This window comes from Papio anubis, chromosome 7, assembly GCF_008728515.1.
Source record: "Papio anubis isolate 15944 chromosome 7, Panubis1.0, whole genome shotgun sequence".
NCBI classification, from domain to species: domain Eukaryota; kingdom Metazoa; phylum Chordata; class Mammalia; order Primates; family Cercopithecidae; genus Papio; species Papio anubis.
In genome coordinates, this window is record NC_044982.1 from 6,830,310 (window position 1) to 6,971,437 (window position 141,128).

The 141,128-nt window shown below is 52.0% G+C and overlaps 3 protein-coding genes and 1 long non-coding RNA gene across 5 annotated transcripts in view; 1 reads left to right on the forward strand and 3 right to left on the reverse strand.

Annotated features, from left to right (window-relative positions):
* Positions 1-343: 343 nt before the first annotated feature.
* Positions 344-43,959, reverse strand: LOC101024697 (cholesterol 24-hydroxylase). Its single transcript, XM_003902258.4, has 15 exons — positions 43,726-43,959; positions 37,172-37,252; positions 36,155-36,236; positions 28,307-28,380; positions 27,740-27,826; positions 21,043-21,181; positions 20,147-20,257; positions 11,335-11,485; positions 11,097-11,159; positions 9,148-9,220; positions 6,322-6,406; positions 5,578-5,688; positions 2,152-2,240; positions 1,374-1,440; positions 344-1,105 (listed from the first exon to the last, which is right to left on the reverse strand). The coding sequence occupies exons 1-15, from the start codon at positions 43,842-43,844 to the stop codon at positions 935-937; spliced, it is 1,503 nt and encodes a 500-aa protein (XP_003902307.1). The 5' UTR covers positions 43,845-43,959; the 3' UTR covers positions 344-934.
* Positions 43,960-45,522: 1,563 nt separating this feature from the next.
* Positions 45,523-83,111, reverse strand: HHIPL1 (HHIP like 1). Of its 2 annotated transcripts, none has more exons than XM_021941553.2 (9): positions 82,174-83,106; positions 74,798-75,444; positions 70,637-70,780; positions 68,063-68,391; positions 67,437-67,563; positions 64,738-64,883; positions 59,513-59,594; positions 55,596-55,678; positions 45,523-45,999 (listed from the first exon to the last, which is right to left on the reverse strand). In XM_021941553.2, exons 1-9 carry the CDS (start codon positions 82,420-82,422, stop codon positions 45,806-45,808), a joined length of 2,001 nt encoding a protein of 666 aa, XP_021797245.2. In that variant the 5' UTR covers positions 82,423-83,106; the 3' UTR covers positions 45,523-45,805. The 2 variants fall into 2 exon arrangements, with proteins under 2 accessions (XP_021797245.2, XP_009210507.4); XM_009212243.4 differs by lacking the exon at positions 45,523-45,999 and adding an exon at positions 47,676-53,384 and having other exon boundaries at positions 82,174-83,111.
* A 15,815-nt stretch (positions 83,112-98,926) lies between these two features.
* Positions 98,927-103,563, reverse strand: LOC108586983. Its single transcript, XR_002523523.2, has 3 exons — positions 102,990-103,563; positions 100,764-102,488; positions 98,927-99,808 (listed from the first exon to the last, which is right to left on the reverse strand). It is a non-coding gene; the product is annotated as an uncharacterized LOC108586983 (long non-coding RNA).
* A 19,202-nt stretch (positions 103,564-122,765) lies between these two features.
* Positions 122,766-141,128, forward strand: part of CCDC85C (coiled-coil domain containing 85C) — a 91,044-nt gene continuing 72,681 nt past the window's right edge. The window contains 4 exon segments of the mRNA XM_021941552.2: positions 122,766-123,335; positions 123,337-123,393; positions 123,396-123,674; positions 123,676-124,093. Of these exon segments, the coding sequence (XP_021797244.2) occupies positions 122,766-123,335; positions 123,337-123,393; positions 123,396-123,674; positions 123,676-124,093 (1,324 nt within the window).

The following is a 141,128-nucleotide window of genomic DNA, read 5'->3' on the forward strand; positions in this document are numbered from 1 at the left end:
GGGCTGCAGTCTTACCTGCCCTGCCCTGCTGCCAGGTCAGGAGGGCAGCACGGGGCGCTGCTCCACCAAGCTGCTCCCAAGAGAGGCTCAGGGGCCTCCCTGACCTCTCAAATCCAGCTGTCAGAGCCAGTCACCCACCCAGTCCCAACCTCACACAGCACCCAGGGACATGGCCATGAATACAGCACAGGAACAGGCGGGTAACCTGGGGCAGTCTCTCCCAAGCAGCATTGTCGGGGCATCTCTGGGGCACCTGCGGGCTTGCAGCTTCCAGAGCTCTGCCAGCCTCCACATCTCCCCCTTTTCACAGATGAGCAAGCCGAGGCGAGAGCACAGGGCCTGGTTCCAGGTCATTCATGCAGTCAACACACATTTATTGAGCATCGACTCTGTGCCGGGCCCCGGGTGGGCACAGGGGGCTCAGAGACGAATCACACACAGACCCTACCCTTGAGGCGCTGACAGCCTGGGAGGGCAATTGGTCACATCAACGGACACTCACAATACAGTGTGGTCAGTGTGGTGTTAGAGGTAGCACAGGTGACTGAGGGAGCACAGAGGAGGGGCCCCTGACCCGGCTGGGGGTGGCAAGGAGGGCTTCTTGGAGGAGGTGACACCTGAAGAGGGCTTTAGGGAGTGAGCAAGAGTTAGGGTGTCTCGTCTGAGGAAGTGGCCTGTGCAAGGGCTCAGTGGTAGGGACAATGGTGGTGGCTGAGAGTTGGGCGGCAAGGGCCAGTCCAGGAAGGGCCGTGGAGTCCACAGGTGACAGGGAGCGCTGAGGGGTGTGAAGCAGGCAGTTGGCAGAGGGCCCGCTGGAAGCCAGCGTGAAGGGTGGCCCAGGGGATGGGACAGGGTAGAAGGGTGGGTGGCCGTGGGCAACAGGTGGGCGGGCACGGCCCTTGCCCGAGGAGTCTCATCCTGCCTGGGGGCCCCCTCAGCAGGGGGGCGGTGGGGGTGTGGGCTGCCAGCCGCGGGGCCGCAGGGTGCACAGCACTGGGTCCAGTGGCTTGAGCGTGGCCTGCTCCTGCAGCCCGAAGCGCTGCCCGGGCACCAGCCGGAACTCCAGCCTCTGCAGCAGCTTTGCCATGACCACCTTTACCTCCATCTGGGCCCAGCAGACAAAATGAGGAAGGAATGAAGAAGCAAAGACAGAATGAGTGAGTGAAAGAGCAGTAAATGTCACAGCCAGCTCTCCTCCTGGAGGGCCTCCTGTGTTTCGCACTCTCCTCCGTGCAAAACACAGCCAGTCGTCTGGGTCTGGCTCCGCTGGGTCCCGAGCCCACAGCCCAGCAGCCCCAGAGCAGGGGTTCTGAGATGCTTCCTGGCTCAGGATGAGCCACCACCCCTGCAGCCACTGCCTCTGCCTCTCCTACCTGAGCAAACTGCTGCCCGATGCAGGAGCGGTGGCCCAGGGAGAAGGGGAAGTAGGTGAACCGTGGCCTGCAGGGAAAGAGAGGAATCACAAGGCCAGCAGCCCCAGACATCCCCACAGGAACAACACAAGGAAGACAGCAGTTAACCCATGTCTGGATGAACACAGACTTAGAGCCAGGGGCTGGGCACTTTGCATGCAAAGCATGAACCGCTGACTCTGCCGAGGGCTGGATCTGCATTCTCTCTTTTTCTCCTCCTTTTACCCTCCTGGAAGGAGCTTATGTTGTCCCATTTCACACGTGGAGAAACTGAGGCTCAGAGGGGCAAAGCAACTCACTCCAGGTCATAAATTTACATCCAGCTCTGGGCAGAGCCTGGATCTGAACTCGGGCAAGCTGTGGAGTCCAGCTCTTCCCACCATGGCTTTGGTACGTTAACGTGTTGACCCCCACAGCAACTTCCAGATGCAGCCACGGATGGTCCCATTTCTCAGACAGGAACCTCAAGGTTTGGGGAGATGAAATCACCCAGCTTCCCAGTATTTGGTGCTGCTTGTGAGCATGCACTTTAGAACAAGACTGAGCTGGGGCCAGACCCCTGCTCTGCCACTTGGGCAAGTTACTTAACCTCTCTGAGTTGTGATTTCCTCTACAGCCACCTCACAGGGATCTGGAAGGCTATGTGGGCTCAGCGGGCGCCTCTGGCTCAGACCAGAGGCCGCTGTGTCTGTCCTTCTCCCACCAGCCCCACTCATGGGCAGCTCGAGGAGGGACTTACTTGGGTGCTCCGGGGCCGAAGCGATCGGGGTTGAAAGTCAGCGGGTCCTCAAAGTATGTGTCCATCCGCCCCATGACATAGGTGCTGAACTGCGGGCAAAGGGTCCGCTCGTCTCCGGTTCCCAGGTTGTTCCCCTGGCACCTCTTGAGCCACTGAGGCCACCCAACAGGGCTACTCGGAGCAGAGTGGGTCCCACTCTCCTCCCCGCATGGCTTCACCCCCATCTAGGTAGGTGTCGATTGTACCGGCCCCCTAGAAAATCCCTTAAGAGCGAGGACAGCTGACTGTGCCAGCTGGGCATACTGTGTCATCCTGTGCTGGGCACAGCCCTGTGGGGGAGCCATCATTATCCCCATTTTACAGATGAGGGAACTGAGACCCAGAGAGAGGCTCAGTGACTCACCTGAAGTCACCAGGCAAATAAATGGCCAAATCGAGATTCAAACTCAGATCTGACTCTGTGAGGCCAACTTCCTCTAGATCCTGAGAACTGTTATATTCAGTTTCTCTTCAACTCAAGGCCTGCTTCGGCAGGGGTGGGAGTGGAGGAGCTGCAGACCCCACCAGCCGTCCACTTGCATGTGTGGTTCCTCCTGAGTGGGGCTGATGCTCACTCTGTGTCCTTGGCCTCCAAACACTGGGACAAAATCTCCTCCTGAGCCTGCTCCACCCCTGGCTCTCTGTGCTGGGGTCAGCGCAGCAGAGGGTACAGGGAGCGCTGGAGCTGAGCTCCAGCAAGTGAGTGGGAGCATCAGGCACGGGGGCTGGGTTTAGGGCACCTGCGATGTGCCAGGGATTGTTGCCAGGCACATGATGTACGTCATCCTACTGACGCTTCTTGACAGGCTGTGGCTTGGGTGCCATCACCACTCCCCCCAGCCTAACAAAGAGGAAGCCGAAGGCCTGATGGAGATGACCCAGCCAGCCAGCAGCAGAGCTGGGGATGGAGCCCAGTCTGCCCACTCAAAGCCCACAGGGTGGCACCCCCAGGCTGAGAGTGAGCCACAGGGCCTCCCCTCCCAGCTTAAGGGGATCTAAGGAGATGGCCATTATGGCATAGTGGTATTGATACAGGGGTATTCAAAAGAAAGCTCGGCAAAACAGATGACAGAGTGGCCACAGATGAGGCTTGGATGGATGCTGGGGGAAGTGGGGCAGAGCCCTGGGAGGAGAGGGGCTGCGAGCAGGGGCTGGGGCTCCTCCTTCCTCATAGGTAAAAATAAAAAGGATCCTGTCATGGGCTGAATTTTGTCCCCAACAAATTCACATGTTGGAGTCCTAACCCCCAGTACCTCAGTATGCGGCTGTGTTTGGAGACAAGGTCTTTAACGAGGTGATTAACTTAAAATGAGGTACTTAGGATGGGCCCTAATCCAACCTGACTGGTGTCCTTATAAGAAGAGATTAGGACACAGACACACAGAAGGAAGAACACGTGGAGACGCAGGGAGAAGGTGGCTGTCTGCACACCAAGGAGTGTGCCCTCAGAAGAAACCAGCTTCCCAACACCTTGATCTCAGACTTCTAGCCTCCAGGACTGGGAGAAAATAAATTTCTGTTGTTTAAGCCAAAGTCTGTGGCACTTTGTTACAATAGCCCTGGCAAATCAATAGAGATGGGTCCCTGCCTTGAAACCACACACAAAATCAATTCTAGGTAGTTACAAGCTCAGCTTTGAAAAGAAAAATGTAAAATTGTTTGAGGACAATGTAAGTGAATGCCCTGAACTCAGAATAGAGAAGGATTTCTTAAACAAGGCAAAGCAAAAGAAGTAATTGTTAAAAATATTAAGAGATGTAGATCATCAAAAACACATTAATGAAGACAAGCCACAAAGATGACAAACATACCAGACAAAAGATGAACACATGAGTTTTTAAAGTAAAGCTCCAGGGCCAGGCACGCTGGCTCACACCTGTAATCCCAGTACTTTGGGAGGCCGAGGCAGGTGGATCACTTGAGGTCAGGAGTTTGATAACAGCCTGGCCAACCTGGTGAAACCCCATCTCTACTAAAAATACAAAATTTAGCCAGGCGTGGTGGTGTGCACCTGTAATCCCAGCTACTTGGGAGGCTGAGGCATGAGAATTGCTTGAACCCAGGAGGCAGAGGTTGCAATAAGTGGAGATGGCGCCACTGCACTCCAGCCTGGGGGACAGAGCGAGACTCCATCTAAAAATTAATAATAAAAATAATAATTAATAAATGTATGCTGTAAAAAAATAATAAAATAAAATAAAGCTCCACATAGCAATATGAAAAAACACACTACCCCAAAAGGGAAACTGAGCCCACATCTCAGAGACAGAGAAAACAGGGTCAGATGCTCACTGTTAACTAGTTAGTAATCAGGAAAGCACAAATCAAGACCACAGTGAAATACTTTTTTTTAAACACATATTTGGATGGCAGCAGATACAAAATTGAACCATGCTAAGTGTTGGAGACAATAAAGAACAGCAGGTGCTGTCCCTCACCACTAGTGGGCGTCTAAGTTGGTGCAGCCACTTTGGAAGACAATGTGGCATTAGTCTGTAAAGCTGAACAGTCGCAGGTCCTACAACCCAGCACTGCCACTTCTGGGTACATGCCTGAGGAGCTTGCTCACACACTGCTCCTGGCACACAGACAGAAATGGCATCGTTGCTGTGGTGCTCATAATAGGGACAAACTGGGCACCTCTCAAATGCCTGTCACCTGAGAATTGATCAGCAATGGTGATTGTCCCACGGCCCCATAGAGAAGCCTACACAAATCTTACCAATCTTTATACTGAGTCAAAAAGCAAGTCCTACAACATATTACTGCATGAGTGCACACAGGCGCACACACACACACACACACGAGGGAATGGCAAACACACAATTCAGATTAGTGATTCCTTCTCAGAAGAGCAGGGAGTGACTACATCCTAGTTTCCTGGTTTGGTGGGGGGGGTTTAGGGGCTATTATACATGAATAAATGCCTGGATGAATAGATAAATGAATAAGTAAGCAAACAAAGAGACACAAGGTAAAGGAGGTCCGGGGAGAAAGCCGAGAGAGAAAGAGTTATAAAGTGCGAGGAGGGAAAGAACCAGGACAAGTTTGGGTCAACTGTGAAACTGGGCACTTTCCATATCTGCTCTTCGCCAGCTGTATGACCCCAGGAAAGTGACCGAACCTCTCTGAACCTCAGTGTCCTCAGCTGTAAAAGGGGCACCTCCCTTCCAGAATGACCTGCTGTAATCTTCTGCTGAACAGTGTGAGGAGGGGAAAAAGCCCTCACAGGGCTATGGTGAGACTCCGTGAGAAAGAACAGGGCAGCCAGCAAGGCCCAGCGCAGTGATAGGAACGGGGCCACGGGCTCCCCTGGTGAGTCCCAAATTCACCACCACTGGGGCAAGCAGGCCAGCCCACCCCAGGGCCCCCAGGGCCTCCACCCACCAAGAGCGGGGTGTTGCCGGGGACTCTGACCCCATCGATCAAGGTCTCCTCTTCCAGCAGGCGAAAGGTGCCCCATGCTGGTGGGTACAGCCTCAGCGACTCTTTGAGGACCTAGAGAAGCCACAAGGGGAGATAACAAGAGAGGTTGGGAGAGGCCACAGATCATGCTGGCCAGTGGCATGCCTGGGACCCCTCTCTTTCCCACCCATAGGCTGAATGTATACCCTCACCCTGGCCTGGGTCCCAGGCCCCTGGGACATCAGTCTCACCATCACGTGGCAGATGGAGAAACTGAGGTCCAGAAGGAGAAGGGAGCTGTGCAAGGCCACAATGGCAGAGCTGGGACCAGGAATCAGGGCTCCCACCATTCCAGAGAGCCACAGCAGAACCCGAAAGGCCTCCTGCTGTGCTGCAGCAGCTCGGGGAGGTGCTGCTGAGCCTGACTCCACCAGGAAAAGCTTAAGGATCTGGAACTCCAGCCTAGCCGGGAAGCACAAATACGGCATGATTTACTAAAGGGCCAGTTTCCAAGCTAAGCTGAATACTGGGATGGTCTGGGGAGCTCCTTGACTCTGACATCATTAGTCTTGGGCAGCCTGGGCCTCGGGATACTTTAAATCTTCTAGGGGAGTCTCCTATGCAGCAAAGTTTGAAAACCACTGTCCTAAAAGGTCCTGGGAGGCAGCAGGCCTGATGACATGAATCACCCACACTGCCCAGAAGCTTCCCTCCTACTCCCCACACCTGGGACAGGTACTGCAGTCTCCCCAGGTCCTCGAAATCCAGGTACCTCTTAGAACCGATGACCTCATCCACCTCGGCCTGCAGCCTGTGGGATAAGACAAAGACAAGTTCATCTCCAAAGGGAGCCTTTCCCCAACTTAGCTTTAAGAAGGGGACATTGGAAGGAATGGTGAAGACAGACGCATGGGGCTCCCCATCCACAAACACTGTTACTTTTATTTTTATTTTTTGAGACAAAGTCTTGCTCTGTCGCCCAGGCTAGAGTGCAATGGTGCAATCTTGGCTCACTGCAACCTTCGCCCCCTGCCCCCAGGATTCAAGCAATTCTCCTGCCTCAGCCTCCTGAGTAGCTGGGATTACAGGCGCTCACCACCATGCTCAGCTAATTTTTGTATTTTTAGTAGAGTCAGGGTTTCACCATGTTGGCCAGGCTGGTCTTGAACTCCTGACTCCAGGTGATCTGCCTGCCTCAGCCTCCCAAAGTGTTAGGATTACAGGCATGAGTCACCACACCCAGCCCAAAGACTGTTAAAGAGATCCAATGACAGCCAGATCCAAAACAGTGCCCAAACCATTAGGAACCATGTTCCAGGGGCCCTAAAACATCCACCCTTTGTGTCTGATGTTTGGGATTGGCTGTAGGAAACCAGACTGGCCAACATGGTGAAACGCTGTCTCTACTAAAAATACAAAAACTAGCCAGGAGTGGTGGCGGGTGCCTGTAATCCCAGCTACTTGGGAGGCTGAGGCATGAGAATCACTTGAATCTGGGAGGTGGAGGTTGCAATGAGCAGAGATAGAGCTGCTGCACTCCAGCCTGGCAACAGAGCAAGACTCCATCTCAAACACAAAAGTATTGTCGAGGATGTGGACAAACCAGAAAGAACCCTTGCGCACTGCTGGTGGGAATGTAAAATGTTTCAGCGGCTATGGAAAACGATATGGTGATTCCTCAAAAAATTAAAAATAGAATCACCATATGATCCAGCAACCCCACTTCTGGGTATAAACTCAAAACAACTGAAAGCCGGGACTTAAAAAGATATTTGTATACCCATCCTCACAGCAGCATTATTCCAAATAGACAAAAGGAAGAAACAACCCAGGTATCCATGGACAGATGAATGAATATGCAAAATGGGAGAGATCTTACAATGGAACATTAGTAAGTCCTAAAAAGGAAGGGAGTTCTGACACATACTGCAACATGGATGAACTTGGAGGACACTATCTGAGTAAAATAAGCCAGTCACATAAAAGACAAATACTGTATGAGTCCACTTCTATAAGTCACCTAGAATAGACAAACGCATAGAGACAGAAGTGGAATTGTGGTTACCGGTGGTGGAGGAGGGGAGAACGGACAGATTTTCAGTTTGGGAAGATGAAAAAGTTCTGGAGACGGAGGCCAGGAGCAGTGGCTCACGCCTGTAATCCTAGCATTTTGGGAGGTCAAGACGGGTGGATCACTTCAGGCCAGGAGTTTGAGACCAGCCTGGCCAACATTGCAAAACACTGTCTCTACTAAAAAAACAAAAAAAAAAAAAAAAAAAAAATTAGCCAGGTGTGGTGGTGCACACCTGTAATCCCAGCTACTCTGGAGGCTGAGGCAGGAGAATTGTTTGAACCGGGGAGGTGGAAGTTGCAAGGAGCTGAGATCACACTCCAGCCTGGGCGACAGAGCAAGACTCTGTCTCAAAAAAAAAAGAAAAAGAATAAATAAAAATAAAAAATAAACAAAAATAAACAAAAAACAGTGGAGGGGGATGGCATTCACAATGTGAATGCCCTTAATGCCACTAAACTGTGTGCTTAAAAACAATGAAAATGTAGAATTTTATGTTATATATATTTTACCACAATTTTAAAAAGAGTGGATTTGGGAGGAGGTTACAATCAGGTGGGCAATGCTGTGACAAGGCGCATGGGGAATAAAAGCCAGCTGTACAGCAGGTGACAAAACACAGCAAAGCTGCCCGTGAGTAGGTGAGAAGGTGCTGAACAGGCACTCAGCAGTTAACAGTGAATTGGCTCTGGGTGAATGGGGTGCCATGGGTGGGTTTACTATTATTATAACTTTTCTGCTTTTCCCAAAATTTTTATATGAAATGCTTATTACTATTATACTTATTTTTAAACCCAAGAACGATTGTATGTTCACTTCCGCCCTTCTATGCTGCTGATGACTAATAATGGTAATTGAAGGCCTGACCCCACCTCCCCAGAGCTCCCACCGAGCCCATTGGTGCGTTCTGAGAGCTCTGACACTTGCTTCAGCCACTCCATGTAACTGTCCTGGAGGGAGCCTGTTTGTATTTAAGGAAACCAATGGCCCGACTCAAATGCCACCTCCCCAGGGACGCCCTCCTTTGTCTTGCCGTCAGAAGACAAGCATGCCCTTGGCACATTAGCAGGGATTCTGCTCCATCATCACTGCCAGGCTCTGGCCAGGCACTGGGTACACTGTGGGGAGGGAAAAGGCCACGGTCCCGCCCTCCTGGAGCTTCCGGTCTCATAGCTGAATAGACATGATGAAATAGTCCCGGGGAAACACATTCATGAGTTGGGAGGAGGCTCAGAGGGAAAACATGGGTGGCTCCTTTAGGGATCCGAGAAGCCCTTTCTAGAAGAGGAGTGGGAGGAGGAGGCGTGTTCTCCAGGGGAAAAGCAGGGAGAGCGTTTCCAAGAGAGGGAACAGCACGTGCCAAGGCCCGGGGGAAGCAGGGCATGTTGAGGGGACTCAACCACGGGAGGTAGGGACAGGTGGCCCTCAGGAACAAGACATCAGACAGACCCCTTTGCCAGTCCCAAGATCACCCCCCATACCTTGCCACGATCTCCGGCTGGCGAGACAGCTCCATCACTGTGAACGCCAAGTGGTTGGCAGAGGTCTCGTGACCTGTGGGAAGGGTGGACAGTGGCTGCTCCACGTGGGGCCACAGGATGAAGGAGACAGTTTGTCTGCCTCTATGCCAGCCAGTGCTGGCAAGTAAATGGCATTTGCCCCCATGCATCTGGGTCTAAAAGCCCCTTCCTTGAACCATCGTCTGGGTCTCACTTGGCCCGGGGAGGTGCTCACCTCCATTTTGGAGAAGAAAAAGTGGAGGTGGAGAGGAATGGGTCTCTGGTCACACAGCAGGGAGAGTGGGGAGGGACACAATTCAAAGTCGGTGAGCCCAAGGCCTCTCCTTCCCATGCTGCAGTGCACACACAAAAGCCCCTCATGACCCTGAGGTTCTATGAGGGGTGGCGGACGTTTCGGGAGGCAGATTTTGACTTTTAGCAGGCTCTGGCCAAGGTGATAAAGTCAACCCCTCCAAGTTAGCCTGAGAGGCAACAGACATGAGTTTACTCTGAAGGAGTAGGTGGCTTACCAGGTGGCAACCACTGGCCAGCCAAGGTGCTTGAGGGGCTCCGCTTGAATGCAGAAGGGCCTGTATCTTACAGCAAGTCAGAGCTGGGAAGAAGGGCCCAGCTCCTAGGGTGTGGAAATGGGCCAGTCACACAGCCAGCGGAGCCCTCAGCTGGGGAGCGGGGTGGGAGAACAGAGCAGCCCTGGCCCCAGCTCTGCATCGCTGGCTGTGACTATAGGAGGCCACTTCCCTCCTCAGCCTCAGTTTCCTCACGGGCAAAGGGAAAGACAGACACAACCCACCCTGCCCTCGGCCAGTCCCCCATAGCATCTGGACGCAGGGCTCAGGGATAGACTGGAGGGATGAGACGGGATTAATACACCCTCTTTGGAAGGTTGGATAGAAGCCTGGAGAGTTCCTCAAGGCCCCCATTTTACAGATGAGGAGACTGAGGCTAGGTCTGTCCAGAAGCCTCATCCAGGACCTGGGTTTCCAGTTGCAGGAAGAGGACCAGCCATTGGTTCCACAAGTCCCTTCTATCCACTGCAGGGAATGGCGCCCTGCAGCCTTGCTTTAACACTGGCCATTTCTAATCTCCTGGGGCATCTGCAAGTGCTTCTCCCACCTAAAGGGCCTTCCTCCATGCCGTTCACCTGTAGACCTCTTCGTCCATCAGTACTTGTCTCTGTCTGTCCACCTCTGCCATTAGACTAGGAACTGTCCCTCATCTTGTTCACCTCCATCTTCCCGGTGCCTAGTGTCAACCATTTGTTTGTGTATTTCAGTCAATGTTCGTGGGAAGCTACCGCACTGGGCCCTGGCAGAACAGAGGTGAGCTAAACAACCTGACCCTTTGCTCATCAAGTCTGGTGGGGAACAGACCTCACTCAATTACCACAAATAAATGAACAGCTTAACACTATGAGGTGGGTGGTGGGGAGGAGCTCCAGGCCTGCAGCCAGCTTCTAGCTGAGGGCCTGAGGCAGCCTGCGCTTCCCTGAGGAGGAGGCATGTGAGGGCTCGCTGACAGGTGAAGAGGAGTTTTCTAGGTGAAGAACCATGTTCAGGAAATATCTGATGAGCAAACGAATGAAGCTGCTTAGCATCTCTTTTTGTGCCAGTCTAATGCAGGCCTCCCCGCAAATTCTGAGTGAGGGGAAGCCTGCATTCACACAGCCAAGCTCTCTGCAGCTGAAAGGCCAGCTTCACACATCCCCACAATTGCCAGCTGCACTACCAGGTCAGATGCCCCCAAGACAGCAAGAAGAAGGGGTTTCTGCTCCCTTTAGCCCAGCCCCCTAGTCCTATGGTGAGCTCTGCTCAGATAGCCCCCAAAATCCCAGAGAGTTGGATTTGAGGGATCCATGGTCTGCAGTATTTCTGCAGAGCTCCGGGCCCTTGGTCACCACTAAAGCTACAAACCAGCAATGAAGAAGGTGACGAAGTTGTCCAGCAGACCCTCATCGTCCTGGGCCCCCTCTTCAGCTGAAAGACAAGGAGAGTCTCAGTTCCCAGCAAATATTTGCTCCCTTTCCCCACAGCTCATAAAGAACTAACTGTGTTTCTCCTCTTAAGCCAAACAGAGCCAGAGGCGATGAATCACCTGGGGGACGTCCCGGCCCACCCCACCCTCCCCAGTCTGCAGAGGGGGCCCTCGCACCTTTGAGAATCTGTGTGAGGATGTCGGCAGGAACCTCCTCACCCCTCTTCAGGGCCTCCCGGCGGCGCTGGACCCAGTCCCTGCCCACCTGGCGCAGGAAGCGAATGCTCTCCCGGACCTCCCGGAGCTGCTTCCTCTTCCCTGGCAGGAACTAAACAAGAGTTTCAGCTCCAGATGGCCAAGTGAACATGCATGTTCCCTCTCCCCTCTCCCCCACCACCCTGAAATGACTTTAGCAGCACTGGCAAGCCGGGACGTCAGTAGAATGTGAGAAATTCTAGAAAAGATGAAGCAGCCAGGGAGACTGGATCAAGATGGCAAACTGGGCCCAGGCCTCAGTCTCCCTTTCCTGCACCAAATCCTTAGCAGTGGTGGGTGGGATGGCTTAAAACATCCACGTAGCCCTGCAAGGTAAAAATGGACCCCTGATGGGTGGAGGCAGTTAGGCTTGCATCGAAGGAAGAAGTCCCAAGCAGAAGGAAGTAGAGTGCGATCAACCGCCAAAAAGACGGGGCGGTACTGGGGTCTGCAAGCTCAGAGGCTGAAGTCCCAGGGAACAGGAGGGGGCCCTGAGATGAACTCAGCTATCACTTTTCCCCTTTTTTACTTCTTCATTCCTAGGATAAGGAGGTGATATGTGGAGCTGCAGCAGCAATCTTTTAAAAAAATCTATATATTTTAATTGATATATAATAATTATACACATGTATGGGGTGCATGTGATATTTTGATACACGAATACAATATGCAATGGTCAAATTGGCATATTTAGGATATTCATCACTTCAAACATTTATCATTTGTGTTGGAAACATTTCAAATCTTCTCCCTATTTTTCAAATACACAATACCTTGCTGTTATAGTCACCCACTCTGCTACTGACATTAAAACTTATTCCTTCTATATAACCGTATGTTTGTACCATTAACCAACTTCTCTTCATCCCCTCACTCACCCTTCCCAGCCTCTAATAACTATCATTCTACTCTTTACCTCCATGAAATCAACTTTTTTAGCTCCCACAAATGTGGGAGGACAGGCACTATTTGTCTTTCTGGTCTTGCCTTGTTTCACTTAACATAATGATCTCCAGTTCCATCCAGGCTGCTCCAAATGTCAGGATTTCATTCTTTCTTATGGGCAAAGAAAATTCCATGTGTATATACACCAAATTTTCTTTTCTTTTCCTTTTTTTTTTTTTTTTTTTTTTTTTGAGACGGGGTTTTACTCTTGTTGCCCAGGCTGTAGTGCAATGGTGCGATCTCAGCTCACTGCAACCTCCGCTTCCCCGGTTCAAGGGATTCTCCTGCTTCAGCCTCCTGAGTAGCATGGTGCCCACCACCATGCCTGGCTGATTTTTTGTATTTTTAGTAGAGATGGGGTTTCACCATGTTGGCCAGGCTAGTCTTGAACTCCTGACCTCAGGTGATCCACCTGCCTTGGCCTTCCAAAATGCTGGGAATACAGGCATGAACCGCCGCGCCCAGCTACACCAAATTTTCTTTATCCATTTGTCTGTTCATGAACACTTAGGTTGATTCTATATCTCGGCTATTGTGCAGGTGTCCCTTTGATATACTGATTTCTTTTCCTTTGGATAAATACCCAGTAGTGGGATTGCTGGATCATATGGTAGTTCCCTTTTTAGTTTGAGAAACCTCCATACTGTTTTCCATAATGGCTATACAAATTTACATTCCCGCCAACAATGCATAAGAGTTCCATTTCTCTCTGTCCTCACCAGCATCTGTTATGTTTTGTCTTTTTGATAATAGCCATTCTAACTGGGGTAAGATGATATCTCACAGATTTGCATTTATCTGATGATTAGTGACACTGAACATTTTTTCATATACCTCTTGGCCATTTGTCTTTTGAGAAATGTCTATTCAGATTCTTTGCCAACTTTTTAATGGAATTATTTGCTTTTTGTTGTTGTTGTTGTTGTTGTTGTTCGTATTCCTTGTCAGATGGGTGGTTTGCAAATACTTTGTCCCATTTAACAAGTTGTCTCTTCCTTCTGTTGTTTCCTTTGCTGTGCAGAACGTTTTTAGTTTAATATAGTCACGTCTTTTTTTTTTTTTTTTTGAGATGGAGTCTCACTCTGTCAGCCATGTTGGAGTGCAGTGGTGTGATCTCGGCTCACTGCAACCTCCGCCTCCCGGGTTCAGATGGGTTCAAGTGATTCTCCTGCCTGTGCCTCCTGAATAGCTGAGTAGCTGGGACTACAGGGGCCAACGACCATGCCTGGCTAATTTTTGTATTTTTGTATTTTTAGTAGAGACAGGGTTTCACCATGTTGGCCAGGCTGGTCTCAAACTCCTGTCCTCAAGTGATCCCGGCTGTCTTGGCCTCCCAAAGTACTGGGATTCCAGGCACGAGCCACCATGCCTGGCCACATTTGTCTATTTTTGTTGTTGTTGCCTGTATTTTTGAAGTCTTAGCTATAAAATGTTTGCCTACACCAATGTCCCGGAGCACTTCCCCTATGTTTTCTCCTAGTGTTTTGAATTTCAGGTCTTATGTTTAAGTCTATTATTATTATTATTATTATTTGAGACGTAGTCTTGTAGTCTCGTAATCTCGCTCTGTTGCCCAGGCTGGAGTGCAGTGGCACAATCTCAGATCACTGCAACCTCCACCTCCCAGGTTCAAGCAATTCTCCCTGCCTCAGTCTCCCGAGCAGCTGGGACTACGGTGTGTGCCACCACACCCAGCTATTTTTTGTATTTTTAGTAGAGACAGAGTTTCACCATATTAGCCAGGATGGTCTCCATCTCCTGACCTCGTGATCCGCCCATCTCGGCCTCCCAAAGTGCTGGTATTACAGGCACGAGCCACTGCGCCCGGCCAAGTCTATTCATTTTAAGGTGATTTCTGTATATGGTGAGAGATAGGGGTCTGGTTTATTATTCTTCTGCATTCAGATATCCAGTTTTCCCAGCACTGCCCTTTCCCCAGTGTATGTTCTTGGCACCTTTGTTGAAAGTCTGTTTCATGTAAATACATGAATATATTTCTGGGTTCTCTATTCTGTTATGTTGGTATGTGTCTGTTGTTATTTTTTAAAGCAATACCTTGCTGTTTTGGTTATTGTAGCTTTACAGGATATTTTGAAATCAGGTAGTGTGGTGCCTCCAGCTTTGTTCTTTTCGTTCACAGTTGCTTTGGCTATTTGGGCTTTTTTGTGGTTTCATGAAAATTTTAGGATTGTTTTTTCTATTTCTCTGAAGAATGTCATTGGTATTTTGATAGAGATTGCATTGAATCCATAGATTGCTTTGGGTAGTATGGTCATTTTAAAAACAATATTAATTCTTTCAATCCATGAGCATGGGATGTTTTTTGTTTGTGTCTTCTTCAATTTCTTTCATCAGTGTTTTGTAGTTTTCCTTGTATAGGTCTTTTACCTCCTTGGTTAAATTTATTCCTAGATATTTTATTTTCTACATAGCAACTGTAAATGGGATTGCTTTATTGGTTTCTTCTTAGTTCATTATTGGTGTATAGAATTACTACTGATTTTTGTATGCTGATTTTTTACCCTACAACTTTACTGAATTCATTCATCAGTTCTAAGAGTTTTTTGGTGGAGTCTTTAGGAATTTCTAAATATAAGATCATGTCTTCTGCAAAGAGGGACACTTTGACTTCTTCTTTTCCAATTTGGATGTCTTTTATTTCTTTCTCTTGCCTGACTGCTCTGGCTAGCACTTCTATTAATAGTACTATGTTGAATAAGAGTGATGAAGTAGGCATCCTTATCTTGTTCCAGTTCTTAAAGGAAAGACTTTTAGCTTTTCCCCACTAAGTATGATGTTAGCTGTGGGTGTATCATATACAGCCTTCATTATGTTGAGCCATGTTCCTTCTATTCATAATTTGTTGAGAGTTTTTAACAATGAAGGGGTGTTAAATTTTATCAGGTGCTTTTTCTGCAACTACTGAGATGATCATATGTTTTTTTCCTTCATCCTGCTAATATGATGTATAACATTTATTGACTTGCATATGTTGAACCATCCTTGCATCCCTGGGATAAATCCCACTTAATCATGGTGAATTACTTTTTTGATGTGTTGTTGTGTTAGGTTTGTTTGCTAGTATTTTGTTGAAGATTTTTGCATCTGTGTTCATCAGGGACGTTGGCATGTAGTTTTCTTTTTTTTTTTTTTATTGTTTCCTTGTCTGTTTGTGGTATCAGGGTAGTGCTGGCCTAATAGAATAAGTTAAGAAGAATTTCCTCTTCTTCAATTTTTTTGAATAGTTTGAGAAAAATTGGTGTTCTTCTTTATAGGTTTGGTAGAATTCGGCAGTAAAGACATCTGGTCATGGGCTTTTCTTTGTTGGAAGACTTTTTAAAATTATTATTATACTTTAAGTTCTAGGGTACATGTGCACAATGTGCAGGTTTGTTACATATGTATACATGTGCCATGTTGGTGTGCTGCACCCATTAACTCGTCATTTACATTAGGTATATCTCCTAATGCTATCCTTCCCCCCTCCCCACACCCGACAACAGGCACCGGTGTGTGATGTTCCCCTTCCTGTGTCCAAGTGTTCTCATTGTTCAGTTCTCACCTATGAGTGAGAACATGTGGTGTTTGGTTTTTTTTCCTTGCAATAGTTTACTGAGAATGATGGTTTCCAGCTTCATCCATGTCCCTACAAAGGACATGAACTCATCCTTTTTTATGGCTGCATAGTATTCCATGGTGTATATGTGCCACATTTTCTTAATCCTGTCTATCATTGATGGACATTTGGGTTGGTTCCAAGTCTTTGCTATTGTGAATAGTGCCACAAAAAAAACATACGTGTGCATGTGTCTTTATAGCAGCATGATTTATAATCCTTTGGGTATATACCCAGTAATGGGATGGCTGGGTCAAATGGTATTTCTAGTTCTAGATCCTTGAGGAATCACCACACTGTCTTCCACAATGGTTGAACTAGTTTACAGTCCCGCCAAAAGTGTTCCTATTTCTCCGCATCCTCTCCAGCACCTGTTGCTTCCTGACTTTTTAATGATCACCATTCTAACTGGTGTGAGACAGTATCTCATCATGGTTTTGATTTGCATTTCTCTGATGGCCAGTGATGATGAGCATTTTTTCATGTGTCTGTTGGCTGCATAAATGTGGAAGACTTTTTATCGGTATTTCAAACTCATTACTCACCATTGGTCTGTTCAGGTTTTCTATTTCTTCCTTGTTCAATCATCTTGGCAGGGTGTATGTGTCCAGGAATTCCATTTCTTCTAAGTTTTCCAATTGTTTAGTGTAGAGTTGTTCATAAAAATCTGTAATGATCATTTGTATTTCTGTGGTATCAGTTGTAATGTCTCCTTTTTAGTTTCTGTTTTTATTTATATGGGTCTTTTTTTTCTTGGATAGTCTATTTATTGGTTTATTGATTTTGTTTATCTTTTCCAAAAATCAACCTTGCACTTCATTGATCCTTTGTATTTTTTTTAGTCTTTACTTCCTTTAATTCTGCTATGATATTTATTATTTCCTTCTACTAATTTTGGGTTTGATTTGTTCTTACTTTTCTAATTCCTTGAGATACATCATTTGGCTGTTTATTTGAAATCTTCCTTTTTTTTTTTTTTTTGATATGTTTACTGTTATAAATATCCCTATTAGCACTGCTTTTGCTGTATATCACATAGGTTTTGGTATGTTGTGTTCCCCTTTTCATTTGTTTCAAGAATTTTTTTTGTTTCCTGCTTAATTTCTTCATTGACCCAATGGTCATCCAGGGGTATACTGTTTAATTCCCATGTATGTGTACCATTTTCAAAGTTTCTCTTGTTATTGATTTCTAGTTTTATTCCATTGTGCTGAGAAGATACTTGATATGATTTCAATTTCTTAAAATTTGTTGAAATTTCTTTTGTGGCCTAACATATGATCTATCCTGGATAATCTTTCATGTGCTGATGAGAAGAATGTATATTCTGCAGCTATTAGATGAAAAGTTATGCAAATGTCTATTAGGTCTATATGGTCTAAAGTGTAGTTAAATCCAATGTTTCTGTGATGATTTTCTGTCTAGATGATCTGTACAATGCTGAGAGTGGAGTGTTGAAGTCCCCAGCTATTATTGTATTAGAGTCTATCTTTCCCTTTAGATCTTTGCTTTCTATCTCTGGGTGCTCTGGTATTGGGTGCAAATATATTTAGAAGTATTTTATCTTCTTGCAGAATTGATCCCTTTATCATTATATAATGACCTGGTCTCTTTTTACAGTCTTTGACTTAAAGTCTGTTTTATTTGATATAATTATAGCTACTCCTGACAGCTTTGGCTTGTGTTTGTGTGGATATCTTTTTCCATTCCTTTACTTTCAGACTGCATGTGTCTTTACAGGTGAAGTGAGTTTCTTGTAGGCAGCATACAGTTGGGTAATTTTTTTTATCCATTCAGCCAATCTATATCTTTTAAGTGGGGGAATTTAATCTGGTTACATTCAAGATTATTATTGATATGTAAGGACTTATTCTAGTCATTTGGTTAATTGTTTTCTGGTTGTTCTGTATATATTTTATGCCTGTTCCTCTCTTACTGTTTATCATTGCAATTTGGTAAACATTCTGTAATAGTAATATTTAACTCCTTTCTCTTTCTCATTTGCTGATCTGCTCGATCAGTGGGTTTTATACTTTCATGTGCTTTCACGATGATAGAGATTATCCTTTCACTTCCAGATGCAGAACTCCCTTAAACATTTCTTGTAGGGCCAGTCTAGTAGTGATGACTTACCTCGGTTTTTGCTTGTCTGGGAAAGACTTTATTTCTCTTTCAGTTTTGAAGTATAGCATTACTGGGTACTATAATCTTGACTGACAGTTTTAAATTTCCAGCACTTTGAATATATTATCCCATTCTCTCCTGGCCTGTGAGATTTTCACTGAGCAATCCACTGTTAGTCTGATTCCTTTATATGTGAATTCATGCTTATCTCTTGCTGTTTTTAAAATTCTCTCTGTGTCTTTGACTCTTGACAGTTTGACTATAATGTGCCTTGGAGAAGGCAGACCTTTTTGGGTTGAATCTACTTGGAGATTTTTGAGCTTCCATCATTATACAAAGCACGACTATACCTGGATCTCTATATCTCCTGTACCTGGATGTCTATATCTTTTGCAAGACTTGAGAAGTTTTCAGCTATTATTTCATTAAATAGGTTTCATATGCCTATGCCCATCTCGTCTCCTGAAATTCCCGGAACTGGAATATTTGGTCACTTACTGCTGTCCCATATGTCACAAAGACTTTCTTCAATCTTTTCTTTTCTTTTCTTTTCTTGGTCTGATTGGGTTATTTCAAAAAATACCTCTCTTCAAGTTCAGAAATTCTTTCTTCTGCTTAATCTAGTCTATTGTTGAAGCTTTCAATTATATTTTTATTCCATTCACTGAATTCCTCAGTTTTAAGATTTCTGTTTGTTTCTCTTTTATGATATCTATCTCTCTGTTGAATTTCTCATTCAGGTCATGAATTGTTTTCCTGATTTCTTTGCATTTTTATCTGTGTTCTCTTGTGTCTCACTGAGTTTAATGTCATTATTTTGAATTCTTTTTCAGACATATAATAAATGTTATTTTCTTTGGAATCTGTTGCTGGAGAATTATTGTGTTTCTTTGAAAGTGTAACGTTTCCCTGTTTTTTCCATGTTTCTTTTGCCCCTATGTGCATCTGGTGTAACAGTTTCTTCTTCCAATTTTATGGATTGGCTTTCATAGGGAAATACTTTTCTATAGATGCGTCCATAGTGTTGGGTGGGTAGGGTGCTTTGGATTTGATTATGGATTGGCACAGTAGCATAGTTTCTGTTTAATTTCTTCAGCTGTAATCAGTGTCAGTGGTATCTCTGAGTTTCTCAGTGACTTAGACTGTCATTGTTAGTGGAGGCCATGCTGAGGCTTTGCTGAGGATGGAGATGCCAGGCAGGCCAGTCCTTGAGCACCACTGGTGGCAACAGTGGTTAGGATGGGCCTGTGCTCAGGCCCTTGGATGGCATATGTGGGCACCAGCAGTAGCAGGAGGGATGGGCCTATCCTCAGGTGTCCTCCAATATTGCACACAGGCACTACCTACATTAGGCAGAGCAGGCCAATCCCCAGGCCTCCAGATGGCATGCTTGAGTGCAGGCAACAGTGGGTGGTGGGCTGGGCAGGCTTGTCCTCAGGCCCCTGGATGATGCATGTGGGGGCCAGTGTCAGCAAGTGGGGCAGGCCTCTCCTCAGGCCCTCTCAATGGCAGGCGCTGGTGGCAGCAGTCATGGTAGACCATTCCTCAGGCCCCTAGACAATGCACAGGGGTGCTAGCAGTGGGTGGGGCTTGTCTGGTCCCTGGACCGTGCGTGCAGGTGATGGTGGCTGCAGTGGATGGGGCAGATTGGTTCCCAGTCCCCATGTGGGCATAGGCAGTGGCAGCCAGGGTGCTGCACCTTTCGCAGCAGCCATCTTATGACAATGAGGTGATGTGCTCAGACAGTGAAACAGAAAGACAGAAGGATCCGGAAAATCTGACACCATGGAGCCATCATAGTCATCCTAGATTGCCTGCTTTGGGGATCATTTCACATGAGAGAAAGATTAACTCCTAATTCACTTTAAGCCAATTTGATTTTAAGCCTTTACTTTAGGCAATGCATGCAAATCCTGATTCAGAAGTCACTTCAGACATACCAGAACTCAAAACACATTCTGAAAAAAAAAAATCACTGAAGGAGGTTCTTCAGCAAGTGAAGACAACAGCTCTGGCGGCTGGTCACCAGAGGGAGTGCTGAGGCAGTACCTTTGCCAGAGTGTTGCGGGATGCGGTGATTCCCTCCAACATCAGTTTCACTGCCTGAGACAGAGGCTTCTGGGCACCCAGCAGCATACTGGTCTCCATCCCAAAAGCTGCCTGGGGGAGAGAGAAGGGCAAGGTCATCCCTGGGGCACAGAAGAGCAGCAGATCCAGGGCAAAGCCTGGCATCATTCTGTTAGACACCTGGACTCTGAGTTAAGGGTTTATATGCATCATATCATCAGCTGCTTACGAGAACCCATGATAATTTGATCCCCATGGAATGCTGTGAGGATGAAGTAGCTCATAGTAGCTATTCAATAAACTTAGCTTTCTTCCTTGACAAGATGCATTTCCCCTGAAATGCAACCTTCCTTAAGTGTTCATTCTATACTAGCTTCACAGTGAAGTGAATGAATAGCAAAAATGATAAAGGAATAGCAATGTGATAAGAGGAATCCAGTCACTGTCCCCACACTGCAGTTCCCTGACCTGCCCCACCCCCACATAAAGTGGGGTTTGGGGTTACTGGGGCCACTGCTGAGTCTACTGGGGTGAAGAGCCAAGTCATACCCTATAGGGAGTGCCGAGTGAAGGCAGCCTTTGGGCTGAGAGTCAGGCAGACCTGAGATCAAATCTTGCTTCTGCCATTGACCAGCTCCAGGCCAGGCCCTGCACCTGTCCCTTGCTCAAGAATGAGTTAGTAGCCCCAAACTCACACTAGGTTGCTTTGAATATTCAAGGAGACAGAATGTATGCAGAATATATGAAGCACACAGGAGTTGCTGGTATGTTAGAGGACAGGAGGGAGGGGAAGAGAAAAGGAAAGGGAAGAGGGAGAGAAGAGACCCCTCTACCCCATGTGGCCCTCCTGGCCCCCATGCCCGACTGTCACCCATCACCTTGGCCAGGATGTCCATGGCGGTGTAGGTCAGCATGTCCTGCATGGACACTGGGGTCTGCCCATCTGCCTTGGCTTCTAGAATCTCCACCAGCTGCTCAGCCTTCTCGTTGAATGTTTCCATTAAGCTAACCAAGGAGCTGGAGAAACAGCACAGGCATCAACGGCCACTGGCCAGCCCAATATAGTGGACTGCCACGTGCCCTCCCTCTCCTCAGAGAGGATACTGTGCAGAGTGAAGGTGGGTGGTCCCTCCCGTCTTTCTGGCCTCCCCTAGAGACCCAGATTGCAGGTTGGAGTTGTAGTAACTGAACTAAACCCTGGGGTTTCACCATTCTCCTCCACTCAGGATGAATGCTGTTCTGTTGCTCTTGTCCTAACAGTTCCACAGGTCCTCTGTTGGTCACTGTGGCCCCTCAGCCCTGATCTCAAAGGGGCATGACAGTGTAGAAACTCTGGGCCTCCTAGAGTCCATGAGAGGGCAGCCCCGGTTCCCCTCCTGCCCCTCTACTCCCATTGCCTGCTCTCCTTACCTGCCCTGCCCTGGGCACCAGCTGCAGCATTTTGTTTTCCCACTTCACTGCCTGTCCTTGAGCAATCATGGTGTCCATCTCTATGTGGAAATGAGTCCTCAGATACCATTTGCACCCCAGAGCTCCCAACCCACATGGCTCCCTCCCAGGCACAGAGCTTAGAAAGACATACAGAAGAATGCACTCCAAACTCACAAAAATGGCAACCCCAAGGGAGTTGGAAGGAGGGGCTGCCACTTTGTACATTACATGTCTCTGAAATTTTGCTAAGAGAAAATGCTGCTTTTATCATTCAAAGAAATGTTCTATTTATTTATTTGTTTGTTTGTTTGTTTGTTTGTTTTTCCTAGACGGAGTCTTGCCCTATCATGCAGGTTGGAGTGCAGTAGTGCAATCTTGGCTCACTGCAACCTCTGCCTCCTGGGTTCAAGCAATTCTCCTGTTTCAGGCTCCTGAGTAGCTGGGATTACAGGTACGCGCCAGCATGGCTGGCTAATTTTTGTATCTTTAGTAGAGACGGGGTTTCACCATGTTGGCCAGGCTAGTCTCAAACTCCTGACCTCATGATCTGCCCACCTTGGCCTCCCAAAGTGCTGGGATTACAGGCGTGAGCCACCATGCCCAGCTCTAGAAATGTTAATCTTTTAATATTAATCTGAGTACAGAGTACATGTGTATTCTTTGTCCTATTCTTATTCTTGAAACATATCTGAAAATTTGAAATTATTTCCAAATAGAAAGTTTTTAAAAAGAGAAAATGGGGCCAGGGCCAGGGGCTCATGCCTAAAATCCCAACACTTTGGAAGGCGAAAGCAGGAGGATTGCTTGTGGCCAGGAGTTCCAGACCAGCCTGGACAACACAGCAAGACTCTGTCTCTACCAAAAAAAAAAAAAATAGCTGGGCGTGGTGGCACACTCCTGTAGCCCCAGCTGCTTGAAAGGCCGAGGGAGGAGGATCACTTGAGCCCAGGAGGCCTAGGTTAGAGTAAGCTATGGTCACACCACTGCACTCCAGTCTGGGTGAAAGAGCAAGACCCTGTCTCTAAAAAAGAGAAAGAGAGAGAGAGAGAATGGGAGAAGAAAAACTAAAGTAGTAACCAGCTCTTCATTGCCCATCTAGCCCATGCACACGCCTGGCAGCAGGCGAGCCTGGGGTTCTCCACTCTCATCTGGTCCCTTTGCAACATAAAACACTTTGAAGCATGCTGTTGCTCTTAGGAGGGGGATGAAAATCTTCATCTGAGCTTAAGAGCTGGAGTCCACTTCTTGCTGACCTCTAACGTTGCCTTCCTGTTCCAAGGGCCTTTTAGCTCCTCCAAATACAATGCTCCTGCCCACCTTGGGGCTGGTGCACACACATCCCCTCTCCTGGAGCACTCACCCTCCATCCCCTACAACCATCACTACCTGAATGCCTCCCTTTTCCAGATGGACACTCAAAGGCCACTTCCTCAGGCAATAACTCTTGAGCCCCAGGTAAGTGCCATATATGCTCCCACAACACCCTTGACTTTTTCTCATAACCCTTACATGGTTGGTAAGTAAAATTTGCAAGATTATTTGTTGTTTTTTTTAAAAAATCACATTTAAGTTGATTATCCAGATAGTATGTGGCCAGTTATTGCAGAAACACTGAATCTCTTACAGCTATTGTAGAAACAAAACTGGGCTACAGTGTTAGGTGAACAATAAAATCCTGACTCCCTTGGTGGACTCAGACCAAGGTCTTCCCGTAAAACCAAAATCTAGAAAAGTAGAAACTAGCAATTTACTCTCACAATTTTATTAAAAGTACGAAAGGATATTCTGTGTGGGTAATGGTTGGAGATGAAACTCATCAGTGGTTCCTATTTTTTCTTCATTAGTGAATTAGGATTCATCAAGGCTCAAGAATACTTTCATAAACACTTATAGGCATTTTCTAAAGTTTCTTTCATAAAGCCTTGTAAATTTGGCATTTACAATAAAACAGTCATCTCTAAGACGACACCTTATTGTGAGATTAAAAAATAAAAATATCTGGTGATGCTGTGTAATAATGTGAATGAATTTAATACCACTGAACTGCACACCTAAAAATGGTTAAGATGGTAAACTTTATGCTATGTGTATAAAAAGTTTAAAAAATGAAAATGTCTGTGAAAGCACTTCATAAACTATAAAGCACTGTTCACGAGGTTCTATGTGCTGAGATGCTTCATCAAGACAATGATATGGTTATGTCATGATCATGTGGGCCATCATCTGGTTAGAATTGATGTCTCCCATAACCTCAAAGCTTCCTGAAGTTTGCTTGGCTGGCCTTTGTAACCCTGGCTCTCAGCACAATAAGTATTTTTTAAATAAATGTCTCTTTCTAGTCTATTCCTTCCCATTTTCACTTCTGACAACTTTCCAGTAAGACTGAGACTATTCCAATTCATTGATTCACTTACGCATTCATTCACTCTATGGGCATTCCTGGAGGGCTTGTGGGGTGCCTGGTGCTGGGCGCAGGAGTCAGGGACAGGGTGCGTCTTCTGCCTTCAGGGATCCGTGGTCTAGTGAGGGAGGTGGACATGAATGGAAGCACTGCATTGGGTGTGACAGGTGCCTTGATGGAGGCATGAACTCAGCCTCAGTAGGTGACATCTTAGCTGGGTATCAAAGGAGGAACAGGAATTCCCCAGAGGTTCACATTGAGGCAATGGGAACAGCAGAGATGCCAGAAAGAGCATAGTGGTATCCAGAAAGGCTGGGGAGAGGGGATGCAAAGGTTGGAGGGGTTTAGGGGCAGACTGAGGGTGAATGGGGTCTGATCTTCATCTCTCAGCTGATAGGAAGCCATTGATGGCTTCAGAACAGGGGAGTGGCATGGTCATATCTGTTTTAACAAGATCTCTCCAGGGTGGTGAGTGGATATATTGGAGGTGGGAAACAGGAGTAGCCAACAAGGAGGCTGTAGCAAGAGTTCCAGCAAGAATGTTTATGCAGTCCTCCACAGATTACATAGTCAAGAGTAGCTTCACAGTGGAGAAACCTGGAAGGCACCACCTCAACCACTGAGCAAACTTAACATGGCCAGCAATGGGACAGATCAGTAGCATGTGCCTCCTGATACAATGCCCCAAGGAGGACACAGCATCACTCTGTAGCATTACCACTAAAGAGGGATAGCCTGAGTCTAACAGTGCAGAGAGACAGCTGACAAATTCAAACTGAAGGACCATCTACAAAACTGTCCTGTCATCTTAAAAAATGTTAAGGTAAAGAAAGCCAAAGAAAGGCTGAGAACTGTTCTAGAATAAAGGGGGCTAAAGTGACAGGGGAATTAAATGAAACACATGAACATGGATTAGGTTTTAGACAAATAAAACAGCTACAACTGCACAAATGACAAATTTTGAATATGAACTGTGAATTAGATAACAGTATTAGATTAATATCATTAATTTTCTCATTTTGATAAACTATAGTTTGTAGTCATTGTTCTTAGGAAATACACATGGAAGTATTTAAAGGTGGAGAGTGCAATGTCTCTAACTTACTCTTAAATGGTTTTATAAAATATGTAGTATGTAAAAAATATATGTATACACACACAATGATAAATACATTTACATATACACTCATAAAGAGAAGAAATTATAAAGCAAATGGTGATTTAAATAATAAACAATAAGTGAATCTGGGTAAAAGATATACAAGAGTCCCTTACACTATTCTGGCGATTTTTCTATAAATTCAAAATTATATCAAAGTAAAAGATTACCTTCTTTACAATGTTAAAATAGAGTTACCAATATGACTCAGAAATTCCACCAGGTAACTATCCAAGAGAAATGAAAACATACGTCCATACAAACACTTGTACAAAAATGCTCATAGCAGCATTTTTCATAACAGCCAAAAAGTGGAAACAACCCAAAAGTCCATTAACTGATGAATGGATAAACAATATGTGGTATATTCATACAATGAAATATTATTTGGCAATAAAAAGGAATGAGGCATTAATATAGATGACACCACGGATGAGCCTTAGAAACATGATGCTAATGAAAGAAGCCAGGCATAAAGGACCTTGTATTGCATGATTCTATTTATATGAAATGTCTACAACGCAAAAATCCATAGACACAGAAAGTAATTAGTGGTTGCCAGCAGCAGATAGGGGAATTGGAAAGAAATGGGGAGTGACTGCTTTTTTTTTTTTTTTTTTTGAGATGGAGTTTCGCTCTGTCACCCAGGCTAGAGTGCAGTGGCACGATCTCAGCTCACTGCAACCTCCACCTCCCGGGTTCAAGTGATTCTCCTACCTTAGCCTCCCAAGTAGCTGGGATTACAGGCATGTGCCACCACACCCAGCTAATTTTTGTATCTTTAGTAAAGATGTGGTTTCTCCATCTTGGCCAGGCTGGTCATGAACTCCTGACCTCAGGTGATCCGCCCACCTTGGCCTCCCAAAGTGCTGGGATTACAGGCGTGAGCCACCACGCCCAGCTGAATGACTGCTTTTGAGGGTGATGAAAATGTTCTAAAATATACTTTGTTGAAGGTTATACAATTCTATGAATAAACTAACACCATTGAATTTTACACTTTAAATGGGTGAGCTGTATGGTATGTGAACTATACCTCCATAAAAGTTATTTAAAAAGTAAAATACAGTCATGTGTTACTTAACGACAAGGATACATTCTGAGAAATGTGTCGTTAGGGAATGTCTTCATTGTGTGAACAGCACAGAGTATACTTACACAATGCTAGACAGTATAGCCTACCCCACACCTAGGCCATATGGTCTAGACTATTGCTCCTAGGCTGTACACCTGTGCAACAGGTTACTGAAACACAATGGTATTTGTATATCTGAACATAGAAGAGGCACAGTAAAAACACAGTCTAAAAGATTTTTTTAAATGGTCCACCTGTATAAGGCACTTACCATGAATGGAGCTTGCAGGACTGAAGTTGCTCTGGGTGAGTCAGTGAGTGAGTGGTGAGTGTGAAGGCCTAGGACATTACTGCACACTACTGTAGACTTATAAAAGCTAGACACAGGCTACACTGAGTTTAAAAATTTTTTTCTTTCTTCAATAATAAATTAGCCTTAGCTTACTAGAACTTTTTACTTTATAAACTTCTCAATTTTTTAATATTTTTGACTCCTGTAATAACACAGCTTAAAACACAAACACTGTTCAATTGTACAAAAATATTATCTTGTTTGTATCCTTATTCTATATGCTTTATTATTATTTTTTTTTATTTTTAAAACTTTTTTGTGAAAAACTAAGACACAAACACACACATTAGCCTAGGCCTACGCAGGGTCAGGATCATCAATATCACTGCCTTCCACCTCCGCATCTTGCCTCACTGGAAAGTCTTCAGGGGCAATAACAGGCATGGAGCTGTCATCTCCTATGATAACAATGCCTTCTTGTGGATGCCTCCTGAAGGACCTGCCTGAGGCTGTTGTACAGTAAACTTTTAAAAAAATATATAAGTAGAAGGAACCTACTCTAAAAGAATGGTTAAAATTGTAGTAAATACATAAATCAGTAACATAGTCAATTATTATCATTATCTATATTATGTACTGTCCATAATTGCATCTGCTAGACTTTGGTATGACTGGCAGTGCAGTAGGTTTGTTTACACCAACACCACCACAAACATGCGAGTAACGCGTTGCACTTCGACATTACCATGGCTACAACATCACTAGGCAATAGCAATTTTCAGCTCCATTATAATTTTATGGGACCACTGTCACATATGCATTCCGTCATTGACTGAAACATTATTATACAAAGCACAACTATATCACCAAAACACAAAAACTAAAATGAATAAAAGAAGAAGCCCTGACAAGGAGTGATGAGGTCTGATGGGGGGAGCTCTTGGAGAACAGGAACCCCCATGCTTCTGGCCATCATGGGCACTCAGCTCTTGATATTCCCAAACTGCATGGGAGCCTCATTCATCCCCACTGGGCCAGCCTGTCTCTCTCTCTCCCTTTTGACTGTTAACACTCTGTCTTTCCCCTTTTCCTTCTCTCCCTTCAGCTGAGTGAGGCCCCCTTGGGTGGACACTTCCCTCCCCAAGGCCCACCTACGCTTCAACAGTCCCCACTGCCTCTAGACAGGCAGGAGCCACGGAGCCTCCGGCCACACTCACCTCCGGCTGAAGGCCAGGTCTATGACTCTCCGCTGCTTGTGCCAACGCTCATAGTTGCATTCGGACACCAAGCCTTGGCCGAAGAGTCTGCAGGAGACACACACTTGATGCAGGAAAGAGGGTGGGGGGTTGGGGGTGGGGAGTGACTGCGTGATGGGCTTGGGGTCACATTTTGGGATGAGGAAATGGTTTTGGAGCCAGGTGGTGGCAATGGTTGCGCCACATTGTGAATGTACTGAATTCCACTAGACTGTACCCTCTAAGGCGGGGAAAATGGTGAATGTTATGTCAGTTTTACTGGAATTTTAAAAGTAACTTAAAAAGGAACAGGATGATTGTGAGGCCAACCTCAGTGGCCTCTACATTCCCTGCCATCTGGAGGTTGGGGGAGAAGGAGGAAAGTGCTCGTGACAAGAGTGGGGCCACTGTTTACGGGGCACTCATCACATGCCTGGCAGCCAGGGCCTCAGGCTCAATTCTACACCCCACATTCTGGACCACACTGGCCCTCGCTCACAGCAGGGCTCTCCTGACCTCCCACCCGGGCCTTCCACCACGCCTCCTTACCTCTCACCAAACACAGTCTGGAGCGCACGGTACATCTTGGAGTCCTTGTTGTACTTGGTTGACATCAGGAACTTCTAAATATCCCCAAAAAACCAACATAGTCTCATGCACCCGTGAGTAGCTGCAAAATGCTCTTCTGAGACATGCCCAGAATAATCACCACTGACTGAGTCCCAGCCGCAGTGTGCCCACTTCCCATGCATGATCCCACACAATCCTCCCTAACTTCAGGTAACATCAGCTGTGTGGGGATGGTGAAAATGCAGCACAGAGGGGCGAAGTGATTTTCCTATGGACGTACAGTCAGGGAGTGTGGGGAGGGCTTGCTCACTCCAATGTCACACTTGGAACCCCATACCATGTCACCTTCCAGAGCAGCAAAACAGGAAAATGCAAATGCTGCTCTGAAACCAGAGTGAGAAGGGAGAAGCCCTTCTGGGAGAGGAAGGGCTTCTGGGACATAGGAAGGACACTCGGCACAAATTTCATATTGCTAGCATGCACTCCACCCGGGCAGTCAATGAAGACTCCCTGGAGGAAAACTCAACTTACCTCACCGAGAGCTGGATGGTAACAATAGTAACATTAGCCAACAGCTCTTGAGGCAGGATTGCCCAGTGGTTAACAGTATGGGCTGTGTAGTCAGCCAGCTTCAATTTGGATCTGGGCTCAGCATCCCTGCTGCATCACGTGCTAACTCTGGGACCCTGGATGAGTTACTCACCTCCTCTGCCCCTCAGTTTCCTCATCTTAGATGGATATAAGAAGAGTTTCTCCTGGCAAGTTTGTTGTGAAGAGTGTCAGTTCTACATGAGAAGTGCTAAGAATGGTGCCCGGCACACAGCAGGTGCTCAATAAATGCCAGGTGCACAGCTGCACCCTGCAATTCACTCAATGCCCAGTCAACCCAAGTTGCTGAGATTACAGGCGTGAGCCACCAAGCCTGGCTGCAGGTGTTGTTTTTATGCTCATCTTACACACACATGGAGAAACTGAGGTTTAAAACTGACCCAAGGTTACACACATAGTAAATGGTAGACACAGGATTTGAATCCAGGCAATTTGCTGTGGAGAGAGGGGAGAAATGGCTATGATCCAGACCAAGAGAGCACAGGTCCCCTGGAACATTCAGGCAGAGGTGCATGAGTGGGAAGGGGCTGCAGGGGTTGCAGGGCCCAGAGCCCAGAGGCTTGCTCTCTGAGCTACTACTTTATCCTGTGGGTGCTGGGAAGCAGTAAGAGGATGACTCAACTATCAGTTAACCCGGGTGCTGCTAGCTTCTCTGAGATTAGCTCCTGGGAGTCTAACATCGATTTTTCAGCTGAAAGGAAGCCCCAGAAGTGGCTGACTTTGTGTCATGAACCACATTCCAGGGACCTCAAATGTACCCCAAACCTGTCATTTGTAACCCAAGTTCTGTCCCACCAAGAGGAAGACTGTGACAGTAAATGCCCACTTTACAGGCCCCTCTCAAATACCCTAGAGTCAGCTGAGGTCTAAGTGAGTCATTCTTAGATTGAACTGAAGATCCCTACCATTAAGGCAGAGTAGCCTTAGTCAGGGTCTGACCAGGTGACCCCTCACAACCAGGCACTCCCATGGCCTGCTGTTCCAGAGGCTGGGGATCCTGTGATGGTCTGGTGACATAAATTGCGGGATGTGAGGGATGCACAGGGAACCCCCAGTGCCTTGCTGCTTCCTCTGGTCACACACACGCTGATGGCACACTTCCACCCAGGAAGGAGTAACTGCTAAGGACTTGCCCTTGTGCCATAAACAATCAGAAAACCTGGGAAATGTATGAAATGTCTGCTTTCAGACCCTGGACAACAGGCAGTGCAGGATTGTGAACCTCAAGAGAAGGAGGGGGAAAATGTGAGACCTATGACCTACGATTACCCAGCTTTCTACCCAGAGGCAATTCCAGGACAGCAGCACAAAGAGAAAAGACCTAAATGCAGTCCAGCAGACGTGCCAAGTTGAATAGACAGAGATCAGAGGCTAGGCAGACCAAAGGAGGCCAAAATTAGTAGGACAAAGTACCAGGGAGAAGCTATGCATAGAAAGAGCTCCTATGCAGCAATCTGCATGGGGTCCCTTGGGTCTTCGGAGGTATGCAATCTATGCAAATGTAGGGTGGAACTTCAGAAGACCGGCCAAAACAACTGCTGGGGAAAGAAGAATTACTGGGTGACTACAGACTGAAGAATTCTCAGAGCTTACACGGGGCCAATAATTATTCAAGTTTCCACTACCCAGAATAGACAAACCTCAGACACAAGACCTTCAGTAGAGGCCCCAGAATGGTCACTCCTTAGCAGTGGGGCTAAACTAGCTCTCAAGTAAAAGTCTACTCTAGACCCACCCTTATAAAAGCCTTAAAGCAAGCCTGGAAAGGATCAAACTGATCTGCAAGTAACTTTATCATCTCTCAGAATGAAGTCAAACAATATTTAAAGGAATATAACAAAATCTAGTGCCCAAAAGTGTAAAATTCACAATGTCCAGTATCCAATAAAAAATCATTAGACATGCCACAAAGCAGGATATTATGACCTAAGAAATTCAAAGGATCCCAAATAGAATTAACACAAAGAAAAGTACAGCAAATAAAGTACACCAAGGCAGATCATAATCAATTACTGATATCAGTGATAAAGAGAAAAATCTTAACAGTAGACAGAGATGAAGTGGTATAATATTATTTGAAGATATATTTATATAAGTTAAAGATGAAATTATAAACCCTATGAAAACCACTAAGGAAGAGAGAAAAGGAACCAATAAGATAACAGTGGTTAGCTGGGCATGGTGGTAGTCCCAGCTACTCAGGAGGCTGAGGTGGGAGGATTGCTTGAGCCCAGGAGTTTGAGGCTGTGATGAGCTATGAAACCTGGGGAACAGAGTGAGATCCTGTCTCAATCAATCAATCAACAAGACAATAGTAGAGATGAAACAGAATACTAAAACATACTTAATCCAAAAGAAGGCAGGAAAGGAGGAAGAGGGAACAAACAACACGTGGGACAAACAGTAACATGGTAGATTTAAACACAGTCATATCAATAATTACAGTAAATGTAAATGACCTAAGCACTCTAATTAAAGGCAGAGATTGTCAGACTGTATAAAACAGCAAGAATCAACTATGTGCTATCTATAAGAAACCCACTTTAAATATAAAAATGCAGATAGGTTAAAAGTAATATAATAGAAAAAGATATACCATGCAACACTAAGCATAAGAAAGCTGGAATGGAGGCTGGGCACAGTGGCTCATGCCTGCAATCCCAGCACGTTGAAAAGCTGAGGTGGGCAGATCACTTGAGGTCAGGAATTTAAGACCAGACTGGCCAACATGGTGAAACTCCATCTCTACTAAAAATACAAAAATTAGCTGGGTATGGTGGCGGGCACCTGTAGTCCTAGCTAGTTGGGAGGCTGAGGCAGGAGAATTGCTTGAACCTGGGAGGCGGACATTGCAGTGAGCCAAGATCACACCATTGCACTCCAGCCTGGGCAACAGGAGCAAAACTCCTTCTCAAAAGACTAATAATAATAATAAAGCTGGAATGGCTTAAAGTATACAAAATATACTTGGAGTAAAGAATGTTATTAAGAATAAAGACGAACATTTCTAAGGATAAAAGAGTCAATTCATCATAAATGTGATCAAATGTCAAATCCATCCTAAACGTGTACACACCTGATAACATAACTTCAAAATACAGGAAGCAAAATTAATAGAACTGAAAGTAGAAATAAATAAATCTATGATTATGAAGGGTTCAACATTCCTTGCCCTGCCACTAGAACAAGTAGACAGAAAATTAGAAAGGATTTAAAAGATTTGAAGAACACTATTGACCAAATTGACCTAATCGACATTTCTAAAACCCTTTATTCAACACTAACACAATACACACTCTTTTTAAGGGTTCGTTAACATTCACTTTGATGAACCATATGCTGGGCCATAAAACAAATTTCAATTAATTTAAAAGGACTGAAATCATGATGATGAGTATTCTCTCTGACTTTACAGAATTAAATTAGAAATCAATAACAGAAAGATATCTAGAATATTTCCTAATATTTAAAAATTAAATAACATATATCCAAATAATCCATGGTTCAAAGAATAAATCACAAGGGAAATTAGAAAATATTTTGAACCAAATGAAAATAAAACATCAAAATTTGTGGTAAATTTGTGCTAAAGCAGTGCTTAGAAGGAAATGTATAGCTCTGAATGCTTACATTAGAATAGAAAAAATGTTTAAACAGAACAGAAATCAATTGTTTAAACTCCATCCTAAAAATCAGAACAAGAACAAATTAAACCCAAAGTGAATACAGAAAGGAAATAAGAAAAAGGAGAAATTGGCTGGGGGTGGTGGCTCACGCCTGTAATCCCAACACTTTAGGAGGCTGAGGCAGGTGAATCACTTGAGGCCAGGAGTTCGAGACCAGCCTGGCCAACATGGTGAAACCCCATCTCTACTAAAAAAATAAAAATTAGCTGGGTGCAGTGGTGGGCACCTGTAATCCCAGCTAGTTGGGAGGCTGAGGTAGGTGAATCACTTGAACCTGGGAGGCAGAGGTTGTAGTAAGCTGACATTACGCCACTGTACTCCAGCCTGGGTGACAGCAAGACTCCATCTCAACAACAACAACAAAAAAAAAAAAAAAGAGGAGGAGAAATCAATGAAATAGAAGACAGACAAACAATGAAGAAAACCAATAAAACCAAAAGCTACTTCTTTGGAAAAATGAATAAAATTGATAAACCTTTTGGTGAACTGATCAAAAAAAAAAAGAAAACCCAAATCACTACCTCAGGCATGAGAGAGGGAACATATCACAGATCCTACAGACAAAAAAAAAAAAAAGAAGAAAATCTTATAAAGAACTTTATGCCAATAATTTAAGCAATTATGTGAAGTGAACAAATCTCCTGAAATACATGAATTATCAAACTCAAGAAAACACAAAATCTGAATGCCATATGTCAACTAGAGAAGGAAATCCTGAAACATGCTACAAGATTAATTAACTTTGAAAACATTATGCTAAATGAAATAAGTCAGATGCAAAAGGACAAATGCCATATGATTACACCTGTATGAAGCACATAGAGTAGTCCAATTCACAGAGACAGAAGGCAGAACAGTGGTTTCCAGGGTCTGGGGGGAGGGAAATGGGGAGTTATTGTTTAATGGATACAGAGTTTCAGTTAGGGAAGATGAAAAAGTTCTGGAGATGGCCAGGCACGGTGGCTCATGCTTGTAATCCCAGCACTTTGGGAGGCTGAGGTGGGTGGGTCACCTGAGGTCAGGAGTTCAAGACCAGCCTGACCAATATGGAGAAACCCTGTGTCTACTAAAAATACAAAATTAGCCAGGGTGGTGGCTCATGCCTGTATTCCCAGCTACTTGGGAGGCTGAGGCAGAAGAATCACTTGAACCCAGGAGGTGGAGGTGGAGGTGAGCCGAGATCGCACCATTGCACTCCAGCCTGGGCAACAAGAGTGAAACTCCGTCCCAAAAAAAAAAAAAGAAAAAAAGAAAAAGAAAAAGTTCTGGAGATGGATGGCAGTGATGGATGTACAACAATGTGAATGTCTTTAATGTTGCTGAACTCTACACCTAAAAATGGTAAATTTTGCTGAACTCTACACCTAAAAATGGTAAATTTTGTTATGTACATTTTATCACAATTTAAACTTTAAAACATATAATGTAAAAAAATTAAATTTGTAACTTAAAAAAAATTAAAATTTCCCTCGAAGAAAACTCCAGGCCCACACGACTTCACTGGTGAATTCTATCAAATATTAAAAGAAGAAATAACATCACTCCCATACAAACTTTTACAAAAAATAGAGGAGGAAGTTATCACTTCCCAACTTATCCTATGAGGTCAGTATTAACCTGATATCAAAACTAGTCAAAGACATTACAAGAATCAAATAAACATAGAAACAAAAACTCTTAACAAAATATTAGTAAATTGAATCTAACAGTAATTAAAAGATAATTTATCATGACCAGGAATGCAAGGTTGGTTTAACATTTGAATATCAATCAGTATAATTCACTATATTAATATATATCTTTAAACTTCTTTTCTCATTAAGCATCACAAAAGTCTTCATGCATGCTTTTTGGTAGCATGCTTTAGCAAGTCTTAAACTGTGTCTATGTTTGAAATTAAATTTTTTATGAAAAATCATTTTTAACATTCTACTAGAGATTCCTGGTTATTCATTCAACGTGTCTCCTGGTCTTGAACCTAAGTTGTATTTTATCCCTCTCAGAGTCACTAGAGCCACCCTCCGTTGCAGAGAATTGCCCCACACGTCTGCTGCACACCCACAGTAAGAAAAAAATGCATCATTGTTTATTGAGCAATTGCTGTGTGCCAGGCAGGGGCTAGATGGCTCATTTATATTATTTTAGTTCTATTCTTACAACCATCCTGTAACAGAGGCACCACCCCTATTTCACAGATGAGGAAACGGAGGCCCAGAATGATGAAGCAACATGTCCAAGGTCCCACAGCCAGTTGGTGGCAGAGCCCAGAGTTGAGCCCACTTCTGCTAACTCCATAGCAGAAGCCCATTCTTAGAACCTTCATGGCAGACATGATACATAATATCACCTGCCTTGGTTTCCTCATTTTTTTTTTTTTTTCTCTTTTTTGGAGATGGAGTCTCACTCTGCCACTCAGGCAGGAGTGCTATGGGAACGCCTCTCGGGTTCAAGTGATTCTCCTGCCTCAGCCTCCCAAGTAACTAGGAATGTTAAGCTGTCTTTTTTTTTTTTTTTTGAGTATTATATCAATTTTTTTTTGAGTATTATATCAATTTTTTTTTGAGATAGAGTTTCACTCTTGTTGCCCAGGCTGGAGTGCAGTGGTGCAGTCTTGGCTCACTGCAACATCCACCTCCCGGGTTCAAGCGAGTCTCCTGCCTCAGCCTCCCAAGTAGCTGGGATTACAGGCATGCATCACGACGCCCGGCTAATTTTTGTATTTTTAGTAGAGATGGGGTTTCATCATGTTGGCCAGGCTGGTCTCGAACTCCTGACCTCAGGTGATCCACCTGCCTCGGCCTCCCAAAGTGATGGGATTACAGGCGTGAGCCACTGTGCTTGGCCCTTTTTTTTTTGAGATGGAGTTTCACTTTTGTCACCCAGGCTGGAGTGCCATGGTGCGATCTCTGCTCACTGCAACCTCCACCTCCTGGGTTCAACTAATTCTCCTGCCTCAGCCTCCCGAGTAGCTGGGATTACAGGCACCTGCCACCATGCCCAGCTAATTTTTGTATTTTTAGTAGAGACGGGGTTTCACCATGTTGGCCAAAGGACTAATAAGAGTCCCTACTCCTATGAGGATTAAATGAGTCACTAATTGTGAAGTGCATAAAAAAGTACATAGATAAGCACTATTTAAGGATGTTTTGACATTTTATTTGTTAAATAAATTGATCAATTTTTAACTCATCATAGCCCTGGAGTTAGGGTTATAATTCCCATCTCACAGATGAAGGAACTGAGGCAAAGAGAGGTAAACTAAACATGTGTACACCAGTTGGGCAAAACTTCCAACCCAAATGGGGACAGCAAGGTCCCCATCTACTCCCCACATCAAACAGCAATGCTTGCAAGAGTCCCCAAGCAGTGGGTGCTTAGAGGGAAAGATGCCATTCGCTTCTGGATCTTTGGGAAACCAGCCAAAATGTGCCTGGCTCTGGAACATTCCTCCAAAGTCTCTGGGACCTGGCTTCACTCCCCCAACCCAAGAAAAGGCAGGGAACTCCCTCATGGAAACCACTCTGCCTCCTACCTTAACCGACTCGGGACTCGTGATGATGACTGAGGTTTTGTGGAAGACGTTGACCCGCACAACAGGTCCATACTTCTTAGCCCTGGAAACCAAAGTGACCCGAAGGAAACTGTCAACCAACTGAGGTATGACTATCACCAACCCCGCCCAGCAGAGAAACAGATGTGTCCCGTCCCAGAAGGTGCTCAATGAGGGCTACCAAAAGAGTGCTGTGCTGGGGCCCAGGAGCCCTGGGGGCAAGGCTCTGCCCTGTTGCTCACTTGCCAAGTCACGTCCCCCACCAGGCCTCAGTTTCCACAGCCATGGAATAGGGTTGGAAACATCCCTTCTTTGATCGTCCCAAAAGGTTGTCCTGGGAATCGAATTATTTGCATCTTTGAAAGTGCTTTGGGCCGGGCGCGGTGGCTCAAGCCTGTAATCCCAGCACTTTGGGAGGCCGAGACGGGCGGATCACGAGGTCAGGAGATCGAGACCATCCTGGCTAACACGGTGAAACCCCGTCTCTACTAAAAAATACAAAAAACTAGCCGGGCGAGGTGGCGGGCGCCTGTAGTCCCAGCTACTCGGGAGGCTGAGGCAGGAGAATGGCGGGAACCCGGGAGGCGGAGCTTGCAGTGAGCTGAGATCCGGCCACAGCACTCCAGCCTGGGCGACAGAGCGAGACTCCGTCTCAAAAAAAAAAAAAAAAGAAAGAAAGAAAGTGCTTTGAACAATGTAAAAAAGTGTCACACCAAACAATGACTCTTACCTAGTCACACCCCCCAACCAGTTTACAGATGAGGAAACTGAGGCTCAGAGAGCTTCTGACGGCTGGTCTAAGGTCCTGCAGTAGGTGAATGGCAGAGCATGGCTTCCAAGCCAGTCTCACCTGCCTCCACTCAGGGGAGGAACTGCTGAGGCTGGGAGTAACCTGGTCTAGGGAAAGGTGAGGCTGGGAGTCTGTGTGCTGGATTGGGTTGGGGGAGCTGCCCCAAGGGAACCTGGAGTAAGGGCAACAAGTGACAAATGAGAACCCACCAATCCAAAAACACATCTTGGAGCACACGGCCACCAACCTCATCCTTTTTCCAAAAGCAGGGGAGGTGTCCTAGAAGGAAACTAGAAGAAATGGGAAACATTAGGCTTACCAGCATTCAACAGGAAAGAACGGTCCCTTCCCCACAAGATCTTATTACGAGGCCCACTTCACAGACAGGAGGACCGAGGCATGGGGAGGTTACAGCACTGGCTCAGGGACACCAGGCCGTAAGAATAAAGATAGGATGCAAACCCAGGTCTGACCAGCTCCAAAGACCCTCCTGGAGAAGAAACAGGTTTCTTTTCCTGTCTCCCTGGCACAGAAGTTGGGGGCTGGCAGATAGAAAGGACTCAATAATATTGTGTGGAATCACTCTCAGATATTCCCCAATACTAACCACGCTGGGCACCATGCTAGGCTTCACCCCTCCAACCTCCCCATATGGCTGATCAATCTGTTATTAACCATATTGTATAGGACATAGGACAGCCAAGATGGAAGGGTGAAGTCATTTACCCACAATTGCACAGCTGGTACCAGGGCTCCCCAAAGCCCTTCTCAGCAAGGGATGGTTTGGTCATATAAATCTGCTGTGTTCACCAACTTGTAAACAAGCCAATGCAGTGTCATCCTGAAGCTCATTCCAGGGAGCCCATGACTCCTGGAATGACTTTATTCCTACCGAGCTCACTGCAGCATCCCCAATGGGTGACAACAAAATCACATTCTCCCAGGGAGAGACGGAGAGTAAATAAACAAATAAAGACAATGTCCAAGGGTGATAGGAGAAAAAGAGAACAGAGTATGGGAAGAGGAAGTGCTGGGGAATGAGTGTGCGGGTGTCCGTGTAAAACCCATTTATGCCTGGTGTTCCACTATTGGAATGCTAAGCTTGTGGAAGTTATGTATGTCCTACTGCTCAAGGTCATCTCCAAGGTCTGATTTTTCAAATTCAAAAAAACTGTAACCTCAGGCATAAATGGGTTAACACAGGCAGGGCAAGGAATATCCCTCTAAGAGGGTGGTTTGTGAGATGAGACCTGCAAGAAGCGGGAGAAGAGCCTTCCAGGCAATGTGAACAGCAGGTGCCAAGGTCCTGAGGTCAGAGTGTGCTTGGACAGTGTGGCTCAGGCAGAGTACTTGAGGGAAACAGAGTACAAGGTGGGGTCACCAAGACTGGGGGCAGGTCACGTAGAGCCTTGTGGGCTGTGGTCCAGATTTTTGCCTTGACTTTGGTGAGCTGGGGTCCACTGGAGGGTTTTGAGCAGAGCAGAGATGGGCTCTGACTTGGGTTTGAATGGATTGTTTTGCAGGACTGCAGAGAGCAACCAGGGTAGGGGAGGAAGCAGGGACACTAGTGACTAGGAGAGGTGACGAGGGCTCAAAACAGAGCAGGGCAGCAGAGGCAACAACAAGAAGGGATCAGATTCTGAATGCACTGTGAGGCTGAGCACTGAAACGTGCCGTTTGGCTATGGGGGTATGAGGATGACTCTGGGCTTCTGGCCTGGGCTGCTGGAAGAATGGATGGAGCCAACATCTACCAAGATGAGGAGGAGCTGGTTGGGGTGGCAGAGCCACTGTGCCCACCCCCTGCAATTTGCCAGGGCTGTCTCTGGCTCTGCCCATAGGAGATGAACCCACTTTGAGAAGCCCTCCACCAATGACCTCAGCCCCTCCACTTCCAGGGTAGCTTGGTAGCTTTGGGCATGTGCTGTACACAAGTCCCCAGGGTTCCCAGGGAATTGCACCTCAGTTTTCCCAAGAGGTAACTTGTTTTATTGGTTTGTTTATCTTCTTTATCCACTCCCCTCCTACTGCTCAACCTGGGATCATCCCCCACCTCCTAAACTACTTACACTTCATTTCTTATCTCAGGATCATCTCAATCTCAGACAAGCAGATGAAATTAGGAGCTTGGCTTGGGACCAGTAAAGTTTGTGGTGGACTCTTGAGCAGGAAGTTAGACACTCAGATCTGGAACCCGGGGAAGGGCTGTAGGCCAGAGACATAAATTTGAGAGCCCACAGCAGAAAAGTGGCATTTCCAGCCCAGTGACTGGATGAGGCCACAAGGGAATGGATGCAGACAGAGAAGAGGACCAAGAACTGAGCCATCACTGAGAGGCTGGGAGCATAGGGACAGCCAGCCAAGTGCCCTGAGCGGGAGCGCTAGGGAGGAGGGAGGAGAGCCAGGAGAGTGGGTGAGAAGCCAGGGGAGGATGCGGGACAAGGCGGAGGGGAAATTGGCTCTGCCCAGGCTGCTGGGGGCCAGGTCAGACGAGGATCCAGGGCTGATGGCTGGGTTCGACAACATGGAGATCACCGGGAACCTGGCCCCCAGCAAGTTTGGTGGAGAGGTATGGGGCAGAAAGAACCAGAGGGGAGAAAGGAGAGGCCCAAAGACAGGCAGTCAGCCAGGTGGGTTACCATAGGGGGCGGCAGCTGCAGGGGAATGTGAGGGTGAAGGAAAGGGTTTTGTTCCAAGCTTTGAATTTTTGCATATTATATAAAAATGGGGATGATGTAGAAGAGGAGGAAGAGCGTTGATGGTAGGGGGCGGGGCGGAGGGGGCTGCTCCTGGGACAGGGTTGCTGAGCAGAGGGGGCAGGTTGGCCTGGGCTACCCTCCCGGAACAGCTGGAAGGTACGCGTGGGCCTGGGGCGGGAGGTGGGCAGCTGCTCAGTGGAGCCCAGGAAGGAAACTCACCGGCTGCTCCCTTTGCTCAGGGAAGTAGGAGGCAAGAATAAAAGCTGAGAGTGCGGATGGAGGGGGAGGTGATGGGGACTGAAGCAGGAAGGGAGAGTAGGCGAATAAACGCCCTGGGGAAGGAAGTGCAGGGTGGCTGCCTGCCTGCAGTGGAGGCTCACGCCAGGTGAGTGGCCTTGAACTTACCGGAAGATGGGCTGTGAACATCACACATGCCTGGATGTATTTCCAGAGTAATCTAGTGTCCTCGCTCTCACTTCCCAAAGCTCACATTCTGGGGGAATGTTCTCAGTTTTTAGTCACTTAAGTGAGGACAGAGTCTGAGCCCAGAGCTTCCACCCTAACCCCTGGGGTTCCGTGCCACATGGGAAGGAAGGTGAGTGCCATCTCAGGAAGACAGAGGGCACAGAGAGGGGTGGGGTCCCCATGGCCCAGCAAGAAAGGGAACAAAAACCCATTCCTTCTAACACCTGCAGGGGGCGCTGGGGACGCAACAACAGCGCAGGAAGACCCAGGTGTTAGAAACAAGCAGGTAAGGCTCACACCATGGCCAGACATGGGGACTTGTTGCTCAGCATCTTGGCAGGCAGAAGCCCACTTGGCATGTCCCTGGTGATAGACTGGACATGGCAGAGCAGCCCTGGGAGAGAGGAGAGGCAACCCCCCACCGCCCGCCCCCCAACACCTCTCCAGCACATCCAGTTTCCAGCAACACCACGATTGGCTGAGTGGGGACCCAAGCTCTCCTGTGGGCAGAGAAAGCCTTGGCCAGTGAAAAGAGCAGAGGCCATCTGGAGAGCCCACGGTGAAGTCACCCAGAGGGATGAAGGGACTGCTGCAGTAGTAGAGGAGTGTGAGGGTGAGGGGCCATGATTGTGGCTCATGCCAGAGGGGCAGGGTGGTGAGTGCTCAGTTGGGCACCCAAAGCCCATCAGATGCAGCACCTGCCAGAGCCAGCTGTGGGGCTCCCCCATGGCTGGCCACCCTGCTCCTTGTTGAACAGCCTCACCCCAGCAACTGGGCAAGTAGGAGTAGAACCAGCACTGTCCAGGAGTCAATTTATCCCCAAATAAATAAAAATTGGGAGAGAGAGACCTTTCATTGTCAAGTTTACATCCACTCCCACATTACCAGGAGAGTAGGGACTGATGAGGAAAGTTAGAACAGTGACAGAGAAATAAAGAAGCTACAAGTGTTTGTGTGGGATCTGAGTGTGGGGGGTCTGAGTTTTCAGCTGTTACACGGATCCATGCAGTAGGATGTGGTAAGAAAAGCACAGAGGAGGAGCACTCAGGGAGGGCCTCCTGCAGAATGAGGAGGATGAAGAGTTGCCTCTTGCAGCGAGAGGGATCCTTGCCTGCCAGCTGGCAAAGTCATAGGGTTCCCAGGCACAAATGCCACTACTGGGGACTCAACACACAGATCTCTAGTCAACCACAGTGTCGCCAACCATAGTTTAAAGATCCAGCCTTTTAATGCCAAGGCATCGGGTTTCTGCTAGAAGAGGTTCCAGAACTTTCATTTAGTGCAGTTTTATATTTGACCACTAACCAATTTTTAATCCAAAATCTTTTTATATATGCATTGTTCAGTTCACCTCTTTACAATACAGAGCCCAATCATGATTATATTCATCTTCCTCCCACTCCTCCCTCCGCACCCCACACACTCAGGTCACATGTAGGCTTTGTGGTATAAGATTTGGGAAGAATTTAGCCATAAAAAGGAAAGCAGTAAGGACACATGCTACCACATGAATGAACTTCTGAAACATTATACTAAGTGAAAGATGCCAGACACAAAAGGCCACATATTGTGTGATTCCATTTATATGAAATGTCCTGAATAGGCAAATCCATAGAGATAGAAAGCAGATTAATGATCGTAGGGCTGTGAGGGGTGGGGGAAAATGAGGAGTGATGCCTAATGGGTACAGGGTTTCTTTCTGGGGTGACAAAACAGTTCTGAAATTGATGGCGATGGCTGCACAGTGCTGTGAATATACTAAAAACCACTGAATCATACATTTAAGAATAAATTTTATGGAATGCAAGTTACATTTCAATTTTTAAAAGATGACTTAAGTTCTGCTTTCTCAAGACACAAAGACCAGAACAGGTCATCTGAGTTTATGAGAAGACCAAGTAACGATGAAACTTATCAGAACAAGCACCAAACTCATTCAATTCTAAGTGCTGATGACTGATCTGAAAACTTGAGAGGGTGATAGTGTACATCACAGAACTTATGGGAAATTTCCACCATTCAACCTTGAATCGCTATTGATCAAGTGTCTACTATGCATGTACCGTGTGCTGCTACATGTCGGGGACGCAGTAGTGACTGAGACAGACAGGGGCCCATGGAAAAGACAGACACTTAACAAGAGCTTGCACAAATAATTACCCAATTAACATTATGCTGTAAAGGAAAATTACAGTGACTTCAGGGTTTATAAAATGAACATAATATTTTGGGGGGAGCAGGAGGAACCTCCCTGCGGAGTTAGCATTGAAGCCAAACCTGGAAGGCTGGGGGAAAGAACCATCCAGGTAAAGTAGAAGGCAGAGAAGCTAAGCAAGAAGAGAGAAAGCACCAGAAGGGCAAAGAGCCAGCAGGGAGAACAGTTGTCTCCCTATGTCACCAGCCACAGAGATCTTTCCTGAACCCATCAAGCAGAGATTCAGGCTTCTAATGCCAATACATCTGGCTTGTGCTGGAGAAGGGTGCCTTCCAGAACGTTCATGTCCTGAGATTTTAAAAAGTGTGTCTAATACCATTGTTTATTCATTCATTCAACAAATATTTATTGAGCTTCTGTAACATGCCAGGCACTGGGGATACACAAGCGAACACCGAGTGTCCCTGTCCTCCCGGGGCTCACATTCTAGAGTGGGAGACAGACAGTCAACAAGTGAACAGACAGTCAACAGGTGGAAAGAAGGTAACTTCAGAGGTGATGGCCCCTGAGAAGTCTGGGGCTGGGTGGTCTTTACACAAGGTGCTCGGCGAGGCCTGTTTGAGAGGAGCAGAGGAAGAAGCCCGCCAGGCCCAGGCTTGAGAAAAGGACCCTGGGGGAGGGAAGCTGCGGCGGGGAAAGGGGGGGTTGGGAGGAGAAAGGCTGGGGGCAGTAGTGAGAAAGCAAGAGGGAAGAGCAAGGAGGAGAGTGGGTTCGGAGAGCTCGGCAGGGGCCTCGCGGGCCACGCAGCCGACTTAATTTAGAACTGCATTTAGTTGTCAAGTGATGGGAAGCCCTTGGAGCAGGGAAATGACACATTTAATTTAAGCTTCACAAAGCTAAGCTTGGGGGGGGGTGGCAAGGCGGGGGGGGGGGACCAAGAATGGAATTGTAAGTACTAAGGAGAAGACAAATGGGGTGTCCCAGAACAGAAATACAAACAAAAGGAAACATGACTGAAGTACAGCGTGCTCCAATCCAGGCTGACCCTGTCCAAGTCTCAAAGTTAACAGCGCCCACTTTGGAGGCAGGCTGACCTGGGCTTAAATCTAGGCTTACCAACCGTGTGACCTTGGGCAGGTGACTTCGCCTCTGCGCGCCTCAGTCTCCTCGTCTGAACGATGGGGTAACAATAGCGCCTACCTGAGAGGGCTGTCGCTGACATCACGTTTGTGGGGCCCAGCTGTGCGCGGTGGGCGCCCAGCAGCTGCTGCGGCTGTGAGTAATTTGTTACTAAGAATAGTTAGCGCCCCTCTCCGGGCCGCCGTCTCGCAGCGGCCGCGCGCACAAGGCGAGGCCGGACCCCCGGCCTGGACGCCGGCTTAGACGCGGTCCCCCGGTCCCCAGTTCCAGCGCCCCAGCCAGGCCCCGCCCCCAGCCCCGCTCACCTGGGCCGCGGCGGCCCGGGGATGTGCTCGTAGCGGCTGCGAGCGCGGTGCACGAAGGTGCAGCAGAGGCCGAAGGCGAGCAGGACGGCGCTGCCGAGCAGCAGCAGCCCGGGGCTCATGGCTCCGGGGCAAGCCAGGCCAGGGTCGGGCCGGGCGCCGAGGGGGCCGGGAGGCCGCGAGCCGACTCAGCTGTCAGCGCCGCGCGCCGCCTCGGCCCCAGGCCCGGCGCGACCCAGCACCCTCCCCGCCCGCTCGGCTCCGCCCCCGCCGACTCCGACCCCTCCCAGGGCGCACCGTCCCCGCCAACCACGTCTCCGCCTCCGGCTCCGAAGCTCGGGGCCCTCCCCCGCCCCGCCCCGCCCCCCAAAGCTCCGCCCCAACCTCCACACGGCCCCAGCCCGGGCCCCGCCCCGAGCATGTAGTCTTCACCAATCACAACTCCGCTTCTGGCTCAGCCCCCCAGGCTCCGCCCCCACCTCCTCAGACTCAGGTCCGCCCCAGCAGCAGCTCCGCCCAGAACGCGTTGTCCCTGGCAACGCCGATCCCCCCTCGCTCTGGCCCGGCGGCGGCGCGAAGTCCTGCTGGCTGGCTCCGCCCACTTCGGCGCCGCCAAATAACGGCATCTTTCCGCGCGCGGTCTTAGGCCCCTTCCTTTCTCCCCAAAACCTGCCCGGAAGCCCCATCCCAGCCTGCAGAAGTCCGCATGACGCCGACTGTTCCCAAACTTCTCCTTGGAACCCCAGACCCCCAAAGTTGTTCTCCAGTTGTCCCGGGGCGCCTCTTCCGCCCGGATAGTCCGCATCTAGCGCCCGTGGTCCGCCAGCGGGGCCCACGGGCTGGTGGCAGGATCCCGCGGGACCGAAGGACGCCTGTGCGCACGGCGTGGCCAGAGGCTGCTCTCCCAGTGACTCATGCGCCTACGGGCCTTCCCAGACCAGGCGAAGCCCCACCTGAGGGGCTGGCTCAGGTCCGAAGGAGTTGGAGGGATGAAAATCTGGGTCCGCCCTCCAGGGAAAGCGGGAAGTGTGCCGGGGAGGCGAGGGTAGCGGAGGAGAAGGTATTTTCGAAATGATCAGGGCTTCCCCCTCTGTCGTAACGCACGTCTCCTTACCCGTCCCGTATGATGATGAGGCCAACTCTGGGCGTTTTAGTTCCCAATTCCTATTCCGAGGGGCCACCCAGCGTGAAAGCCGTGACTGGGGACGGCCAGGTGTGCCCCACTCCTAGCCCAGGTAAAGGTCCCCGGGCTGGAGGGAGGTGTCCAGGGAGTGTAGCTGGTGCTGGGTTTCTGAGAAGAGGCAATGCCCCTGCCCCACGCTTGAGCCAGTCCTGGAGAGGTTGGGGGTTGGAAAACTAAGGGGACCTTTGTACCGCTTTCCCAGGGACAGTCCCCGCCAGGGACATGGGACATGGCTGTTAGGGGTGTGTGGGCTGAGGGACGACGGAGAGGGCCAAGCCTTAAGAGCCGTGCCCAGCACGGAGGAGGCGGGATTTCTGTCCCCCGGGGCCACTGCAGCCTGGACAGGTGGGCAGCAGGGCGTCCATCCCCCCGACGCCTGGCCCGTCCTCCCAGTTGGACTCGGGGAAGTTGGCTTGCCACGGCGCCCCCGTGTGGCGGCGGTGACAAGCAGCCGCAGGCGCACCGGGTAACTCAGGCTGGCCCTGCTGGGGTGAGGTGTGGAATGGGGCCACCAAGTCCCCTGTCGGCTGTGAAAGCTCCAGGGCTTGGGGGCAGTTTGGAGGGAGGATGAGGCTGCAAGAAGGAGGATGTGGATTCCTGCGCGCTGGAAGGTGGGTTGGGGTGGTTAGCTAGAAAAGAAATGTGACCGCACCACGTTTAGTATCCAGTTTGTGGAACGGCTCCCTGAGATTACACAATGCATCGCACTGTCTGGAGAGGAATTTCTCTTGCCTTGTCTCTCTGGACCCCTGGAACAATGATTCTGTTAGCAGCAGCGAATCCATATGGGTCTGCAGCAGCCTAAGTTCTTGCCTTCTCAGAAGAAAGAATTCTACTGAGGGGCATAAGGTAGAGTGAGAGGCAAGTTTTAGAGCAGGAGTGAAAATTTATTTAAAAGTTTTAGAGCAGGAATGAAAGGAAGTAAAGTATACTTAGAAGAGGGCCAAGCAGGTGACTTGAGAGAGTCAAGTGCGTGGCTTGACCTTTGACTCGGGGTTTTGTAGATTGGCATGCTTCCGGGGGGTTGCATCTCTCTTCTCCCCTGATTCCTCCTTTGGGGCGGGCTGTCTGCGTGCGCGGTGGCCTGTCAGCACCTGGGAGGGGCCGAATGTACAGTTGTGTTTACTGAAGTTATGCACACGCTCATTTGAGGTGTTTTTCCCTTACCGGGGTTCCTAGAGGAAGGTCATCTACCAGTTTATCGCTGCCCTTTTGCCTTAGTGTGCATGCTTGAGCCCACTCGCCCAGCTCCTGAGATATCGGGAGGCCGATCACCAGCTTCAGGTGTTTCTATCTGTTGGGAGATTGCCTCTTCCTGGCATGGCTGCGACCAATTATTTTAGAGAAGCAGTTTATCAACTGCCTGACCATCACCTGATGATCACTTGACATTCCTGGTTGGAGGAGGGCCCTCTCCTGCCTTGCTCATGTCTGCCTGACTACCTACTGTCACAGTTCCTTCATGGAAGAGCCTGGTCATGAACAGCTCCAGGCCAGCCTGGAAGCCCACAGAAAGCAGGCGTAGAGCAGCGTCAGGGAGCAGTGGTCAGGGTGAACCTCTCCAAATACAGCTAAGGAGAGGAGTGGGCATACATGTTCTCTGACACATCGGGCAGCACCACTGAGCTCTGGCTCAACATGACCATGGCTTACCCCAGGAGTAGCACTTCCAGAGCAGTCTGTGTCCCCACCTGTGAGCCATCAGTCTCCTCTCTCCATAGGCACCAAGCACACAGCTGTCCCATCACCACCTCATTTGATGCTCCCAGCTATCCTGTGATCAGGTAAGGGAACACAGGCTGCACACCAAGGCTTCAGGTCCCATGGCTGAAGGCCCTTTTCCTGGGTGGGCAGCCCTGTCAGCCACCAGCAGGAGGCGCTGCCTGGAAGACGTGGCCAACCACCTGCTCCTTCACTGGAGGGTCTGGAGTAAGCTATTCAGTGTGGCAGCCATTGGCCACATGTGGCTATCCGGTACTTGAAATGTGGCTAGTCCAATTGAGATGTGCTATGTGTAAGATACACACCAGATCTCATAGATTAATACAAAAAAAGAATGGAAAAAAAGGTCACCGGGCACAGTGGCTCACAACTGTAATCCCAGCACTTTGAGAGGTGGAGGCAATAGCTCTCTTGAGAACAGTAGTTCAAGACCAGCCTGGGCAACATAGGGAGACCCCCTTCTCTAAAAAAATGAAAAAAAAAAAAAACTGGCTCGACATGGTGGCATATGCCTGTGGTCTCAGCTACTCAGGAGGCTGAGGTGGAGGGATCATTTGAGCCTGGGAGTTTGAGGCTTCAGTGAGCAGTGATGGGACCACTGCACTCCAGCCTGGGTGACAGAGCCAGACCCTGTCCCAAAAAAAAAAGTCATTGATCTATGGGTCACCTATTAAAATGATAATATTTTGAATATGTTGAGTTAAATAAAATACATTATTAAAATTAATTTTACCTGTTTTATTTATTTATTTATTTATTTATTTTTGAGACGGAGTCTTGCTCTGTGCCCCAGGCTGGAGTGCAGTGGCGCGATCTCGGCTCACTGCAAGCTCCGCCCCCCCGGGTTCACGCCATTCTCCTGCCTCAGCCTCCCAAGTAGCTGGGACTACAGGCGCCCACCACCTCGCCCGGCTAATTTTCTTGTATTTTTAGTAGAGACGGGGTTTCACCGTGTTAGCCAGGATGGTCTCGATCTCCTGACCTCGTGATCCGCCCGTCTCGGCCTCCCAAAGTGCTGGGATTACAGGCTTGAGCCACCGCGCCCGGCCCTGTTTTACTTTTTTAACATGGCTACTAGCAGATTTTAAATTACCTGTTTGGCTCACATTATGTTTCTATTGAATAGCACCAGTATGGACAATGACTATGGCCCCTAGAACAGGAGCATTAGCATTACCCAGGAGCTTCTAGAACGGCAAATTGTCAACCAAGACTGAGTCAAAAACTCTGAGAGACAGGACCCAGCAACCTGTGTTTTAAGCAGCCCTGTAGAACTTGATTCTTCTCAAGCTTGAAAACCACCAGTGTAGATGACACCATACCGGGAGTGGTTTCCCAGCAGGAATTGTTGGGAGAGATGCAGGCATAAGAGGTGGCTCTGTATTGACTGCCTTTACGTGGGTGGCCTGGCAGGGTGGAGGTGCAGTATCGCAGGGAAGGAGAAGGATCTGGCTCTGGGAGAATGGGCCTTGGTGCAAACCTGCCTCTAAAGTCCTGGGGACCACTTACATAATGCCCTAAGAATCTGTCCCTTCATCTGGAAAACAGGGGCAGTGATATTGAGGGTGTCTCATGGAGCTGTTGTCAAGATTAAATGAGCTGACACACCTGACGTAGCTGGCGTGTAATAAGTGCTCAGTAAAAGCTAGTTGTCAGTGGGGGAGGAGGGGAGAGGGGACAGATGCCGCACAAGAAGACTTGGGTTCTACATGTTAGGCTGAAAGAGCTCTTTCTCCTGCTACTGTGTTTCTTCCCAGGTCATTCTGATGCTGGTCCTTCACGTGGCATGCCCCTCCTCACTCTGTTGTAGACAGTTGGCTACTGCCAGCATGGATGCCACCAGCCTCGGATTGAGCTTTCTGTCCAGGAAGCAACCTGGAGTGTACGTGCCACGCACATCTGCAATGCTACCTCATTTTTCATCCAATAATCCTTCTGGTGACCTCTGTTTTGCAATGAGACTCAGGCACAGAGCCAGGACTGGAACCCGGTTTCCAGCTTCCTTGAACCTCCCAAACATGTCTAAGGTATAAACATGGGGACCCTTGGCTCAGTCTAGGGCCTGGGGTGTTGTAACCTCTGGCTGATGCCTTGAACACAGTCCTGGACACTGGGCCACCCCTGCAGCATTGACCCTGAAGCTCCAGAATTAAGCTGTGTGGCACTGGGCAGGGCAGCCCCTCTCTGGGAATCTGACCCTGGCTATTGACTAGAGGTTGGATTAGAGGGGGTAAGGGTGAAGGCTGTGCCCAGACCAGCCCCATCCCCAGAGGCCCTAGAGGACTTTAAGGCAAGATCGGAGTCCCTGGGGACAGAGTCACTTCTGAATGTTCCCTCAGTGGCCAGCTGTAGGTGGTGGAGTGAAAGAAGCACTGGACAGGGAGCCAGCTCTGCCCTTCTCTGAACTTGTGTCCCAGTGGGGTGGGGGTGACTTTCAATGCCCAGCAGGAAGGCCCACAGCAGGGTCCCAGAGCTGGACTGCCTGGGCTCAAATTCAAATTTTGGCTGTGTGATATTTGGTAAGTGACAAATGCCCTGGGACTCGGCTTCCATGTGAGTAAACGTGCATTAATATGAGGATTACACGAGTGAATGGTATGTTAAACTTTCAGAGCAGTGCGTGGCATGCAGTAAGCGCTCAGCAGAGGTCAGCTGTTGTAGAAAGTAAAAGTTCCTCTTCCAAGTTTCCCTTCTTGTTAAAGAATAAATCATAAGCATTAGAAATAAGTTTCTAAGAACAGAAAACCAAACACCACATGTCCTCACTCATAGGTGGAAATTGAACAATGAGAACACTTTGACACAGGAAGGGGAACATCACACACCCAGGCCTGTTTTGCGGTGGGGGGATGGGAGAGGGATAGCATTAGGAGATATATCTAATGTAAATGACGAGTTAATGGGTGCAGCACACCAATATGGCATATGTATACATATGTAACAAACCTGCACGTTGTGCACATGTACTCTAGAACTTAAAGTATAATAAAAAAGAAAAAATAATAATAGTTTATTTTAAAGACGAACTTCCTTCAAGCCTCCTTGCTTTATGCTAATAACTCTTTGTTAAGCCCTATCCTATATAACTGTTAGACATGCTCACAGGCACATAGTACATTCTACATCCTTGTATTTTAACCAAAATATCTGTGATAGACATGCTTGCAGGCATGTCCCAGCTCGCACCCTAGGCCCCTTCCTTATTTGGGAATATTATTACTTTTCTAAGTCCTTTCTTAAGCAACTTCCTCTTTTCCTTTATCCTTCCATTACTTTTACCTATTTAGAAAAGTTTTAAACAGCCAATCGGGTTTTAGTTTAGATTGTGCGGTCTGGCTCAAGCCAATGGACACAGGACACAGTAGCAGGGACAAACTGCGTAAGGGCTAAACATTGCTTCCCTCCTTTGTTCAGGTGTGCTTTTGCCATTGTTCCATCTGTGATGAGCACTCTTTCTGCAGAAAGTAAAATTGCCTTGTTGAGAGAATTAAATTTATGTTCTAGTGCTATTTCTTTCCAGCACTGGGGAACAAGTATTTACATATAACAGCTGTCCACTCTTATTACTACTTAGGGCAGGAGTCCCCAAACCCTGGGCCAAGGACCAGTACTGATGGGCAGCCTATTAGGAACCAGGCCACACAGCAGGAGGTGAGCGGCAGTGGGGGAGGGTAGTGTGGGGAGCGAGCATTCCCACCTGAGCTCTGCCTCCTGTCAGATCAGCAGCAGCATTAGATCCGCATAGGAACATGAACCCTACTGTGAACTGTGCATGCGAGGGATCTAGGCTGTGGACTCCTTATGAGAATCTAATGCCTGATGATCTGAGGTGGGACATTTGGTCCCAAAACCATCCCCCCAACCCCCATCCATGGCAAAATTGTCTTACATGAAACCTGTCCCTGATGCCAAAAAGGTTGGGGACCACTGACCTGGGGACCATGGAGTCAGTCCCCAGGAGTCAGGCGACAGCCTAGCCCAGGCCTAGTTTGGGGCCTGAGAGGTGATGAGTTGGAGGTTGGGGAGGGAGCACACCTGGACTGGAGGACTCACGGCCAAAGCCCAAACTGCCCAGAGAAGTATTGGAGGGCCTGAGGCCATACCCAGAGCTCCCTTTGCCAACCCTCCTAATCCATCTCTGAGCAAAACAGCTTCTGGAGCCAGGCGAGCAGGGCCCTGGTTTGGCCACATTCTTGAGGGCCTCAAGGCTTGCTGCACCTTCCCTGGCCTCCAGTCTCAGCGTGGCTTCATCTGGCAACAGGCCTGGGACACTCAGCCTCCCTGAGCTCGCTTCCCCATCTGCACAGTGAGGAATTCAGCCGGGATGGCCACTAATGGCCTGCTATCTCCTGACACCCCTGCATCAGAGTTCAGAACTCCCTTGCATCCCGGGAAGACGCCCACTCAACCACCCCTAGGCTGCTGGAGGCCTGAGAGGAGCAGGAGGCCAGCAGCAGGGCCACATGCCAGGCAAGAGGAGCCCCCAGGTATCCCCAACAGCTGCTTCCCAGCCAGGCTGGCACCCCCACACCAGGCAGGAGCCCCAGCACACCCCTCTCTGCAGGCATAGTGGAGATGGGGCAGTGGTCAGGGTGCGGGGGCTCTAGACTAAGCTGCTGTATTCAAACTTGGCTTCTCCCTTCCCTGGCTTGGTGCCCTAACTAAGATATCTAACTGCTGTGCGCCTCAGTTTCCCCTTCTGTAAAGCACTGAGTATGAGGAGTACAAGAGAGTGACCCTAAAGCTTTCTGCTGCAGCCCAGGATCCTATACTAGCAGCTAGGAGACCCTGCCAGACTCGTGCCTGACCCATGTGCCTGCCCGGCCACCCCTGGTGCCAGTTCCCAGAACTTGGCACAGCATCACTACCTCCCCAAAGCCTTCCCCGCCGGCTGGGTTTGGGTGCCCCACCCAGACCTCTTCCAACCCCCGACATGGGCCACGTCCTGTCCTCACTGCCTGCTGACTCATCAGCTTACCCACCCCCACCCATGCTCCTGTCCGAGGCTGAGCATAGTCACACTTAGTGCCCCTCTGCGGCCTGGCACAGAGCCAGGGCCGAGCATCCCTGGAGCAAAGGAGCTTCCACCTGTGATGCAGGTGGGAGGCGGCAGGCCTCACCCTTTCTCCCGGTTCCCACCCTGGCTCCCACGCAGGCGCAGGTCAGAGAGGAGGCAGGAGAGTGGTGTGGAAACAGCCACATGGTTGGCATAGCCCTGGGTGAAAAAGTGTCAGTAGTCTCACGGAACCCCCAGCCTGGTCAGCCCCGAGGTAGCGCTGGAGGAATCAGGTCTCCTGGGTTTACACTGAGCAGGGACGGGGATGGAAAGGACAGAGGTAGCCCCAGAGCCCAAACACAGCTTTGAAAGTAGTGGAGGCCCACCCACTCACTGGAGGGTCAGGGTGAAAGCTCTGCCCAGCTAGTGTGGGTGGCTCCTGCCCCGAGAGCAAGAGAGAATCAGGCCTCGGGGTTGGAGGAGGCTGGCGCCATCCCAGGAGCACCCGCAAGGGCTGGGTATGCTGCTGAGTGGCTTCTCCAGCACACGGCCTTGGAGGTCATCCAGTCCTCCCAGCCACCCTCCCTGAGCGGGTGCTGGCTCCTCCACGCAGCCTGTCCCTCCAGTGGGGCCCCAGGCCTCCAGAAGGCTTTCCCTTCCCCACTGGGTGCCTTCCGGTTCTCTCCAGCGCCTCTGACTGCGGGGGTTAAGGGGCGGGGGCAGGCACCAGGCCGTGCTCTCTGGGCCACATTCCTCAGGCCACCCTCCGGATGTTCTGGCACCTTCCATACCAGCTGTGGGCAGGACAAGCCTGGTTTCCCCCACAGTCTGAGGGGACAAGCCCTCAGTCTGCCAGCTGTGCCTCTGTTAGCAAAGCCAGGGGCCATGTCCATCCTCGAAGCCTGGCTGCCCTTCCTCCTCAGGGTCCCATAGCAGGCTGTGCTCCTGCTGGTGTCTGGAACGCTTGGAGGTAAGAAAGGAACTCCTCCGGCCCAGGATGGACCATGCACACCCACAGCCCACACCCCCGCCAACACACACTCCTGCCTTGGGTCTGCGGAGGACACACATGCACTGCAGCGCCTCACGCAGGTGCCCAGGACAGCACACACCCGCACCCCCTTCACCCTAGAAAGCGTGTGCACCCGCCGCGGGCACACAGGGCGGAGCGGCCGCTGCCAGGCTTCCCCGCTGGCGGGATGGCCTGGGGGCAGCGGCGTGTTGCCTACAGGTCGGGGTTCTGGTGGCTGCACACGACGCCCGCATCCTCGTCGTGCTCGCAGTTATGGGTGCCCACGCCGTTGTGCTGGCACTCCAGCAGGTTGCGCTCCCAGCCCGCGCAACGCACATTGTCCAGCAGAATGGGCAGCGAGCCGCCCTGGCCGAACTCGGCGCTCTTGACAGCGCGCACGGCGTAGGCAAACCCCAGCTGGCGACACACGACGGCGGCGCCGTTGATGTTCCAGGAGTCGTCGCACACGGTGCCCCAGCGTCCGCCCACGAACACCTCCACGCGCCCGCTGCCGGAGCTCAGGCCCGCGGGCCGTACCAGGCGCACGTCACCATCCCGGAACGCCCGGTTCGCCGAGTTCAGCCGCCCCCGCCGGCGCCCGCCGCCCCTCCGGCTCCCTGGCTGCTGGGTGGGCCGCGCTGGCCGCGGGGTGGGAGGGGACGGAGCGACCGTGGGGCGCCTGCGGCGGGGCGCCCGCGTGGGCGCCCGCGCTGTAGGCCGCGCGGTGCTCCGTGTCTTCGGGATGAACTCTGCGCAGAGGAAGAGTATGCCATCAGCGGGATCCAGGAGCCCCTGTCCAGCCCTGCTGCCCACCCTTTGCTGCCCTACAACCTGTGCGGAGAGGGCGGACTCAGGGAAGGATGTCCTGGGTCTGCCCTGCACTCACACCCAGAAGATGGGATGCCACCTGTGCTCCCAGTGGTGCTTCCCAGGTCACCTGGACCCAGCAAGATGCCAACCTGGACTCAAGCGCCAGGGGGTTTTCCAGTCATGCAGCAAACACTTGTAACTGCTTTGTGCCAGTCTGCTGTTGCTGTGTGTCCCTACCCCAAGCCTGGCCTTCCTAGGAGTCCCCAGGTTGGGCGGGGGAGCCAGCCCCTGGCACTTCAGAACTCAGGAAGGCAATGGAAAGGAAGGAGTGTCTGGGAAGTCTTCTAAGAGCAAGTCACCGTTTCTTCTTCCAGGCCTTGGTTGTGAGGGTGAAGAAGCTGAGGCCCACAGACGGGTAAAAATTGCTGCAGGTCTATGGTGGCCAGTGGCCAGCAGGCTGGGAATGGGACGCACACAGGGATCCCTGGGGTCAGGGTAAATCTCTCCTCCTCACTCCCAAGGTTGGCACCTTGTCACAGCGGGTACGATGGGGGTGCTCTGGTTGTCTGGCTGGGGAACAAGACAGAGCCCCTATACCCCACCACAGAGCCTGCGTGCAGTCAGTGCTAGGGAGCTGAAGCAGGTGATTCCCTTTGTCCCTGCAGAATGCGGGGACACGCTTGGCCCAGGTCACCCACAGGAATAGACCTCAATCTCCACTTTGCTGTGCCCAGCCCTACTCCACATCGGTGCAGTGCCAGGCACTGGGCCCTGCCATGTGTGACAGCCCAAGACTGTTCAGTTACCATGGGGAGGGTCCTGGGACCACCGGGCCAGACCTCTTTAATCCGGCCCCACCTCAGCCAGTCCCACTTTGAAAACCACTGAGAGGGAGCTGAGAAAGGGCTTCTCAGCACAAGGCCAAGCACAGGCCAGGGCCTGGAGCACCGTGACATGGGCAAGGTGCTCCCTGTCCCTGCACCCTGGCCCCTGGCCCACACCTTCCTATTCTTTTCAGACTCCAGGAACCCCTACCCCCCACCCCAGTCTCCACTGTGGCTCTCGCTGTTGCCTCTGCCTGCACTGCCACCCCCGTCAGTCGCAATCCCTGGGACAGTAGATGACCTCCCTCTCTGGTCCCAGCCAGAACACCCCCTCGGTGCTGACTCCCCCACGGTGGCTCCGGCCCCCCCCGTGCAACCAGTAACTAACAAAAGTGCCAGAAACTGCTGAATGAATAAATGGAAAACTCACCAAGCCCTGAAACCAACTGAGACCAGAACTCACTTCCAAAATCACTGAGCTCAGACCCTTCCCCTTCTACCCCGGGTACCTCTTCTGCCCAGGTGCCTAGCCTCCCTCTCTCCTTGCCCTCCCCACCCCCACACACACCCAGTCTGCCAATGGGTGGCCTGCTGAGCCCACTTGGCCTGCTGAAATATTTTCCTTGGCCCACAGAGTGATTTTTAAAATTCTGAACTAGTTGCTAACACTTTGAATTGGGAGGTTGTACCTAACAGGCTTAGAAGGCGAGGACTGCAGTGTCTCACCATGTGCTGTATCCCCAGGGCAGGGCACGTGTCCATGGTGAATGAGTGGATGGGGGGATTTTCTGCTTCTCTGAAGAACTGGAAGACCTGGCAACACGGGGTCTTTGTTCCCATGTAACTTGGCCCAGGGGAACAGCCCCAACTTGGGGCATCCCCTTCCCCCTAGCCCCAGGCCCCATGGGCAGTCATTTGTGGTGGCCCTGCTCTGCCATCTCTCCTCATCAGGCTTGTCAATAATCTATGAAGGCCCAGCCCACATGCCAACCCCTCCCACAAATAACTCTTCCAGTCTCCCTCGCTTACACACAGATACATCCTCTTTCTCTGTCCCTCCCAAGAACTCAGAGCATACCTTGCCTGGCACTAGCTATTTCTCTCTTGGTTTAAAGAATTGTGACCAATCAAGCAAGACCCAGTTCAGTAAAAGTCCCATCCACCTTACCACCATGTCTAATGTGTGCCAGGCACAGTGCTAGGCACAGGGGCTGAAGAGGGACATCTAGGTCCAGCTGGTAAGACCCGCGTCTGGCTGGAAAGGCAGCCGTTGTGGGCTGCAGGATCTCTCCCCCCACCCTCAGTGTCCCTCTGGCAGGCACTTACTTTCTTTGGGCACAAAGGGGATGAGGCGGCTTCTGATCTTCACCTGAGCAGGCTGGATCTGACACTTGCCAGGTGGTGCCCGCCTGCCAATGACACACAGGAGGTTATCAGTCTCACCCTGGGAACCCATCCTGAGGATGCCCCGTGCCATTGCCTTTCCCCTGCAGTGAGGCAGGCGTGAACAGCAACGATAGTAACAGGCGGCCATTTACCATGCACCTACTGTGTGGCCTGTGGCATCCCTGCCCACTCCATGCCCCCAGGATTCTAGGAGCTCCAGGGCATAAATCCCCTATAACAGCCCACTGGCTGCATGCTCAGCCTCTGCCAGAATAGCACCGGGGCTGGAGGCTTACTGTTTCCCAAGACACTTCTAATCCAGAGCATGGACTCTGTCCTCAGGGTGTGAACAAATGCCAGTCTCTGTCCTCCCCCAGCCTGCCATCAGATTCCTGAAATGCAGCCTGATTCCTGCCCGCCACCCTCTCCCACCAGCTCCACAGCCTTTGAGGTGGGTCTCTCTCAGACCCTCTGGTTCCTGGATTTCTGATGATGCAGAATCTGAGAGATTCCTCTGCTTGGAACCATCTAAAGGACGGGGCAGGGGTGAGGAAAGCAAGCCTGGGGCCTGGAGGCAGAGCTGAGGGATTTGGGGCCTTGGCATGTGGGGTTTGAGAGAGCAGGGAGACAAAAGAGTCAGAGGAGAGTGCCAGGGCTAGGAATTGGGTCTCCTTTGACATTTTTGAGGGCACAGTAGGAAATGGAATTCCGTTTTAATTAGTTTTTGGCCGTCGATCTGTGATTCTTTGGGAATGACCCCATTCCAGGACAGACCCACGTGGGCCCACGACTTCAATAGGATTCCAGTGGAAAGGCCAAGGGGTGAATTAGCCACGTGACACGGAGTGGCCTCCAGACAGGCTTGGCCGAAGAGGGACACAAAAGAGGGACAAGGGTCTTTGTCCCCAGAGGCTGCAGAAACACAACCAAGCACACACGCTTCTCAAAGCTGCAGGCAAAGCGAGGGTTTTTCTTGCTCTGACCTCCAGAGAACATCCACACACTTTAGACAGACCCAGTGGGGCTTTTGTGCCTTAAGGAAATTGCATTAAAAGTCTTTGTTATGCAAAAGGGTAGGATGTCCACCCCAAAACACCACAGTGGTTATGTGTGGGTAATAATAGATGACCTGACCCTACCTCCTCCACTCCCCATTTATTTCATTTTCCAAATGTTCTATAATGGGACCTCTGTGTAATACGTGTGGGTGCAAAGAAACAGTTATTCCGAGCCAGGAGAATGAAGGGAGGAGAAGGGTCAGGGCAGGAGGGAGGAATCTCGCCCTCTTCTGGCTCCTAACACAAGACTGCGAGCAAGAGAACTCCCTAAGTCTTGCTGGGTCCCTCCGTATGACATGGGGACAACAAGCCAATAGGGAAACGGTGTTGGAAAAACCAAAGATGATGGATCTAAGGCAACATCTGGCATGAATTAGGCACTCGTTTGGTATATGTAACATTTCCTCAGAGAAGCATTCTTTTCTGAAAATTGGCAATAACCTAAAATTCCGAGGAATAAGTTATAGTGACTCAGCAGAAAATCACACAGCTATTAGAAATGTTTTTTTTTTGAGGGTGATGTTTGCAACATTTAGACAAAATGGGCATACATGAAGGAAAAAGAACCAAGTCTGCGTGTGATCCAAATACCACCATATAAATCCTGGCACTGCATAGATAACGATGGTCAGGACCTCATGGAAATGAGAAGGAAGGGATGGTAGGAGGAAGTGATTATGTTTTATCTGATAAAAAGTCATGTCAATAATTTACGTGTGCTTTTAAAACAAACAAGCAAAAAAAAAAAAAGTCTGTAAACAAGGAAAGTGAGAAGCTGCCACAAACAGGGCAAGCTAAGGAGATGCAACCACTAAAGGTAATATGGGATCCTGGGACAGGAAAAGGGCATTGGAGAACAACTAGAAACATCCTTTGAAAAAGAGTGTGGAGGCCGGGCTGGGTGGCCTGCCTGTAATCCCAGCATCTTTGGGAGCTGAGACGCATGGATCATCAGAGATCAGACCATCCTGGCTAACACCGTGGAAACCCCGCCTCTACTAAAAAAAATACAAAAAACTAGCTGGCGAGGTGGCGGGTACCTGTAGTCCCAGCTACTCGGGAGGCTGGAGGCAGGAGAATGGCGTGAAACCTGGGAGGCATGGAGCTTGCAGTGCAGCTGAGATCCCGCCACTGCACCCAGCCCGGTTACAGAGCTGCAGACTGGGCTTCAAAAAAAAGAAAAAAAGAAAAGAAAAAAGAGTGGAGTCCAGGTGTGAGCCTCACACTGCAATCCCAGCACTTTGGGAGGCTGAGGGGGCCGACTTGAGGTCAGGAGTTCAAGGCCAGCCTGGCCAACATGGCGAAACCCCAGCTCTACTAAAAATACAAAAATTAGCCAGGCGTGGTGGCAGGCATCTGTAGTCCCAGCTACTCGGGAGGCTGAGGCAGGAGAATCACTTGAACCCGGGAGGCGGAGGTTGCAATATGCTGGGATTACAGGTGTGAGACACTGAGCCCAGTGCAAAATATTTTAAGCACAATAAGTATTTTAGAATTTTTCTTTTTGTAAAAGTAATTAATTTTTTTAGAGACAAGGTCTCCCTCTGTTGCCCAGGCTGGACTTGAGCTCCTCCCATCTGCCTCCCAAGAACATGAAACACGCCAGCTTGTTTCAGGATTTCCCAAACGTGGCATGTCTCAAAGTTCAGGATAAGTAAACACAATGGGGACTCCTAAGGTCTGCCAAATATGTGGATTCTTGGAGTGCAACCTCAGGCCTTGTGTTAGAGATAAGCACAAGCCATGTCCGCACCGGGTGTTGAAGGGACGTTCGGACTCCTATGGAAACCAGCAGAGATGTGAAAATCTAAGGGCTGAGAAGCAGCTTAGAAAGCTGATCACTCATTTATTCATCAAGCATTCCTGGGTCCCTGCTCCATGCCATTTTCAGTGTCTGGGCGGCCTCTGCAGAGTGAAGAGATACAGGCTTGGCCCTGAGACTCCCAGAGCAGCTGGGAGATAGTCAGTCGTGTAGCCCAGAGACTACAAGTCTGAGTGAGGAGAGCTGAGGAAGGGCTGGACAGGGGCCTGGAGGGCAAAGTGGGTTGGGGAAGGTACTTGAAGAGGGTGAGGTTAAGGCACACAGCCGAGGGGTTAAGGCAGGGCTCTGGAGCCAGCGGCCTGGGCCCAACCATGGCTCTGGGCCCGGGGCCCGTGACTTTGTATCTTTGTGCTCATTTCCACCACTGTAAAATGAGCGGCTGAGAGTTTCATAAGCTGCACACGGAAGGAGTTGGGACATGGCCTGGCATGGCACTTCTGGCCTTACAGCTAGAAGGGAAGCCGGGGAGATGGAGCTGGCGAAGGGAACCCCAGTGTATTTTCCCCAGTGGAAGACAGACAACAGGAGGATAGACAGGCATGGGGCGGGGACACACAGGGATCAGGGTGTCATCTGGGAGGCATCGCAGAGGCAAATTGGGGGCTGGGTTGTGGGAATGCAGGGGCAGCCCAGGAAGTGAGGGATGAGGGGCCTGCTAGACAGGAGGAAGACGCAGGGAGGGCGGGCCAGGCAAGAAAGCCGAGTGAAGCCTCCGCCCTCGGCCCCAGTCACCTCTCCAGCTCCCTCCTATCCTAACAGACCTGTGCTTTGAGGCGTGCAGACCCGTGTCTGAATCCTGGGTCTGCCCCTTGCCGGAGGAACTGAGGCGAATCACGTCCCTCTCTGGACCTCAGGGTTCTTGTCTGAAAATGGGGATTAATACTGCCCACCTGAGGGCAAGGTGGAGGGGACAAGCCAATGGAGCTAGGAGGCCTGACAGACAGTAGGAGCTCCCTGTCCTGGAGGCCGGGACTCACCTGGACGGGTCAATTATTTTGTAGATAACCCCACGTGGAGCTGTGGCACTCGGCTCCCCTGTCGACATGAAGTACAGCTCCCCTTTGAACAGAACGAAGTGACCAGTGAGACCCCCACCTGGAATACTGTCCCAGCCAGCCCCGCCTCACTACCCCGCTCCCCGCAGGCTTGGAAATCGAGCCCAACCCCAGCTAGCCATCATGTGAGGCATCCCAGCTCAGTCTAGCTGTCCAGTCCCCAGAAAGGGAAACTGAGGCTAGGTGAGGCGTTGGGTTGTGCCCAAGGGCCCCTGGAGCCTGGTCTCCCGGGTGTCAGGCGCTCTGCCTGGACCCAGCCAGGCTCAGACCTCCACTCTTGCCTTTTCCCGGTGACCCAGCACCACCCCTGTCACCTACCTGGGTTTCATGCCCAGACCCACACATCTCTGGGCACACACGAGGGGGCTACAGCCCAGCTCCCCAACTGACTGCTTCTGGGGGACCCGAAGGCACGTGTGGCTCTCTGAGCCTCAGCTTCCTCATCTCTAAAATGGGCAGGCCTCACTGGGCTGTTATAAGGATTGAAGAGCGCAGAGCGTGGGCCTAATCAGCATTAGCTAGCTATGATTGCGGTCGTCATCTGGGATTTGGGCCCTGCCAGGTCCTCGAGGCCAGGGTGTCTCTCTACTGACAGCGAGGACCTCCCAGGCAGGAGCAGAGTACATGGCTGGGAGTGTAGGTCCTAGCCCCTCTGCTTGGCCCCCTGTGATCTCCAGCAGCTGTGTGATGGCCCCATTCTGAGCCTCAACTTCTCCCTGTCTCAGAGCTGCGCTGAAAATGTAACCGTTAGAGTTCTGCGTCCCTGGTGCTGAGGACTGTCTCAGGGAATGTAGGTTCTCCCTGCTCCTCCCACTCCAATCCTCCCTCCCAACCCCTGCTGCCAGGGGTATCTATGTCCTGAAAACAGGCTGCATTATTCCTACATCACAGCTGAGAAAAAAAAAAAAAAGGGGGGCTCAGAGAAGTCAAGTGACTTGTCCTAAGTCACACAGCTAGTGAATGGTTAAGCCAGGACCAGAACTCAGGAAAGTCTGCTGCTCCAGCCCCACACCAATATCGGATGCGTGGTGGCTGGGAGCCCAGACACGAGCCACACATGACTCATCCTGAGGGTTCAGCCATGCTAATACCTCTGTCCTTGTAAAAGGATAGCAGAGAGCTCAGCTGGGCTGGGAGTAGGGAGGGAGGTTTCCCCGCAGAGAGGCTGAGACAGACAGCTTGGTAACAGGTTGGAGAAAAGCATATCCCTGGGGACAGGTGCAGTCAGGGAGGGCTGCATGGGGGTGGGGTCTGAGAAGCAAGGCACAGGAAACTCGGGAAATGCAAAGGGAAGGCACTTGAGGGTTAACTTGTGACACCTGGGTAGACCCAGCTATGATGGGGCTGGGGGATGAGGCAAGCAGTACACTGAGTGGTCAAAGGCCCCGACCCCCAAACCCAGGGGCACCAGCCCCACTGGGGAGGTCGGGAGAGGGGCTGTAGGCCCACATGGTGATGATGCAGCCTGCAGCAGTGGGAGTCCCTGGGTGAGACGTCCCTGTTGGGAAGTCCATGGCCACAGCCCTAAATTGTTCAGACAGCCTTGGGCCGTCCACTTACCTCTGGGCCTCTTTCTGGAGTGAGCCACCAGGAGCAGCCCTGGTCTCCTCTGTTTCAACCCCCTGAGGAACTCCCTGGTTCATCTTGCCAACCAACCTTAAGGCCCCCCTCTGGGAGGTGTCCAGGGGCCAGGTGGGGCATGGTGCCCCTCCTCCATAACCAGGCGTTCATAGTCAGCCACAGTTTCCCCACTGGTAAAATGACAAGGCTGGACCACGCAGACTGCAAGGCCCTTTCCAGCCATGATCTGCTGGGAGCTGTAGCCCCCAACCCTCTGCACACACAGGGAGCCCCCGCGGGTGCTGCCAAGCCCGCCCAGGGCTGCTGTTGAGACTCAGAAAACAATGCTTCAAAATGAAGGCCTCAGAACTGCCTCCAAAGCAAAAGTTTTTCTCTGACCTTCTCCTGTCCTCCTGTCTCTCAGTCCTATTCTCCCCTGAGGTGCCATAGAAACTAGAGTCTCTCTTTCCCACGGCAGATAATAGAAACCAGCACACATTTCCCCCAAAGCCAGTCATAGAACCTAAAAATATTATTGTAACTCTCCCCTAACCTTTCTGTATAAAACTGGCCATAAAGAAATTATCTGAGACCAGGCATGGTGGCTCACGCCTGTAATCCCAGCACTTTGGAAGGCCAAGGCGTGCAGATCACTTGAGGTCAGCAGTTCAAGAACAGCCTGGCCAACATGGCCCGAAACCCCATCTCTACTAAAAATACGAAAATTAGCCAGGCATGGTGGTGCACACCTCTAGTCCTAGCTACTCAGGAGGCTGAGGTATGAGAATCGCTTGAACCTGGGAGGCAGAGGCTGCAGCGAACCAAGATCACACCACTGCACTCCAGCCTAGGCGATAGATCGAGACCCTGTCTCAAAAACAAACAAACAAACAAAACCCCCACAACAACAACAACAACAACAACAACAGCAACAACAAAGAAATTATCTGGGTCAGATATGGTGGCTCATGCCTGTAATCCCAGCACTTTGAGGCCGAGGCAGGGGATCACTTGAGCCCAGGAGTTCCACATCTGCCTAGGCAACACAGCAAGACCCCATCTCTACAGACTATTTAAAAAATAGCCAGGCATAGTTACATGAGCCTGTAGTGCCAGCTACTTGGGAGGCTGAGGCAGAAGGATTGCCCAGGAGTCTGAGGCTGCAGTGAGCCATGATGGTGCCACCGCATTCCTGCCTGGATGACAGAGCAAGACTCTGCCTCTAAAATAAAGGAGGAGGAGATGATCTGACCTGTTTGACCCATTTGCAGGTCATCAGACTCCCACTCCAGAGAGAGCCCCATAGCCAGAAGGAAGGAATGCAAGCGCAGAGAGGCCAAGAAGAATCCAGACACACAGGCTGTGCTGGCTCTCCCACTCAATCAGCATGAGCTCAGGCCCTTTTTGTCCGATCACATTTCTACACAGCTGCCCATACTTTGTTGCACCTGAGCAAAAAAATGGACAATTTCTCGGCTGGGTGTGGTGGCTCACAGCACTTTGAGGTCACCTGAGGTCAGAAATTCGAGACCAGGCTAGCCAACATGGTGAAACTCCGTCTCTACTAAAAAAATACAAAAATTAGCCAGGTGTGGTGGCGCACGCCAGTAATCCCAGCTACTCGGGAGGCGGAGGTATGAGAATCGCTTGAACCTGGGAGGTGGAGGCTGCAGGTTGCAGTGAGCCCAGATTGCACCACTTCACTCCAGCCTGGGCAACAAGAGCGAAGCTCTGTCTTGGGGGTGGGGCGGCGGAGGGGAAGTTCCATGAACTTTCAGAGGGCAAAGGCGACGTTTTCCCTTGGTGGGACACTGAGCCACCTTCCTGGTCTCTGGGGTGTGAACTGTCCCTGGGGCACACTGGGCCAGCAGAGGTACTCATTTTGTAATCTGCAAGTGTTAGAACAATTAGAGAAGCAGCAGCAGGAGCCGGGAGCAGGGGAAAGTTGGTTTGCGTTGGACCCCAGGGCTCCGGGCTCCGTGCCGTCCAGAGGCTGCTGCCAGAACTGTCCCTGGGCCGCCAGTCTCACCGGTGCCTCCTTCTGGTTTTCCACACTCGGGTGTCAGTCAGAGGGCTGAGGAATGGCCTTTTGGAAACTGTACCTTCCTTCCAGGCCCTGCCTCAGTGGGGGAGGGGCACTCCTGCTTCTAAAACACATTAACCCCCTACTGACCAAAAGAAAGGGCTTTCAAGGGCCCAGAGGGCTTAGGAATGGCTGTGGGGGCTGGGGGCTGCCTTTTTGGAAGTTCAGATTCTGACAGTTCAACAAAGGTTTCCCAGACTCAGCCCTCGGGGCTCTGGGCACTGAGCCGGGCAGGGGACACCTCTCCAAAGGCCCCTGGGCGGGCGTTGCCTAGCAACCCCAATAAGCATCCATTAGGGCTCACTGGGGGCCCCTGGGCTTTTGTCCAGGAACAATCCTCGGGCGAAGCACAAAGGCAGGAGGCTGGAGCAGGATCCAGTCTCCACTGGCCCCTCTTCCTCTCCCCTCCCACTCTGTCCCTCGTGTTGAAAACACAAGTGCCTAGATTCAGGATCCACTAACCGACAAGAAGGCTGTGTCCACCTGCTTTGAAATAATTATGTGGCTTCATTTAATGGCCTAAATCCATTTGCCATCAGGAACTCCAGGCCAGGGGAGGTCTCTGGGGTTCTCTGGAGGTCTCTGGAGGTCTCTGGAGGTCTCTGAGGCTCTCTTCCACCACCTGCCTGCATTTCCACCATTCCAGATCCTTCCTGGCCGGCTAACCGGCATGGATGCTTACCCACGTTATTAGTCTAGAACTCACGGCAACCTTACCCAGGGTGAGGTGGGGTAAGAGGAAGAAAGGGGCCACTACTTCCATTTTCCATAGGAACAAAGGGGAGCTCAGAGAGGTGAAGACGCCCGAGGAGGTGTCAGAGGCATATGAACCAGAGCAACTCCATCTTAAATAAGAGCTGGGTAAAATAAGGCTGAAACCTAGTGGGTTGCATTCCCAGACAGTTAAGGCATTCTGTCACAGGATGAGACAGGAGGTCGGCACAAAACACAGACCTTGCTGATAAAACAGTTTGCAGTAAAGAAGCCGGCTAAAACCCACCATGACCAAGACGGCCACAAGAGTGACCTCTGGTCGTCCTCACTGCTACACACCCATGGGCACCGTGACAGTTTACAAATGCCATGGCAACGTCAGGAAGTGACCCTATATGGTCTACAAAGGGGAGGCATGAATCATCCACCCCTTGTTTAGCATATCATCAAGAAATAACCATAAAAGTTGGCAACCAGCAGCCCTTGGGGCTGCTCTGTCTATGGAGTAGCCATTCTTCTATTCCTTTACTTTCACTTTACTCTATGGACTTACCCCCAATTCCTTCTTACGTGAGATCCAAGAACCCTCTCTTGGGCTCTAGATCGGGACCCCTCTTCTATAACAGAGGCACCTGCAAAGTCTGGAGCCCAGGGAACATCTTCCTCCCAGGTGGGAACTAGTTCAGGCCTGTGTGGTCCTTCCCCTACATCAGAGACCAGAAGGACCACAGGATGGAGGACCAGTCCCAGGCATGAGCAACCAGCAAGGAGAGGTCTCAGGAGTGCTCACCGGCCTCATCCTCCCCGAAGGAGATGATGTACGGGTAGTAGTTGTTGATGAGGCCTGGGAACTCACAGGTCTGGCCATGGCCCATGCAGATCTCACTGTAGTGCCACTGGCCTGTCCCTGGGTTCTCGTGGAGGGACATCAGACGCCTGCAATGGAAGATGAACTGTGAGGCCATGCCTGGCATGGCACCCAGGGGAACCTACCCACCCATCCATCCATCCATCCCACCCTCCCTCTCTCCCTCCTTCCCTCCATCCTTCCACCATCCATCTACTCATCCATTCACCCACTAATCCATGCAAGGACCATACAAAATTCACAGAGCCCAGTGTAGAATGAGCATGCAGGGCCACTTGTTCAAAACATATTAAGAATTCAAGATGGTGACCTCAGAGCATGAGATCAAGCGTGAACCTTTCTGAGCATGGGGCCCTGTGTGACTGCACATGTGGTACGTCCATGAAGCTGTCATTGTGTGCAATCTTCACCAAGCACCTACCAGAAACCCACAGGAATGAACAGGACCAGCTTGGTTACTGCCCCCTGAATGCAGTCCAGCCCACTGGATCCTGCAGAGGGAACAGCGCTTTCAAGAGTTCACCGGTTTCAGAACCTGCCAAGGGCTGGAGCTTCAATGTCTTTGGAATATGCTAACCTTGCTCCTTACTCCCATCGCTGATTGTCAATCACCTATTGATACTTCCAGGTCCTGCTTAGAGATGTCCCCTCCTCTGTGAAGCCCTCCCTGAAGGCCCCCATGCAGAGCTCCTCACACTGTGCACAGGCTCTCTGAGGTTGCAGTGCAATGGACTGAAAGGGTCTGTCTCCCTGGCTTGGGTACTAGGGGTCCTCTTCATCTCTGTCATCCTGGTTCTTGCCTAACCCAGCAGAGGGGCTGGGGAAATACTGGCAAAATTAGTTCAATTTCTGTGGTCAGGAGACTTAGGCCCTCCTGGGAAGGATAGAAGGGAGAAAGGACAATCAGGGGTAAAAACAGAGGCTTCATCTACACCCATTTTCCAGATGAGAAAGCTGGGTCCCAGGTGAAGGGGTGGATCTGGGAGAGGAATCCAACTTCCAGGGGCCCAGGTCAGGTATCTATCTCAGCTCCAGGCTGCAGACTGGACAAAAAGTCAGAATTCTCCCACCAGCTTCAGCCGTCTTCATGTCTTTATGCCCTCTCCTTAGGAACCCTATTCAGTTGCTGTCAGAGGAGGTTGCATGGAAATAATTAAGAAATACCAGGCTGGGCACCGTGCCCTGAGTCTGTAATCCCAGCACTTTGGGAGGCTGAGGCAGGAGGATCGCTTGAGTCCAGGAGTTCAAGATTAGCTTGGGCAATAGAGCAAAACCTCATCTCTACAAAAAATGCAAAAATTAGCCAGGCGTGGTGGCACATGCCTATAATCCCAACTACTCAGGAGGCTGAGGTGTGAGGATTGCTTGAGCCTGGGAAGTGGAGGCTGCAGTGGGCTGAGACTGTGCCACTTCATTCCAGCCTGGGCGACAAAATGAGACCCTGTCTCAAAAAAAAAAAAAAAAAAAAAAAAATTCACTAAATATTAAACATCTTTCTTTCTTTCTTTCTTTCTCTTTCCTTCCTTCCTTTCTTCCTTTCTTCCTTCCTTCCTTCCTTTCTTTCTTTCTTTCTTTCTTTCTTTCTTTCTTTCTTTCTTTCTTTCTTTCTTTCTTCCTTTCTTTCTTTCTTTTCTTTTCTTTTCTTTCTTCACTAGATTCTAAGTGCTATTTATGTATTAACTGGTTCACTCCTTAAAACAACCTAGGGGGCAAGCACTATGATCATCTCCATTTTGCAGATGAGGTAGCTGAAGATAAGGAAAGGTGAAGTAACTGGCTTAAGGTCACCCAGCCAGTAAGTGAGCCAAGGTTCAGACCAGGCTGTCTCAGCCTGCCGTTGGGCCTCTTTAGTCCTCAGCTTTCTTCTCTGTACAATGGGACAACAAGGTGGTCATGAGGCTCCACAAGCACCCTTGGGGACAGAGCCTGACTCACAGGAAGGCGTGATGTAGGTTTCCCTCCCCCATCAAACCTATTTGGGATGTGGTTCATCCTCCTCCCACACCAGGGTCTCAGTGGGTGGCACTGCGGCCCTAGAGCACGGGGACAAGGCAGCAAGGCTCCAAGGCCACAAAAGCCCCACCTCCTCCTCTCCCCATTAGGAGGCCGGTGCGCAGCCATCCTCCTCTCGGGTCTTAGTTTCTCAACCTTTGCGAGATCCCTGCAGTCCTGGCTGGGTGGGATGGGGTAGGGCTCCAGCCCCCCATCAGCTGTTGCAGTGACAAGCTGTGACTTCCCCAGGAGCAAGGTGGCCCTGAGTGTCCAGGAAATTATTCATATTCTGCCCTCCTGCCCATTAGAACTGCTGTCAGGCCCAGAGCCCATAGTTCTCACGAGGGAGAGGAGGACCACCGGACCCGCACTTCAGCAAACCTCCAGTCTTTCATGCCATGAGTTGTGTGTCTATCACAGAGTTACTGAGGCCTGCAACAAAGGCTCACGATACATCTCAGGAGAAAAGGGGGTGGATGTGGGTGTCCGGCGCACACCTGGGGGCCCCTGTCAGAGCAGCGAGGCGCATGTGCAGGAACAGGCGCACACATACACTCCTCTTTACCAAGGAGCCAGTCCCAAGGAGCCAGTGGCAGCAGCCAGCGGCGTGAGGGCACTAGGTCACTTACCCGGTCATGAAATCCCCAAAAATGTAGAGGCCGTTCAGATTGGGGTACTCGCAGCCCCGGTACACGTAGCCCCCTGTGACCGACTTGCCAATCGTGTGAGGGTAGGCGAAAATCGGCAGCACATCATCTGCGGGGTGGGAGGGCGAAAAGCTGCGGTGAGCCCGCGGGGGACAGGTTCATCTGTCAGGAGAATTCCGGAGGGATTCCGCGGGGGCGGGGCGACCACGGAGGGAGGGGCGTGCCCACAGCAGGACTGGCGTGGTGGAAAGCGTGTCTGCAGGGGTGCCAGATGGGGATGGGGCGAGGAGAAACTCAAGAGCGCTGCTGGGAGGCCTCCAAGGCACAGGGAGGCTCCTGGTGGAGGCGAGGGCAGTCACCGAGGGAGGCTTTGGCTCACAGCCCGTGGAGTTGGGGTGGGGGAAAATCCAGGGTCAGGGGGTGCCTGGGGTGCGGGTGGTCCCCGAGTGAGGCCCTGCCGCACAGCCCATAGAGTGGAGCCGGGGACAGATCCAGGGTCAGGGATCTCCCGGGCGCGGTCTCCGAGGGAGGCCCTGCGGCACAGCACGTGGAGTGGGGTGGGGTGGGGGCGGATCCGGGGCCAGGGTCCCTGGGGCGCGGGCACTCACTGAGGGAGGAGTTGGCGCACAGGCTGCGGTCGTAGCACTCGAACCCCTCGCGCGCGCGCCAGCCGTAATTGCCGCCGCGCTCCACCAGGTCCACCTCCTCGAACTTGTTCTGGCCCACGTCGCCGCAGAAGAGGCGCCCCCGGCCCGCGCCCGACGCGGGGTCGCCGCGGTCGAAGGAGCAGCGCCACATGTTGCGCACGCCCAGGGCATAGACCTCGGGCTGCGCGGCGGGGTCGTCCACGAACGGGTTGTCGGGCGGGATGCCATAGGGCAGGCCGCGCTCCTTACGGTCCACGTCGATGCGCAGCACCTTGCCCAGCAGGGCCGACCTGCGGGCGGAGTGGAAGAGGGCGTGGCTCGGGGTCGCCCTGCGCCAGGGCGCACGGGCTCCGCGGGGCAGGTGCCGGGGCGCCGGCTGACCGCTGAGCCAGGTACAGGGTGAGCCTAGGCTGTGGGATCAGAGACCCTGGGAAGCAGTTCCTCCTTAGCTACTTACAGCCGGGTAACCTCATTCATTCAGTCAACATGCATCTTCCACCTTCCTGCGCGCCAGGTCTGTCCCATGCGTTGGACACAATACATCATCTATTTCGTCTTGTCCTCACAGCAGTCGTTTAGGTAGGCGGCTCCTAGTATGATCCCCACTTTACAGATGTGGCAGCGGAGCTCAGAAAGGTCAAATAACGTTGCTCAGTTGCCGCACCACTGGGATCCAGCCCAGACGGCCTGAGCCCAGAAACTCAAGCTCTTTACCACACACTCTGTGGAATGTGGGTGTCCTCAACTGTAATAGTAGAGTGGTCCCGCTCAGTCCACTCAGTCCTCCTGGACTGCGGTATAGGGTGAAAATTCCACTAGAAAAATGACTTGTATTTACAGTTTTCTTCTGGTACCTGGCACTGTGACCAGCACATAGTAGATGACCATTAAGTGTTTGCAGAGTCAGTGAATGAAAGATTGCAATCAAAGCCAAGTGCACCAGAGTGCGGGTTGGTAGGGGAGGGGGAGAGAGCAGAGGGGTGCAGCCCTAAGCTCCAAGCAGCTTAGGGGGATAGCTCATGACAAAAGTGGCGCGTGATGGGAAAAATCTGTAATGTGCTTAAAGACAGTGCAGAGAACATACCCTTTTCATCTGTGGTTTTTGATGCACCGACTTCATGCATCAGTTTCCCTTGCTGTTAGCACTTTGGTGTCCTCCCTCTGGTTTGCTTTTCAAAGCGGGGTTTGTGAAGCTGTATTCCATCATCCTCACATAGCATTAGCACCCACACCTTTCCCTTATCAGTAGGGACAGCAAACAAGTGTCCTCTTTCGTGGTGGTGAAATGCTCCCACCCAATATAAGCCTTGTGATCAAGCCCCTGTTGCTGGCCTTCCACTTTCCCCCGTAAATTCCTCTCGTACACTCCAGCCTGCTGAACACCATCCAGATCACACCCGGGAGCCCACGCACCACACACCAGGATTTGATATCTAAGTGGGCACAACTCGTAGCAGCAAAATAATGTTTTTAAGTTCTGTCCAATTATCCACTAATCCTTAATTTCTATTTTCTCAACTTCATCTCTAAACACATCCCAAACGTGAGAAAGCTCGGATGATGCTTACACTGTCACATAGGAAAGGACAACTCACAAATTGTGAGCACTTTAATTACTGTAATCAACATCATACTTGTAGTTGCTATTTTTACTTTCTGGGCGGAGGGAGGTTTTGGCTACGGGAATGGGGGAGGCTGACTTGAGACTCCTGGACATCCTGGTTACACTCACAAGACTCTGTGTGTGTATGTTGTGAATGTATGTATGTAGATGTGTGTATGTGTATGTATGTGTGTGTGTATATGTGTGTGTGCGTGTGGATGTATGTGTGTATATGTGTGTATTGTGTGTATGTAGTATGTGCATATGTGCATGTGTGTATGTGTGTGCATGCGTATGTGTGTATATGTGTGTGTTGTGTATATGTAGTGTGTGCATGTGTGTGTATGTGTGTATATGTGTGTGTATGCATATTTGTGTATGTGTGTGTGTGAGTAAGTAATGGAATGAGATCTTGAGCTCATTTGCTCAAGCCAGGAAATGGGTAAAAGAGCAAGACTACACGTTAACATCTGGGTCTTCCTGAAGAACCTTGGGACAGGAGCTCCACGTGCTGGTGCCACCCTGCGCCAGCCAGCTCACACTTTCCATTCGGCCTGGGGAGCATCCCTTCCCTTCTTCCAGCAGGGCTCCAGCAGGGCCAGGCTGACCTTAGAGAAAATCCCATGTGCCCTGAGGCTCGCTAATGTCACCTCTCAGGCGCCTGTGCCCAGAGGGTCCTGTGCCTGGCCCTGGGCAGCCACGATTGGCTTTACTCCTTGTGACAAGCTGCCCGCAGAGTGGGCTTTTATCCCCTCTGTTGACGGCAAGTGACTTGCCTAGGCTGCCCAGCTAGATGCAGGCTGAGCTGGGACCCAGAACCTTTTCTCCTGCCCTACACTGCCTGGCTGAGGAAGGAACTCGCCCTCTGGAAGAGTATGAGAAGCCCAGGGTTATGTAGACCAACCCACTAGCCAACCAAAAGCTGAACATACTTGTTTTGGGCATTTCCGAAGGTCCCAAAGGGGTCTCCGGCCATCCCGCCATCTCCGGTGAAGATGTAGAGGTACCCGTCATCCCCGAACAGCAGCTGACCCCCGTTGTGGTTTGAAGCTGGTTCTTTGACCTCCAGGAGTATCCTAAAGGAAGATAAGGGCCCCTAAAACTCAGCCTTCCACGAATGAGCCAAAAACAGAAAACAAGATCACGGTCTCTCTTCACAATGGAAAATACTTTTCTTTTCTTTCTTTCTTTTTTTTTCCTTCTTTTTGAGACAGAGTCTTGCTCTGTTGCCCAGGCTGGAGCGCAGCTCGGCTCACTGCAACCTCCACCTCCCAGGTTCAAGCGATTCTCCAGGCTCAGCCTCCTGAGTAGCTGGGATCACAGGGGCCCGCCATCACGCCCGGCTAATTTTTGTGTTTTTAGTAGAGATGGGGCTTCACCATGTAGGCCAGGTTGGTCTCAACCTTCTGACCTCAAGTGATCTGCCCACCTCGGCCTCCCAAAGTGCTGGGATTACAGGCGTGAGCCACCATGCCCAGCCTGGAAAAGACTTTTCATATCCTTTATATTAAGTGATTTTCCACGAGGAGCTAGTAGGCAGAACGAGCAAAATTAATGCACTCTATAGTGCCAAGGAGGACCTAGAGGCTCAGAGAGGTTGAGCAACCTGTCTAAGGTCACACAGCCCATAGGTAGCAGAGCTGGGATTAGAACTTAAGTCTTCTAGTTCCGGTCTAGTGTTTTTTTTGGTTGTTGTTGTTTGTTTGTTTGTTTGTTTGTTTCTGCTCTCCACTGCTAGCACCTGCCCTGTTACGATTATGGGAAATTGTCGACCTAGTCACTGACACAGCTGGTTTCTTCCTCATCATAGCTTCCCCCACACTAGTTTACTTATTACTTATGTTGAGCACATCTTATGTATTCCCTCATTTGCAGCTTCTAACAGTGGGCAGGATGGTGTGCAGTGCACTCAGCGCCACACTCACTGTACTCAGGAACCTCCCTTACTGCCATTACAGGAAACCTACTACCATACTTCCCAGCCAGCTGGCTTCCAGTTCGTGTTGGTGGTGGAAGGGAAAGGCCAAGTTTCTTTGGCTTCTAACCCTGCCTCCAGAAGTGGTGGCTGTAGAGACAGCAGCGTTGGCTGGTGAACGTGGACCCCTGGGTTTCCACCCAGCCATCTTGGTACTAAGAGCAGCAAACTCCACAGCACAAAGGACTTTTTCCCTTCGTTCCTCCAACCCAAGAGTGGTAGCAGCTTCTTACAGTTACCAGTCTTTAAGTAACTTAACCTTCCTCCTCTCCTTCTCCAGCCCTCCCAATGCCTTAGTCATCCTTGTGTTCAGTTTCCCCTGACTGAAATACTCAGGGTGGTTTAGGTTTTCCAGGATTGGTCACTACTTTCTCAATCCCTTTTTTTTCTTTCTTTCTTTTTTGAGACTCTATCACCCAGGCCGGAGTGCAGTGATGTGGTCATAGCTCACTGCAGCCTCGAACTCCTGGGATCAAGAGATCTTCCTGCCCCAGCCTCCTGAGTAGCTGAGACTACAGGTGCATGCCACCATGCCCGGCTAATTTTTTAATTTTTTGTAGAGATGAGGGCTCTCACTGTGTTGCTCAGGCTGATCTTGAACTCCTGTCCTCAAGCGATCCTCCCTGCTTGGTCTCCCAAAGTACTGGGATTAGAGGTTTGAGTCACTGCACCCAGCCTATTAATCCCTTATCAATACAAATAAGAAAAAATTAGATACAGAAAGGTCAAGTAATTTGAACCCAGGACTTTGATTTTTCAGAGCCGAGACTGGAGGCCTTTTCTTTGTGAGGCCTGTGCATATGATCTGGTGAGCAATACAGAGCTCCAAAGCCCAGGTTCTCCACAGAGAGAACAGCTCAGGCTTTCAGTCATCCACCCGGTATTGGGATCCCAGGTCTGGGAAGAGACTGACAGTGGACAGCGGACTCAGGCTAGGATAACCACTCATTCCTGGCTGCCCTGAGCCTGCTGTGCCTACCTCTCTCCCCACGAGTGAGTCAAGTTCTAGGCTTGACTTTGTGAGGTCACCAGAGGACCTCTGCTGAGCCCCCACTCTGAAATAAGTTCATCTATATATTTTGTGTTCCACCTCAAGTCTTTATCAGGAATCCATTTTTAAAAGTCTCACCACTGAAGACACATCCATTCTGTCCCTCCATCTCCTCTCTGTCAGGTCCGTGTGATAAACTTGGTCTCTCTTGGAGAACTGGCTGTACAGGCTCCTGTAAGATCCTGAGAATTATGTTTCCTCCTTTCGCTCTGGCTGCCAGGAAGCTCATAGTCAAAACTAATGCTGTGAATCATGAAGATTCACATTAGCCTTCATAGCTAACATATTTGATTTCTCCTCCTTTTTATACATTCAGTGTCAAGATTTTACAGTTTTATCAAACACACAATGTGCTGTTCTTTGCTAATTTGCCCTCAGACCCAGTCCAGGCCCTCCCCCTACCTCCTCTCTCTCTACTGCAGGGGGTCAGCTCCTGTGAACGACATTTCCCAGGCTTCATAGCTAGCTGGCCTCCAGCGAGGTCAGCCAGTGGATAGCATTGGCAGGAGCCTGGAGAGGGAGGAGCAATTCTCTGCTTTAAGCAGCTTCTTGGCAGCCGCTGCTCCTCCCTGGCTCCACCTCCTCCTGCCCAGGCCAATTATGGTTCCAGCTTCCACTGGGCATCCCCAGCTCCAGGGTCCCAATAACCCCATCTTCTCACTTTGTCCTCCCCGTCCAAGGGGTGGAAGCAACTTCCTCCAATTGCTGACCTCAGAGTCGCTGCCTTCCCCAGGTTGCCCCCCCGCTTTTTTTTGAGACAGAGTCTTGCTCTGTCATCCAGGCTGCAGTGCAGTGGCAGGATCTTGGTTCACTGCAACCTCTGCCTCCCAGGTTCAAGCAATTCTCCTGCCTCAGCCTCCCAGGTAGCTGGGATTACAGATAGACACTACCACACCCAGCTAGTTTTTGTGTTTTCAGTAGAGACGGGGTTTCGCCATGTTGGCCAGGCTGGTCTTGAACTCTTGACCTCAAGTGATCTGCCTACCACAGCCTCTCAAAGTGCTGAAATTACAGGCGCGAGCCACCGCGTCTGAGCCCTTTCATCATTTCTAAAACCCGAGTAACTGACTCCCAGGATCAAATTCTACCTACTGAGTTACCTGATACAGGGTTTATTTCCTACTGAACTCAGACTGATATGTGTGCCCCACGTGCAAGGTCAGGTCAGACCCATTTTGAAAACAGTTGGGGCATAAATCCTCCACAGGGCACAGGCTCTGCAGGCGTTGTTGAGGGGAGCAGAAGCCCGGAGGAGGAACAGAAGAATTTAGGGGCAGGAAGGAGAGCAAGTTCTCTGGGGCAGCGGATTCGGGTGGGAAAAAGGAGCCAGTAGGGCTCAAGAATGGAACCTTCGGCCGAGGCGGGCAGATTGCCTGAGCTCAGGAGTTCAAGACCAGCCTGGGCAACACAGTGAAGCTCCGTCTCCACTGAAATAGAAAAAATTAGCCAGGCATGGTGGCACGTGCCTGTAGTCCCAGTTACTGGGGAGGTTGAGGCAGGAGAATTGCTTGAACCCGGGAGGTGGAGGTTGCAGTGAGCAGAGATTGCACCACTGCACTCCAGCCTGGGCAACAGAGCGAGCCTCTGTCTCAAAAAAAAAAAAAAAAAAGAATGGCACCTTCAGGCCAGAGTGAGGCAGGCTGAGGCAGACGGCAGAGGGTGGGCTTTGGAGACAACAGATCAGGCTCCCAGCTCTGACGCTCCCTCCCCGTGTGACCCAACACTTCACCTCTCTAAGCCTCCACTTTCTCATCTGTAAAATGGGAAAAATAATACTAGCCTCAGTGGGTTTTAGGAGACTCAAATGAAATGAAGTGCCTGAAACAAAAGAGCTGGTGGAGAAATGTCGGGCCTCGCAGGCCAGATGGCGGGGTTTGGATATGATCCCCGTGTGAGGTCTGTTCTGCAAAACTGTCCTTCCCCAGGCCCCAAAGCATGAAATTCAGCACCCCTACCAGGTGTGTTAAATATTCACAGTATTTGAGAACAGGATACCAACTGGTGCAGTCACACCAGTGCATATGGGTACCTGCCCCCACCCAGGCCCGGGTTCCCCAAGGAAGCCACCTCTCAGAGCTGTGGTCCACGGCGTTCTCGTCATCCTCAGAGACCCTGAACTCGCTGATGCGGATCCACTCACTGGTGCGGATACCCACTGAGTAGTAGACGTAGAGCCTGCGGTTGTGCCGGAAGCTGGGGTGAAAGGCAATGCCCAGGAAGCCACGCTCGTCACCCTGCCAGGGCGAGGTGAGCACCGCCCAGCTGATGTTCAGGAAAGGCTTCTCCAGCCTCGAGCGGTCGGGCAGGTAGGCCCACACCAGCCCCACCTGCTCGGCCACGAAGAAGCGGTGGGTGCCATCCCTGGCATGGACCATGGCCACGGGGTTGCGCAGCCCGTTGGCCACCTCCTCCAGGCACAGCTGCAGGCAGCCCTTGGCATCAGCCACCACATGGCCCAGGTTTGAGTTGAGGTTCTTGTTGACCAGCAGGTAAGGGAAGCAGTAGTCCGTGTCATCCAGGGACAGGTAGCGGCAGAACCTGGCACGGTTGCCCTCCAGCGCCCGGAGCTCCTGGTCAGTTGAGAGATGATGGAACAGCCCCCGGCACTTATGCCACATGTCCAGGCAGTAGTCCTGGCAGAGCCCGGGCACCGTGCGCAGGGGTGTGAACGGGTCCTCGGCGTCATAGAGGTGGGCTGCATATGGAGAGCATTCCTGTAGAGACAGCGATGGCTCAGAGATGCTTCGTGGAGGTGCTTACCAGCTGTGTAACCTTGGGCGGGTCCCCCATCTCGCAGAGCTTCAGTCTGCTGATCCATAAAATGGAGACAATGCCATCTGTCTGTTACCATGATAAGCCTCAGTGACAGTAGCAAACCTTAGGTCTTAATGTTTGTGTTGTTCTGTTAGAACACAGAACAACACTATTCCTACTCCTATTAATAGCAGCAGCAACAGCAGCAGCTACTCTGGAGCACCCGCCGTATGCCAGGAAGAGTCTGAGGCACTGCCACCCATCCTCTCCATGTTAACAGTGCACCTCCGCCCCTACACCAGCACAGCCCACTGCTGCACTTAACTTGGGTTCCTGCCCAAGGCTCACCCCCGATCCTCCCTGACCACCCTGTCCGCACCCTCTAGTACCTTCTGGCCTCTATCTGTTGAAAACCAGTAAAATACCAAGTGCTCTCTGACTTGGCTCTGCCCATGGACAGCTCCACCATCAGCTCCCGCCTCTCTCCACCTCTCCAGCCTCCTGTCTACCTTCCATCTCCTGATATTCTGATATGGCTTGGATCTGTGTCCCCGCCCAAATCTCATGTAGAATTGTAACCCCCAGTGTTGGAGGAGGAACCTGGTGGGAGGTGACTGGATCACAGGGGTGGAGTTCTCACACATGGTTTAGTTTAGCACCATCCCCCCCTTGGTACTGTAGAGTGAGTGAGTTCTTATGAGATTTGGTTTTTTAAAATGCGCCCCCACCCCGCCACCATATCTCTCTTGCTCCCGCTGTCGCCATGGGACATGCCCGCTTCCCCTTTGCTTTCTGTCATGATTGTAAGTTTCCTGAGAACTCCCCAAAACAGAGGCCACTATACTTCCTATACATCCTGCAGAACTGTGAGCCAATTAAAACTCTTTTCTTTATAAATTACCCAGTTTTGTTTTGTTTTGTTGTTTCTTCATTTGTTTTTTTAAGACAGGGTCTCTCTCTCTCTCTCTCTGTCACCAAGGCTGGAATACAGTGGCACCATCTCAGCTTACTGCAACCTCTGCCTCCTGGGCTCAAGAGATGCTCCTGCCTCAGCCTCCTGAGTAGCTGGGACTACAGGCGAGAGCCACCACACCTAGCTAATTTTTAAATTTTTTGTAGGGATGAGGTTTTGCCATGTTGCCCAGGCTGCTCTCGAACTCTTGAGCTAAAGCCATCTTCCCGCTTCAGCCTCCCATAGTGCTGAGATTACAGGTGTGAGCAACTGCACCCAGCCACGTATTTCTTTATAGCAGTGAGATAAGAGACTAATACTCACTCCCTGTCATTTCATACCTCTGAGCCTCAGCACAGGCTGTCCCTTTTGCAGGTATGCCCTTCCCCTACTCTTCTCTGGCAGGCAGAATTCTCTTTTTTCTTAAATCATGACCATGACCATGGCAGAAGGAGTGCTAACCAATCACAGCAGTTCCTGGGGTTTGGGGCAGATTGTGGGCCAGGCACCAGGTCAGTGAGCCCGTGCATCTGCATTTCCTCCTCAAGGCAACCACAGGAGGGAGGCCTGTTCTTCTTACCACTGCACAGAGGTGGAAGCAGACAGCAGAAGGGAGCCACTAGCCCAAGGTATCATGTCACATGCTGATGGGCTGGGGTTGGAGCCATGTCTGCTCAGCTCGACCTGCCAGCTCCCTGCTACCCATCCCCAAACGCCAGTTAAGTGTCCCCACACCACTGCACCCTCTCTGCACCCTATCCCTACCCAAAGCAGAGGCCACAGCTCCAGGCTGTCTGCAGGCCTTCCTGTTAGAGCTGCCGGCTTGTGGCGTGGTCATTCTTTCTATCTGTGGCTGACACCCTCCCCCACCTGTGAGTCCGCCAGGCCAAGGCCGGGTTTGAGTCAGCTCTGGGCCCCCCAGAGGCTTCGGGGGATGCTCCTTCTGCAGTGGGGAGGTGCTGACAGTCACGTACTCCCTCTCCTCACAGGGACGACCAGGCTGGCTTCCAGCAGGAGGCCTCTGGGATGTCTGGGGGAGGACTGGGCATGGGGGATGGCAGGCTGCCTCCCAGTGTGTTCTCAAGTTCCAGGCCAGGGCCCATTCACTCCTGTGACATGATTGTGGCTTTTGTTCATGCCACAGCCTGTCCTTCTGGCCCCTCTACTGCTGTGAGGCCAGGTCTCACCTGACAGGCCAAAGGCCACTTGGCAGAATGTCTTGAGGTCCTGGTCAGTTACTGTCCCAGGTACAGACCAGGGTGCCATGTCTTACATGCTCCCCTCTGCCAACGAGCCGGCCAGATGGCCAGGCCTTGGGCCGCTGTATCTGCTGTCCCTCCCATGGTTCCTCGGGAACCGCCTGTGGGTCAGCCGGCAGCTGCACACGGACCAGGGAGGGGCTGTGTGCACACGTGCCTTCTTTCATCTTTGCAAGGTAGGGTCATTGTCACTATTTTATTTTGTTTTATTTGTTTATTTATTTTTTGAGACAGGGCCTCTCTCTGTCTCCTGGGCTGGAGTGCAGTGGCACAATCCTAGTTCACCGTAGCCCTGACCTCCTTCGCTCAAACGATCGTCCCCACCTTGGCCTCCAGAGTCTCTGGAACCACAGACGGGCTCCACCACACTCGGCTAACTTTCATTTTTATTTTTGCAGAGACAGGGTCTCCCTATGTTTCCCAGGCTTGTCTTGAACTCCTGCACTCAAGTGATCCTCCTGCCTCAGCCCGCCAAAGTTCTGGGATTACAGGCATGAGCCACCGCACATGGCTTGACTCCTATTTTACAGATGAGGAACTGAGGCTTAAAGAAGGCCACGTGCCAAGAAGTAGCCAAACCTGGGCTCACACCCAAGCCTCATGATGCCTGGACTGGTGTTCTTTCCAGATTAGTCAGCAACATTTCATTCACCAAGAATTTACTGAGCAGAGATTGTGGCAGGCACATCTTGGTTCCAGAGACACAGTGAGGGGCAGAATAGACATCTGGAAGGCAACAAGAGCCCTCCATTCACCAAAGCTCAGTCCAGAACTGCAGAGGGAGCAAAAGTTCCCCCAGGGAGCCAGGCCAAAGGCTTCGGCATCCACACGTCCCAATCACACAGCAGACACTTCCTCGTGGCCTATGTACTCTTACTTACACACAATGTAATATGGTGTCCAGACCAGGGTAGTCCAGAACCAGGAAGCGACAAGAGTGATTGCTACTGGCAAGAGGATGATCCGCAGCTTGGCCTCAGTGTGTTTGGGGGCAGGTGGCAGGAAGCCCACAGCAAACCAGCCCAGTATCGCAGGCTACAGCTGCCTGGGCCATTCAGTGCAGGGCAGAGAGCCCCCATCTTGCCCAGAGTTTGCCATCCCATGTCACTGACACTCGTGACTTATGGCTCTGGGTCCTGAAGGTTTCTTATGTCCACCATTCATTTTTTGAAAGACCAAGCCTTTGCGCACAGTGTCCTGTCCATCAGATATTCGCTCCTCACCTACTTCCTCCTCTGCAAACTGCTATTCATGACTCAAGGCCGACTCAAAGGTCTCCTCTTGTCCTCCATGCTCCTAGGGCCCTGAATGGCCCATCTCTGGCCCTTACGGATGCTCCCAATGCACTCTGTCCATATCTCAGGCATGACACTCACTCCATGGAATCTTGTAGCTTACAGGGTGAGTTCTCTACAGCAGTCACTGCTCCACCGCCAGGGGCGCTCCAGTCAGTCGGCTTGGCTAGGATTTCATTATCTCTTTGCTTGTCTGTCCACTCTACGGACTGTGGGACACAGTGGGGCTTCAAGGAGGGAGGCAGTGTGGCGAAGCGGTTAGGAGAAGGGTTTTGGAGCCAGAGCATACATTCCCCATGGGGAATGCTCCTTAACCTCTCTGTGCCTATGTCCTCATCTATAGAACGATGCTCCTTAACCTCTCTGTGCCTATGTCCTCATCTATAGAACGGGAAAGGAGTTCCAACCTCTTAGAATTGTTGGGAGGAATAAATGGAGAAGATGCGTGTGTTTGTTCAGTAAATATGAGCTATCAGCATGCAACCAACATTCAGGAAGCCTTCCCTGAGGTATGTGGCCTTGTTTCTACACTCCTTGAGGAATCTCTGGCACCTTCCTGTGTGTGTCAGTCTCCTGAAGTGACGAAGGGGACTTTTGAGACTGGGCCTGTGACTTGCCAACTGCTTTTGGGCCCAGCATCCAGCACAGGGCTGACTCCTAACAGGCTCAGGAAGAGCCTGCTGAATACACGAGCCCGTAGGGCACATTTCACGGAGATCTCCATCAGAAACCATGCTTTGATGATTTCAGCGGCTTAGAGCGGCAACCCCAGTCACAGGGGTGGTTACTGATGTGGAAGCTCACACCAGATGCACTGGGGGTGCCACGCGCCATGGCTGTCCTCTCTCCTCCAGAGGACACAGGCACTTACTGGACAAGCAAAGCCCCAGGAAAGAGTCTCCCATCTCCCCAAAGCAGGTGTGAAGGCCTGAGTGCCTCCACACTGACAGACATCTATAAATAAGGCACCTCCATCACCTCCCCGTGTGGAAATTAGGAGGTGCCAAATGCAGACTCCGCCTTGGCTAGCAGAGAGCACGGTCCTCCCACCAGGGTGCTCCAGGAGGCCCCGTCAGTGAAACTGTAACCCAGCCTCAGCCGCTGTCTCTAAGCTCATTCCAGACATGAGGTCACTCTCAGAGACGCCTGGGCTGAAGTGTTAGCAGTCACTTCACTGCTGGTTGCTTAAGGCCAGGCTGTCCTGGGAAGGTTCCCAAGAAAAGAGAGGTGCCCTGCCAGGGAACAGCATCAGGACCGACCCTTCCCTTCCTCCATCCACCTGCCCCCCTCACTGCCCTGCTGAGTCAGGCACATAGCGAGTGCCTCATAGACAAATGTGGCATGGATGCAGGAACTCTGCTATGTGACAGGGGTGGGGAGACCAAAGGACCTGGTCCTGAGGAGCCCCCAGGCTGCTGAGGGAGGCAGATGCTTGGCCAGACCATTCCCGTGCCCTTGAGGCGCACAGCATGGGAGTCCAGCAGAGCTCACCTAAAGGTGGCCAGCCCACCCTTTGTTGCATTCTGGAGCTCCCAAGGGCCCCCTCCTCATCCTCCCAGAGCCTACTGCTTCCCACCTAGATATGTGTTTACATTAGTGAGTGTGGCCCATGTCCCCACCTCAACCACCGCTGAGCTGTGTGACCACTGGGCAAGTCCCTGCCTCCCTCTGAGTCTTCCTTGAATCGGGCTCCGAGCCTCACCTGGACCCTTCCCAGGGCTGGGCAGCCAGTGAGGGCCAAGGAAACCCTTGAGAAATCCAACTGCAAACATTTACCGAGCCCCTAGTATGTGGCATTTAATCTGCATGGCAACCCAGGGGGTGGTTAAGGTTTTATTTTATATATTATATTATATTATATTATATTATATTATATTATACTATATTTTTGAGATGGAGTCTTGCTCTGTTGCCCAGACTGGGGTGCAATGGCTCGATCTTGGCTCACTGCAACCTCTGCCTCCCAGAGTCAAGTGATTCTCCCGCCTCAGCCTCCCGAATAGCTGGGATTACAGGCATTCCCCAACATGCCCAGTTAATTTATATATTTTTGTAGAGATGGAGTTTCTCCATGTTGGCCAGGCTGGTCTCGAACTCCTGACCTCAAGTGATCTGCCCACCTCGGCCTCCCAAAGGGCTGGGATTACAGGCGTCAGCCACCGCACCCAGCTTCATTTTAAAGACACTGTGAGGTGCAGCAGTGACCTGCCCAGGTCACGAAGCTGGGGAAGTGACAGAGCCAGGATCAAACTCCAACTCCAAGTCAGCCCTCTTGTCCTTCCCCACACCAACTACCCCTGCTGGCCGAAGGCTGGGACACAGCCCTGCCCACTGGGGCCTCTCCACCCCAGGCCTCTCACTGGCCAGATGCTGGGGCAGGAATGCCTTGTCCTGCCCCATTTCTGCATTCAGCCAGGCAGCATTTGCCCACCTGGGTGTGGTCAGGCACTGGGGCCTCAGACTGCCACAAGAGGAAAACAAACAGCGGTGGCACCGCCAGGTGTGCACAGAAGCGGGGGCTCCACCCTCAGAGGGAAGATGGGGGGCCCAGGAACTTCAACACATAGCTGTTGCTCATTCCTGAGTGAGCTTCTGCCAGGCCAGGGCGCCATCCCCGGGAGAGGACACAGCACCCACAGAGGTGATGGCGGAAGTGGCAAGGGCATCAGGATGGGGGTGGGACTCTCGTGGGGGGCAGTGGCCCCAACCCCCCGCAACAACCCCTGGCCACACGTTGACCACGCCCACGGCAGGGCCCCCTGCTTTCACTGCCCCGGGGACAACACAGACACAGAGGAGCACTGACCGGGACAGATGCCTCTCCACCTTGGTACCCCGACAAGGGTGCAGCTGCTTGGGGTAGGACGCTGGGGGCTCGACTCAAGGGGACCGGGGCAGAGGAGCCCCCAGCCTCTGAGGAAACGATGACATCATCTGTCCGTCCCTCCTGCTTCAGGAGGGGAAACTGAGGCACCGAGAAGGCCCAAGTCACAAAACGAATGAATGGCAAAGCCAAGAGTCGCCCTGGGATGCGCGGTCTCCCCGCCCCGTGCCAAATGACTCCCTTTTGGGGCCTAGAGTTCGCCGCCCACTCTTGGCCTTCGCTCCCGCGGGGTTCCGATCTCTGCTCCAGGACCCGGCCGCCCGCGCCCCGCCCCTCCCAGTGGCCGCGCGCCCGCTCACCTGGCACAGCAGGTCCCTCGCGTAGCCGGCGCACGCGGCCCACTCGGCGGCGTCCACGCGGCTCGCCAGGTCCCAGAAGCGGCGGGTCAGTTCGGCGTCGCGCCCTTCATCGCAGCAGCCGAAGTCCGAATACTGCGCGCAGAGGCGCAGCAGCTGCGGCGGCCGGAAGGGCGGCCTGAAGTCCAGGCACTGCGGATGCGCTGCGGCCCCGAGCACCCAAAGCGCCAGCAGCGCCCCGGCCCGAGCCATCGCTTCGCCCCGCGGGGGAAGAGGCGGAGGGACGGCAGCCCAAGTCCCCTCCCGGGGCGCTCACAGCGGCGGGGAAGGGGCGGGCGCTCCCCTCCCCTACACGCAGGGCCTCGAGTTTGGGGACCTCCCCTTCTAGGAGGCCACCTCTGGTCGGGGACATGCGGCGGGACTGAAGGAAGAGGGACGCGGCGCAGAATGCAGTACGACCTCTTTTAACCGCTTTCCCAATTCAGTGGGAGTGGCCGGGTTTGTAGAAAGCCCCGGTGTGTTTTCCCGGTTCCGCCTGGGGCCCTGCTTCCTCCCCACAGGGCGCTATTTAGCCAGGGAGGCGCAGGGCCAGAGGGCTGGACTTCTGGGCTCCGGTTCCACCACCCACTGGGCTAGGGGAAGGGATGCCCGCAGCCGGTGCCCGAAAGCTCTCACGTAAGTTTAAAAATGGGGGCGCGAGGGAAAGGACAGGGGGTGTTGCCCCAGGACTCTCAGGGAGAAGCCTAGGGGTGGGGCCTAGGGGTGGGGAGCGGGGACGGAGCAGCTACCGCAGTCCACCCTTTGCCCTTACTGTGTGCTTCTTCCCAGTCTCTGCTCCTGGGGCAACGGATTCTCCTGCAGCGCAGGACCCACTGGGGCTTCCCACTTCCACTCTCACATAGGGAGCACTGATGAGTCTACCCCCTGGGGTGGGCATCTAGCCCTTTGTTCTGCTGCCCCTGCTGAAGATTCAGACCCAACCCCGCCCCACCCCACAACACACACATACAGACGTGCACACACAGCCTCACCTACCCCAGAATCTCACAGCACCAAAACCACCCAGGCATTTTCTCAAGTGGACCTCAGCATTCGCTCCTCCCTGGAGTGTCCTTCCCCATCTTCTCTGTCCAGTGAGCTCCTACTCCATCTTCATGGCCCCAACGCACACATCCGTCCTCTGCAGGTCTCTTTGGACTGTCCTGGGGGACCGTGTTTCTGCCTTTGGGCTCGTGCTCCTGGCAGAGCTGGGGGTGGATTAGATGCAGCAGGGCTGGAGCACTCAGAGGTCTGTGGCTCTGGCCTGAACAGGTACAATGTAAGAGTCAGTGTCTCTGCTCGAGACCAAACATCTCTGAGTATTTGAAACACAGGAAATGTAATGCAGGGACTTGAAGTCAAAGAGGCTAAGAAGCCATACAGGGCTCAGTGAAGTAACCTTGAGATCAGCAACAGTAGGAACAGTCCCCAGGTCCTTGATGCAGGGAGAGCAAATGTTACCGGAGCCAAGGAGCTATGGTCACCTTGTAAAAGCTGGACCCTCACAAGGCCTGTCTGGCCAGAGCTGGAGATAGCCACCGTCAGAGATTCTGCACAGACAGAGCGGGAGGAATACCCTGGCTTCGCCCTGCCACCTCCCCTCCAACTCTCACCTGTGACTTTCATTGGCTGAACCTAGCAGAGGGCTGCTAGGGTGGGCAATGCGGACTGCAGGGGCTCCCTGCATAGAGAGCAGGGCACAGGCAGAGACAGGATGGAGTCGAAGGGCACACAGGCCCAGGGAGGGCATCTACGATGGCCCCTACTTCCCAGCTGGGACTCAGAACTGGGTGATAGTCACACATCAACACAGGGCTCCAAACGGGTGTACAGAGGTGGCAGTGACACAGAGCCTGGGCCATAGCCATTAGGTTTGGACTCCTACAGCCACAGAAAATGTCAAACACAGCCCAGCCCCAGCCAGAGTAACATAAATTCTCACCCTAAGACCTATTTATCTCAGTTCCTGTTATCTAGTATACCCTGACTGGCTTTCCAGAAAAACAAGGCATGAAAAAAAATAAGAAAAGTCAGTCAGGGGCCAGGCACAGTGGCTCACGCCTGTAATCCCAGAACTTTGGGAGGCTGAGGCGAGGGGGATCACCTAAGGTCAGGAGTTCGAGACCAGCCTGGCCAACATGGTGAAACCCCGTCTCTACTAAAAATACAAAAATTAGCCAGGCGTGGTCATACACGCCTGTAATCCCAGCTACTGGGAGGCTGAGGCATGAGAATTGCTTGAACCCAGGAGGCGGAGTTTGCAGTGAGCGGAGATCGTGCCATTGCACTCCGGCCTGGTTGACAGGGCGAGACTCTGTCTCAAAAAAGAAAAAAAAAGAAAAAAAAAAAGAAAAGTCAGTCAGAAGGAGCATCAGAGCCAGCCTGGGACATGACACAGATGCTGAAATTACCAGACGTGAAATTTAAAATAACTATGACTAATATGTTATGGGTTCTGGTGGGAAAAGTTGACAACATTAAGACCAAACGTCTCTGAGTATTGACAAGGACATTGCAAGGACAAATGGGTAATAGAAGCAGAGAGGGGTCCACCTTAAGAAAGAAAATTAAGGTCGGGCGCAGTGCGTTACGCCTGTAATCCCAGCACTTTGGGAGGCTGAGGCAGGTAGATCACAAGGTCAGGAGATCGAGACCATCCTGGCTAACATGGACAAACCCCGTCTCTACTAAAAATACAAAAATTAGCCAGGCATGGTGACGGGCGCCTGTAATCCCAGCTACTCGGGAGGCTGAGGCAGGAGAATCACTTGAACCCAGGAGCAGAGGTTGCAGTGAGCCGAGATCACACCACTGTACTCTAGCCTGGGCCACAGAGCGAGATTCGGTCAAAAAAAAAAAAAAAAAAAAAAAAAAAGGCTAAGAATTTTCTGAAATTCATGACAGATACAAAACAACAGATCCAGGAATCTAAGAGGCATAAAGCAGGATAAATACCAAAAAATCGATAGCGAGGCATATCCTATGCAAACTACAGACAACCAAAGATGAAGAAAAACCTTGAGAGAAGCCAGAGGGGAAAAAATACCTTACCTATGGAAGAACAAGGAGAAAAATTACAGCAAACATTATTAGAGACCAGGCAAGCAGGCCGGGCGCGGTGGCTCACACCTACTTTGGGAGGTTGAGGCAGGTGGATCACCTGAGGTCAAGAGGTCAAGACCAGCATGGCCAACATTGTGAAACCCCCACTCTACAAAAATACAAAAAATCAGCCAGGCATGGTAGTGGGCACCTCTAACCCTAGCTACTTGGGAGGCTAAAGCAGGAAAATTGCTTGAACCTGGGAGGCAGAAGTTGCAGTGAGCCGGGATCTCACCATTGCTCTCCAGCCTGGGAAACAGAACAAAAGAAAAAGAAAGAAAGAAAGAAAAAGAGAAAGAGAGAGAGAGAGAGAGAGAGAGAGAGAAATCAGGCAACCAAGAGAGAGTAGAGTGAAATATTTAAAGTGGTAGAAGAAAAAAATAAAAATAAAAACCCCATCAACCTAGAAGTCTAGATTCAGTGAAATTATCCTTTAGGAGTGAAAAAGAAATGAAGGCTTTCCCAGAAAAACAAAAATGGGAGAAATTCATCACCAGCAGATCTGCCCTACAAAAACAAAAAAGCATTAAAAGAAGTTATTCAGGCCAGACGCAGTGACTCACACCTGTAATCCCCACACTTTGGGAGGCCGAGGTGGGTGGATCACCTGAGGTCAGGAATTGGAGACCAGCCTGACCAACATGGTAAAACCCTGTCTCCACTAAAAATATAAAACGTAGCTGTGTGTGGTGGCGGGCACCTGTAATCCCAGCTACTCGGGAGGCTGAGGCAGAAGAATTGCTTGAACCCGGGAGGCGGAGGTTGCGGTGAGCCGAGATCACACCACTGAACTCCAGCCTGGGTGAGAGAGAGATACTCTGTTTTGTTTTGTTTTGTTTTGTTTTTTCCTGAGACGGAGTCTCACTCTGTCACTCTGTGGCTGGAGCATGGTGTGTGATCTTGGCTCACCGTGTTCCTCGGCCTCCTGGGTTCAAGCCACTCTCCTGCCTCAGCCTCCCAAGTAGCTGGGACTACAGGCTACCACCACCACACCTTGGATAATTTTTTATATTTTAGTAGAGACGGGTTTCACCATGTTAGCCAGGGATGGTCTCATCTCCGACCTGATCCCACTACCGGCCTCCCAAAGTGCTGGGATTGCGTGAACCACTGCCTGGCCGGTGATACTATAGTTCAAAAAAAAAAAAAAAAGTAAAGAAGTTCTTCAGGAGAAGATGATATAGGTCAGAAATTCAAATACTGGATGGTTATGCAAATGGAGTGCCATGGATGAGCAGCAACGCCATAAGAGATGGGAGGAATAAACTGAAATTTGTTCTAAGTTATCACACCACACATGAAGTGGTATAGTGTTATTTGAAGGTGGACTTTTTATTAGGGGAAAAAAAATGTATTTCCCTATAGTATCTGCTCAAATTTTCTGGCAACTAAAATTATTCAAAAAGTCTATTAATAAAAACCCAAAGCCAAAGAGTGGCTCACCCCTGATATTACAGCACTTTGGGAGGCCAAGGTGCAGAGCTGGAGCCGAGGAGAGCTTGAGATCAGCTTGGACAGCATGGCAAAGCCTGTCTCTCTGAAAAAGCAAAAATTAGCTTTTTGGCGTGCAGGGTGTGCACCTGCAGTCCCAGCTACTTGGGAGGCTGAGGAGAGATCACCTTGAACTGGGAGGCTGAGGCTGTGGTGAGATGTGGGCAAGATTGGCACCACTGCACTCTAGCCTGGGTGACAGAGCAAGACCCTATCTTGAAAAATAACAAATAAAAATTTTAAAAGTTTTAAAACCACACATAAACAAACAACATGTGGTATTGCAGCCACTCTAGCCCAACCATTAAAAATAACACCAGGCAAAATATAATTGATATGCCTTAAAAGAAGGTAAAATGAAACCATACTAATAAATGCCCAATTTTAAAAACCAGAGAAGTAGGTAAAGAAGGAGGTAATCAAGAACAAGTATAAATCAATAGAAAAGAGTTATACATATTGTAGAGGTGTAATCCATCTCTATCAACAATCACTTTAAATCTGAATGATTGAAGAGATCACTAAAAGACATAGATTGTCAGAGTGAATTAAAAATAAGGTTTAGAAGAGGCACTCAGGAGCTCACAGCTGGATTCTAGCACTTTGTTGAGGTGGATGCAGGAGGATCAATGAGTCAGGGAGTTCAAGACCAGCCCAGCCAATATGGTCAAACCCCATCTCTACTAAAATAGCAAAATTAGTCATGCAGAAGCATGCCTGTAGTCCCAGCCACCCAGTGAGACTGGAGGCAGAAGAATCACTCGGAACCTGCGGGAGGCAGAGGTTACAGCAGTGGAGCCGAGGTCACACCCACTGCACTCCAGCCTGGGCAATGCAGCAAGACTCCATCTCAAAAATAAAACAAAACAAGGCCTACCTGGCATGGTGCTGCTGGCTCATGCCTGTAATCTTAGCACTTTGGGAGGCTGAGGGCACTCACTTGAGCCCAGGAGTTCAAAGACCAGGATGGGCAATGTGGCAAAACCCTGTTAGCAAAATCCAAAAACATTAGCTGGGTGTGGATGGTGTGTGCCTATAGTCCCAGCTACTCCCAAGGCTGAGGTGGGAGGGATTACTTGAGCCCAGGAGGTCAGGGTTGCTGTGAGCCGTGGATCGCATTCACTGCACTTCACAGTCTGCGGACAGCGTGGAGACCCTGTCTCAAAATAATAATAATAATAATAAAATAAAAATAAGTCAACCAAGGGGCCTCCAACTATATCTCCATTCACAAGAAATCCACTTTTGTTTATAAAGACTGATAGTTGAAAATAAAGAGATGAGAAAGATACACCATGCTAAGGAATTAAAATAAAGCTGCAGTCACCATTCCATTTCCCAGATAAAAGCAAACTGTAGTGATAGAGAAGACAGAAGCTGGTCCTGTCTCCACCAGTTAGGGCAGCTCCCTGGAAGGCAGGGGCCCCACTGTTGGTCCCCATATGATATCTATACATGTTGGCATCTTATTATTTGAAGAACAAATCAGCACATGAATGACAAAAGGATGAAGGAGGAATGAGGAAAGGATGAAAGTCTGGAATGAAACACTCAAATGCTCTGACTTGGCTATTTCTATAACCCAGCCTTCCTGCCAGCTGGACAATTCCACCAAATGCCATCTGAGCCAGAGCTGCTTGTGTGGTGGTGGGGTGTGCACCACCAGAGTAACAGAGAGACAGCTAGTCCTTTGGGCCAAAGTGTTCTCACGCCTCCATCTAATGGAAACGCAGCTTCAGCCAGACTCAGCCGGTAGTTTCCCCAATTTTCTTCGCAATGATTCAGGGCCCAGGCTGCCTGGCACAAGTAAGAGCCACCTGGCCCTGTTTCAATGGTTGACTTCTCCTCAACCCAACCTCTGTTTCCCTGCCCTTGAGGGAGTGGGGCAGGTGAGACTAGGCTCTGCTGGCCCCTTGGGGCATGAGGGCGTGAGTACAGGAGCATTGCCCACATTTCCCAGGAGCTCCAGCAGCACCATCGCCACACCAGGGCACACACAGGCCAGTGGACACCCAGCGCCTCTCTGGCCAGATTCGCTGGTGTGGGCAATCACGATCAGCTCCCACACACCAGGCTCTAAGAATTCCCTGCCTTTGAGTCCCTTCTTCAGAAAGACTGGGAAGGCGCCGGGGCAGCCCGACAGGCCTCCCTGTCCCACCGTCTTGAGGAGAAACAGCCATGTGCCAGAATCTGTTCTCCCAGGGCCCGGGCCTCCTGCCACTCTTAGCTGTGCAGGAGAATGTCCTGCACCCATCTTGCAGTGCCAGGAGTGACAGGGTCATTGCTCTGCCACCCTGGCAGCTGGGATACCCGTGTGATATAGATCACGCCAGGCAAGGGGCCAAAGACAGACCTCAGGCCAGAGGCCAAATTTGATAAACATCCTTATGGAAATTACCAAGAACAGAAGAAGGAATCTAAAAACACACCAGACTTCACCTCAGGCTAATATTCACCACGCTTCCCTTTAGGTGTCTGAAATCCTTGAGATTTGAGTCTCAGCTTCTGTCACCTGAAGTTGGAGGTGCAGTAATGGATCTCAGCTCACCTGCAAGCTCCTCCCTGGGTTTACTTTCATTCTCCTGCCTAGCCTCCCGAAAGAAGGTTGGGACTACAGGCGCCTCACCACCTCAGCCTCAAGCAGTTTTTATTTTAGTAGACGGGGTTTCACTGCAGCTAGAAGGTCTGACTCTGACCTTTATCCTCCCTGCCTCCCCAAAGTGCTGGGATTACAGGTTGCTTCACCGCTACTCGCCTGAACTTTTTTGAAAACCACCAAAGCCAGTGTAGAGCCATGTGTCGGTCATGATGAGTGGGTCTGACATGGCTCCTGTAACTTACTAACTGTTTCTTTGACAGGGCACTTGACCTCTCTACTTGCTACTCATCTGTTAAATGGGAGTAATCAATGAGGCCACTAAAAGAGGCTCTGGCATGTAGTATATGCTCAACAAAGAGGAGCTTGGCTATATATTCCCAAAGTACTTCCCGGCCACACCACGTGCAGCCCTGCACGTGCATTCCTCAGAAATCTTCTTCTCCCTCTGTTCTGAATGTTCTGAAGGTAGGGCTGTATGCAGATTCCACAGAGATCACAGCACAGCATCTGGCATGTTCTAAACTTTGTATAAATGGCCCTTGCCACACTTTTCTTTTTATTTTCTTTTTTGAGATGGACTCTTGCTCTGGGTGCCTAGGCTGGAGTGTTGAGCACACTCTCTGCCCCACTGCAACCCTGGCCTCTTGGTTCAAGCAATTCTCCTGCCTCAGCTCCCTCAGAAGCTGGGATTGAGGCACCCGCCATCAGCCACCCGGCTGATTTTTTTGTTTTTGTTTTAGTAGAGACCTGTTTCTGCCCAGGTTGGCCAGGCTGGTTTCAAACTCCTGACCTCAAGTGATCTGCCTGCCTCGGCCTCCCAAAGTGTTAGATTACAGGCATGAGCCACCGCACCAGTCTCCTTTGCCACACTTCTTTCTCTTTTCTTTTCTTTTTTAAGAGGGATCTTTCTGTCACCCGGCTGAGTGCAGGTGCAATCATACTACAGGCTCAGGTAATCCTGCCTCAGCCTCCCAAGTAGCTGGGACTCATGGCATGCCCGGCCTATATTTTTATTTTTTTATAGAGATGGATGTTGTGTTTTTGCCCAGGGCTGTTTCAAACTCCTGGCTCAAGCAATTCCTCCCCTGGGCCTCCTGAAGTGCTGTTGAGCTGATAAAAAATGCACCGCTGCACTGCCTGGCCTCTTCCTGTACTTCTCTTTTGTAATCTCCTTCTTTCCTCCATCTGTGTTGAGGTGCGTCTACACTCAGCAGCACTCCACTCCATTTGAACTGTCTAGGAACTCCCACTCTGTGGCACCTTGTCTGCAGATCTTGCAAGTCACCAAAGCAGCTCAGACTGTCCCTGGAAGTCCTGCCTGCCTGACAATCTGCTGGGCTCTTCTTAAAACATCTATTTTAAAATTTAAACTTGGAAAAAGGAAAACACAGAAGACAGAAATGCGCATTTATTAAAGAGCCACAACTGTGCTAGGAGTTTTTGCCTGTGCCACGCCATGCTGGCCTCTATAGCACCCAGGTCCCAGTGGGATTCCGTGGACCAGGAGGGCATCTTTCCCCAAATGCTGCCCCCACTCCACCCATGTGCCAACGTGGAACCCAGCCCCAGGTCTCTCCACAGGTACTCTGAGTCTCAGGGGCCGCTTTGCATGACTCAAAGCGCGGCTCAGCCCCTATGACCATCCTCCTTCTTCCCACCACACCTACCACCTGGGCCAGTCACTCCCACCCACGCACATTGATGAAGAAGCTGATGCATTGTGAGAGGTGACAACAGCCAGTCATGATCAGGTCATGAGTGGAGGGGCCTGTGGGATTTGAACTCCAGTGCCCAGTGGCTCCAGAGGCAGAGACTCTCCCAGCTACAGGTGGAGCTGGTGCGGAAGTGCTGCAAGAACCCAGGGCCCTGACACCTGCAGAGTGCTGCTCTGGCTGAGACCCTGAGATCACCTACGGTAGGATTGTTGCTCCATGTTTCCAGCCTTGCTGAAGGCACTCTAGAGGTCTTGCACCTAAAATGCATGTATATATGTAAGGATTAATTTGAAAGAGAAGCACTAAGCCATGGCCCAGCCTCCCCTGCCCTCGCAGGCTGGCCTGATCAAGCCTAGCAGGTAGCCTCTCTGTCCCTACTGTCCCTCTCCTGAGCTGCAGGCAGGCCTTGTGTCTCTGGCCTGCGCACTGGGCAATGTAGAAAAATGAAATGTTCACCAATGAATGAATACAGGCTGCCCTACCCACTGCAGGAATGACTGGGGAGGTGAAAGGGAGCCTAACTGCCAACCATATAACCAATGATGCCCCTCAGGAGGAGGCAGGACCCCAGAGTCCACGCCTAACCCCTGACGCTCCAAGCAGGGAAACTGAGGCCTAGGAGTAAAGAGGCCCACTACTTTCTCCTCTGGATGCCTGAGGTCACTTTCCTTTCCTGGAAGGTGGCAGGAGCCACCCCACCCCTCATCTGATTCCCCTGCTTCTCAGTCCAAAGCCACTAGGCCTTCACAGCAGGCAAGGAGCCAGGCACTGCCATGCAGATTATTTCCCCGAAGCACCCCCACCTGCCTGAACTCTTCACCTGCTTTGCCCCTAAGTCCCACCTTAGGACCTGCAGGCGGAGGGTCCTGCTCTCCATGTTCCTGACGCCCCTTTAAACTGTCCAGCAGTCAGTATTTCCCTGGGTCTATCCTATCGGGCCTCTGAACGCTTCTGCCCTGGGACCCGCACTCAGGACCCCAACTCACCCCAGCTTGTTGAGTCCTCCCTGCCTCCTTACACCCCAAACCCACTTTAGGATCCCTCTTCAATACCACTGAAGACCCCAGTGGGATTGCTTAAACTTGCCCCCTCGGAGGGGAGGCAGGCAGTGGGTGGGAGCAGGACACAAGAGCAACCTGAGCTGCTGACAGGGTAGCAGGGTGAAGGAGATAGTCGGCCATACCGCCCCAGTCTGTGTGTTTGAAGTTTTCTGTTAGAGGAAGCTAAACAATTCATCAAACAAAAGAAACGAATGAAACGACAGCACCTCGCTGTGGACTGCTACAGCCTGGCTCTCGGCCTGCCTTCCTGATCACATCGCTGCCTGACCACATCCCCCACCCCAGCCAATGGTCCTGGGGCCACCCACCATCTTTCTAACTTACTGCATGACCTTAGAGAAAGCCCTTGTTGAGCCCCTGTTTCCTTATCTGCACTACAACCATGTGGCCTAGCTGTTCCAGATTCTGATTTCAAACAAATGTTCTAACATTTCCTGTGCTCTGTCCTGTGAAATATGGTTTCAGTGCTCTTCCCAGGAGCTGGGCCATGAGGTGTCGTAGTCAGAGAAGCGCATGGGAAATGCCACATTCTGAGTCCCTCTTAGGTGACTCACACAACTCTGCTCAGGGGAAGTCCCTAAATGTCCCGGGTTCGTTGACATTATTTCCATACCAGTGAGACTTATTTTCCCAGCACACCTGTGAACACTTCCAGCCCTACATCTAAAATGAAAGCCAAATACTGGGCTACACCTGGTGGGGAAGACAGTCGAAAATGTAATGGGCGGACCCTATGGGAATACGAGCACCCCAGGCCCCAGGCATTCCAGCCCCAGCCTCTGCAGAAGTGCATACGCTGTGCCAGACATATACTGCCCTGTCTCTGCTGCTCAGAAGCCCCTTTGGGAGACATGTCTACACACTCTGAGCTCATGTCCCCAGGGGGACCTTGGGGCTGGAGATTTTCCAGAAGTGCCCAACCAGGCACTAGCACCTCTGCAAAACCCTCCTCGCAGCCTCCCCTTCCTCACCACCGAGTCCCGGCGGAGGACCGAATCATCAGTAGCTTTGCTCCTGCCCCGCCTGTGCTCTGCCACATGTCCCCATACAGTCTCCTGCATGTGGCAGGCCCCACCCCTACACTTGTGTGCTGTTCTCACACACCAGGGGCTGCACGATCCTGTCCTGGACGAGAGAGGGCAATGCCAACGAAAGCTTATTAGAATGCCTGTTTCAAAACCAAACAGGGATTTGGTTTAGAATTCCAAGGGACAACTTCTAGCATCTGGACATCAGAGCTAAAACAGTCTGCCATGCTAGATGGGGAAGGTGGAGGCTGCCTGCTCTCACTGCCTGGCCCTGCAAGGATGGTGGCCCCTGTAAGGGTAGCTATGGGTCCTGAGACCTTCCCACTGATTCCTAGATTTAGTAAGCGGAAGCAACCAATTTGGAACATTTTCCAGTCTCATCTGCTTCCTGTGGCTGCCCTGCCTAGGACCTCTCCGGCAGTGCAAATCCAATTGTGATTTGCACCCTCATCCCAGCTTCAGGACCCCTAGCTGGGCCCAGACCTGGGTCATCTCTCCCAACTCTGCAGGTCTCAAGCCAGGACCCACACTCCATGGGTTGTGACATGCCTTGGGGTCCCAGAGTGGCATGTTCCCCACACACATGCCCTTGCTTAGTTCCCTTTGGGAGGGTCTGCCAGCCATCACAGACTCTCTCCTAGGTGTCCTACAGTGCCTGTCAGCCTGGCTTCCGAGGCTGCAGCTGAGACCACAAAGAGACAAAGGTGCAGGGGCTTACGCACCCTCCTGGTGGCTGCACCTTCTGGGCTGCAGGGTCTCTGCAGGGGTTCCCTGGGTAGCCTGGCTGCATCCACCTTCCCCAGCCCAGCCTTCTCAGCCATGTCTCAGCTGGGGGCTGATTGAGGAGTAGTTTCTGAATGGCAGCTGCCTTCCCCAGTATGCTGGGCTTTTCCTTTCTGTGTCTTCCTGCCCCTGGGAGGCCTCTGTCTCTCACACTAATCCACCCCACCCAGTCCACCCACCACCACTTGGCCAGACTCTCGCTCAGGATGGGTCTGGAGTCTCAGCTCCATGAGGCCTCAGATAGAACCCCTCCCCTACCCCATCCCCACTCCCCCATCTATACATGTAAATAGTCTGTCTCTCTCTGTCTGTCTCTGTCTCTCCCACACACACACACACAGACACACACACACACACACTACAGACACACACACACACACACACCGGGATTTGTTCATAATGTGTTTGAAATAGCCTGAGGCTGGCGAGAGAAGGAATCACATGACTGGCCTAGACTTCTAAAGGATGTGATAAGCTGAGGTGACGGCCAGCGCACCACCATGCAGACACAAAGGGAGAGACTTCATTCTAATGCTTGCCTGTACAGCACAGATACAGGGACGCACGGAGCAACACCTGTGAGCAAGTCCAGAGATGGGGTGATGAAGCTCACCCAGACGCCGCTGTGGTCCTACTGCACACAGAGATCACCTGTAGTGGGAAGTGATAGCCCGCCCAGAGCTTACACTGTGAAACCACTTGGTGATAGCAATGTCGTATATATTTAGAGGTGGGGAGATGGGATGGGATGAGGACTGAGGTTCTCAACAGAAAGGAGGAAGCAGCCCTGCCTGCGAAGCCCAGAGAGTGGGAGCTGGGGCCAACAGAAAAGAGGCTCTCAGTTCAGTCTGACGCAGACCCGCATTGGGTTTCCCCCAGAGGCCCCTGTCCCCAGAGGTAAGCCAGTAGAGGCTTAAAGTTACCTCTTGAGAGTGCAGACTCCCCAAGTGCTAGGGCTTGATAATATTTAAGATCTTACCCCACGCATTGGGGATCTTAGACACACAGGCACCCTCCACTGCATGCAGAGTTTACCCTGTTCCCTCCCCTGCCCCTACCTGGGGGTCAGCAGCTGCAGATGGATGCATGAGACTCCAGTGCAAGACCCAAAACACAGATCAGGCTGTGCCCGGTAGGATGGGCCAGATGCTGGTGGTGCTGTCACTTCACTGGCTCCTGGCCCCTGTCCAATTCCCAGGCTCCGGGTCCCAGGCCTCATCCTGGAGAGGGAACCTCCTGGTCTGGACTTTAGCTTTTAGAGCCCACCCCCTCATCCTGTGATGTCTGGGGTATGGATAGAGCCAAAGGAGGGGCTCCAGGGCACTTTAGCCAGTAGGACAGTCAAGGCCCACGCAGGTCTCACATAGGGAGGCAGAGTGAGGGATAGGGCAGAGCTGGAGGCTGAAGCATGGTGGCACACACCTGTAATCCTAGCTGCTCAGGAGGCTGAGGGAAGGGAGGAATTGCTTGAATCCAGGGAGGCAAAGGTTGCAGTGAGCAGATTGTACCTTAACCGGGTGAGGGATGAGACTCTGTCTCAGGAGCCAGAAGCTCTGGTGAGGTGCCTACAAATTCTGAGCAGAAAAGACCCTCAGATCATGGCTAGTCGAACCCCACGGCTGTCCCCAGTGTCCCTACATGGAAATGAGGCCTGAGGAGTGCTAGTAAAGTGACTCCATGTCAGAGTGGTGTTGGGGCCAGGACGCAGAGGCATCAAGTTACAAGCTTAACTGTGTCTCCCCCAAGTTCATATGTGTGGAAGCCCTCTAACTCAGCAATCTGTGGCTATGACTGTATTTGAAATGGGAACCAGCCTGGGGTGGTGACTCACCACCAATCCCAGCACTTTGAGGCCGGGAGGGTGGTGGTTCACCTGAGGTCAGGAGTCTCAAGACCAGCCTGGGGCCACAAAATTAGACAGGTATGGTGGCACATGCCTGTAATCCCAGCTACTTGGGAGGCTGAGGTAGGATAATTGCTTGAACCTAGGAGGTGGAGGTTGCAGTGAGCCGAGACAAAGCACTGCACTACTGTGAGCCTGGGTGACAACTGTAAAGACTCCTGTCACCGGGAAAAAAGAAAGAAAGAAAGAGAGAGAGAAAGAAAAAGAAAGAAAGAGAGAAAGAAGGAAAAGAAGGAAAGAAGGAAAAGAAAAGAAAGAAAGAAAGAAAGAAAGAAAGAAAGAAAGAAAGAAAGAAAGAAAGAAAGAAAGAAAGAAGGAGCAAGAAGGAAGGAAGGAAGGAAGGAAGGAAGGAAGGGAAGGAGAGAGAAGAGAAGAAAGAAAATGGAGCCACTGCAGATGGAATTGGTGAAGGTGAGGTCATTAGAGTACATCCTAATCCAGCAGGACTGGGGGTCTTATCAGAAGAGGACATTTGGACAGAGGACATGCGTGCAAGGAGAAGGCCATGTGCAGGTGAAGGCGGGATCCAGTGATGCTTCCACAAGCCCAGGAACACCAGGATTGCCAGCAGCCCCCGGAGGCCGGGAGAGAGACAGAGGACAGAATATCGACCCTGAAGCCTCAGAAGGAAGAACCATTGCTGCTGACACCTCGATCTCGGACTTCCAACCTTCAGAACAGCGAGGGAATCAAAGTCTGCAGGCGCAGCAGCCCTAGCAAACTAACACAGAGTCTGTGTGACGGGGAGGCCGCATGTCCTGTTCCTGACACCCACATGCTATGTGCTGGCAGCAGCCTTGGGTGGTGGACCCTTCTCCTCTGTCATCTCTCGGGCTCCCTCCACACTCCACAGTGCCTATCACTATCGTCCCACTTGCTCCTCCTGGCCACTTCCTGGGTGAGTACTATTATTAACCCCCATCTTATAGATGAGAAAACTGAGGCTCAGGGATGCTGAGCTGGAATCTAAGCTGGCTGAGACCCAGTCAGATACAGCCAATGAGAGCACCCAGTGTAAGGGTGTGAGCACCCCACCACGGAGGCCAAGGCCTTTCTGTAAAGGCTGACAGAGGAGGCGGAGTCAGATGATGAAATGCAGTGGAATGACAGGGACCACGGATGGACCAGGGGCTTCTTCCAGGTTGCCTGCCTGGTGTGCAGTGGGGCAGGTCGTGCATTGGCTGCAGCTTCTACCAAATGGCCTCAGTGCCCTGCCCAATGCTGAGATCCCAGAAATTAGATTCTGAGCTCCTCTGGGGCTGAATCCATAGCCACTGACTGGCATCCGGTGGGGGCTCAGCCAATACTAGCTATCCTACAGACTCCCACACGGCTATCTCAGGAAGTGGGTAGAAACCAGGGCGATGCATCTCCACTCATAGAGAGAGGGTCTTTCTACACTGGGAGCTGGCCACTTAAGGGATGAGCACCCCATCACTGGAGGCAGGCAAGTAAATAGTTGCTGAGCAGCCGCCTGTCAGTTCTGCTGTAACTGAGGGGAAAATGAGAACACTTCCACTATGCTCCTTTCTGTCCCTGAGCCTATGAGTCTATGACTTCTTAAATCTTTAGTGTATTTTTAACTATGGACAATACTTTTATATAGTTCAAAAAATCAGAAAGGGTCAGGCGTGGTGGCTCACGCCTGTAATCCCAGCACTTTGGGAGGCCGGGGTGGGCAGATCACTTGAGGTCAAGAGTTCGAGACCAGCCTGGCCAACATGGTGAAACCTTGTCTGTACTAAAAATACCAAAAAAAAAATTAGCCAGATGTGGTGGCATGCACCTGTAATCCCAGCTACTTGGGAGGCTGAAGCAGGAGAATCACTGGAACCCAGGAGGTGGAGGTTGCAGTAAGCCAAGATCATGCCACTGCACTCCAGCCTGGGCTGGAGATTTGAGATTCCATCTCAAAAAAAAAAAAAAAAAAAATGAGAAAGTTCAAAATGAAATTCAGTGAACATGGGTCCCTCCTACCCTATGCCCACGCCCCTGCCCCCGCCTCCCAGGGAGCCTTCCAGAAAATCCTGAGTGATGCCAGTCTCTTATGTAATCTCCCAGAGAAAGCCCATGCCTGAGCCAGCATACTCAGTCTTTATTTTTAAGATAAATACATATTCATGTTATTTTTTATTTATGTTCTGCCTCTTGTTTATTTCACTGATTTTCAGTGGCATAGTCCAGCCTGTGGCTGTCCAGCAACCTGATGATATGGAACAGTCCCCTGGAGGTGTGCACAGGTATAAGATGGGGAAAGGCCCACCTCACAGGGCTGCCAGGAGATGGTGTTTCCCTGGCCTGGCACCCAGCGCAGTGCCTGGCACGTGGTCTGGGTCCCCAAGAAAGTTCCTACATCAGCTGGTGTCTGGGAAGGATGTGCCTGGGCCCATGTGGCTGCAGCAACTCCTCAGGCCGCTAGGGGGCCCCTTGGTGCCGCCGGTCTTGCTGGTGGCCACAGCACAGCGCTGCGATGACCAGGACAACAGGGGAGGCTCCTGGGAGGCAGGGAGGCACCTAGGCTTGGAATTGGCATCTCGAATTTCCAGAAGCACTACCTCGTCTTCCATTCTCCTGCCATCCTTCACAGTGGGCAGAGCAGGTACGGCTAAGCTCTATGAAGCCAGGGAGAAACTGAGGCCAAGAGGGGAAAAGACCTAACTGAGGCCACACAGCAAGCTAGAAGGGACCCAGGGGACAGTGCAACCTCCAGCATGCAGGCGGGGAGGGCTCCAGGAGTTTGGGAACAAGAAGCTGGGGTCAGCTATGACCCCCACTTACCTCCCCAGAAAAGGAAAGAAAATACATGTTTACCAAACCTTGTTGGTGTTGTTTTCTTTTCTTTTCTTTTCTTCTTTTTTTTTGAGTTGGAGTTTCACTCTTGTTGCCCAGGCTGGAGTGCAATGACACGATCTCAACTCACTGCAACCTCTGCCTCTCGATTCAAGCGATTCTCCTGCTTCAGCCTCCCGAGTAGCTGGGATTACAGACGCCTGCCACCAGGCCTGGCTAATTTTTTGTATTTTTAGTAGAGACGGGGTTTCGCCCTGTTGGTCAGGCTGATCTCCAACTCCTGACCTCAGGTGATTCACCCGCCTCGGCCTCCCAAAGTGCTGGGATGACAGGTATGAGCTGCCACCCCCGGCCATTGGTGTTGTTTTCATTCAGAGAGGACAGAAAGGAAGAGACTGCCCCCACACAAAGCCACGGCACACCTGCCCCATCCAGTCCCATGGCCTCAGCACCTGGGCCCTTTGCCATGCTACCTGGGGCCCTGAGCTCCTGCCTGCCTGGGAGCACTCACAATAGGACCTTGGCAGGTCTTGCCTCTCTCCAGGCCTCGGTGCTCCCACCAGCACTGGTCGTCTGGCCCATCACAGCAGTCCCTCATGGCCTGCCACCTCCAATCCATCCCCCTCTAGGACTGCCAAACTGATCATGCATCTTCCCTGCCTAACAGCCGCCCCTCCCACTACCTAAAGAATCAGGTGCGGACTCCCAACAGTCCCCCAAAGCCTTAACTCATCTCAGCATTAAAATAAAAATAAAAATAAAGAATCAGGTGCAGACCCTTGGCCAGGCATTCCAGCCCTTCCTCCCTGGGGGCCTCTCCTGCCCTCTCCTCCCAGCCCATCCTGACCGTGCTGACTCTGCTCTGTCCATTTGTCATCCCCAAATGTACCTTTCCCATCCTGCATTTGCGTGTGCGCCTGCCTCTGTCTGGGCTGCCATGGACAGTCCCCTTTTTTGCCTGGTGACTTCCTTTCTAGCTCTCAAGGCCTGTTCCAATGCTCTCCCCAACTCAGTGTGTTCTCTGACCAAGCCCAGCTTACCTGGACTTCAGCAACACTTTTCTGCCTCTTGCAGTTGCCCCAGCTTCCTGGGCTGACCTTCCAGAGCGTTTGTTATCCCATGCTCCACTGAAACAATGCCCAGACTTGTCTCTCCAGCCTGAATGAGTATCAGGACCTCTACTCATTCATCTCTGGCACCCTGGCACCTGGCACAGAACCTGGCGTCCACTAGTGTGGCTTAGGAGATGGGTACTGAATGAAGAAGATGTAAGACAAGGATGGATGGATAGATGGACAGATAGGATGGGCATGGTATGCATGGGCAGATAGGATGGACAGATGGAGTGGATGGATGGATGGATGGATGAATGGATGGATGGGTGGGTGGATACATGGATGGGAAGATGGAAGAGTAGATGGATGGATAGAGGGACAGATATGTGGATGGATGGATGGGTAGGTAGGTGGGTGAGTGGACAGATGGATGGATGGATGGATAGCTGGACAGATGGATGGATGAAAGGGGTGGTGTGACACTGTGAGTGAGAGCTCTGGTTCTGGGCTCTGACAGACTCAGGTTCAAGTGTCCTGGTGAGCACTAACTCCATGTCACGCACAGTCCCTGGTGCGTTCCCTATCCTCAGCCATTCAGTGATGTATCACTCTCTTCCTTCACTGCCCCAATATTCCCCCAGGGGTAAGCCCTGCATCAGGCTCTGCAGGGTGGCTGGGATGCTTCAAGGGAGGAGGAACAGATTCAGGGAGCCAGGAGAGGGGAGCACAGAGGAGCCTGCAGGCCCGGCTTTCAGAAGGCCTGAGCTGGGCACTGTAGCCCCTGAATCCTACGTTGTGTCACCTAGGCATAGAGTATGCAGGGCAGACATCAGGGAGAGAGGAATCCTGGTTATGCCCCAGATCCCCAGGACCTAGAATACTGCCTCAGAGAGCAGAAAGAAATTACCCCAGCCCTTCTCAGGCCTGTGTCTACGGAGCCATCCCTTTCAGGCAAACTGCAGTTTGGGCACCCATCCTGTTGGGAGCTCACAGGGCCAGCTTGGGGCTGACATAGGCACTGGACTACCTGATCTCCAGGCTGTGGCCTTGGCCTCCAAGTCCAGAGTGGGGGTAGCTGGATGGGCCACGTCCTGCAGGCCAGGAATGGGTCCGGAGCAGTTTCCACGTCTTTCCCACAGTCGGGGCTGGCAGGACAGAGCAGAACAAGATCCAGCTGGAATCCTGATGGGAACAGGGAAGCCGGGAACCTGTTTTGCAAGCTCCCTGCCGTCTCAGAGCCCCGAGGATCACACATGCATACACACACACACACACACACACACACACACACACACACACACACACCCCTGTATCCCCATGGCCAGCAAGCTCTCTGGTTTCACCAGCCCATGGTAGATGCCTGCTGGGGTCATGGGAATGTCACAGCCGCAGCAGCCACACATTGACTACATGAGAGGCCACCCATTCTCATAGAGTCAAAGTCAGTCTACAGTCATCTGTCAGTGACTCCCCCAGCATCAGGCCGACCGCTCCTCTGGCTGCACCCACCTGACAGGATGGCAGTGCAGGCATTCATTGAGCATGGATGTGGGCCAGACACAGGACTAGCTCACTTCATCCTCACAACGACTTTGAATTTTGCACCGTCATGCAGATGGAGAAACAGAGCAACTTGTGGGGAGTCTTGCCCAAGGTCGCACAAGGAGTGGGCACAAGCACTAGGCTTTGGGCTCTGGCAGCCTGGACCCAGGGTCTTTCACCAGCAAGAGCAGGAGCCTTTGAAACTCAGGGTTCTTGGCTGGCACGGGGGACTCTGTTTTATAAAAGTGGTGAGTGCCTCTGGTTGAATGTTTAATGTTCATATCAACGAATCTCCACTGTATCCATCACCAGAGCCCTCCAGGGCAGATGGGCATTGCAGAGGCCACCCGCGCCCAGCATTGGATGGAGGGTGGGGTGAGGCCCCAGGCTGCTGACCCAGGCTGCAGGATGGGCTCAGCCTCCTGTCTCCAGCATTCTCCTAGTGCTGGTTGGGACAGGACCCTGCCTCATTGTGGGCACTGGCCAGCCATCTGTCCCCAGTGACGCAGCAACCCAGACCCGCCTGCCTGGAGAACAGCCCTCCACAATAATAATAATTATGACAACTATTATTAGTGTTCTATTGTGGTGATGGTAATAACCAGCTTGGCATCGTGGTCAGGAGACCAGACTCTGTGCCAGGCAGACCTGGCTGCACCTCCCAGCCACCCCTTGGCTGTGGGACCTTAGGCCAGTACCTTGACCCTCCCTACACCTTAGCTTCCTCCTCTGCAGATGGGAGGAGGCTGCGCAGGTGCATTGGCTCCTGCTTGCAGGGGGCAGGGCTGCACAGGCAGAATTCTGGACAACCTGGCCTGGAAGCCACAGGAAGGCAGGCCCCGCAGCACTGTGTGTTTTCAAAGCTGACCTACCTGGCCTCCCAAGGGAACCCATGATGAAAGCTTCCGGCACCCCTTGCCAGTCATCAGCCCACGCGCTGCTTCACCTCCTGTAATGACAGTGCTGGGCCAATGGCTTACCCACTTCGCTTGGCAGGCACCGTGCAATTTTCATTAGGTCACGTACTCATTATTTCTCCAGATGACTCTCAGCCAGGGAGATGTGAATTTGATGGGCTGCCCACTTTACAGACGGGGCAACTGAGGCGTGCAGCAGGCAAGGGCTTGCTTCCGGCCTTGGAGAGGGCAAAAGGTCAGTGGTGCAAGTAGGGATTCTGAATTTGGCCTCTGTGGTTCCCTGAAGTAGGTTCCTGGGGAAAAGAATGGAGAATCACAGTTGCCGGGAGTGGTGCGGGGAGGAGGCAGAAGCCTGCAGAGGCTGCCCGGCCCCAAGAACAAACTCACACTCACTCACAGGCCAACTCTTTGGGCCGCTGCCTGCTCTGCCTCAGATCCTCCAGGATGGAGACGTGGGGGACAGGGAGCTGGATCCCACTCCTGCTGCTGTCAAGGTCGGAGAAGGGGTGGGGTGTGCCTGGGTTGGGAGCTGGGGCTGTCAATGCCTGACCATGTGGGAGTTGGTAAGAAGACAACACGGTCTTGCCCCTTCCTGAGCCCTGGCCCAGGTGCTGTGTCACAGACTTTGTAGCTCCTTCTGTCCCCATCATAACCCCGTGGGGTCAGTGCTGCTGCTGGCCCATCCACAGATGAAGACACACCCGAGATGCGACTGCTCAGGCCACAGAGCTGATTGGCAGCAGGTCTGCCCCTGAACCCAGGCCCGAGTGCCCCCAAACCCTGCTTTATCTCACCCCGTGCTCCAGGGAGCCACAGCCAGGGAAGAGGAGAAGTGGCTGAGTGCCGTGGCCGAAGCGAGGGTGGAGAGTCAGCTCTGGTTCCCATCCTGGTCTGCCAAGCTCTTGGCAAGCCTCAGGCCCTTCTGAGTTTCCATTCTCTCACCTGAAGGGGTGAGTAGCTCCCCTCTCTGGCCTGGCTGCCTTGTGGGCTCAAAGGCAATGTGAGAGGTGCCCATTTCATGCTTGGCATATAGTAGGTACTCAAGTAAAGTAAGTTTCCATCTTCCTTTTCCCTCAATAATAAAGCAAAGTGTTCTCCTAGACAAAATATTACATTTTAGGATGAGTGATGATGGAATTGTAGGCAGTTTGTCAGGCCAGCACTGGCGGGGCTGCTAGGAAAAGATGTCTGAGCTCCTCAAATCACAGGTACAGCAGCCTCGGGAGGGGAGTCCGGTGCTGCCTGTTGCAGGCAGGAGCCTCTGCATCCTCTTCCTTCAAGAGTCTTTCAGGGCCAGGTGTGGTGGTTCACATTTGTAATCCCAGCACTTTGGGAGGCCGAGGCTGGAGGGTTGCTTGAGACCAGGATTTAGAGACCAGCCTGGGCAACATAGCAATATCCTGTCTCTTCAGAAAGCAAAAAAATCAGCCAGGTGTGGTGGTGCACTCTTGTAGTCCCAACTACTTGGGAGGCTGAAGTGGGAGGATCACAGCCCAGGAGGCTGAGGCTACAGTGAGCTGTGATCGTACCACTGCACTCCAGCCTGGGGCGAGACTCTGCCTTAAAAAAAAAAAAAAAAAGTGTCTATTGTCATCTCAACTGCACCACTTCCCAAAACTCACCAAAATTCTCCCGGGCTGAGTTCTTTTCATAATCTCATGCTAATGGAGAGTGATTTCCGTGGACTCATACCTCAAGAAATTGTGGCTCTCTCAGAGCCAGCCTTAAAGGATAATAGGCATTCAAAACTGCTAAGGCAGTTCCCGGGCACCGTTACATCCCTATTAAATCACATACACCATTAAAAGGAGAAAAGCCCATGCTGGCATGCACGTGTGTGCATGGCTGTCTTCCTAGGATGCTCTTCCCCAGCTCTGCCGCCTGCAGGAATGGGAGCCTCCTTTCAGGCTCAGCACACGCGTCTCTGCAGTGACGCCTTCCCAGCTCCCCATTCAGAATTGCCGCCCTTCCTGGCAGTTCCATAGCACATGGGTCTTGTTTACAGCACTTTGCACTGCCTCCGTCTTAACTCCCAGGTAGGCTATGAAATTGATGACAGGGATGGAAGCGCTCATTCATTCAGTTCACAGCATGCTGAGTGCTTTATGCTCTTGGCCTGTGATTCTCACTAGCGCTCTTTAATGTGGCGACCATCCCATTTTACAAATGAGGAAAGTGAGGCTCAGAGAGGTTCAACCATGTGCCCAAGCCTAGCTGATCCCAGGCCTGGGCTCTTTCAACAGCACGGTGCTGCCTCTGCAGGGGCTGCACCCTGGGCTGGGTTGTGGGAAACTCAGGACCCCTCGGTGGAAAGGGTGGCCGAGCAGGTAGGCAGACAGGGCCAGCACAGTATGTTGCTGGGGACACTGGGAACCCTGGGGCTTGGTGGGAGCCAGACAGCTTGGGGGGATCATGGGAAAGAATTTCATAAAGCTGTGTCCTGGCATGAGTCAGTCAGGTGAGGAAGAAGGATAGGGCATTGGTGGCAAAGACAGCACCATGTCACACAGCCATGTGACAGATGACAGTTGTCAGGGAGCAAGTTCTTCATGCTGTCATTTGAGCAGGATGGAAATTGTGGGCTGGAGAGCAGGGCAATGAGGAGAGGCCATGACTCCCTGGACAGAGCACCCCAGGGGTGACAGTCTGTAAACCAGTGCAGCCTAGAGTTAGAGGGTCTCTAAGGGTGGGCCACAGATCTCTGCCTTCATCCCTGCCTGTTTCAATCGAGTCTGGATGGAGCCATTAGAGCTTATCAGGTGTGCCAAAGGCAATGTCCCCTGAGAACGTTACATTTCCAGAAACCTCAGAAGGTGGAACCAGAGACTGAAACCAACAGAAGGGAATTGAACAGGGAGAACAAGAATAGCCTGCTTTCAGGTGCGAAAGGTCAATTGCGCAAACTGACAAGTTGATGGCAAGGTCCTATTTTCCCCCTGCCTCCTGAATTGTGTTTAAAAAGTGAATCTTTGGCCAGGTGTGGTGGCTTATGCCTGTAATCCTAGCACTTTGGGAGGCCAAGGTGGGCAGATCGCAAGGTCAGGAGATAGAGACTATCCTGGTTAACACGGTGAAACCCAGTCTCTACTAAAAATACAAAAAATTAGCCAGGCGTGGTGGCAGGCACCTGTGGTCCCAGCTACTTGGGAGGCTGAGGCAGGAGAATCGCTTGAACCCGGGAGGCAGAGGTTGCCGTGAGCCAAGATCGCATCACTGTACTCCAGCCTGGGCGACAGAGCAGACTGTGTCTCAAAAAAAGGGAATCCTCTGAGGTTGAGATGGAGAGATCTGTTTGCTGGGGCTGCCCACAGGAAGTTCTCTAAAAACATCTGTGGTCAGTGGGTCCTGGATGGGTGTCCTGACCTGGGTGAGTCCTTGGGAGGAATCAGCCAGTTCCCCTGCACCAGGATGGGGCTAACTCAGCAGAGCCTGTGAGGCTCCAGTGCCCACTCACAACAGCTGGGGTTGGTGTAACCCACATAAAATCCCCCAGTCCCACCCAGGAACAGGCATCCCAGTTGCCTCAAGATCAGAGAGGGCCTTCGCCAGCTGAACAGCAGAGGTGGGGTGGTGAGGACAGAGGGCGGCCTTCTGTGCCTGCGATGAACTATCACTTGAGCCCAGGAGTTCAAGACCAGCCTGGGCAACATGGTGAGACTCCATCTCTACAAAAAAATACAAAAATTAGCTAGGCATGGTGGTACCTGCCTGTAGTCCTAGCTACTTGAGAGGCTGAGGTGGGAGGTGGTTTGATCCAGGGAGGTTGAGGTTCCAGTGTACTGAGATTGCACCACTGCACTCCAGTCTGAGCAACAGAACAAGACCCTGTCTCAAAAAAAGAAAAGTGGGCGTAACATAAAGAGTAGGGCAAGTCGTGGTCAGGTGGTGACCTAGGGTGGGTACTCACAGCAAGCACTCCCTCTATACCTCTGCAAGATGGCCATGCTCTCTTAGCTTGTTCACCTCTAGGGACAGGGAACTCACTACGTTGAGCCTGGGACAGGGCAGACCCCAGTCTTGCCTTCGGAGAATCCGCACTCTGGTGGGGAAGTGAGCTGGCGGCAGGGGCGGGGCCAGCCTCCAGGTCTGACTCCTGCTGCTCTTTCAGGGGGTGTCCCCAGAGGGAAACGGGCTAGAGAGCTCCGGAGATGGGCCCTGCCCAGAGGCCTGGCCTCCCTATGTTCTGCAGGCAGAGGGAGAGTGACCCTTGTGCTTAGGCAGCCGGCCAGAGCCCTGGGAAGCCGAGACCCCTCCTTCCTGTGGGAAGCTGGTAGGCCACTGCCCACAAGTGACCCTCCACAGCGGCCCCTGTCCCCCTTTCCCTCACTGCTCCTGACCCCCCCACACCTGAGTGGTGACAGCTGGGAAGGGCTGATGCCTGCCCTCGCCCTCATTGGGGGAAGAAGTGGCTTCCTTAAGGAGGAGCCTGGACACCCCTCTTCTCTTGCCCCTCAGAGGCTGGATCTAGCCAGGGACTCTGACCTGGATGTGGGGGTGCTGGGATGCAAGAGGCCCAGGTCAAGGCAGGGGTTCTGGACCCTCAGCCAGCCATTCCTGTCCGGCAGGTTGGAGGGGCCAGGGGCCAGAAGCGCTTTGTTGTCTGGAAGGGCAGAGGGATTGTCTGCCCACTGGATTTCAAGGCCTCCTTGCTGCCCTCTCCCAAAGCTGCTGACAGACTTGACTCCCTGGGGAGCTGAGGGACGCTTTTCTTGTTTCCCGTGACCTCCACAGAGAAAAATCCATCACCGGCTGGCTGAGCAATCCAGGCGGGTCCAAGAAAGACGGCATTGAGTCACCTGGGTCCTCATTGCCCTGACAGCCGTGAACGCATCATCCAGCTGGTAATTAGCTCTTACAGGAAAGGGAAAGGTCTGTCATTTTCCTCCGGAAGTGCCACGCGGGGATTGCCGGCTGCCCCTCCTTGAAGCCAGAGAAAGGCCGGATCCTCATCCTGGGGCCAGCCTCTGTTAAGGATGTGGATTAGGGGTGGGAAAATATCCCTCCTTCCACTCAGGAATCCCACTTCTGGGAACTTACCCCAAGGAAACAATCCAACAGGAAAGCAAAGCTGTGCACAAACACGTTCCCATAGGAGTTCTGTATAATAGAACCAGCGCCCAGCAGCGGGAACAGCCATGCACCACGGCTGGGCTAAATATCACTCAGCTGTGAAATAGGGCAAATGGGGAGGATGGGGGACAGGGGGCTCAGAGGTCCTGGCTTAGCACTCAAGGGTTCCTGAACTTTGACATCCCAGCCTGATCCCTACCCTGACACTGGCAAATACACCAGTTCCAGAACTCAGAGGTGGTGACTCCCATCTCCAGGTAGGGGACCTAGCAAGTATCCCACTGAGTCTTATCATCACGCAGGTGTAAGAATCCCTGCTTACATTGCAGCTTCAAGGATGCATTTATTTAAACTCTAAATATATATATATATATATATATATATATATATATATATATGTATATGTATAGGGGTGTGTGTGTGTGTGTATACGTATATTTTTAGATGGAGTCTTGCACTGTAGCCCCAGCTGGAGTGCAATGATGCGATCTCGGCTCACTGCAACCTCTGCCTCCCAGGTTCAAGCGATTCTCCTGCCTCAGCCTCCCAAGTAGCTGGGATTACAGGTGCCCACCACCACACCCGGCTAATTTTTTGTATTTTTAGTAGAGACGGGGTTTCACTATGTTGGCCAGGCTGGTCTCGAACTCCTGACCTCGTGATCTGCCCACCTCAGCCTCCCAAGGTGCTGGGATTATAGGCGTGAGCCACCGCGCCCAGCCAACTGTAAGTCTTAGTTGTGGCATCTGTAAAATGGACCAGCACCAGGGCCAGTCCCCAGGGTGCCGGGAGGGATAGTGAGATTATGGTGAGGCTTGGTGAGGAATAGCCCATTGCAAATTACACAGCTCCTGTCTCCCTCTCAGCCTCCCCAGTCCCCAGGCCACACAGGCTGCTTTGAGAACATCCCAGTGCCCAGAGCTGTGCCCAGGCCTGGCATGATGTTTCTGCAAGGCTTCTCCATGTTCCTCCTGCCCGGCCGGGCCCTACTCCGGGCTCTGCAGAGAGGAGTGAGCTCCAAGGTGCACTGGCCAGCCCCACACACCAGATGTGCACCCCTCCCATTCCTTTTCTACCTGCGTCCCTGAGAGCCAGCAGTGTTCCTGGGGTGTCTGTGCCCACACCGGCCTAGGCATTGGGAGGGGCCCCATGGAGAGGAGGCACCCGAAGGAAGCAGCTGAGCTGAGTTCCAGAGAATCTTTGAGAGAAGGAAAAGCCAGGCAGAGGCCTTGCCAGTGCTGTTAGGTTTTCAGCTGGCTGGGTGAGGCCAGAGTGAACCTCAGGTAGTGGCTGTATGCACAGGTCAGGGCTGGAGAGGTAGGCTTTAGGGACATCAGGCTACAAGGGGGAGTTGGAAGCTGAAGCTCATGCATCTCCTGGCAACCATGAGGCAAAGAGAAGCCCTAAATGTGGAGTCCAGCAGGGAGCTGGGCGTTTCACTCCTTGGGTGAATCCCTCCTGACGGGGCTCAGTATCTCCAAGCGTCCTCTAGGATCAAACCAGTTGAGTGCTCCTCAGGCCCGGGTGGACCTTCCACGGGTCCACCAGGCAGCCTGGCCACTTCCCAGACCAGCTCTCCCACGGGCTTCCAGGACAAAGCTCTGAGATTCCCAGGATACCAAGTCTTGTGCAGCCCCGGTTGGTGCCAGCCCTTCCTCTTTGGTAGCTGGCAGTGTCCCCTCTCTAGGGCAACCCCCACCTGCTTGGTGAAGGGCTCCCTCTGACAGACACTGAGGGTGGGATGTGTGACTAAGAACAGGTTGTACAGTGAAGGGAAGGGTTTGTAGCTGCCCCGCTGGGAGCCCCTGGACCAGGCAAGGTGCCTCCCTGCTCTGAAATTCCAGCTGGGACTGCCTGTCCCTTGCTCTTGGGTGGGTCCTCCGCCTGCCTTCGCTGGCACACCTGCCATGGGAGAAATCTGCTATGGACCCCCAAACTCATGCCCAATAGTTCCAGTTTCTGCAGGTAAAATGGGCACAGTCATCCCTGCCCACCTTGCAGCCTTGTTGGGAGGATGGGAGGAGGAAACAGCCCAGAGTGAGCTTTGCAAACTGGAAATGACTGGGGAAACTGAGGGGCTGACCAGGCTTCCTTCTCCAGCAGGCAGGCCCGGGCCTGGGGTGTTGCTGGTGATGGTCTGGTCTGCGAGCTTCCATCAGGCAATATTCCTCGCCCTCCTTACTTGTTTCACATGCCACAGCCCAGAGCTAGGTTTTATCACTATTTAAATACATTATATTGATATTTAAATAAAATAATGCATGCACTTAGGGTAAAAACAATCATGGAACACTAAGATGCTTGCAAGGAAATGAGATGGTTCCTCACCTCCCCTCCCTTTCCCCACTCCCCAGAGCAACCAGTTTCCACATTTAGTTGTTCTTTCTGGCTTTGCAGTCTCCACATTTCTCATAAGATGTTTACGTTGCTATTTCTTGATTTTTCAATTCTAGACATTTCTGTTGCTTTCTCATGGTGACAGATGAGGCTTCAGCTCTCTGAAACCCTCCCACTCCCGCCTCCCCTCCCTCAGCCTCTTTAGAGGGCTTTATGCATTTCTTAGTTAATAGCTGGTTAAGGGTTTTATGATGATGATCACGTAAATATTATTCCATGAAAGTCAGGAAGTGGTCAATGACGGTTTCTTGTACAGTTTTGTTTGTGTGTGCCCTGGAGTGAATGCATTTATTTATAACTTGCAAGGTATTATGTGTCTCTTCTTAATTTTTCATCTGATCTACTCTAAACTGAGTGCTGGTGTTGTCAAATGCTCTGACAGTCTGTGATCTACTCTGTTTTGCCCTAAGCTCCCCATCTTCTGCTCTGGGGCCACTTCTCTGCCCCCTGGGAAGGATCCTCCTTCCTGGGTGATCACACACTCCCTGGTTGTTCTCAGCTCCTATGGGATCATGTGCAACCAAAGCTTCCTAGAAGGTGCACAGTCGTTATATTCTATTTAAACTTAAATTTTATTTTGAGGCCTTGCATTTTTGCAAGGTTTACAAGGTTGAGCCTTCCTGTGGGCATAAAATCCAGGCAGGAAATCCTTTTCCCCCAGATTTTAAAGGCAACTGATCGTTCTGCGGTCCTCTAGCTTCCATTGTTGCAAGGAGAGGTCCAATGATAGGCTTATTATTATTATTATTATTTTAAATTTAAAAACACATGCACAGAGTTTCAAACATAAAACTATAAAGCTTATTAAAAAAAAAAAAAAAAGTCCCTGCGTTATCTCTCTCTACCCAATTCCTAGTTCCCAGAGGCAACTTTTCTCTATATTTGATTCTGCAACTTTTCTCTAGATTTGGAAACAACACACTTGTACTGTTCCTTACTGACCCTCCAGCTTGTGACACTCTCACTTACCTTTCTCTTACGGAGGAGGAGGCTTCAGGCCACTTACGTCCCCACCCCTCCCCACACAGGCCAATCCCCTCCCCCATCCTCCCAAGATTGCTACCCCATAATTTCTGGTCAAATTAGTATTGTTTACATATTACGCTATGCGACAGTCACGTATCACTTAACGACAAGGATATGATTTGGGAAATGCGTCATTAGGTGCTGTCATCATTGTCATGGAGCATACAATGCTAGATGGGATAGCCCACTACACACCCAGGCCAGATGGTCTAGCCTATTGCGGCTAGGCTACAAATCTGTACAGCATGGCATGTACTGAATGCTGTAGGAACTGTAACACAATGGCAAGAATGTGTGTGTCTAAACATAGAAAAGGTACAGTAAGAACACAATATTATCTGACGGGACCACCATGGTGTGTGTGACCCTGACCAAAATGTGACGAAGCAGCACGTGACTCTATATAAACATTATGGCCAGCTGAGCCATGGTATGGCCTGATTGGATTTCCTTCCTTGTGCAACTTCTGTCGAGTTCTGAAGATTGAGTGACGAAGAGATCTCGAAGAGATCCGCATGGATCTGGATTGCTTTATTCCAGTCTCGATTGGTTCGATCTGATATTCGAGCGCGCGCAAGCAAAGATCGGGCGGCGCGACTGCTTCACCAGCTCCGCCCTCAGTCTTAACATTTGCCCAGCCTCCCGAGGCTGACGCCACCCGCCTGGCTATTTTTATTTTTAAATAGAGACGGGTTTTCACCGTTAGCCAGGATGGTCTCCCGGCCCCAGGTGTTGGATTACAGGTCGCACCACCGCCTTTTTCTTTTCTTCCTTTTCTTTCTTCCTTCCTTTCCTCTCTCTTCGCTCTTTCTCTCTCTCCTTTTCTTCTTTCTTTTGTCCTTGCCTTCCTTTCTTTTCTTTCTGACACAGGGTCTCACTCTGCCACCGAGGCTGGAGTGCAGTGGCACAATCGCAGCTCACTGCAGTTTCAGCCTCCTGGGTCAAGTAACCCTCTCACCTCAGCCTCCTGAGTGGCTGGCAGCACAGTCATGCACCACCAAGCCCATATTTTTACTTTTTCTTTAGAGATAGGGTTTCCCCATGTTGCCCAGGCCGGTCTTGAACTCCTGGGCTCAAGCAATCCACCCCCTTTGGCCTCCCAAAGTGCTGGGATTACAGGCGTGAGCCACCGTGCCTGGCCTTCATGTCTTATTTCTTGGTTTAATTCCTAATTTTAGAGAAAGAGTGTCTGGGAAGTAATTTTTCTTTTTTTAATTGGAAAATGTCTCACTCTACCCTCCCACTGGACTGCATCGGTACTGAAATAGTTTTCCTTCAGGATGTTGAGACATCACTTCACGACCTTCTAGTTTCTGGACTTGCTGTTGAGAATGTCAACATTATTCTGATTCCTTTTCTCCGCACTCTACTGAACATGGTTTGAGGATTTTCTCAACCCTGGTGTTGTGAAGTTTTACAATAATGTGCCCAATATGGTCTTTTTTCCACTTCTCTGCTGGCCCTTTTTATGGGGAAACTTGTGTCCATGAGTCTCAGATTTTTTTTTTAAATTTCATATCTTTATTACTTTCTTTCCTTTCATTTTATCCCATGAGATACGGGACAAAAAATCAGGGCATTAAGTGAACGCTATCCTGACCTCCGGAAACCCTCGTCCCCTCCCGCGTCACTAGGCATATGCATTCCAAGTAGCACATTTGAGGATTATTTGGGGAATCTGGATAACCTTAGAGAAAGATCTCTAAGGTCAGATGCTTGGGGAGGGGGGTACCCCACAGCAATGGGGGTGTCTCCTTCTAGCTCAGCCTGATGCCAACAAACAAGTGCCTCCTGTAGCCCAGAGCAGCTCGGGCTGCTAAATCACTGTCTCCCAAGATTCTGATGGACTTGGTCTGGGGCGGGACCTGAGCATCCGCATTTCACATGCTTTCCGGTGATTCTAAGGGTGGTTGGGGCTGAGTCCTAGGGCTGACCTGCTGCCCTTGCTCCGAGAGCCTGACCGGCTAGCTGCCTCTTGGGCTCTGGTTTGCTCACAGGGGCTCTGTGAGTTCAGGGTGCTGAGATCCTCATTGCAGAGTTCTGTGTCCTGGTGTTGGGACTGAGCTGGGAGAGCTACTCTTGAGAGAAGGCTTGGCTCTTCAGTTCGGTTTTCAGACGCTCAGAAGACTATGGGCTCCGGGGCACCCACAGGACTCAACCCTTTCCCGAGGAGAGCATCCCCTCCCACCCCACCGTGTGGCCTGGGGTTCACACCTCCTTTTTTTGTCACTTCACTATCTCCCCATCCTGCAAGGAGGATGAAATGGTCCTGTTTTTAGGTCCTGATCCAGAGGCTCAGAGAGGAGGTGCAGCTTTGCCTAGGGCCACCTTGCTGGTAAGGGTCAGGCCAGAGACACAGACTCTACATCCAGGGTTTTTCTACTTCACTCAGCTTCCTCCTTTATCATTCAGTCATTCAACAAACATTTACTGAGTTCCCAGGCTCTATGCTAGGAATTTTAAGTTTATTTTTATTTTATTTATTTATTTTTGAGATGGAATCTCACTCTGTCGCCCAGGCTGTAGTGCAATGGCATGATCTCAGCTCACTGCGACCTCCCCTTCCTGGGTTCAAGTGATTCTCCTGCCTCAGTCTCCTGAATAGCTGGGATTACAGGCGTGCACCACTGCGCCCGGCTAATTTTTTTTGTACTTTTAGTCGAGACGGGATTTCGCCATGTTAGCCAGGCTGGTCTCAAACTCCTGACCTCAAGTGATCTGCTCACCTCGGCCTCCCAAAGTGCTGGCATTACAGGAGTGAGCCACTGTGCCCGGCCCGGAACTTTAAATTTAAAAACACATTCAGGCCTGGTGACGTGGCTCACACCTATAATTCCAGCACTTGGGGAGGCCGAGTGGCAGATTGCTCGAGCCCAGGAGTTCCAGACCAGCCTCTACAAACAATATAAAAACTAGCAGGGTGTGGGTATGCAGCTGTAGTTCCAGATATTCAGGAGGTCGAGGTGGGAGAATTGCTTGAACCCAGGAGGTCGAGGCTGTGGTGAGCCGAGATGGCACCACTGCACTCCAGCCTGGGCGACAGAGTGAGACTCTGTCTAAAAAAAATTAATTTAAAAAAAACCACATGCATGGAGTTTCAAAAATAAAATTATAAGGCTTATTTTAAAAAAGCAAAATAAATAAATAAATAAATAAAAAACAAAAAGAAGTTTGTCATTGGGGAACAGTGGGCCTCCTGGTCTGGTTGTTATGGTTACTTGTGTCGCCACTTCTCTCTGGCCAGCTGGGGCTCCTCACATAACTTCATTTCAGTCCAGCCTCACCCGGGGCAGGTCACGACAAGGCCTGGGGTGCAGGAGGAATTACTGTTACTGCTGTTGTTGTATCAAACAGGAGGGGCTGGGAGGGCTGGGCCTGCAGCCAGCAGAACCCACATTAACAATTAAGGACTTTGCGACTTTCATTCCACCCTCACTGCATGAAATATTCAGGCACCGGAGGAGATTGGTCTCAGATCTCTGCAGCAGGCAGGCCAGGGCAGGGCCAGGTGGGGCGGCTTTGTGGGGTTGTAGACCTCAGGCCTAGGGCAGCACCCAAGGCCTGGCACGTGTGCCATCCAGAGGCTGTGGGGGCTAGAGGTACCTGACCCAGAGGGTGCAGCTGCAGACTCCCCTAGGGCACCCCAGGGGCCAGGCACTGAGGGTCCCAGAGAAAAATAAGGCTTAATCCTCCAGGAGGGCACAGCTGGGGAGGAGGCAGAAACACCCCCATATCACGGGTGGGCCTGGGCCTCACCACTCCCAGCAGAGTGGTGCAACAGTTACAGAAGTGCACAGCTGGACTCAAAGAAAGACCATGTGTCTGGGGCCTGGAATTTGTCACTTGATGTAAACCCTGTAATTATCTTATAAGTAGCATAAATCGTGTTACATTGTATTTGTGTACCTGTGAAAGCATCAATTTGATTAACACAGACACTTCAATTAAATCCCAAGTGAGTAAACCTGCTGTGCTGTTTCCTCTTCTTCTTCTGGGTTTCCTTCCTAATACATGGGGCACCTCCAGTATGAAATTTGGTCTGGGCCTCTCTTGTGCTCTGAGAGCCTGATAAGGCTTGGCTCTGTGTCCCCACCCACATCTCACCTTGAACTGTAATAATCCCCACGTGTCAGGGGTGGGACCAGGTGGAGATAGTTGAATCACAGGGGCGGTTTCCCTCATAATCAGTGATTTCTCACGAGATCTGATGGTTTTATAAGGGGCTCTCCCCATCGCTCGGCTCTCATTCTCTCTCCTGCCACCGTGATTGGTAAGTTTCCTGAGGCTTCCCCAGCCATGCGGAACTGTGAGTCAATCAAGCCTCTTTCCTTTGTAAATTACCCAGTGTTGGGTATTTCTTCATAGCAGGTGAGAACGAATTCATACAGAGCCTCAAGAAAGACAAAGCAGGTTAAGGAAAGTACAAGCATGACTTTCCACCAGAGTGACAACCCCAGACATCACCAAGGATGGGCAAGGCACACCCCATATCCTTCTGGCAGGAGTGTGAATTAGCCGCAGCTCTTTGGAAAGCACTTTGGCACTGTCTAGCCAACCTGTGTGTACTGTGTGACCCGGCCATTCTCTGTCTTGGTATAGATGTGAGCAAAGTTCATACTCGTGTGTTGGGACACGTATAAGAGGGTCCACAGGGCATTGCTTGTAGGAGCAAAAAAAAAAAAAAAAAAACCAAAAAAAAACAAAAAAAAACCCCAAAAAAAAAAAGGCCAGCCATGGTGGCTCACATTTGTAATCCCAGGACTTTGGGAGGCCGAGGTGGGTGGATCACCTGAAGTCAGGAGTTTGAGACCAACCTGACCAACATGGTGAAACCCTGTCTTTACTAAAAATTAGCTGGGCGTGGTGGTGGACACCTATAATCTCAGCTACTCGGAAGGCTGAGGCATGGGAATCACTTGAACCCCCAGAGGCGGAGGTTGCAGTGAGCCAAGATAGTGCCATTGCACTCTAGCCTGGGTGACAGAGTGAGACTCCATCTCAAAAAAAAAAAAATTTTTTCAGGTGGTAAGAGCCTGTAGTACAAGCTACTCAGGAGGCTGAGGCAGGAGGATCACTTGAGTGAGTCTAGGAGGTTGAGGCTGCAGTCAGTCATGATTGAACCATTGTACTCTGGCCTGGGTGACAGAGTCTCAAACGAACAAACAAAACTAGAAACAAATGTCCTTCAACAGGAGAAAAGTAAAGGTAATATATGCATGCAGTGGATCTAAGATAGCAGTGGTTCTTAGCCAAGGGCAATTCGGCAATGTATGAAAATATTTTTAGTTTTTAAAACTGGGGACAGGGGTATTACTTCCATCAAATGGGTGGAGGCCAGGGCTGCTGGTGAATGTCCTACAATGCACAGAATAGACCCTCACAAACATGCTGAGGTTGAGCAACCTTGCTATATGGCTATGAAAATGAATGAACTACAGCTACATGTGCCAACATAATGAGCACAGAAGCACACTGCAAATGAACACATGAAGTACCATACCATGAAGACAGAGTTCAAAAGCATGCAAAATCAAACACTATCTTTTTCTGTGTGTGTGTGATGGTGTCTTGCTCTGTTGTCCAGGCTGGAGTGCAGTGGTGTCATCTCTGCTCACTGCAACCTCTGCCTCCTGGGTTCAAGCGATTCTCCTGCCTCGGCCTCCGGAATAGCTGGGATTACAGGCACCTGCCACCACACCCGGCTAATTTTTGTATTTTCGGTGGAGACGGGGGTTTTGCCACATTGGCCAGGCTGGTCTCGAACTCCTGACCTCAAGTGATCCGCCTGCCTTGGCTTCCCAAAGTGCTGGGATTACAGGTGTGAGCCACAGTGCCTGGTCTAAATACGATCTTATAAGGGAGAAATATGGTAAGCTGAAAGCACAGGAATAACCAACACAACACTGAGATTCCCAGATACCCTTGGGTCGGGGAAGGCTGGGACCTGTGTCCAGGAGGGGCTGCAGGAACATCAGAAGCAGAAGTAGTGATAATTTAGTCTGGGTGGTGGGCCCCCAGGCATATCCTTCTCAGTGTTCTCTGTTAATATGAACCAGTTCATCATAAGAATAATGTTAAGTGCATTGAGGCGATAGCCAGCTCTGCTATCCCCAGCCCCAGTATGTTGAGCCTCCCTCTTGTCTTGCTCCATCAGGCGATGGTGTGAGGAGATGTCAGCAGCTAAAGGGGCAGGGGGAGAATTTCTGTGGCTCTGGTTGGGAAGTCATGGAAAGGGAGGGGTTCAGATGCTGAGAGCCCCCATCGATCTCTTTACTTTCATTCCCACTTGGCTCTGGCTCTGGCCTGCCTGGCCTTAAAGCCCTCTCTCACTGTCTGCTAGTCTCAGTGGATCTCCCCTCAAACCTCCTCCTTTCTAATCACACACAAGTCTGGCCAGATCTCTCCTCTGCTCTAAGCCTTTCTGTGGCTCCCCACTGCCATCAGATGATACTTGAGGCTTTTTGCCAACACATGAGGCCCTTTGGGCTTCAGCTTCACCCTTGCCCTGTGATATCAGCGGTTCTAGGCAGCCGTCCTGTGCAGTGTGGACTTCCTGAGCTCCAGAAAGTTGCCTGGCACACTGGTTAACAGTGGGGATGAAGGAGCCCATCCTGCCCTAGACCTCTCACTGCTGCCCCTGGGGGTCCAGCATGTAGGGAAACTGGTAGTCCCAGCTTCATGCAGTTTTCCCACCTATAAATGTGGGAGTTGAGACACATGACCTCTGAACTCTGTGTTCTTGAGGATCTCCATATTCTGGGCTGGACCCACCCCAAAAGGAAGAAGGTGGCAGTCCAGGGCCATACCCAGAATCCTTTGTAGCACAGTCTGCCAGGGACAAGCATGGGGTTTCCTGGACAATCCTTGTTTCACTGGACCTCAGTGTTTGCCTCTGGAAAATGGGAAGACAGTCCTGGTGCAGAGGATGGGAAAGGAAGCATGGCTCCCCTCCCCAGAGCTTTGCAACAGCTCTGCCAAGTGCTTGACACTAGCTCTGTCAGGGAGGGCTTGGATGAGAATACTGGGGCTCTGAGAGGACAAGGGACTAGTCTAGGGTCACCCAGCCAGACAGTGATGGAATTGCTGGGAGACTGAGCTAATGACAATGACATGTAGTGATCTATCAGTAGAAATAGCTGGAGAGCTCTGACCACAGTTGCCATCCAGAGGCATCAGAGTCACAGAGCCTTGGTCACAATGTGGAAAAGTCTGAAGCAGGAGGAAGTGGGTGGTGAACATGGGTCCAGGCACCTTGCCGACACCCATCACAGAACCAGAGTCACAGCGGGAGAGACACCGCAGAGCATCCACCCCATTCCTCCTCCTTGAGAAGGGAAACTGAGGTGTGGGAGACAGTAGTCTGTGGGGTCAGATACACTCCAGAGCTCAGATGGTCCTGGGTTCGAATCCTGATTCAGCCACTTGCTAGTCACGTGACCCTGGGCAAGTGACTTAACCTGTGTGAGCCTCAGTTTCTTACTCTATAAAATGGGAACAGAGGGTTCTTACCACATCAGTGAGGAGTCAGTGAGACACTCTAACTCTAGCACAGTGCTGGGTACCTAGAAAGTGCCCAGTCAACATTGTCCATATTAGTGACACTTAGCCACTTTTCAGTGGACCCTGACTTGCTGCTGGCAGCCTTTCAGGATGATACCTCATGGTCTGGCCCAGACCTGGTCAGCCACCACTGCCTCACTGTCCTGAAAAAGATTCAGCTACCACCACACACTCTGTTGGCCATACCAGAGTCCTTGGGTGTCCACAAGCCTCTGAACACTGCCTGTAAGTTCACACCCAATGATCTGAGCTTCTTGGAGGCAAACAACCAAGCCAACAAGAACCCATGTTCAGTCCTCGAAGGGCTAATGACACCTTCTCATAGGTTTATTATAACCCTCAAAAGATGGCAGGTTAGAATCATTGGCATATACCGAGTCCAGGATCAGTGGCAGGTGCTGTTGGTTATTGTCGTTGTCATTGCTATTATTAGATATCAGAGGCCCCAGGGAAAGGGCCCAGCTTCCTTCTGAGGCTTACAAAACCCTCCTCTGCCCAGCTCCATCGCTCAACCTCTTCCTGACTTTCCCCACCCTGCTGTTCCCTCCTGTATACCCCAGCTGCAAGGTGTAATAGTGTCTCTCCACACCCCTCACCTGCTCACCTTTGGGCCTTTGCTTGTGCTGCTTCCTCCACCTGGAGCCTCCTCCCCACTCCACAAGATGACAAACTCCTTCAAGATTCAACTCCTGTAGGAAGCCATTCCCAGTGCCTGAGCACGCTCCTATAATGATGTGTTCTGCCCATTCTCGTTGGCGGTACTTACCACAATGCATTGCAATGTGTATATACATGCCCATTTAAATGTGTTTGTGCATAAATGCATATATACTCATAGATTCCCTCTATGTTCACTGAGCTAAAAAATGAAAGTGACCTTGGGAAAGGCATCTCCCTTCTGGGGCTCTGTTTTTCCTCACCTTCAAAATGAAGGCCTCAGACTCAGTCTGTCATGCACTGAGAGGTTTGACATTCACTCAGCAAACACCAAATGGTACCGCCTCTGGGGCTGGAGCTCAGAACCCCAACCATGGAAAAGAGTAAGAAAGCCCACTCCCCCTGAAAGTGAGGGGTACACTCTGCTTGTCACCAGCTTGTACCAGCACTCCCCTCACAGGCCCTAGGTTTTGGAGTATTTTGTCGACCATGTGTTAGCGTCTATCACGTGTTAGTGTACCGGTTCTCAGCCCCTGCTGGCTCTCACAAATGAACACACATATCCTGGGAGAGTCTTTTAAAAAACGGGGGTAGAATGTTGGTGGGGCACCTTTATTTTTAAAAGACTCACAACTACTTTTCCTGGGCACCTAGAGTGTGATTGTGTTAGTGCACCATGATTTGGTTTTACTGTTTTCTTTTCTTTTTTTTTTTTCTTTTTGAGATGGAGTTTCGCTCTGTCGCCAGGCTGGAGCACAGTAGCGCGATCTCGGCTCCCTGTAAGCTCTGCCTCCCGGGTTCACGCCATTCTCCTGCCTCAGCCTCCCGAGTAGCTGGGACTACAGGTTCCTGCCACCACGCCCGGCTAATTTTTTTGTATTTTTAGTAGAGACGGGGTTTCACCGTGTTAGCCAGGATGGTCTTGATCTCCTGACCTCGTGATCTGCCCGCTTCAGCCTCCCAAAGTGCTGGGATTACAGGAGTGAACCACCGTGCCCGGCCAGTTTTACTGTTTTTGTAACAAAGCAGAATTGTCATGACCAAGGGGCTTAAGAAGCAAAGTTATTGAGGCAGAAGGATTGGATTGCTTGAGCGCAGGAGTTTGAGACCAGCCTGGCAAACAGAGTGAGACCCTGTCTCTATGGAAAAAAAAAAGAAGAAAAAATAAAATAACCAGGCATGGTAGTGCCTATGGCCCCAGCTACTTAGGAGGCTGAGGTGGGAGGATCTCTTGAGCCTTGGAGGTTGAGGTTGCACTGAGCCAAGATAGTGCCAGTGCGCTCCAGCTTGGGAGACAGAGTGAGACCCTGTCTCAGACAAAAAAAAAAAAAAAAAAAAAAAAAAAAAAGCAAAGTCACGTTCACGTGACATTTTGGGATCCTGGTTCTGTTGGGCTGTGAGTACTCCGGGGGCATGGCACCTACTCCTGGACCCTATTATATGGGCCCTCCGGGAGGTGGCTCTGCCTTGGAAGTCCCTTTTCCTTCAGGACCCTGTTTCAGCCCTGGGCCCTCTCACCTCCTCTGGTCCTATCCTGTTTTGCCCAAGCATTCCCAGCCCTTGTGTGGGGAGCAGAGAGATCTTCCCTCAAGCCACCCAGTACCACCACCGCTAGCACTTTGTCTTTGTTCTACCCTGAGGACGTAAGCAAAGCTATCAAGACTCCACAGAGGAACTCTTGGTCCTTGGTCCACACAGCCTGTAGAAGACGCAAATAAACCCCATCTAGATAGAGGCTTCTTTTTTTTCTTGAAAGTTCAGCGGAAGCTGCTAGCTCTGGAGGATCAGGGGGCAGAGATAACAGGCCCGAGGAACCACCTGGAGCCGCGCACGAATGGGGAGGGGGTTCTCACAAAGCACAGTGCTATCTCAGCAACTTCCCTGGTGAGCTGGTGGGTTTTTCCTATGGTGTATCCCACGTTTACACTTCCATCTCCCAGGAGCAACTCTGCACGGGCTTCATTCTGCAGGGAGCCTGCAAGGAGCTCCTTGAAGTTAATCTGGCTTCCTGGGGGTTAAGACAGACCTGCAGCTCCCCCAGGCAGAAGCTGAAAGCCCCTCCCTCTCTAAATTCAAACTGAGCTGTGCTGGGCCAGCAGAGCAGTGCCTCGGAGGGAAGGATATCCCCTCCCCTCAGGAGCTGGCTCACTTGGGCAGATCCTGGGAGACCCTCAGCATCCCTGGGTTTAACCTTGGAAGCTGTGCTCAGCCCATCCTCTCCCCACCACCCTCTCCTGACCATCTGTCTGGAGAGACTGGCGAACGGGTGGGAGACGAGATATTGAATCTGGACCACTCTGTGTACTCCCCTCCATCTCTTCTCCACATGTGGGTCAGGGTGAGCCTCTTAAAAAGGTAAACGAGGTCATGTTGCTTCCCTGCTAAAACCCCCACTGCCTCCCCAGCTGCCTTGGAATCATACATGATCTGGCCCCTCTAATCTCTGACCTCTGACCTCAGCTCTCACGCCTCTTCCCTGGCCAACCCCCAGTCCCACTGGCCTTGGAACAGGCCCCTAACAGGCCAGCCCTAGGGCATTGGCACTGGCTGTTCCAGCTGCCTGGAATGCGCTTCCCCTTATCTTTGTACCTTGTCAATCAGACTTCAGCTTAGATGTGCCTCCCGACCTCCCTGACCGCTGGATCTAAAGTAACTGATTATGCTTTCTATGACAGCAGCTCGACTTAATGCCCCGCATAGCACTTAAGACAAGTTTTATTGTGATCTAGCTCGTGTGTCTTCTCCCCATCCTGCTCCCAGGACGCCAAGTCCCTCGCAGAGGGCAGTCCGGTGCCCTGCAGAATTCCCCGGGGCTGGAGCAGGCCCCGCGGCGAGTAGGCGCTGAGTACACAGCTGAATGAATGGCGTAGCAACTGTAAACGGGGCATCAGCTGCTGCGCGGGCGCGCGCTCCTGGCAGTGGGCCGCTCACTGTCGCGTGCGCGGGTTTGATCTCGTTGCAGGTTCCGGGGGAGGGACACCCCTCCACCCCGCCTGCTGGCGGTAGACGCGCCGTAAATGCGCTTTGGAGACCGGAGGATAACGAGACAGACTTACAGGCAGTGGGAAGGACGGGGGTCCCGCGAGGGCCGCCGGTGGGCAGTTCTGTGGCCGGCTCGGCGCCCCCGGACCCCGGCGTTCAGGACCCTGTGGGAGACCTTCTCACCTTCCCAGTGGTTTCCACCCCGCGAATTGCAGATTATCTCCCGAATCCCAGGGACTTAGCGGTCGAGTGGGCGGAGGGGGAGCGTGGCTCCGAGCGCCACTCCGGGCTGGGGGCAGGTTCCCGGCGCTCTCGCCCCATCGGGGCAGAGAGTACCGACCACGCTGCGGGACGCGGCTGGCAAGGCCCTGGCCCTGCCGGGGCGCGGACGCCAGCGCTTAGCTCAGCCCCGGGCTAGGAGCGGAGACGCAGCCCTGCTGCGCGCTCCGGCAGGAGACCCGGGTGGGGACGGGGGCGGAGGAGCCTGGGGGCAGGGAAGGGGACAAAGAGCCGCCCTGCCGCGGGGAAGAGCGACCCCCATGTCACAGTCCTATTGTTCGCTGAGTCTCCGACTGCCCTGAACTCTGGTGCCCCCGGGAGGGAGAAGGGGCGCCGTCGCCCAGATCGTGGGTATTTGTTTATCTGGGGAGAGGGAGGAGGGCGGGGGACGCGGGCCGGGGAGGGGGCTCGACTGCTATTTCTGCGCGTCGCCTTTAAGGGAAGCCCGGCCCTACCTTTCCCACCGTCCCCCTCCCCGCAGTCGTACCTGCATTTTAAAAGCGCCCTGTAGCCCTGGGATTGGCCAAGGCCGCGTCCTCTGGGCGCAGAAACTTGAACCGCCGGGAGCCGGCTGCGGGCGGGGGTCGGAAACCCCGCGGATGGACATGCTACCGCAGCTCCCCCACGGGTACCCCGCCCCTCCACCCACCAGGCAGCCCAATCCCAGCCGGAGAGACAGGACCAACCAGAACGCGCCTCTGAGGCTGACCGGGCAGGCCCCCCCACTTACCAGAGACCAGCAGGGGAGCCACGCCTCCCCTTCCCAGTCACGCCCAACCCCCTCAGGGGCCAGGGCCAGGCACTCAGGGGCCCCCGCCCACTCTCCGCCAGAGGAGTGGGGCGGGGGCGGCAGGAGCTGGAGGCGGGGCGGGCCTCCACTTCACCGCCGCCAGAGCCTGAGGCCTCCCGGCTCCGCGGCCGCCGACGCGGCAGCCGCCTCCCGCTCCGCGTCAGCTGAGGCGCGTGGGCTCCCGGGCGCCCGGCGGAGTCGCCGGCGAGGGCGCAAGGCGGCGGGGCGGTGCCGCTGCGGCGCCCCGCCCGCGCACGCGGTGCAGCTGGGGCCCCGGCGCGGCGCCACCGGCCGGGCGAGGCGATGCCGCGGTGACGGCCCGCCATGTGAGAAGCCCACCTTGACAGCGGCGGCGGCGTCGGAAGGAAGGCTGAGCCAAGGTGCCGGACGAGGAACTGCTCCGCTTGCCCCTGGGTAAGGAGGAGCTAGCGCGGCGAGTTTGCGGCGCGCGGAGGGCGAGAAGGTGGGCCTCATGCTGGAGCACGGCGGCCTGATGCGCGACGTGAACCGGCGGCTGCAGCAGCAGCTGCTGGAGATCCGCGGCCTCAAGGACGTGAACCAACGACTGCAGGACGACAACCAGGAGCTGCGCGAGCTCTACTGCTTCCTCGACGACAGAGCCAGCAGAGGGCGCTAACCTTGCGATACTTATTGCTTCAGGCACTCGCAGCCGGCATAAACCAGCACAGAGATGACCCGCGCTCCGCGACAGAAACTTTACTGAGCTCGAGGCGCGCCAGGAGGCCCTGCTGCGCGAGAACCTGGAGCTCAAGGAGCTGGTGCTGCTGCTGGACGAGGAGCGCGCGGCACTGGCGGCGACAGGGGGCTCAGGCGGCGGCGGCGGCGGCGGCGGCGGGGGCGGCGCCGGCTCCCGCAGCTCCATCGACAGCCAGGCCAGCCTGAGCGGGCCGCTGGCGGGTGGCGCGCCCGGCGCGGGGGCCCGCGACGTGGGCGACGGCAGCAGTACGTCCAGCGCGGGCAGCGGCGGCAGCCCGGACCACCACCACCATGTCCCACCCCCGCTGCTGCCCCCTGGGCCGCACAAGGCCCCCGAAGGCAAGGCAGGAGCAACACGTCGGTCCCTGGACGACCTGTCGGCGCCGCCGCACCACCGCAGCATCCCCAACGGTCTGCACGGTAAGGACTACACGGGCCGGGCAGCGCGGGTCTCCCTGGCTGCAGCCCCTTCCCCAGGCTGCGGCGAGAGGAGGTGGTCCCTGGCGGTCCCACTCGTGCGGCCGCCACTCCAGACTCCTCCTCCAGCTGTCATGGATCCTGGACCAGGGGATCCCGCACCCACCCGAAGTAGGGCTTTGGGCGGTTGTGGGCCGGTCCAGTGGTGGAGTGTCTTTCTGTTCAGCTCAGAACCTGCTGCCGGTCCGGTCCCAGGAAAGTTTCTAGTGGGTGTAGTTGCCAAAATTGGCGTCTGTCACTGCTGGGCTGGCGGTGGGCGCCTCATCCCAGCCTTGGAAATCCTTGCCTAGTAGCGGGAAGTTCTGAACAGAAAAGGATACAAGGCCTCTTTGAGCGCAGGTGAATTTCCCCTCTTGCAGCAACAGGTGTCCTCCAAGCCAAGCAGTGTCCACGTGTGTGCAGTGGCTGGAGTTCTGCAGTAGGGTGCGGGGATTGGAAGGGTGCACAGGCAGCTGCTTGACACCCAGGGGCAGCTGGGAAGAGGCCTGGGGCTCAGAGCCTTTCTGGTTTGCCATAAATTCCGCCCTTCTAGTCCCGGGACCTTTCTCAGCCGAGACTCTAAGACTTTCCCGAGGGAGATGTATTTGGAACGGATTCTAGTTTTTCTCCTCTGTCTATCTCCGTTTCTTTGTCTGTAAAATGGAGATGATGACCTCTGCCTCGTGGATTTGAGGTGGAGATAAACTGTCTGAAGGGATTTATAAACTGTTGGTCGCCTTATAGGAAGTGCCGTGGTCATCCGTGACCAGGGTGTGGGTGGGTGCACCTTTGGCCTCTGTCAGCGCCTGTCTTCCACGCCCATATTACTGCTGCGCCCAGTGCAGAGGGTGGCCCCAGCTTGGGGCTGTGGGAGCCTGCAGCCTGCTCCCTCTCCCAGCCTCCTGCTCAGCCCTTCTGCTCCCTGCCGGCTTTCTCGTCCCTGCCGGTGGATCCAGGGCCTCCCTGTTCTTACACGTTTTTTGGTTGCTTGGCTTCCAGTTCTGCTGGTAGTTACAACTGCCTGAACTTTTTGCCTGAAGGTGGAGAATGAACAGCCCTTTCTGGTTGCCTTTAAAGCCTTTCCTAATTCAGAGAAAGTGTGTCTAGGCCTGAAATGACTGCCCTCCCCAGGACCCCTCAGCCTGAGGTGGGGAGGGACGTTTTCTCCTTGGTTTGGTGGCCAAGTGGCCTCTGCAGGCGTGATGGGGTGGGGGCTGGGGTGGGAGACATATCCATGGAGGTGGGGCGGGGGCAGTGCAGCATATTTTTCCTTTATTTACCATCCTGAGCCTGTGGGTTCAAGGTAGGACTGACTGGGTTTAGAGGGATATTTTGTTACTGATTAGCAATCTATGGCTACAACTCAGGTTTCTCTTTGTAACACTGTATCCACCCCCACCTCCCACCACAGGCTGCTTGAGGGCAGTGAGAGTAGTGCAAAGTTAGGTGATTTAATTCGTTTTGGGGCTGTTTAGAGTACCTCAACCCCTTTGACTTTGCCGTCCTGGGGGGCTTTTGAAGGGTCAGTTATCTGGGCCTCGGTTTCCCCAAGGGCAGTACAAAGGAGCAGACTGCTGCAGTCTCGTGGCTGGAAAATGAAATGTTTCTGGTTTTCAGCTGCGTCATCAATGACACTTGGCGAGAGTGCCTCTCTGCAGGACACTGGAGGGCTGGAGTGTTTAGAGCATACTTGCAGGAAAGTCTCTGTCATGTTTTGGGCAAAGAGATGCGGCCCCAGTCTGGCTCAGCGTGTCAGCTGCGAGAGTGAATAATACAGGAGTGGAGGACTAGGCTAGACCGAGTTTTCCACCCCACTGGGGACCAGTGGGGGGTTGAAGTATAGGGTTTCCCACAGAACCCATCCTCCCCCAAGTCCACTTAGCACAGGACTGCCGCAAATGTTGTGGCAGCAAACCTTTGCTCTGGGGTGAAATGAAAATTCAGCATTATTATTACAAATTTCAGTTACAGTTGGAATTATTATTATTAAGTTTTGTCTCTTAAAGACACATGTGGCCTTGGGGTGTTGTCCCACTAATATAAACGGAATGCTTGGAAACCAGGAAAGGCCCTTCTCTTAGAAACTGAGTTTTTCTTTCTTTCTTCCCCCCCGCCCCACCCTTTTTTCAAGACAGGGTGTCACTCTGTCACCCAGGCTGGAGTGCAGTGGAACACTCATGGCTCACTACAGTCTCAACCTCCCAGGCTTAAGTGATCCTCCCAGCTCAGCCTCCCAAGTAGCTGTGATTAGAGGTGTGAGCCACCTCTCCTGGTGAAACTGGGTTTTTCTGTTCTGGGACTTGTAGCTTTAAATTGAACAAAGATTGGGCCTGAGCTGAGGGAGATGATGAATCTCTCTCTGGGTGGTGTCAAAAGTGGGGTCAGACACCAGGCTTGCGCCTCATGTGCTTGGTCTTTGCTTCTCCTCAAAGGAACCTTGGAGAAGCAGTATTATCCCCATTTTACAGACAAGCAAGTGGAGGCTTAGAGGGGTTCCTAGCCTTGTCTGGGAAGGTGGCTGACATTGGAAGTACCTGTCCTGGGTGGGTTTGCTGCCATGATCATCTCCTGTTCAGGCCGTGGGTCTGAATCTGTTGTGCCCTTGGCCTGTTGTCATGTTTGCTGTTACTATTAATGAGGGGACACTGGTGACTCCCTATTCTTGATTCCTGACCCAGGTTTGCCCTCTTTCTCCCGTGCTGGGAAGTGTCACTTCCTTATCAGTGACCACTGAGCAGATGGCTGATAACCCCATTACCCAGAGGCTCAGGGTGTCTTGAGTTTGAATCTCAGCTCCTCCATGTATATTGGGCAAGTTATTAACTGGCCAAGCCTCTCTGTGGTCCTCTTCTGTAAGGTGGACAGAACCCAGTGTACCCCGTTATCCACACAAGGTTGAATGAGGTCAGGATCTACACGCAGTAGGTTTCTCCTGTTGTTAGAGTCCTTGGGGCTCTCCCAGCACACCTCATTTTCCTCTTCAAAAGTGCTTGCTGCTTAGACAGCTCACCTGAATGTTTGTGTCTGAGCCTCTTGTGTGGCCACGCTTGCTGATGAGCTAGTGAGGACAGTGACCCTGCTCTCCTTTCTGGGGAGCTGGTGGCAGTTGCAGCCCTGCTGGGTACCCTAGGAGGACTCTAGTGGCTGAGGTGGGAGGTGGCCCATCTGTATGCAAGGCAGCCCTGGTTGAGGCTGGCCTGGCGGGCCTGTGTATTGTGTATGTACATGCAAATAGGCTTTTCTCCTTGGCTGCTTTATTTGTTTGTTTATTTATGTATTTATGCATTTATTTATTTTGAGACAGGGTCTCACTGGTCACCCAGGCTACAGTGCAATGGCACTACCATGGCTCGCTGCAACCCCAACCTCCTGGGCTCAAGTAATCCTCTTGCCTTGGCCTCTTGAAGCTGCCAGGATGACAGGCATGTGCTACCATGCCCAGATAATTGTTGAATTTTTGTAGAGACGGGAACTCACTATGTTGCCCAGGCCGGTCTCGAACACCTGGGCTCAAGCAGTTCTCCTGCCTTGGCCTCCCAGAGTGTTGGGATTACAGACATGAGCCACTGCACCTGGCCTTGGCTGCCTTTGGTAGACGTCTGGTCTGGGCTGACTGGACTTGGGACTGGGGTGCGCTTTGCTGTAGTCCAGTGTGGCACACTGAGGCAGGTAAACCCCAACACCAGAAAGTCAGGTTCTCCTTCATGAACTGATAGAATTTTCAAACACAAGAATTTTCAGTTCTTTTCCCACCGGCCCCTCCGCCTATCTCCTGTGCCCCACCACAGGCGCCACGCCCCCCTCCTGCCCATTCCCAGGCATTTCCTCCCCTCCCCTGATAACCTCCTCCTCCACGGTCCACTCCCCTTTAGCCAACCCAGAGGAACCAGGATTCTAGCAAGCCTGTGGATGAGCCCCATTTACCTTTTAAAGTTTGGATTAAAATTTTGAGCTTCTCAAAATGAGACAGGTTTGTTCTCCTGCTTGTGTTTTTGTTGGTTTAAGTGGGAGGATGGAACAGGGTGGTCTAGGCCTTTAAAAAAAAGAGCACGCTAACTCTGAATAGGTCTTTTCTGTGCAGCAGCTCGGCTAATAAGGCTGCTTTTCCTAAACCCAGCTAGGCTGGGGAGCAAAGGTCAGTGAAGACAATGGGGTGGATTAGATAAGCCTTTCCCCCTCCTCCTTCCCCAGCCTGTCCCAAGGGATCCATCAATGGCCTTGGGATGCTGTGCCTCAGAAAGGAGGGCTGGCCTTGAGAGGCTCCCAGGCAGGTGACCCAGGGGTGGGTAAGCTGTGCCCGGCGCTTCACAGTTTGCCACAGACAGCATCCCAGTCCCAATTCCATTCTGTTCAGAGCTTCCAAATGGTCCCAGGAGGGAGACCTCAGCATCTCCATATCTTAGATGGGGAAACCAGGGCTACTAGGAGTGGTGGTGCGGTGGCTTGCTCTAGGTCCTGTGGGGCTGGTTGGGGGGCCTGGGATGCGTCTTCGGTTTCCTGTGTCAGAGTTCTGAGCCCATGGCCCTGTGCCTGCTGCCCAGGGACTTCCAGGGGAGCGGTGACCTCTGCCACAGAGACAGTGCACCTCCTCCTAGGATGCCAGGCCCTGGGCCTCATTCCTGTCTCCCTGTGTCTTGTCATGGAGGAGTGGGGCGAAGGCGGTGCAGGGCGGGCCACCTTCCCTGCGATGGCTGTGCCTCCCCACCTCTTGGTTTCTCTTTCCTTCACTTCTCTGCACGAGGCTGGCTTACCACCGCAGCAGTCGCCCCACCAGAACTCTTGCTCAGGCCTGGCCTGTGAGTTCCCAGGACCAGCACATGATACACAAGGAAATCAGTGGTTTGCTCCTAATCTGTTTTCCGCCCGTGGGGATTTTCCAATCCATGCTTGTTGCCTTCATTTGCGCAGAGAATTGGAAGTCTGTTAGGCAAGTTCCTGAGCCTCCACGAGCCTCTGTTTTCTCTTCTGCCAAGTGGGAAAATGTTAGGCAAGTTCCTGAGCCTCCCCGAGCCTCTGTTTTCTCTTCTGCCAAGTGGGAAAATGTTACCAAGCTTTGGGTCGAGGGAGGAGGGTGTAATGAGTGATATGTGTAGCCTCTGGGGGGTAGCGGCTCCTGATGTGCGAAGGCCCCTTCTCCCACTGCAACATTCGACACCAAGCATGCTGAGGGGCAGTGTAGCCCTCTGGGCAGTGCTCTGGCTCCGGGGTCAGAGATCCCTGGGTGAATTTTGGCCTTGCTACCTGCTTTATGACCGTGGCAGCTTACTGAGCCTCTAAACCTCAGTTTCTTCATCTGTATCCTGAGGCTAATAATATCTCGATCCTAGAACTGGGCCTTGAAGGATGGGTTCCATGTCCTTTCATTATTTCCTGGCCTCTGCGGATTCGCCTCCCCTGGGTGGGAGTGGGAGATCCCCTGACACACGCTCATGCCCAGTCTAGGGTCAGAGCCAGCTGAGTCCTCATCTAGTTGAATGGAGGGAGCCAGCATTCCAGGCAGGAATAAGAATGGCCAAGGTCTGGAAGTGGGGTCTGGAGCATGGCATTGAGAACCTGGGGCCTCTAAGGTGGACCCAGGATGTATGTGGGGAGATAACCCTTAGCGGGGTTAGTGCTGTGTGCACCCCCACAGGGCAGACCCCAAAGTCCCAGCTTTTCAGACTTTAGTGCCCACAAACAAGAGTGGCCCAGGTGGGCTGTGTTGCCTCTGGGTCTGGGGAGCGCTGCGTCAGGGGAGGTTGCGTGGACAGTGAGAAGGGAAGGGGCATTCCTGAATCCACTGAGGATGGGGCTTGTGGACACCCCAGACGGCTCTGGGAATCTGGTTGCGAACTGTCGGAGGTGGGAGGGCAGGTCTGGTTGTCAAGAGCCGGGCGACAAGCGGGACTGGACCTCACAGGTGGTAATTTGCTCTTCAGGAGGCAGGGAAGCGTCTGCGAACTTCACTGAGCATTTACTGCCTCTGAGGTCTGAGTGCCTCCTGAGTAGTGATTCTTGGAGTCTGGCTTGTGGGGTGGTGGTTCTGGAGCATCACTCTGGTGACCACTGTGGTGTGGGCTGGGCTAGGGGAGCAGGGAGTGGAAACTGAGGGCTTCCGTTGGGAGGAGGTCCTGGCCAGGAGAGAGGCCACAGGACAGAACCTTCTGTAGTTTCCAGACCTGGTGAGCCTGCTCCAAAGTCCTGCTCTCAGCTGCTGTCAGCCTTCTCATGACCTCTGACCTCTAGGGCAGGCGTCCTGAGCTCTTAGGCAGGGCTTAGGCAGGGCAGCGCCTGTGGGAGATGCTGCCACTCCCAGGTGGCTACTGTGCCCTCCATCCCCAGAGCTGATGCTGCCTCCCGCTACTCCCACCCTTACGTCTAGCACCCTAGACGTAGGATCAGTGTCTGGGATCCAGGCAGGGACCGCTCTGGGGTTCAGAATTCTCATCTTCCTGCTACATAACAACAAGAGACCCTAGTAGCATCCCCAAAGGTTTGGGGATAGAGGAACCAACTTGTCTGCTGAAGGGACTTGATGCTTCTTTGACCATAAAATGTCAGGAATGGTCCCGCTCCCCTAAGCAAGCACCCAGGATTGGTCACTCATACATCCCCTGTCTACACAGGCAGAGGGTTCTGGACAGGCCTGGAGCCGGGTCACTGGGGGATGGGTGTCTGCTCTTCAGTAGCTCACCGCTGACCTCCAGCTCTCGGGGGGACCGAGCAGAAAGATCAGGACTGTATTGAGTGCCTTGGGTTTGCCTTATGTGTGCTGTTCAAACAGAGGCGTGGAGCATGCTTAACTACAGTGGATGGTCCCGGGAGGAGGTGAGGGTCTGAGTCCCTTTCTTTCTTCCTGATTCCTCAACGGCACAGACATTCTGCCATTTCCTCAATTCAGAGCTGGGCATTTTCCCTTCCCGGTTGTAATGTGGGGCGTGTCTTAGAACCCATGTGCACGTTTGCTGGCAGGTCTTCCCCTCTCTGCCCCTGGAAAAGCTCTTGAGTAGACTGTGTTTCTGCGGCTGATGGTATCTGAGAGTGGAGCAAATGCCAGGCCTGGGAGAGCCGGAAACCCCTGAGCAAACTTCATGGAGTCCTAAGGCATTAAGAGACTTGAAAAGACAGGGGCCCACCCCAGGGCCAGCCACATGGATGCTGGAGCCCTCCCTGCCCACCTGGGGCCCTCTGTCGTTGCTCTCTGTCCATCTGGGAGTTTATGAGCCTGGGACTCTGGTCCTCTTGACTCCCACTCTTAGCACAGAGTGGCAGGTTCTGAAAGTCTTTTGGATGGAACAAACGTGTGCCTGGCACTGTGCTGAGAGCAACTGGGTTTTCTCTCACTCGCCTCCCACAACAGTTGCTGGTCCCCACTGGGGTCCCCGTTTCAGCTAAAGAACAGGCCCAGGGTGGTGAGGCAAGTCACAGCAGGGGCAGGGTGGGGCCAGGCCAGGCCAGGGGCTCCCGTCCCGCTGACCCCAGAGCCTGTGCCAACTGGTGTGTCCCAGTTCCCCTGCCCTGTGGGTGTGATTATTCATCATGCCACTTTGCCTCAAGGAAGTGCCCAAGTTGGTTTCTTAACTTCTTCAGGTGTGCTGGGAGCTCAGAGGAGGGGTGGCTGAATTGGGAACTGAGATGGGCCTCGAAGATGGACTTAGTAAAAGCAGAAGAGAGCAGGTGAGAAGAGAGACCAGGCTTCGCAGAAAGAACAGCCGAGCTGGGCAGATCACCTGAGGTCAGGAGTCCAAGACCAGCCTGGCCAACATAGTGAAACCCCATCTCTACTAAAAATACAAAAATTAACTGGGTGTGGTGGCACGTGCCTGTAATGCCAGCTACTCAGTAGGCTGAGGCAGGAGAATCTCGTGAACCCGCGAGGCAGAGGTTGCAGTGAGCCATCACACCACTGCACTCCAGCCTGGGCCACAGAGCAAGACTCATCTCAAAACAAACCAAAACCAAAACCAAACGAAACCAAAACAAAAAGAACCGAGCAAAGGCATGTGGTGGGCATTCGCCTGCACCTTGGGTTCAGCTGGGGTGATGGATGAGTGGGGACCCAGGACAAGGGTTAGGCAGTGAGCAGGGCCAGGACAGGTGGGGTCTCTGAAGCCTCTTCCACTGCCCCTGAAGTCACTGGGTTGGGCTTTCCTTCGGGATGTGGGCAGTTCCAGTTCTAATGTTTTCTGATGGACTTTCCAAGGGGACCCAGAGTTACCTGTTAGGAGTCCTGTTAGAAACTGGAAACTTTATAGCCTGTCCCCATCTTTCTCCTGCTCCCCACCTGATAAATATGCAGACACATCACCTGCTGGGCCTGAGTGGCCTTGTCAGCTGACATGCCCCGTGCCTGGGGGTCTTGGGAGATTACCATTGTTCTGTGGATTGGACAATCCAGACTGAACCAGTGGCTTCAGCCCACTTGAGACCCAACCATGTGTAAGTCCCTTCCTCTCCCTGGGCTCTCATTTTCCTATCTGTAAAATGGGAAGCTTGGATGGGCTGAGCTGAGAGTCCCAGGGACCCTCATCTCCTCTGGCCGTTTGACTCAGAGCCACAAGGAAGGGGTGGCCTTCTCTGCCCATCCTGCCTCCTGTCAGTCACTCTGTGGTCCTGTGAGCCAGCTCTTTTATATTCCTGGGGATTCTCTTCCTATACCCTACAGCCTGGGTTTTATCTCTTGCCTGGTGGTTGGTCCTTACCTTTGGGCAGGTGGGGATGGTGAGGCTGCCTGTGACCACATGGGTACCACTGTGGGAGCTAGAGATGGTGACCTGTCTAAACGCTGTTTGAGGCTGAGACCCTGGCCCAGGCCAGCCTCCTCTCCTGCAGGGCCCCAGTGGAAGTACCTGCTTCCCCTATCTGATGGACTCAGTAACGGGTTTAGCGCAAGAGGAGAACGCCGAGCTTCGATTCCTGGTGCAGGTTTGCTGGGGACAAGCCTTCGTGTTCCTGGACTCCAGGTTCCTCCGTTTACTGTCCTGTCTCTCTCCCAGTCCAGAATGTTGTTGCAATGCACAGTCAGTGTTGGAGGGAGGAGTGAACAGTCCTGGAAGGACTGACCAGGTGCCAGATAGTGCTTGACCCACTTTGCCCACCTGTCTTTCTTTTCTCATTTGTACACTTGGCACCGAGTTAAATAAGTTACTCCCTGCCCCCGTCCCCTGCCCCGCCCCGCCAGCAAAGTCAAACCTCCCCAAGAGGGTGGTGATTTGCACAACCCCACCTTCCCCATTTCCCCTGAATAATTACTAAAATATATACCTTTTGGCTTTTACCAGTGGTTCCTAACTGTGGCTATACATTAGCTATCACTTAGAAAACTTTAAAAAATACCAGTGCCTGTGCCCAGCCCCAGAGATGGGCACAGTTGGTCCTGGTGTCATGGGAGGCTGTGAAGGCTCTGGAGTTCTGCTGGGTGGCCAGAGCCAGGATCCCAGAGAACAGCCATGGGCCCTGCCAGCAGGCCAGCTAGGGACAAGGTGGCGCCCACACTGGGCACCACAGAGCCTGGCCGGCCAGGGTTGGGAGGCCGGTGTCAGTTCATGTTAGCAGTGAGGGGTAAACGGCCCTGCCTGTGTTGCTCCCTCGCTGACCTGTGCTGCACGGACGCTGGGGAGATTGCTTTGGCGAGGCCGTGGAATGCCGTTTTGGGCCCTGGATGCACCCTGGCTTGCACCCCTACCTCCCTGCCCCAGGAGCTCGAATCAGCTGCCAGGCATCCCCATGGAGGCTGCTGCCTTCGCCACCCGCTTTTCACGGGCTGGGCAGGTGAGGTAGAGGCCTTTCCAGGCTGTTTTGAAGGGGACAGAGGCAGGCAGGGCCAGTGGCACCGAAACGGCAGCTATGGAGAAGAGTCGACCCATTTCCAAAAATAGACCATCCACTGTCAGGGGAAGCATCTCTTTGTCTTCCCAAATCTGTCTTTCCGTTGGCTCCCAGGTTGTAAGGCAAGAAGGAGGCCCGCTCTTGTCGAGGAAGCAGAGGCTCCCTTGAGCGTGGTGCTCCCCCGCCTGGCACAAGGGCCTGATTGTGTGGGGCCCTGAATGCTCCCGCCTGTCACGGTGCACGGCACCGGCCCGGGTCCCTAATGAGCCCGCTCTGGGAGTGGCCCTTTGTGGCAGGTTCCGGCCACATTGCCCGCGGCGGCCCAGTGGGACAATGGGACACTCTCCCAACCCACCCACCCTTTCTCCAGAAAATTAAGAAGTGAGTTTCTCCCTCTTTCAGCACCTTCTGTCCTGGCTGGCAGGGGAAGGTTCCCCTCTTCTCCCCCTCGCCTTTGCCCAGCCCCTCCTGGGGGACCTCCCTCCGCTTCTGCCATTGTCTCCTTTCTCTTGTTCCTTTTTGGTCTGTCCTCTGGCTCCTTCCCCACAAACAGGCTCACGTTTCCTGGTCCAAAGCAACACAGAGCCCCTCCTGTCTACCACTGTGCCCCTTGGCCTTCCTCCCTTCACCGGGGGATAAACCCTAGAGGCTGAGGCCACCTCCTTCTTTCTCCTTCCTTGGCTCTGGGCAATCCCAAACCCTGGGAATGGTGGCTCTGGTTCTGACCAGCAGCCTCTTCTCATCTCAACTTTCTGATGGCATTTGATGTCCCCCTGGGCTTGTTTTCTAGAATGGGGTGGTGTGCTGGTCACCTAGGACCTCCCTGAGCAACTTCTAGCACTCTCTCCAGCCCCTTCTGCCTGGGGGAAAACATCGCCCTGGGCCAGCTGAGCAGTCTCTCCCTACCACTTGCTCCTGGTCTTGCAGCTCAGGTGTCCAGATTGCTACTGGTCACTGTGCTATTCACCTTGTGTCTTCTGGGTTTGGGTCCCTTCCTCTCTCCCCTGCACTCCTGCTCCCCTGCCTAACCCACAACCCATCACAGTCAAGGTTTCCTGGCTCTAACCCTGAGTGGTGTCCACTAGCCACATGTAGCTGCTTCAATTCATCTTCATTACTATTAAGTGACACGCAGCCACACCGACCCCCTGCCTTCACACGGGCTAGTACTGTGCTGACAGCAAGATGAGGAAAATGCCACCATTGCGGGAATTCTGCTGGGCAGCGCAGATCTAGAGGATTCTTCCCTGGGCTGTGCGACTTGTACTTGTCCATGGAAAGAAACCTGGCTGGGCGCGGTGGCTCACGCCTGTCATCCCAGCACTTTGGGAGGCTGAGGCGAGCTGATCACCTGAGGTCAGGAGTTCGAGACCAGCCTGGCCAACATGGTGAAACCCCATCTCTACTAAAAATACAAAATTAGCTGGGCGTGGTGGTGCATGCCTGTAATCCCAGCTATCATCCTAGCTGCTTAGGAGGCTGAGGCAGGAGAATCTCTTGAACTCAGGAGGTGGAGGTTGCCGTGAGCCGAGGTCATGCCACTGCACTCCAGCCTGGGTGACAGAGTGAGACTCCATTTCAGAAAATAAAAGAACCTGACACCTGAGCATGGAGTCAGGGCTTCCTGCCACCTCTCCACCAGCTGCAGCGCTTTACCACCCTGGCCCTGGAGCTGTGGCCCCAGGACAACTTGCCATGCAGAAGGCACATTGCAGGCCCTCAGGTGACCCCCCGTCCTGCCCCCTGCACAGACTGAAATCCCGCCCTTCCTCTGAGGTGCAGGGCAGCCTTTGCAGGTGGCTGGGCTATAGGATGTGGGACCTGCAGCCCTCGTGCACTCAGCATCTGTGGGAGCTGTGGGAGCCTCCGCAGCCCCAGGCCAGGCTCTTGGAGGATGTCCTGCGGCCGTGGGTGCCAGGCCTGCCCATGTAGGAGAGGCTGGTAGCCTTGAGCGGGTGCATGTGGGGGTCCATATGTCTGGGCAGGAAACCTGAGCCCAGAGAGGGCTGCACAGCTCCAGGGGTCTCCCCGGCAGAGCCCAGCCAACTGGTTCCCAGCCGCCAGCACCTTGTTCTCGAAATGAGGCCACAAAGGCTTCAGGATCAGAAAACAAAGAATGTGGCTTTTAAACCGGTGGGGTGGGGGCAGATTGGACACCGGCCAGCGAGGCACCCCTCCCCCCTCCCAGGGAGGCTGCAGACTGCCCTGGCCTTGTCACTAGGGCTTTGAGCTTCCTCCCCTCCTGCCCTCTGTGCTGCCTCCTCCCCTTGGCAGTGGCTGGGGCAGTCAGGTGCCTCCTGGGGTTCAATGAGCCGCCGTGTCCAGCTGCCGGCCATTACTCTGGCCGTCCCTGGTGGATGAGGCCATTAGCACTGCAGCTGAGGCTCTGGCTCTGGGCTTGGCCCCTGCTCACTGCAGCCTCGTGGTGCTCTCCTATGGTGACTCACCGAGCCTCTGGTGTGTTGGTCGGGGGTAGGGGGGCGTCAGGGTGGCATCGGTGTGATTACAGCAGCAGAGCACACAGAGAGACTGGACCTGGGTCACACCGACCCCAGCCCAGCTCCCAACCTGTCCCATGCTAGGACTTGGCTGGGACACTTGCTTCGTCCATAAACAGAGGCTTCCCCGACCTTGTTGGTTGGGAAGGTCACATGAAAGCCCCTTCTTGTTTTTTTTTTTTTTCTTTTTTCTTTTTTTAAGCCACTAGACCACCAGGAAGAAAGACCTTTCCAAACTGCCTTATTCTGGAAATGCAATGGCAGTGTTGATGGTGGGGGGAGCCATGGCAGGCAAGGGGGTCTCTGATGTCAATGGCCCTGGAGGCCCCTGGTATCCTCGACAACCCATCAGGCCTCCCAGTCTCCTCCGGCTGCTCCTCTTTTGCTGAGCTGTCCCTGTCAGCCAGGGGTTTCTGGTGAGCCTGCCACCAGTGCCTCTGCCTGCTCCAGCTCTGCCCTGTCACATTCCTCCTGCTGACAGATTGGATGGAACAGTGCAGGGAGTGTGGTCAGGAGGCCCTCGGGATGCTGCCTGCCCTCCTGCTGGTGGCCCCACCCTGAAGGGTGGTCCCCAAGACTGGGAGTTTGGAGGACCCCAGGAGGGGTCAGGAGGCCTTGGGATATTCCTTACCCTTTTGCTGGCGTCCCCACCCCAGGGCTACTCTGATCTGCAGGGACTCTAATCCCTCTCCACTGAGTTCAAAGCTTGTTCCCCGTGAGTGCTGGTCTGCTGTGGGCAACACAATCTGCCCTGAAGTGTGTGGCGCGGAAATGTTGTGGGCACCCTGGATGAAAAGACCCCTTGTTTGGTGCAACCCAAGCTCTGAGCAGGAGGGAGGCAGAGGGAGAGCAGCCATCCCCGGGGTCTGCCCTCCTGCCTACAGCAAATGCGCCCTGGGCGTGGCTGTGGTGGAGGGGGTCACTTGGGCTGTCAGAACCCCTGGGCACAGGCAGGGGTATAGGCAGCAGCGTGATCCTCCTGGCTCTTGCTTTATTTTGGGGGTCATGACAGGAGGCAGATACCTGGGCCAGGTCAGGGCCGCCCATGGCCCCATAGCAGCCCCTGCTGCCTCTCAGCAGCCTGTCCTCCTCTCTGCACTAGTCACATGGGCAGCGGCCTCTCCAACCCACCAGCCAGTGCATTCACAGACTCCTTAACCGGGACCTCTGAACCCCCAAAATGACTGTGCAGCCTTGCATTTTTCCTGGAATAGGGACCGCAGCTTTAATCAGAGCCCAAAGTGGTCCATGACTCAGGAAAGATGAAGAATTCAGGTAGGAGGGTTGATGAGGCTCCTGCCTGAAGCCTTTAAAAAATAAAAATAGATCAACTGAATGCATGTTCGTGGTCGGGAAACTCCACGCAGAACACAAAGGCATAGAGTCGAGTAAAATCCAACAGCGTTCTGCGGGTGCCGGTTACCCTGGGCTCCCAGCCGTCCTGGCTGTGTCTGTTGTCTGGTGGATCTGGGCCATGGCTCTGTGCTCACCCCTGCCTGCCCTCCTCGGCGCTCACTCTGTTGACGCTGCTTGGGCCTCTTTCCTGAAGCTGTTTTTGTTTATATGAGGGCTTTAGGGTTGGGTCAATGTTTTCATGCAAACATCTGCTTCCTGGACTTCTTCCTACTGATTATTTTCTTTCTTCCTTAGTCTCTGACCAGTCTCCCCAGGCCTCAGTTTACCCACAGGTGAGGTGAAGCAGTTGGATCAGATCCATGGTGCTCGGAGACCCCGGAGGAACTTGGGGAAGCTCTAGGAGCCCAGGCCATCCTTTTTGTCAGGCTTGCCCGGGGCTCCTCCTAGCCTGGCCTCTTCTCTTCATCTAGTAGAACCAGTACTTTTGGGGGCTTTTTTGGGTATTCCTGCTGCCTGGGGCTTTGAAGACCTGCGGTGGCCTGGTTTTTCACTGCAGGACCACCTTCCAAGTGCTTAGCTGGGTGGGGGAATGACCTGACCCCCAGACCAGAAAGGGCAGCCGGGGGACCCTTTGCCACTGCCTGTGCGAGGCTTCCCTCCTCCCAGCTCGCTTCCTCAGGCCTCCTGGGCCAGCGCCAGCGCCAGCGCCAGCAGGAGCAGAATAAAAATGGGAAAATCTCATTTTCTTTTGAATTACAACCTTGATCTCTCCTTCATACTCCCACACCAGGCCTCTGGTGACTTTTGGATGGGCCCGTGGGCTCCCTTTTCTCTGGGTAAATATACAGGCATTGACTGGCATTGGCATCTGGAAACGGCAGGCTTAGGAGCACCCAGGGGGGCCTGGGGTGAGGAGAAGGTGGTGTGTGCACAGGACTGGCCAGCCTGGCTGAAGCCAGCCTGGGTGGGTGTCCTCACCAATGTTTGACTCAGAAAGGTGCTGGTGGACCACCATGCCAGCTGCATCCCAAGCAGGTTGAACTCGGCATTCCTTTGTAGTGGCAAAGGCTGCCCCGGGGTGACTCTTGTGTTCAGCTGAGATGCGTCTCCCCAGTCAGCCCTACCCGCCCCTTGTTGGTCTGCTGATTGAGAGCTGGAGGAAGTGGGGACGACAGACACAGTGGGGAGTCCAGCCCAAGAGGCCTGTGCAGGCCTGGGGGTGTGGAAGGGGACTTGGGTGAGGGGTGGCAGGCACAGGCGAGCTGGGAGGGCCGAGGGAAGACCGGAGGGCGCTGGACTGGGGCTTGCCACATTCTCCACGAGGACAGGGACGCAGAAGCTGGCCAGGAGGGCAATGTGGCTCTGTTATTTGTGTGGCAGACATTTCTGTGACTGGCTGTGATGTGAGGGCTCCAGGCTAGAGTGACCCCATGCCTGCTGCACCGTCTTACTCGGTGCCTGGGGATGAGCCTGCGGGAGAGGTAGAGTCAGCCCCCTGCAGCGAGGGGGGCGCAGAGGTCCTCAGGTGCATGGCCATGTGGGGGTTCTGCTCCGGGGTCCCTGCTTGGCCGGCCTGCCTCCTGAGATGCGTGGCTGTCCTCGGGTGCTCAGGCCTCTCTCCCACGCCAGGCCCACGGCCTTTCCCAGTTGAGAACAATGAGCAAGGCAGTGTGACCCAGAAGTGGGTGAGTGAGTGAACTTGCGGAGGCGCTGTGAGGGACAGGGCTGGCTGGGAGCCTTGGAAGGTCTTTGTCCCCTGTGAGGTAGACCCTTGGCTTAGAGCTCTCTGGGGCCATCCCATAGGGGGATGGAATAAATCCATGTACACTGTTCTTGGTTTTTCTTTTCTTTCTTTTTTTTTTTTTTTGAGACGGAGTCTCGCTCTGTTGCCCAGGCTGGAGTGCAGTGGCCGGATCTCAGCTCACTGCAAGCTCCGCCTCCCAGGTTTACGCCATTCTCCTGCCTCAGCCTCCCGAGTAGCTGGGACTATGGGCGCCCGTCACCTCGCCCAGCTAGTTTTTTGTATATTTTAGTAGAGACGGGGTTAGCCGAGATGTTAGCCGAGATGGTCTCGATCTCCTGACCTCATGATCCGCCCGTCTCGGCCTCCCAAAGTGCTGGGATTACAGGCTTGAGCCACCGTGCCCGGCTGGTTTTTCATTTCTTTCTAAACAAATCTGCCCCAGAGGCCTTAAATGAGACTTAGTTCTGACCATTAACTTCAGGCACTGAGCTATTTTTTGGTCATGAGGCTGTGAGGGTTTTAGCAGACAGTTAATTGCCCTGCAATGATGTTGGGGAAGGTCTTGGAGGGACAGGCCACAGTGACTCATTCTGCTCTGAACCTGGGATTCCCCCAAGGCAGGGGCTGCCTGGAATCATGTGCCAGCACCCTTTATCTCTGTCCTGAGATTTTATCCTTTTAATGCCCCAGAGTTGTGTGAGACCTCTGGCAGGCCTAGGGGGAATCTGGGAGGAAGAGGGAGGTCTCCTTGCAGAGGTTGCCCGGAACCTCAGGATGGTGGGATGGGCCTTGAGGGGCTGGTGGGCCTGGCCAGGACCTTGGCTGTTGCTCTTTTGGCGTGTCCCTCCCACTGTCACCCCCAGGAGCAAGCAGGCCCCCGGTAGGAGGGCAGAGGCCCTCTTTGAGCACGGGAGTGCCGCCCGTGGCTGTGGGCTTGGCTGTGGTGCCCCAGCCCTGAGGCTGCCTGGTGGGATTTGGGTTGTGCCATAGGTAGAGCTTTCCTCTGGCCGGGGGGCCTTGATGGACAGTGGCAGGCATAGGGTGGAAGGGACGGCTGGTGGAACAGAGTGGCTGGCTGGGGGTCCTCCGCCGACACATTGCTGCTGTCCACGTCTCCAGTGGCTCAGACAGGGAGAGGCTCATGTGTGACAGTGATGAGTTGGCATCTGGAAATAATGCCTCATTAAAGAGGCTTCTTTCTAAAAATGGATGCGTTTATCATGAAAGGGCTTCAGGAGGGGGAACCCTCGGGGCTGCCTGAATGTTGTAAACATGCTCATGGGAAGCGGAGCCCCCGAACCCATGACATGTCACATGCACCCTATCCATGCCCCCACCCTAGCATATTCTAGTGGGTTCCCTAGTGTGGTGCTCAGACAAGTGCCCCTCACCACATGCCTCAGTTTCCCGCCTGGGGAGATGGAGGTTTTGGTGATTCAGTGCCCCGGACCTTTTCCACTCCAGGCTGGGCCATCTTCAGCAGTGCCGCCGCCTGTGAGGGGCGTTTGTGGCAGGGGGGATTGTGCCTCTGGTGCCTGCTGGTGGCCACGTCCCCACCCCCCAGGCTATGCCCTGCTTGCTGGTACTTGGGAGA

Coding starts and splice junctions, on each gene's coding strand:
- HHIPL1 (XM_009212243.4), bottom strand. CDS start 82,422: ATGGCTCGGGCCGGGGCGCTGCTGGCGCTTTGGGTGCTCGGGGCCGCA. Junction 59,595..64,737: donor CTTCGGGGAGGATGAGGCCG/GTGAGCACTCCT, acceptor TTCTGTTCAAAG/GGGAGCTGTACTTCATGTCG. Junction 53,385..55,595: donor CCCCTTTGTGCCCAAAGAAA/GTAAGTGCCTGC, acceptor TCCTCTGCGCAG/AGTTCATCCCGAAGACACGG.
- LOC101024697 (XM_003902258.4), bottom strand. CDS start 43,844: ATGAGCCCCGGGCTGCTGCTGCTCGGCAGCGCCGTCCTGCTCGCCTTC. Junction 27,827..28,306: donor CAGACTGTGTTTGGTGAGAG/GTAAGGAGGCGT, acceptor TGTCTCCTGCAG/ACTCTTCGGCCAAGGCTTGG. Junction 9,221..11,096: donor CGTCACCTTCTTCATTGCTG/GTTTGTAGCTTT, acceptor CCCTTCCCACAG/GTCACGAGACCTCTGCCAAC.